Source organism: Aricia agestis, chromosome 6 (assembly GCF_905147365.1).
Source record: "Aricia agestis chromosome 6, ilAriAges1.1, whole genome shotgun sequence".
Taxonomy (NCBI): Eukaryota; Metazoa; Arthropoda; class Insecta; order Lepidoptera; family Lycaenidae; genus Aricia; species Aricia agestis.
The window spans coordinates 5,902,923-6,047,101 of record NC_056411.1 but is presented as its reverse complement, the minus strand read 5'-3'; the positions used below and the strand labels follow the sequence as shown (position 1 = coordinate 6,047,101).

Genomic DNA, 144,179 nt, shown 5'->3' with positions numbered 1-144,179 from the left:
TTCTGAGAAATTTACATAATATACCTAGCTAATTTGATTCTAAAGATATATTTTCATAGAATTCTGTAATTCTCATGCCGTCGCCTATTCTATGTTTAGGTATCACTTTTTAATTTCACTTTTGCAATATGTGTGTTATTTTCAAGTTAAAACAATATGTTGTAAAATTTACAATGATACAAACTTGGGTTGTAAAAAAATTGATAACCTGAATCCGAATACAAAAACGTTACCCGAGTAAAATTTATAATTATACAAGATATACTTAATTTTGAGTAATTAAACATTTATAGTTGCCAAAGAATAAAGATATTGTTATTGTTTCGGAAAATCCAATTTTTTACAATTTTATTATTATATTGTATTTAATTTAAATGTATAATAAATTCAGCAATATTATAAAGGGGCAATTAGATGTTGCTTGGAACTAGTACACAATAGAAAAGAAGAGTGTGCTTTTTTTGACTAGGCCTAGATGTTTTGGAATTTCCATCGTAATAAATCATAGTTGTTATTCACCGTTGATATTCGATTTCCTGTTCTTAAGTGATGTAATAACAACTCAATATTGCTGTTTATACACTTAGCATCTTCATGGGACATAAAGTAATTACGTCACGAAATTAAAATTAAAGTTGTTGTAAGGCTGTGTGCACAATTGTTTCCTACTAGATGTTATTGAAAGCTAACAATATATAATGTTGTTTATTCATCGCTTAATTTTTATCAAAATCAGACTCGCATGCATGCATGGCAACCAAAGAAAGGTTTCTACCGATTCAAACTGCGGTCATGCATATTATGCAGAAATTATTTAAAATTAATGATGTTATTGGATCCATGATTTTGATGTACCATTGAAGAAATTGATTCATAGCTGCAGTCGACGGACCTATGTCATATTTTTTTCTTTTTTTTAATGAAATAAGGGGGCAAACGAGCAAACGGGTCACCTGATGGAAAGCAACTTCCGTCGCCCATGGACACTCGCAGCATCAGAAGAGCTGCAAGTGCGTTGCCGACCTTTTAAGAGGGAATAGGGTAATAGGGGAGGGTAGGGAAGGGAAGGGAAGGGAATAGTTGAGGGTAGGGAAGGGAATAGGGTAGGGGTTAGGGGATTGGGCCTCCGGTAAACTCACTCACTCGGCGAAACACAGCGCAAGCGCTGTTTCACGCCGGTTTTCTGTGAGAACGTGGTATTTATCCGGTCGATCCGGCCCATTCGTGCCGAAGCATGGCTCTCCCACGTATAATCTGTGTCAATATATTCAACGTTAAATGGTGATCTGGCTGGTGACGTAACGCGACCAAATTACGTAGGTCCGCCACCTGCCTATAAATTAAATTCTCTGTTAATACAATTCAATTTTCTACATTTTGAGACTTGTAGAGTTGACAACTTATATTGAGTAGATAATCATAACTCTATTGTTTAGAGGTATAGACTAAGCCGTAAAGCACGGGTTCTGTCGCAATAAGTTTCTCAGTACACAGTAATCTGTTGTTAGATAAGTCGCAAGAACTAATTAGCCCTTTCTCACACAATCGTGGAAACTGTCAACATAAAACTGCCCTTGGATATTGGCAGATGCATTGGGTTAACATAGAAAATTAACACAATAGATGTAGCCAATATCAATTTCTAATAACATTGTAATTTTAGTAAAAAAAAATACCTTCATCGTTTCAGAATATGCCTCATAGTCTTTTCAAACTCCTTGTTGCGACCCTTCTCTGATCGAGCTACCTGCGGCCAACTGGCCCTATTCGACTATGGTCGTATCGTGACATAGGCAAAGACGCACCAAGAATTTTTGGGATTCACAAGATTTAGGTTACAAAATTAAAAACAAGTATCTATCTACCTATCAGAGAAATTCATTCATAAGCATACCTATAGCGGGACGGGACCTATATTATTTGGTCAGTTTATAATTGAAGGCCTCTTTTTTTCTCTTAGTCCGTGTCTCTTTTTTTCTCTTAGTATACTAAGAGAAAAAAAGAGACACGGAGAGCCTATTTTGCCCCGACACAATCTTTCTCGGTTCTGCGTGAACGAAGCAGAATCTAGGTGTTTGGCTTCAGTACCGGTTTTAGCACCACCAGCGCCCTGAGCAAGAATTCTTCGGCGCCCAGGATGCTGGTAGTGCTGAAAAAATTGGCGCCCCTTTTGTTTGTCTTCAGCGCCCCTTTTTATCCGACGCCGGGCCCCTAACGACACTACTGTTTGAATTGCTACATTTTACGATTTATTATGGCTAGGAAATATTTTAAACAACCAATAGACACAGTAAAATAAAATAAAAAGTCTTTATTTCATAGACGATTATTACACTAAAAATAAAAACCAAATATGTAGGAATTAAACTAATTATTAATCATCCAGAACCCCTCCGCGGGTGAAGGCCTCCTCCAGAGATGCCCACTTTTCTCTATCTTGGGCTATGTTTGTCCATCGTGGACCAGCTAAAGATTTTATGTCGTCTGCCCATCTTTTAAGCGGTCTGCCTCTGTTACGTTTACCGAGCGGGCCATTCCATCGTGTCACTCTTATGGTTCAACGTTTATCCGACAATCTGGCTACATGGCCGGCTAAATAGACACAGTAATTAGTTATAATATAACTGTCTGTGTCCACTGTGCACACAGCCTTTGTCCTCGACATTGGCTCTTGTACAACACAATAATTATTATGAAGCTTCACACGTTTAAGAAACAACTTCCCGCTGCAACCGGTCAAGGTAATAACTAATAACTATAGTCCACTAGATTCATGTTGTGTACATAATATATTATGTATTTCTTATTATTACTAGTATTTGCCTGCGCACAAATCTAAAAATTGCACTTCTATTGATACTACTTTCACAGTCTATAAAGGGGCACACACAGTACACAGTACAGTCAGTGTGTACACAGTGCACACCCTAAAGTATTATATATATTTTTTTATTATTTTATTTATTCGTTTATTTTCATATATCATACATGACGTTTTAAATATACTCTCCATAAACCACGAAGGTTTGTCCGGAGTGTATTACAATAATAATAAAAATTAAGTACATTATCATTACAATTATTTTATACTCATTAAAAGAAATTACACCAGGATATTTTACAAAGACAAGAGTACTCACTTTCTATCGCGGGAACCATAATAATATTATAATTAATATTCCGGGTGTAAATTTTAATATTACCTATCATAAGTCCTTTTTCGGGGCTCAAAGTATCTAGCATATTAAATTTTATCAAAATCTGTTCAGCATTTTTGCGTCACTTGGTAACAGACGGACAGACATACAGACTGTAAACTTTTTAAATAATGTAATTAATTAAATATCATAACCTGTTAACTAGCTAATGTACTAATAGTTAACTTAACAAACGCCTAAACAAAGCGCTTAGCCACATACAATATTTTTAAAATCTGTTGCTATTAGAAAATTAAATTTTGAATTGTTTGATGTTTCCTGCAAATCCAAGTGTTTGATGGGCAGAATCGTACATCTTTTCGCAAAATTCTTTTCCGAAATTCAAGTCTACGTAATATAGACTATAGCCATCTAAATCAACAGATTAAAACAAATTAAATTGTAAGAAAGAGGTCGACGGATATTTATAATATATAATATATTGAAGAAATGAAATTGAATAGACTCCCGAAACTATTTTAATGAAATATTTGGCACAAAGACAGATAAGACTATAGAAAATAGCTTAAGGTACTTTTAATGGAATGTACGATTCCCGAGGGATTCTGTTTTGCGATTTAGACGTAAAATAGTCTTATTAGCGCCCTCTCGTAGCAATTTTTTGAACTGCTTGCAGCATTATCTTGTTTATTAATTTCAATTGTACTACAAAGATGGCACAACTTGTAACTTGTTCTTTTAATTACGTAAAATAACACAAGTAATTTTTAATTCAAGAGCGAGCGACAATCAGACTTCCGTCATTTTATAATTAGGCGGGTCCACACCAAGCGAGCCAGCACAATGCGCCGTACGCTCGCTTGGTGTGGACGTTGTTCGCCCGAGGCGGGCGCATGCGTCTGAGCCGAGCGGTGTCGGTTTTTTGAAATGCTCAAAGGCGCCTCAGTCGTTTGCCGCGCGCAGTGTGGACGTCACATGTTTTGGTACCATCGTGTCTTTGTGCTCAACTGAGCGGCTCGGGCTGTTCGAGCGAGGCAACCTTGCTGCTTACTTGCCCGTCCGCCTCGCCCTCGGCGAGCATGCCTCGACTGCGGCTGCTCGCTTGGTGTGGACCCGCCTAATTGAATAATAATAGAAAGAAAATTTCTTAGAAACATGAGTGATCGGGGCACAAAGTTCTTACAGAAAAAGCTTTTAGTTTCCAGGCACCAAAATTACTGTTGACCAGTGTAATTTGTCAGTCAATTTGTAATGATGTGTGCGCCCTTAGATGAATGTTAGACGGGTCCACACCAAGCGAGCCGCCGAGGCCCGCCTCCCGCGGCATGCGCCGTACGCTCGCTTGGTGTGGACGTTGCTCGCCCGAGGCGGGCCCATACTCACGCTCGGGCGAGCGCGCGCGCGGCCGAGCCGAGCGGTGTCGGTTTTTTGAATGCTCAAAGGTGCCTCGGTCGTTTGCCTCGCACAGTGTGGACGTCACATGTTTTGGTTTGTGCCGCGGTCAAAAATGAACGATCAGAGTCGACAACTAATAAGTTTATACGCCGCAAATGTATGGCTTTGGGATGCCAGGGTTCCCAATTACACTAACAGAGGGATGAGGGAAGATTCTTGGAGAAAAATCAGCCGCAAAATGAATATTCCTGTCAAGGATCTAAAAAATGAAGTCTTTGTTAGGATCATACAGACGAGATTCTCCTATTTTTAACCGACTTCCAAAAAACGAGGAGGTTATATATTCGGCTGTGGATATTTTTTTATAGTTGTGTATAGCAAAATAAAAGCATAAGCTGCCACGGCTGTGCGTACGTGCGGTGCCATCGTGTCTTTGTGAGCAATGGCTCGGGCTGTTCGAGCGAGGCAACCTTGCTGTGTACGCCCGTCCGCCTCGCCCTCGGCGAGCATGCCTCGCCCGCGGCTGCTCGCTTGCCAGTTGCCGCGCGTAAAAACGTTTAATCTCAAAATAGGTGGTGTTTTGAACAAAATTGCTAACATTAAATCATAGTTGGGGCTGGCATGCCATGTATGGCAAAAGCCCTTCATTTAAATAAAGATATTAAAAAAAAACATAATTGGCACTAACAAATTAAATCTTACAGATATTTTGTTAGTGCCAACTGTATATTTCATAAGCTTATAATGTATATTTCGACTGCTCCTTGGTTTTTTTTTTTTAAAAGGGGGCGAACGAGCAAACGGGTCACCTGATGGAAAGCAACCACCGTGGCTCATGGACACTTGCAACATCAGGGGAGCTGCAGGTGCGTGGCCAGCCTTTTAAGAGGCTCTCTTCTTGAAGGTTTGTAGGTCGTATAGGTCCGGAAAATTTACAGATGGCGGCAGTTTGTTTCAGTTTTACTGGGAAGGACTCATCAAGGTAATGAGAATATAATATATTCCCGTGGAATGATGAAATGTTGCAGGAGGTGTGATAGCGAGATATACTCCCCGTGATTCAGCAGATAGAAGATGCAGAGCGAAGACACATCTCAGCGTAATTCCAAGGGGTCTAGACTCTAGCTTGTTTGAAACACAATGGCTGTCTACAATCCAAGCAGCCCTTCGTTGGTTATTATCCAGAGGGAATAGTTGGTATTTTGTCCTCATCTTTGACCCCTGCCCAAAGATGAGAACAATATTCCACGTGAGGCCGAATCTTCACCTTGTAGAGTTTTAGGCGTTGCATCGGACTGTAATACTGTCTCGCTCTGTTAAGAATACTAAGCTTATTCAAGGCTAACTTGGCCTTACCCGTTTAGCGCCCGAGAACTGAACATTGACATGAAAAGTATCCCTTTCCTTTTAAATATCAGAAAAATCCGTTAAGCGGTTTGGACGTAAGGAGGTAACAGGCGAATAAACATAATACAGATAAACACACCTTTGCATTTACAATAATGTAAGTATGGGAATCATGATCTCTTCTTTCGGCCACGAAACTTAGGAACAAGTACTAGTAACCTAAGTGATCCTATTCTTATCTAAGTCGTATTCCTCATGTCAGAGGGTCGTGACCTCCCCTTTCATAACCTTCCTAGTTCCTGCTAATGATATTACGCTAGCTTTTCTTGTCTTCGTCTATTCGAAGAGCGTCGTAGACGATTGACTAAATAATTGTGGTGTGGATTTGATCGGACTAACGCATTGGACGGCGGCCCGTCAGTTCTTCGCTCCCAGTCTTGCCAGTGCTTATTTTAATATTGCCTCCTTCCTTTTTGGCTATGTGTCCATAGTATTCTAAGATACATTTATTTGAGGCATGTGGTACAGAGCCTTGTTTTTATGTTCAGCTTAGCCAGAATGGGTGTGTTGCTTCTGAAAGCAGTCCATGAAAGGCGCATTTTCCTCCATCATTACATCCCGAAGGCGACGATTTGTCTGCGGTCTGTAGACTTCAGAGTTCAGAGTCAGAGTTCAGAGAGAGTTGGAAATGGCGTAGGAATTTGTAGTAACAATTCTTGACTAACCAGAGTACACGTATTTGATACGTGGGAGAGCCATACTTCGGCACGAATGGGCCGGCTCGACCAGAGAAATACCACGTTCTCACAGAAAACCGGCGTGAAACAGCACTTGCGCTGTGTTTCGACGAGTGAGTGAGTTTACCGGAGGCCCAATCCCCTACCCTATTCCCCTCTCTTCCCTCCCCTATTCCCTTCCATTCCTTATTATATTAACCTATTCCCTCTTAAAAGGCCGGCAACGCACATGCAGCTCTTCTGATGCTGCGAGTGTCCATGGGCGACGGAAGTTGCTTTCCATCAGGTGACCCGTTTGCTCCTTTGCCCCCTTATTTCATAAAAAAAAAAAAAAAAATTGTCGGAAATTTCTAAGTCTTCCAGCCTTATTAAAGGTGAATTTTTCGAAACTAGAAGGCGCTTCTAAAGAAAGTAAAGATGGTTGAATGCTATTAACGGTGAGGTCAGCAGATGGATTAGGCTCTTCGTTAATTTCATGCCAAACATCGTCCAGTTGCTGGCTTATTTCTTCTGCACCCGGAGGCAAAGCGAATGTTGTAGTTTTATATTGTTATCATCAAATGAAATGTCAAAAAATGTATTACAAGCAAATCAAATTGTACATAATATATGTATACATAGTATTGTATTATACATATAATACTTCATTTTATTTGTAAATAAATATATTTAAAAATAATATAATGTTGCTATAGGTAAATGATATCTATTATGCGCACAAAAGTGATAATTTTATGATTTTGATTTGTCACACACCATAAGTTGTAAGGTAATACAGATTTAAACCATTTTTATATATAAAATTAAAAATATATTTATATTTAACAATATTTTTAAACGTACAACGTCCTATCTTATGCTATGACTCAAGTAATAACGTCCCATCTGCACAACGGACTTACAAAATGCATCAGTCATTCCGTAAAAAAGCGTAATATAATTACATGTAACCCATGAAAGCTCTAAAGTATTTGTCCAACGTCGTCCTATCATCACTTATAACGTCAACTTTTTACGACATTATTTTTGATGATAACACGACGAATTTTTACCTAACATACAATTATGAAACAAATCTCACTTTTTACACTTAAAAATGTATTTTTCGAATCCTCCATAAAACAACGTCTGATATCAATATAGATTAGACGTAACAACAACGTTGTCTCCGCACAACAACGCTCAAAGTGACGATGGTGCACCACGCGCGCTCCCCTCTCCTCGTACAATGTGCGCTTGGTGCATTTTAAGACGGAGCTTACTTCAAATAGGACGTTTTACGATTCTGTATCTCGGAAAATAAGTAAGATATAAAAATTCTGAAAATGAGAGACTGTAGAGCTTTGATTTCCTATTTCATAGGACAAAAATGATTTTATTGTATAAAATCATTTTTGTCCTATGATCACATAGAACTCTGTTCTACGCATAGGTCGATTTAACTAAGTGTGCGCCCATAATTGGTATTTGGTACATACATCAGATCTTTATTTTGTTTAGCTATTTTATACGTGTTTTAATGTATGTACTGTCGGTGTACCTTATTAAAGTAAATAAATGAAAAAAATATATATATTTAATTAATTTTTTTACGTGCTTCATCTATTATAGGTATATCTATACATCTATACATCTATATACATATAAATAAAATTGGAGTGTCTGTTTGTAATGAAACGGTTCTTTCAATGTACCTAAGTAAATAAATTGAAAGAACCGTTTTTTACTAAATGCATATGAATGTAATATATAGGGTACAGACACCAAAACAACATTTTTTACAATTTTTGTCTGTATGTCTGTCTGTCTGTCTGTTTGTTCCGGCTAATCTCTGAAATGGCTGGAGCGATTTTGACGGGACTTTTTTTGGCACATAGCTGATGTAGTAAGGAATAACTTAAGCTACTTTTTAACCGACTTCCAAAAAGAAGGAGGATATATTATTTCACTTTTTTATATAAATGAACCTTAAAAAGGGGATTTTTTTTCTCTTTTTTATTATCTTTGTTATCACATTTTGCTGACGCGGACGAAGTCGTGGGCAACAGCTAGTATATTATAAATCTATACTAATATTATAAATGCGAAAGTATCTCTGTCTGTCTGTCTGTCTGTCTGTCTGTCTCGCTTTCACGCCAAAGCTACTGAACCGATTGCAATGAAATTTTGTACACAGTTATTCTAGAGTCTGAGAAAGGACATAGGCTACATTTTGATGTGGGAAAATATCTTATTTCCATGAAAATATCGATGAAAATTACTTCGCATTGCGCGTGGCCAGCGCTCATCCCGGGGGTCCTGGGTTCGAGTCCCGCAGGCGGAACAAAAAGTTTTCAATGTTCCTGGGTCTTGGATGTGTATTAAAATAATATTTCAAAAATCTTAAATATATTTTATGTATAATATTAAAAAAAAATCAGAAATATATCGACGCGATGCAATGAACATTTTAGTTCTAATACGATTCAACAGATGGCGCTTTTTTTTTACTTCGTTGTAACATAGAACTAATCATACTTATTAGTTATTATGTTTTTGTTTATAGTTATTAATACGTTAGAATATTGTGTTTAATAATATTATCACTTGCTATAATAATAATCAATCTATCTTATCTTATAGAACTCCTACTGCATTTCTAAGGAGTTCGAGTGTGTTGTGTTGGCCTATATTCCATCCAGAAAATATTTTTACATTTTAATTCTAATATATGAAAACAGATGGCGCTTTATTTTTTACTTCATTATTATAACAGAACTAATCATACCTACTTTATTATATATTATTGTTTTTATTCATAACTAGCTGTTGCCCGCGACTTCGTCCGCGTGGACTTTAGTTTATAGCGCGCGGTGTCAACAAAATTTGTGTCAAATTTAAAAACTTTTTAAAACCCTGGTAAGTGGTACCCCTCTTAGGGCCGCGCAGCGCGCTACACCGGAATGGCAGCGCTGAAAGTGCTCGCCTCGCCGCTGCCATTCCGGTGTAGCGCGGCCCTTAATTAATCAAAATACCCAAAAACAGCTGTGCAGTGTGCACATAATCTGTACTAATATTATGAATGCGAAAGTATCTCTGTCTGTCTGTCTGTCTGTCAGTCTCGCTTTCACGCCAAACGCCAAAACTACCGAACCGATTGTAATGAAATTTTGTATACTGATAGTCTAAAGCCTGAGAAAGGACATAGGCTACTTTTTTACTGGAAAAAAGGGTTGTAAGGGTCGTAAATTTGTTCAAAAAATTCATAATAGATGGCGCCGTGCGTCTTCTACATCGCGCTGACGCTTGCTCAAAAGTCTTTCTATAAGAGGTGGTATCATCTTACATTTAAGTCTCGATTTTTTTCGATTGTTATATCTCTTCTACGGTATTAAGTAACTCAGTACTTTATCTGTGTAGGCAGTGACGTAACCTTAAGACCAAATTTCACCAACGACTGTTAAAGTTAATGCTCGAATTAGTATCACGTTAGCTGTTTCGTTTTTCATATGAATGAAAGAGAAGACAGAATATTTTAACAAGCTGTTAACACTAACAGACGTTGGTGAAATTGGGGCTAAACCTATCAATGATAAATAGTTTATGGGTAAAGTTGTGTAATTGGGGGGCTAAATAAGCTTTAAAATTTGGCATAATATATAAAGTTTAACATACAAAAATGAAGTACTTATTGTTTGCACACTGCACAGCTGTATTGATTTAAGGGGTACCAGGGTTTTTTTATAAAAGCTTTTGACACCAATTTTGTTGACATCGCGCGCTATAAACTGAAGTCCACGCGGACGAAGTCGCGGGCAACAGCTAGTTATAATATAAGTCAAAGGTGACTGACTGACTGACATAGCGATCCAATGCACTGCTCAAACCACTGGACGGATCGGGCTGAAATTTGGCATGCAGGTAGATGTTATGACGTAGGCATCCACTAAGAAAGAATTTTGATAAATTCCACCCCTAAGGGGATAAATAGCGGATGAAAGATTGTATATAATAATACTTCTTAACGCGAGCGAAGCCGCGAGCAAAAGCTAGTAATATAATAAGAGTGATAGTATTTTAAAAAGATTTTAATTAGAAACTTCCCAGTTTTAAATCGTTCTATAATTTATACATCATGTTTCAGTTAAGCTATGCCGCCGCGTGCATGTAGATCTCTTGCTATAGATAGAGCAACTTCCCTTTCGGGCTTCGGCAGTATCATGTGTATTATAGGAACGTTGTCTGAACGCGACAAATAATGGTTTATAAAGATCTAATGTTTAAAAACGGACAAGTGACAACACTGACAACCCTTATCATCTGTTCAGATCAAAGACTGGAATAAAATGTATAGCCCAAGAGCTATAATTGAACCCTAGTCCCTCTTAATGACACGTTTATTTAAAAAATTGTTTACATTTAGATCAAAATTAATTGAAACGTAATGAAATACATGCGTTCAAATAAAAATCAAGGCCTTTGCATCCATTGTGGATGATTAATTAGAGTATTTTCAGAGCGAAGTAACCACTTTTCAAATACTGTAATGCCTGGGGCAAGATTTTAATTAAATGTCTGTATGGTTGCCTGGAAGCACAATACGACATTCTCGCAACATAAGTAGTCGGCCTAGTCCAGAGGAATGAACATGGATGTGCGGGATTCCTCACAATGTTTTCCTTCAACATAACGCGCTCAAATAATATGTTTTGTTATGACTTATGATGGAAATCTTGAGTCAATTACACACAATAAATCAATTTTGCGCCTAAGAACTACCTCAGAGCGAACAAAATAAGAGACTCATGTACACAAGTTATAACCTCTGTTCCCCGCTATATTGCGCACCTCGACCTCAGATAATATGTTGGATATTTTTTAATCGTATTTCCCAGTACTTGAAATATCTCATCGACTGTTTCGCAGAGTTCTATCATGGTTAGCATGGTTTCAATGACATTAAAAAAAAAATTATCTATTTAAAGAATAAATATTATTTTTACAAATCTCATCCCAAAAATAAACTAACCTAATGACTGGCAACTAAAAGAGACTTAATTTCATAAAGTTAAAGGTAAGTATATTAACTTTATGCTTAATTTTTTTCAACAAAAATCTAAAAATGTTTCAATTTATGTAGGAAAATCAATAAGTCAACTTTTCAAGATAAACTCTACTCAATTGTTTTTCAATCAATGTAAGTAATCGATTTATTTTTATACTAGCTGACCCCGCGAACTTCATTTCGCTGTTCTAGGAAAGTGGATTCATGTGTAGAGCGGGCAATGGGCATGCATAGCAGTCAATTCTTTGCTATTCTATCACCAGTCGTGTCGGTCAGCCGTCCCACCTGATGGGAGACAGTAATGGAATAGAAAGTGCCCCCTGTGTATTGCGCACACTTTTGGGCACTTTCATCTTTCCAGCGTATTTGGAAGATCTCGATGAGATCGGTAGCCGGTCGTTTGACCTGGAAAATATTATCATCACACACTCGCAGTAGCCACCGCCGTTGGTGCGCTGTTTTGATTTTCAATCAAACCGCCCTAACTTCTAAAATGATTGTTCGATTGTAAGGGTCCCCGCAGACTTACAATTTCAAGTTGGCCGACTATCGTACAAACCATAGAAATAGATCAAGATAGAAGCGCCATGTCGCTCCAATTTGTAAGAACACGAGCGTGTCACTTTTTCATACCTACTGTGACGTCACAAGAGCAAATTTCGAATCGATTCCGCGCGTACGGATCATCACTAAAGCGCTCTTGTGATGTCACAGTTATAGGTATGAAAAAAGTGACACGCTGGTGGTCATACAAATTGGAGCGACATGGCGCTTCTATCTTGATCTATTTCTGTGGTTTGTACGATAGTCGGCCAACTTGAAATTGTATATCTGCAAGGACCCATTAGTACTCTAAAGGGGAATTATGTTCTTTACATAATGTTAAATAATACTTTTATACATTTTATTAGGTAAAGTTTAATAATGAATAAGCAAAAAAGCCTCGAATCAGAACATGATTTAAAATTAAAATTTTAACGGAAGAAATGGTTATTGTTCATTAACTATAAAAGGCGGACTTTTTTGTAGATAATGATGAATACTATTATAAATATGTACATCATTATTTTTTAAGGTATCATCAATACTTTTCGCAGCGTAAGCAGATTACATTTTTGCAATTTTCGGAAGGAGCTCTAATATTTTTCAGAATAAAACATAGCCATCATCCATCAAAAAGGATGTAACTTTCCGTGAGTGAAATAATTTTTAATATCAGTTCACTTGTTTTTGACTCTATTCAATACATACAAACAAACAAACTTTTCCTCTTTATAATATAATAGTGTAGATGTAGATGTAGAAGTGTAAATTATATTTTAAAAACACTTAGGTAGTATACAAAAAAAATTGTTCATGAACAGTCAACTCACGATGAAGCTAGTCGTATCGGTACTTGTACTGGTATCTTGTACATTTGCGTCAGACTTTAGTTCCAGCGCTAGAAACTTTAGCTTAGAATTTTTATATCATACGCAACTAGAATCAGGTGAACATATTGTTATTTCTCCACTAGGAATCTGGTCATTGATGACAGCATTAGTAATCGGTGCTGAAGGGGAAAGCCAATCCCAGTTGTTGAAGGCTCTACGCTTGCCCACTGCTGAGACTTCTGTGAATTCTGATAATTATGAGAATTTTGAGTTAAGTATCCTGAGTGGCTACGAAAGTGTAATGTCAACAGTGTTGGATACAGCAGATGGCAGTGTTGATTTGATTAGCCGTAATTATATGTTAGTCGCCGAATCGTTCAAAGTAAATCCACAGTATAAGAGGAAACTACGTAATTTTTTAAAAACACTCATTACGAACTTGAATCTTGATACGGCGACTGGGGTGGCAGAATCAGCGAATGAGCTCATCAAAAAAAGCGGTGCAATGACATCAGATCTTTTTCAGCCAGAGGATTTTTCTATATCTAGATTTATAATCACTAATGTAATAAAATTCAAAGGAAATTGGAAAATACCATTTAACGAATCCGCTACAAAAGTGGAACCATTCTACGACGAGAATAAAAACAAAATAGGAGAAGCTAATATGATGTTCAAAGAAGACGCAGTTCGCTACTCCAACGTACAAACCTTGCAATCTTCCGTGTTGGAGTTGCCGTATGGGAACGATGGTAGGTTCTGTTTGCTCCTTATCTTGCCAAATGAGAAGGTTAAAGTCACTGAAGCTTTTAAAAATTTACAAAAAGTTTCAATCCAGAAAATATTGAACCAATTGGAACAAGACGGATCCAAGCCTATGAAGATTAAACTGCCAAGATTCAAAATATCATCGAAAGTTGTTTTGAACAAGCCGCTTATGGACATGGGTGTGAAAGATATATTTGTCCAGAACTCGGCTAATTTAAAACCTATTTTTACAGAAAATAATGTATTCATTTCGACGGCTGTACACAATGCAAATATAGAAGTGACTGAGACAGGCATGCCAGGACCTGTAGTCACTGCAGCTGAATTTCAAGACCGTGTCTTATCTAGTTTCGAAGCAAATAGACCCTTTATTTACTTCGGTATGCAAAAGCTGACCGCTACTATAATTTTTAGTGGAATTTATTCTAAGCCCTCAGTACTTTAAAGAAAATATTTATGAAAAAAATATATATATATTACTAAAGTTCTGAAAGGACATAAAATGTTGAATGTTGGATCCATTTAAATAATATTGTAAGACCTTTTTGTACCACATTTATGCAATAAATCATTATTATTAAAATTTAAAACTATTTTTTTTTTTGTCACAGCGCATTAAGATATTATATTACACCAAATTTAAAATGGTACCTAATAGTATCAAGTATGGGAGTTACGTTTCCTTAGTTTTTATTATTCGTAGCTTTTTATTCAATAAATTTGTTTTTTTATACAAATTTCTACTTATTGCATGCTCCAGGTGAATATAGTTTTAACGCCTCGTGATATTATAGTCATTTAAATTGGAATCTGGGAGCACGGCAGTGCTCCAGCCAAGCTTTTTAGCAAAGGCACGGCCGCGCCGTGCCATACTTTTCTCGAAGCGGTTCGCGGCTATTTCACACCCCCTTTATCTTTGATGTTAACAAAGCTAGGGATTTAGAATTTCGGTGACTAGGAGCAAGTATTAAAACTAGCTTAACCTCCAAATTACATAAAATTTCGATAAATAGTTTAATAGTTACGGATGATCAAAGTTACTACATTTTGTCACTCACTGACTGACAGATCATCAAAATTCTAAGGTACTTCTAGCAGACTTAGAACCTTGAAATTTGGCAACAAGGTAGGTCGTTATCCACAATGAAAGGAAAAATTATGAAACTGGCCAAATGCGAGTCGGACCCTCCCCCTTCCTACCGTAAATTTGTATGGGAGCCCCCCTTAAATTACAAGTTTATGTACTTTTTATAACGTATTATTAAAGTTGAAATACAACTAAGTATTTTCTGAAATTTTCAAAAACCTTACTTTTACCATTATGGATATAGAGCAAAAAAGGGCAAAAAAACGTGTTTGTTGTATGAGACCCCCCATTAATCATTTATTTTATTTTAGTTGGACTATTAGCTTTTATAGCGACAGCAAAAGTACATAATTTGTAAAATATTAAAACATCTAGCTATTGCGGTTCTCGAGATCTAGCCTCTTGACACACGGACGGACGACAGACAGACAGCGAAGTCTAGACTTATTAGGAATAGGCTCCCGTTTTCATCCTTTGGGCAAGGAAACCTAAAAACTGAAAAGTTTATTAATATAACATTATTAAATAAATTAAAATATTTTTATGTTTGTGGCTTTGCAAGAACAATAAAAATGAGTTTCGACTTCATATTAATTATTTTAACAATGAAACTATGATAATTAAATTCGATTAAAATATAGATGAAATCAGAACTGCGAATTACGATGTACACTCTATACTCGCTCGATAGATGGTGTAGCACTCCCTTTATATCGCGGTATCGCTTGCTTGCGGAGTATAATTATTATGGTTTAAAAAATCCGGAATAGGTCGTAATACTGAATCGAAAGTAACATCGGTGCACGAATAACCTCCTGAAAGTTCAAAAGTTGTTGGGCTATCGTCATAAAATTTGTACTTTGTAGAAGTACCTACCTACTATTATCAATTAATTTTACGACCTAGAAGATACACTAGCGATAGAGAATGGGTGCTAAGATAAGTACAGAAAAGTTTTAACGTGACCTGGGCCCCTATCATTATCTTTGACAAAACCTGGGTTAATCCACGCAGGTCAGTAAACAGTTGTAAAGTGAATGGTTCTGTTTCGGTATCATGACCACTTTTACTTCTGAATGGTTTTAACCTGTAATATTTGTCTCTGAACTGGATTAAGAAATGTCAAAAACGAACGTCAAATTTGACTAACGGAATTGTTTTCTTTTTTAGGAATTGAAATGGCTTAGCCATAATGACTAACGGAAAAATTGTAAATCAAGATGAAAATATAGTTTAAAAAAAGATTGATATTTTTTAGTATAAAATATACTATTTTCTAATATATAACGTGGTCAATGTAGGAATTTTGCACTGATTTATTGTATTTAAAGGTAATTATTATAAATGTGTGAATGGTTTTATTTATATTTTTTTGGTATTTTATAAGCCCTTTATCAAAACACTGAGAAAATAACACTCCTTCATGTTTAAATTATCTTCAAGCATGGCGAACTAGAGGAGAAAGAATTCTCTGACATTGGCAACTCACTGAGTCGGCAATTAAAAAAAAGAAGGAGACAAAAAAAAAAGATAATTAGATATTGTTATTAAGTTTATAGAGATTATGTTTTAAGCAAGAAATTGATAAGTTTATTGGTACCTATTTGATACCTACCTTAAAAAAGTCTTAGAAATGCATCAAACTTGTGGATTACAATAACATGCATTACAACAGAGTTGATGTCATGAGTTGAACATAGTTTGTTGAACTTGAACTCATTCTTGAACTACCTACGTTTTTTTGAGCTTTCAAATAGGTATTATTGTAACATAAACAGGCAATTTATAAGTTTAATAATCCCCTTTTCGTGCCTTGTAAGACATTTTACATTATTAGTACTGTGTACGCTGAACCAAATATTTTTCAGGATAAAGGATGATTGCTAACACTGAGATACTATAAGTACTACATTTTATAATAAAGAATTGCAAGTGTAATGATGACGAAGTCCTAGGAAGATAATATATATTTACTCAAAAAATTTATTTTAATTTATAAAAGAAATTTAATAAATACTCGTTTTTAAATGCTTTTTCATTTATTTTCTCACTTAATTATACCTACCTTATATACCTTACCTTACTTATACCTTAGATACATATTCATAGACAGCTTTCATCAATAGGTACTATATTTGTCTTACACCTTATTATCAACCTAGTATCTGATAGGCAAGTGTTAAATCTCTTTTATATTATACTTATAAAAATATTTATACAGCGGAAATCTTAAACAAGGTCTTGTCACTTAAAATCAAAGAAGATGAATCAAATATCCCTTGTGTAAATATTAATTTATTATTATTAAAGGAGTTCAAATACAAACTTTTGATGAAAGATAAAACAATATTATAATTTCAGGCCTTTATTTTGCAAACCAATAACAATTAGAAACTGCATTGCAAGTTGCAACTATGGGAAATTGCCTGGGATATCTCAGACAGAGAGCGGTCAAGGGTTTTGTGTTCTTTGTGTTGTATTATGTTGTAGAATGCCTCCCGTGTGAGTATCTCTATATACTCACACAGGAGGAGTTCTGAATGTATCAGAATTGCTCCTCAGTCACACACTGACTGCTCCAACGCAAATGCTTCAACGCGTGACCACTCTGTCTGATAGGTCCCTAAAACGACCACGTCTTTTTAAAATTTATAATACATGAGGACTTACTAAAGTCCTCATGTATTTTAAATTTTAATGTAATAATATAAAACTCATATTATTATTATTGAGGTACAAAAGTATTTTTGGTAATAATAATATAAGTTCCAATGAAAATATTATGTTTTATGAACAATAAGTATGTTTGTTATGCAATTTTTGTTGTCTTTTTGGTAAAAGTACTATACGTAATGTAGGATTATATTTTTGAGTTTTAGTGACTATTCCCATTGTATATTATATCATATTGTAGTCAAGAGAAGTTATAAATGAAAAAGTGCATATGAGAATTTAGCTAATTTGGATTTTATATTATCAATGATTTAACTTTTCTAGTAGTTTAGGTGTGTGTGTTTATTCGTGAATATACATGAATCTAAAGTTTCAAAGGTTGTGTTCTCAAAATTCTTGTTATTGAGAAAGTAATGCCTTTGAATTTACCTCTTTGGTGCAGCGTTTATCATGCATGGTTTACAAGGAAATAGTTTGTGAAATAACACAAAGACCTACTGCAATCAAAAGATTGTACGAAATGCTCCTAAGATAGGTTCCTAAGAAGTAAGTCCTCATGTATTTTAAATTTTAATTTCATATAAAACTAATACTTATTATTATTATTGAGGTACAAAAGTATTTTTGGTAATACCTAATAATATATGTTCCTATGATAATATTATGTTTTATGAACAATAAGTTCCATATGTTTGTTATGCAATTATTATTAAGTAAGTCTTTTTTGGAAAAGTACTATAATGTAGGTTTTTATTTTTGAGTAAAATTTAGTGATTTACACTATTCCCATCATATAATACCATATTGTAGTCAAGAGAAGAAGTTATAAATGAAAAAGTGCTCATATGAGAATTTAGCTAATTTGGATTCTATGATATTATCAATTATTTAACTTTTCTAGTAGTTTAGGTGTGTCAATGTTTATCCGGAGCATGTTATACATACATCTAAAGTTTAAAAGGTTGTGTTCTCAAATTTCTTGTTAAAAGTAAGTAATATGCCTTTGAATTTACCTCTTTGGTGCAGTGTTTATCATGCATATACCAAAATACTTCAGGTTTACAAGGAAATAGTTTGTGAAATAACACAAAAACCTACAATGCAACTACCTATAAGATTGTACGGTCTGTAGGTTTTTGGTGAACATTCATACTTATTTTACAGTAATTATACACAACACTTGTGTTCCTTATACCTTGTATGTGTTTCTAGTGTACTAAATCAATGCAGTCTTAGCTCATCGCACAAATGCGAACCTTATTGTTGACTAGACATATAGGTACTTATATTGTATTATTATACTACACCTCACTTATGTTATTATTCTGAAACCTCACTAACACTATTCACTAAATGGATTACTAAGGTCTCTACGTCTTTACTTATGTATCGCTTCGTGATTAACTTGAGAATACTTAATCGTTTTCCAAAAATTTGGACACTTCGAATGTTTAGTTAATTATTTTCACTAAAATATATGCTATAGACTAAAATATAACTTATTAAATAACTAACCACCTAAATAGCAATATAATTTAAGACTAAAAAGTATGTAATATTAATAAATAAAATTAGTAAAATGTAAACTATTCAGTAAAAGCTACTCGTTGGTTGGTGTTTATTGAATTTCTGTATTTGACGTAAAAGCAAGCCAGCTTATGTCAGTTAGTGTTGTCATGATACGAAATTACTACTCAGTTAACAATGGAGAAGTGAGTTTTGTGTCACGTGACCACTGACTGGCTGGAAAATAGAGGTCATGGTACCAAAATGCGAGCCAGTCAGTATTCTGGCTGGCTTTAAGAGCTTATGATAGAGGCCCAGAAAGGAAAAGAAACCTTAAAAAAGAACTGAAATCCCACCAAAACATTAAATGTAAAAAGGAGCCAAGCAAAATATTGCATAGTCATGCAATATATCTATCGTAAAAAGTTTTCAGATCACATTCAAGCCAAGCCTTCAACTTATTTTGTAATTTAAATCAACATTCAGTCAATTTATCAATAGTTTTCTTTATTTTATAATTATTATAGTGGCTTGGCAATGAGCACTAGAGAAATAATCAGCGACTGATTGGATTTATTGGGTACCATCGTCCACATGCGTCGTTACATACTAAAATACAATTCACGCTTGCCGACTGCCGTTTGTGTAAGTATGAACTGCCCCAAATATGAATTTATATTTGTTTTTCTTGTGCTCATTGCCAAGCCACTATAATAATTATAAAATAAAGAAAACTCTTCATAAATTCACTGAATGTTGATTTAAATTACAAAATAAGTTGAAGGCTTGGCTTGAATGTGATCTGAAAACTTTTTACGATAGATATATTGCATGTCTATGCAATATTTTGCTTGGCTCCTTTTTTCATTTAATGTTTTGGTGGGATACAATTCTTATGAATCCCATAAAATTATGAACGTCATGGAAAATTTCCATATTTATTACAAACTATAACTTTCGGAATTATTGTCCTTTTGCAAACCTTAACACAAACCTAATAATATTATATTTAATTTAAAAATACTTTTTGTTTAATTCAAAACCTAAAAAAAATTAAATTATGTAAGGAAATCAACCAAGTCCACTTTTAAGATAAACTCTACTCAGCTGCTATTCAATCAATGTTATCGGTTTATTTTTAGATTACAATTTAATAATACTCAGTATAATAAAAAAATTAGTCATGAGTAGTCAACTCACGATGAAGCTAGTGATATCGATACTTGTACTGGTATCTTGTACATTTGCGATTGAATTTAGTTTAAGAGCTAGAAACTTTAGCCTAGAAATTTTATATCATACGCAACGAGAATCAGGTGGTCATGTCGTTATTTCTCCGCTTGGAATCTGGTCATTGATGACAACGGTAGCAGTCGGTGCTGAAGGGAAAAGCCAATCTCAATTGGTGGAGGCTCTACGCTTGCCCAGTTCTCAGATAAGTATCGTGAATGGATATCAAAGTTTAATCAAAACAGTGTTAGATACAGAAGATGAGAGTGTGTATTTGACAAGCCACAACTTCATGTTCATCGACGAAGCGTTTGAAATAAATCCACAGTTTAAAAAGAAAATAGGTTCTGATTTTAAAACAGACATTATAAATTTGCAATTTGGCTCGACGACTGAGGCAGCAAAAAAGGCGAACGATATTATCAAGAACACCGGTGCAACGACATCCGATGTGTTTTCTCCAGGGGATTTCTCTCAAGCGAGATTTATGCTCACTAATGTAATAAACTTCAAGGGACTTTGGAAAATACCATTTAACGAATCCAATACAAGAGTGGAACCATTCTATGACGAGAATAAAAACAAAATAGGAGAAGCTAATATGATGTTCAAAGAAGACGCAGTTCGCTACTCCAACGTACAAACCTTGCAATCTTTCGTGTTGGAGTTGCCGTATGGGAACGATGATAAGTTCTGTATGCTCCTTGTTTTGCCATATCAAAATATTAAAGTCACTGAAGCTTATAAAAACCTGCAAAAGGTTTCATTCCACGAAATATTTGACAAATTGGAACAAGATGAAGAGGAATTCGGACCCGAGACTGTGGAGATTAAACTGCCAAGATTCAAAATATCATCAAACGTTGTTTTGAACAAGCCGCTTATGGACATGGGAGTGTACGATATATTTGACGAGGGCTCGGCTAATTTCAAACCTATTACAGATAATGATATATTTGTTGCGGCGGTTGTACATAATGCTAATATAGAAGTGACTGAAACGGGCACAACAGCATCTGCAGTCACTACAGCTGAATTTCAAGACCGTATCTCGACGCCTAAATTCGAAGGAAATAGACCCTTTATTTACTTCGTCATGGAAAAGCCTACCGCTACTATCATTTTTGGTGGAATTTACTCCAAACCCTCAGTATTTTAGAAATTTTGTAAATTACATTAACATATAATAATACTAGCGACCCGCCCCGGCGCCACACGGGTATAAAATATATAGCCACTGAAAAATGATTAAAATCGATAGCCTATGATCCTTCACGTGGTCTACTTCTTATCTGTGCCAAATAACATAAAAATTGCTCCAGTAGTTCGCGAGATAAGCCCTTTCAAATAATTTCCCCCGTTTTTCCACATTCTCCTATTAGTCTTAGCATGATAAAATATAGCCTATAATAGCCTTCCTCAATAAATGAGCTATCTAAAACTGAAAGAATTTTTCAAATCGGACCAGCAGTTCCTGAGATTAGCGCGTTCAAGTTAGCCCTTTCAAATAATTTTCCCCGTTTTTTCCACATTAACATTTAAAACGTGGGAGAACCATGCTTCGGCATGAATGGGCCGGCTCGACTGGAGAAATACCACGTTCTCACAGAAAATCGGCGTGAAATAGCGCTTGCGCTGTGTCTCGCCGAGTGAGTGATTTTACCGGAGACCCAATACCCTACCCTATTCCCTTCCCTTCCCTGTCCTCCCCTATTACCCTATTCCCTCTTAAAAGGCCGGCAACGCACCTGCAGATCTTCTGATGCTGCGAGTGTCCAATGTCCATGGGCGACGGAAGTTGCTTTCCATCAGGTGACCCGTTTGCTCGTTTGCCCCCTTATTTCATAAAAAAATCATTTTCCTTTATTTCTTCGCTCCTATTAGACTTTAGCGTGATATAAAATATAGCCTATAGCCCTCGATAAATGGACTAAGATTTAAGCCTTAAGGATTTGAAAGGACATTGACTTGATCAAATTTCAATCAAATTATGTTTTATTAATACTTTAGATTTGTTTACAATTTTCTACTTATTTCATTTCCAAACGCCTTGTTGTAATATAGTAAGTAATTTAGAGGCCGAAGCCGCCGCCGCCGAAGCAAGGAGTAGAGTATCTTGTGACTTGTGACTTTTAACCTCTACTAATGATTACAGTGCAAAGCGAACAAGATAATAATTTATTTATTATTTATTGCCTAAGAACGCGTCATTTTTATAATTTATTTTTTACTAGCTGGTGCACGCGACTTAGTCCGCGTCAGCATAGTAGATCACGTCCCAAGTATTATTTTTCAAAAATGTTCAATGTACAGAATTGAGTTTCTTACGATTTTATTATATGTACTAGCGGCCCGCCCCGGCTTCGCACGGGTGGACATTGATTTTTAAAAATAAATTTTCAATCTTTATTTCTTAGCCAATCTTTATGTTAAGCAGAACATAAAAATGGTTTACACTATTTACCCTGTAACTACTATATTATAATTATTATACACATTTTTATTGTATTTTTTTATATTTTAAGTGTTATGTTTGATTATTTTATCCTTACCTACAGAAGATATGATATATACCATGAAGCTAATACAGAGAGGAGCTGGCCTAAGCAACTGTGCACTGTGATTTTCAACTAGGTCCTGACGTCATCATTGTGGGCGGGGCTTAAGTCAGTACACTTTCAGCGTTTGTCAGGTGCACACGTAACGAGACTCCCAATAAATTGGTGTTTTTTGCGTTTTTAACAAGGAAAGGATAAAGTATTGTGTTTTACAATGTCGAAAACACTCAGACAGACGTTCTGATAATATAAATAGGTACTATCACATTTCATTTGCAAATAATTTTAAATGTAATTTAAATATAAAAGTTCTAGAACATTTTAGCTTTCAGCGTTAATTATACTACTTGACACTAGATGGCCAGACCTTTGAAAGATAATACAGACGTAAATGCTTATAATTTTGCATAAGTTTATTGCAATAATCATACTTGAATACTAAAAACCGTTATACACTTTGTCTTAAACACATTTAATAGCTAAAACCGTACTTATATAGCTTTTATTATCATATTACTTATAAAGCGCCATCTGTCATCTTGGATAACTATTTTGAACGTAACAAATATCCAGGGCCGTATTTAGAATTAAATTTATTAACCGACTTCCAAACAACGAGAAGGTTGTATTTTTATTAAGTATCGCAATGACAGTTTGTTTGCTAATGTTGATTGTTGACGCGCGCGGCTGATATTTGGCCAGCCGTAGGGTCGACAAACAAAAACGTTTTTATTTGCGGACATTTTTTTTAAGTTTTTGTTTTAATTTTTTTGTGATAATAATAGGTAATATGTGATATTATTATAGTAATAGATTAATAAAATAATAGCTGAATCACATTCATTGATAAAATATTACCACAAATCTTTTTCATGAAAATTTTGGATTCGCTCAAAAATAAAAAATAAAGTACTTAACTGAAAGAGTTGAAGCTGCCACGGGGTTGACCAAAAACAAGGTAATACCTTAAGGTTGGGTTGCACCAGAGTGGCGTGGTTAAAGTTAAAGTTATGGTTATAGTTAAGGCAAATTTAACTTTAACCTTAACTTTGACCGGAGAAATTGACAGATGACAGCTGTTCCAACAAGGTTATAAATGAACGTGGGCGGGGGCGCTGCTGGTAAAGGAGGACTTTCAAAAATGGCGTTTTTTATATGAAGACGGCGTTAGTTCCTTTTTTCGCCACGCGCATTTCTAACCTTGTCGAGCTCTATGGTTATGATTAAATATGGCGTCTTGATGGCGTCCATTTTTAACTTTAACCAAAGATTTAACATTTTGCATTGTAGTTAAAGTTACAGTTAAAGTTAGTTGGTGCAACCCAGTCTTGAATCAGTCTTGAGTCAGAATTAGTTGATTACTTATCTATAAATTAATGTTATCAGAAAATTTTGCTAACGCTACTTTTTTAGCAAACAAAACTGTCATTGCGATCCCATTCTGATCGCGCGTGGATTATCATCTTTCATGTACTTACCATCGAAGAAATTGATTCATAGCCCCTCGCCCCCCCCCCCCCCACCCTATTACCTCTTAAAAGGCCGGCAATGCACCTGTAGCTCTTCTGATGTTGCGAGTGTCCATGGGCACAGGTGACCCGTTTACTCGTTTGTCCCCTTATTTAACCGACTTCTTACATTAAAAAATCGGTCAAAATACTAACCCTTATTTTATTAATTGAACTTGATAAAATTAATAATATACATTTTTAAAGTTCTGAGTACGTCCCATAATATTCAAGTATATTCAAGAATTTTGACATCTAGTGTTAGATAGCTGAACTACGTAGTAACATCAACATCGACCTAAGCTAGTAGTTTTGCTTTTAGCCGATAGATGAAATATTGAGAAGTGGGCGGAGCTTGACACCCCCTCACCCCGCAAATTGTCACGCGTCGTTTGTTAAGGAAATTCGATTACGACACCTTCTCTCTATATTAGCTTCATGATATATACCCATGATCGAGGTAATAATCTATACTAATATTATAAATGCGAAAGTATCTCTGTCTGTCTTTCTGTCTGTCTGTCTGTCTCGCTTTCACGCCAAAACTACTGAACCGATTGTAATGAAATTTTGTACACAGATAGTCTAAAGCCTGAGAAAGGACATAGGCTACTTTTTAACTGGAAAAGGGGGTTGTAAGGGGGTGAAAATGCGTAAATTTGGTCAAATTAAGTTAGTTCCAAAAACTCAAAATAGATGGCGCCAAGAGTCCCCTAGATCGCGCTATTGCTTGCTCATGCGTATTTCTATAAGAGGTGGTACCATGTTAAATTAGGGTTTTCGATTCTTTCGATCGTTATACACGTTATTAAGTACTAGCTGTTGCCCGCGACTTCGTCCGCGTGGACTTTAGTTTATAGCGCGCGGTGTCAACAAAATTTGTGTCAAATTTAAAAACTTTTTAAAACCCTGGCAAGTGCTTCCGGTGTAGCGCGGCCCTTAATTAATCAAAATACCCAAAAACAGCTATGCAGTGTGCACATAATCCATACTAATATTATAAATGCGAAAGTATCTCTGTCTGTCTGTCTGTCTGTCAGTCTCGCTTTCACGCCAAATTGTTCCGCCTGCGGGACTCGAACCCAGGACCCCCGGGATGAGCGCTGGCCACGCGCAATGCGAATTCATTTTCATCGAAATTTTCATGGAAATAAGATATTTTCCCACATCAAAATGTAGCCTATGTCCTTTCTCAGACTCTAGAATAACTGTATACAAAATTTCATTGCAATCGGTTCAGTAGTTTTGGCGTGAAAGCAAGACAGACAGACAGACACACAGACAGACAGACAGAGATACTTTCGCATTTATAATATTAGTATGGATAGTATGGATTAGAAATGCAGTAGGAGTTCTACATAAGATAAGATAGATTGATTATTATTATACCAAGTGATAATATTATTAAACATAATATTCTAACGTATTAAAAACTATAAACAAAAACATACTAACTAATAAGTATGATTAGTTCTATGTTACAATAAAGTAAAAAATAAAACGCCATCTGTTGAATCGTATTAGAACTAAAATGTTCATTCCATCGATATATTTCTGGATTTTTTATAATATTATACATAAAATATGTTTAAGATTTTTGAAATTTTATTTTAATACACATCCAAGACCCAGGAACATTGAAAACTTTTTGTTCCGCCTGCGGGACTCGAACCCAGGACCCCCGGGATGAGCGCTGGCCACGCGCAATGCGAATTCATTTTCATCGATATTTTCATGGAAATAAGATATTTTCCCACATCAAAATGTAGCCTATGTCCTTTCTCAGACTCTAGAATAACTGTATACAAAATTTCATTGCAATCGGTTCAGTAGTTTTGGCGTGAAAGCAAGACAGACAGACAGACAGACAGACAGACAGAGATACTTTCGCATTTATAATATTAGTATGGATAGTATGGATTAGAAATGCAGCTGTAGGAGTTCTACATAAGATAAGATAGATTGATTATTATTATACCAAGTGATAATATTATTAAACATAATATTCTAACGTATTAAAAACTATAAACAAAAACATACTAACTAATAAGTATGATTAGTTCTATGTTACAATAAAGTAAAAAATAAAACGCCATCTGTTGAATCGTATTAGAACTAAAATGTTCATTCCATCGATATATTTCTGGATTTTTTATAATATTATACATAAAATATGTTTAAGATTTTTGAAATTTTATTTTAATACACATCCAAGACCCAGGAACATTGAAAACTTTTTGTTCCGCCTGCGGGACTCGAACCCAGGACCCCCGGGATGAGCGCTGGCCACGCGCAATGCGAATTCATTTTCATCGATATTTTCATGGAAATAAGATATTTTCCCACATCAAAATGTAGCCTATGTCCTTTCTCAGACTCTAGAATAACTGTATACAAAATTTCATTGCAATCGGTTCAGTAGTTTTGGCGTGAAAGCAAGACAGACAGACAGACAGACAGACAGACAGACAGACAGACAGACAGACAGAGATACTTTCGCATTTATAATATTAGTATGGATTAACTAAGAACTCACCTACCAACTTAGATTAGATATCAAATTCAAAAACAACAGCGCCAAAACTACTGAACCGATTGTAATGAAATTTTGTACACAGATAGTCTAAAGCCTGAGAAAGGACATAGGCTACTTCTTACTGGAAAAAAGTGGTTGTAAGGGGGTGTTTATGCGTAAATTTGTTCAAATTAAGTCAGTTCCAAAAACTGGAACAGATGGCGCCAAGAGTCGCATAGATCGCGCTATCGCTTGCTCATATGTATTTCTATAAGAGGTGGTACCATGTTGAATTAATATTTCAATTCTTTCGATTGTTATACATGTTAAGAAATAACTCACGTACCAACATAGAAATCAGAAACAACAGTCTACCAATAATAAATACTAAATAGTTTATGGCCTATGGGTATTGGGCAAAGCTAAAGTTGTCTGTTGTGTAATGCATTATGCAGCTAAATTGTGTAACGCTAAATAAGCTTTAAAAGGTATAAAAAAGTTTAATTAAAAAAAAAATATTATGTGCACACTACACGGCTGTTTTGGGTATTTTGATTTAAGGGGTACCAGGGTTTTAAAAAGCTTTTGACACCAATTTTATTGACGCCGCGCGCTATAAACTGAAGTCCACGCGGACGAAGTCGCGGGCAACAGCTAGTAATTAATATTTACGTGGACTCTCCGGGCGAGCACACCCGTGCGGCGCGCCTTGACGATGCCCAATTCGCAACGTGCAGCAGAAATCGTAATATTTTAATTTCGTCATAACATTAAAACCAAACGTCCAATTTTAATCATTCAAAGACCAAATATTATCTACATTAACTGTACTTACTAATGAAATAATTGATGAGAATTAATGTCATGAGTAAAATAAAGGCATTTAAATGTAGTCCAAAAACATTTCAAGATTTTTTAATAAAAAAATGGTTATTGTGCCTCACTCAATATACATAGGTATAGTGTGTCGCGGACTTTTTTGTAGATATTTAAAAGATCTACAATTACTTAGAACATTTTATGGTTCTATCTTTTATAGTTTAGGCAGCGTTCGCGAAAAAAGTAACATTTCTGGTTGACGCAAGGTGCGTCCGAAAATCCCAAATATCTTACGGAACCCTATGTTTTTCCAAAATAAAATTTAGCCTATGTTTAGCAGAATTAATGTAGGATTCCAATGGTAAAAGAATCTTTCAAATCGGTCCAGTAGTTTCGGAGCCTATTCAAGACAAACAAACAAACAATCAAATCTTTCCTCTTTATAATAGTAGTGTAGATAGATGACTTAGTTTGTTCCTAAAAAGGAGAAATAAGACGCAATACAAACGCCACGACACCATTTCGTTATAAGTAACAGCCAAGCCAAGAAACGATGGGTGCTGAAGCTCGCTGCATAGGGGGCGCAGCCTCCCCCCCAAGAAACGACCGGTGCCGAAGCTCGCTGCATATAAATCAAACGACACTCGAAATCTGTATAGATAAGAGAGATAAAAGCTCATAGCAAGGCAAGGAGTGGAGATAGATACAAAGTGTAAAGGAGAAATTTGTAGGAAATTTTATGAGCTTTCATTATGTACCGCACTTTTTTTCTCTACAACGCACCGTTTTGGCGATATGAGCAAAAACTAAAAATAATGAAACTTGAGCCCCTCCACCTCCACCCTAGGTGATATCGTAATAATATATAGCCTATGTGTTGACCCAACCTCTAAGTAATATCCGTGCAAAATCTGAAGTAAATCCATCCAGTACTTTCTGAGTTTATCCCGGACATACATACAGACAAACAGACAAAAAATCTAAAAACTATATTTTTGGCTTCCATATCGATTCTAGATTACATCGCAAGTATTATTTTTCAAAAATATTGTTACGGTACATGGTATACGGACACGTGGTGCCATCTAGCGACAAACCAGCGAAACTTACCGAGGGAGCACAGGCAACATAAATCCCCTACTCAATACTAGATGGCATGAGGTGCGCAAGTACATACTCGAACTTTCTAGAAAGGTCCAATGTTTGTTTACGTATTTACCGTTTATTTGTTTGCGTGTTTACGTGTTTTAATTTAACATTATGACTGAGTTCATAAGGTCTAAATTAAATTTGCCAAAAAAATTCAACTTACCGCACTTATCGTAAGGACGGCAGTTTTATTGTGGTACATGCTCGAGCCTCCTAGAAAGTTCCCACGGTTGTTTACTTGTTTACGTGAATCGGGAACTTTCTGGAATTCGTCTCGCCATATAAAAAGCCGCAGGCAGGCCCGGCGAGTCAGTTCGGTTCGAGCGATCATCAAAGCGACTTCAGAGTGACAACAAGTGAGTGAACCAGTGAAACCTGCGACTTGGCTACGACCTAGGACAGTGATAGTGCTTAGTGATTGGACCTAGTGATTAGTGTTTGGACTTAGTGCTAAGTGTTGTGACCTAGTGTGTGCTTGTGTGACCTAGACTTAGTGAATAAAGTCTTCAAGAGAGTCAGCAGGTCTTTCTCTCCAAATCCTTCGAACCCTAGCACGTAACAATATTCAATGTACAGAATTGACTTTCCTACGATTTTATTATATTGTCGATGTCTTATGTTAGGCAACTGCCTGCACTTGAAGGTTACAAATCATACTGCACAACTAACAACTTCAATCAGAATGATGGAGTGGCAGTTTATGTCACAGAAAACTTAGATTGTATGGTAGAACAAATAACTGAATCAAACTGCTTACTTATTAAGATTAAATTTTCAATAGCAATCATCGCTATTTATCGTCCACCTAGTTTTAGGGATTTATCTAAATTTATCAACTCACTAAAGGTATTAATAGCATCTCTCAACTCTTATCACAATATTTTTCTTGTAGGTGATTATAATATAGATATCTCAGATCCAAATTGTGAATACCTCGTTAAAATGGCATTCTGTGGATTTTTCCCAGCTTACACTAATTTGACAACAATTTCTAGCTGTCTAGATCATGTGTTAGTTAAATCTCACCTTCATCTGTCTACATTCATTATGGATACTAATCTAACAGATCATAAATCAATTTTTACATCTGTTGGTGCAAATAAAAAACACTTGTCTAAAAATAAATTTGTATCTAAAATTAATTATGATAAACTTAAAACGGATTGTATAAATTTTGATTTGAATGGGTGTAAGCTGCAAAATAATACCAATAGTTACGCTACATTCTTTGTTAACTCCTTACAGGATCTAATAGATCAGAATCTAAGTGTCAAGAAAATATCTAAGAATAAAACTATCAATAAAAATTGGATAACAAAAGGCATTTTAAGATGTATGCGAAATAGAGATAAACTGCACTCAAAAGCAAGGATGAATCCAGATAATGATGTGATCGTCAAAACATATAAAAAACATATCAAGGGCAAATAATGTTTATGGAGAGAGAACAACCGAATATATAGTACCGCGCCTAATTAACAATCTGGACCCAATAATTGTAAGCAAAATCACAGAAAAAAATATTAAATACAAGCTAAAAACATTATATTTAAACAAATTCCTAAATGAATAGGACTGACATCAAGATTTATTTTCTTGTTAATAAGTAAGTAATTGCAATTCTACCAATTTTTTGTTGAATATTTAAGTAAGTATAATTAATAAGTTTATTATGTTGTTTTGTTAAGTTTCATAAAAAATATTAATTTCTTTAATGAGTATAAAATAATTGTAATGACAATGTACTTAATTCTTATTATTATTGTAATACACTCCGGACAAACCTTCGTGGTTTATGGAGAGTATATCTCAAACGTCTTGTATGATTTATGAAAATAAAGGAATAAATAAAAAAAATATATAGAAATTTTTGTAATGACTTATTAAAAAAGGAGAAACGAAAGTACGGACAGAATCTTATTAGTGACAACTGTCGAAATATAAAAAATCTGTGGAAATCAATCAGCTCTGTGACAAATTCGGACAAAAAACATGCAACACCATCTGAGTAGTTGACCATTGCTGCCGATGAGCTAACATCGGCTAATCTTGCTAACCAATATTTTACGAGTATAGGTTCTGAACTAGCAAAAAAAATTCCTAATAATAACATTCCACTCCCTATTTCAACTGTTTTAGATATTTCAACTGTTTTAGATGACTCGATACCACCCTCTGATTCATTTGTTATACACGGTGTGTCAGAACAAATTTGTGCGTTTCATATACCTCAAGAGGTACGGGGCTTACCCAGGTTACCCTTTACTGTATCCAACGCTATTTGTTCTGGGTATGGTCGGATATTACAAATTAGAAGCTAGGAGGGAAGTAGCTTTAGCTACTTATGTAGTTAAAGTTTTGCGCGGTGAAACGCACAATCCAGCTGTGCTGCAAGGAGCCAGACTGAGTGTGCCGGACGGGTACGCGGAGCGGCGGCGCCGACCGCCGCTACTGGAGGTGTCGCGCGCGCGCACCAACCTGCTGCGAATGGCCCCGCTCACGCGGGCGCTGCGGACGCTGAACACGGTCGCAAACACGGTCGATTTGTTTACGTGCTCATTGAATGAGTTCACCAAGGTCACATATTGTGTAGCAAGTAAGCTAGAATATAATTTTATGTAAGTACCTGTAATGATAGTTGTGATTTGTAATAAATAAATAAATAACTGATCCCAAGACTTCTGTCGTAGGGCTAGGGTGTTGTAGCATTTGACATACTTCTTGTACATCAAAGACGACAAACTTTCACTTTGTTACAATGCCATATTTAATTATTAGTCCCTACCAGTGCACCCCGGCAGTTTTTTTTTCAACTGATCCCAAGACATTTGTCGTAGGCCTGGGGTGTAGGGAGTTAACTTAATACATATAATGAAAAATAATAAAATAATAATGATAGGTATCATTAGAAGGTGCTCTCACTAGTGACTTACCTCTAAAATATAAAGAATGTTAGACACGATTCAATAATACCTTCTGAGGGTGACCCCTTAACATAGGGCAACTTAGTTAGGGCACCAGTCTCCTACTATAATTTTTAACTAAGCATCATAATGATTGTATATGTGTTTTTGTATTGTGGGAGAAATTAATAAAGATATTTGAATTTGAATTTTGAATATGTATAGATGACTTACATTGTTCCTAAAGAGGAGAAATAAGACGCAATACAAACGCCACGACACCATTTCGCTGTAAACAACAGATCCTTGGTGGGGGGGGGGGGGGGGGGTTAAACGACGCTCGAAAACCGCATGTTTAGTGTAGTTTTTAACTTTGTTCTTAAAAAAGATAGAAATCTTAGAAATATAACTCCGTGACATCGTTTTGTTTAGAAGAAAATTTTAAGGAGGGGGGGGTTGGGGCGGGGAGCGCAGCCCCGCCCAAGACACGACCGGTGCCGAAGCTCGCTGCATATAAATCAAACGACACTCGAAATCTGTATAGATAAGAGAGATAAAAGCTCATAGCAAGGCAAGGAGTGGAGACAGATACAAAGTGTAAAGTAAAAATTTGTAGGAAATTTTATGAGCTTTCATTATGTACTGCACTTTTTTTCTCTACAACGCACCGTTTTAGCGATATGAGCAAAAAACTAAAAATAATGAAACTTGAGCACCTCCCCCCACCCTAGGTGATATCGTTATAATAATGTTACGGTACACGGTATACGGACATGTGGTGCCATCTAGCGGCAAACCAGCGAAACTGATCAGGGGACACACTACACATAAATCCCCTACTCGAAACTAGATGGCGCTAGGTGGTACATGCTCGAGCCTCCTAGAAAATTCCCATACTTGCTTACTTGTTTACGTGAATCGGGAACTTTCTGGAATTCTTCTCGCCACATAAATAGTCGCAGGAGGACGGACCGTAGTTCAGTTCAGTTCGAGCGATCATCAAGGCGATTTCGGAGTGACAACAAGTGATCAATAGTGAGTGAACCAGTGAAACCTTCGACTTGGCTACGACCTAGGACAGTGATAGTGCTTAGTGATTGGACCTAGTGATTAGTGTTTGGACTTAGTGCTAAGTGTTGTGACCTAGTGTGTGCTTGTGTGACCTGGACTTAGTGAATAAAGTCTTCAAGAGAGTCAGCAAGTCTTTCTCTCCAAATCCTTCGAACCCTAGCACGTAACAATAATATATAGCCTATGTGTTGACCCGACCTCTAAGTAATATCCGTGCAAAATTTGAAGTAAATCCATCCAGTACTTTCTGAGTTTATCCCGGACATACATACAGACAAACGACAAAAAATCTAAAAACTATATTTTTGGCTTCTATATCGATTGTAGATCACGTCACAAGTATTATTTTTCAAAAATATTCAATGTACAGAATTGACTTTCCTACGATTTTATTATATGTATAGATTGCATTTCTATTTTAGGTATTTCAAATATTTTGAAGTCTAACTCAGAGGCTAGAAGGTTGAACGTGAAATGAATAATATACCAAGTCGACAAAGAACAATATAATTTTTTTAACTGGAAAGATGCAGTAGAGTAAACGACTCAACTCAAATGCGGCTTAATTAAACAGCTCATTGTCTAGCAAACGATAGCAATCAAATCCAAGTATGGTCAATGATGCCAATGGTAGGCATGATATTTTGTTTTGTCAGGTAATTAGATCAAGAAGCACTAATTTAGGATGTCCAAATATTACGTGAATGCGACTTAAGGTAACAGTTATTTTGGTTCCTTTAAAAATGGATACCTTAGAGCCCCGATCCCCATGTTGGCTACGTCAAACAAATCAATCAAGTTACCGAGTATTAAAAATTAAAATACATAATATTATATTCTGTAGAACCAGTACGCACAGTCGTACAAAAAACCCACTTCGTTATCCTTAATGATACTATGAAGTATGAACGTTGAAAACAAACTTTTATTATTAGTATTATGACCTTTATACTGCAGACATTAAATGCATAATCGCTTGCAGATTTTTGTTTGAACTTTTCCTTTTCTTGTCTAATCGGATACATGCGACAGAGACGACACATGTTTGCTATGTTGTTTTGATCGCCAGCGTTTAACCTGTTTTAAGTTCATATAATGAAACTGGCCGTGTACACTCAGTGTATTCGGAGCCGACGTACTGAGGCGGACATTCACAATGAAGTCTTTATTTTTCCTAATATTCGTTATCGCGTCATGTTCTTGTGCAGTGGAGTTCAGTTCGCGTGCGAGGAATTTTAGTATAGAACTCCTTCATTACACGCAAAAGGAGAAGGAGGGCCATGTCGTTATATCGCCGTTCGGAATATGGAGCCTCATGACTGGAATAGCGTTGGGTGCAGGCGGCAACAGTAGATCGCAGCTGTCCAGAGCGTTTTTCCTGCCGAGCAACCAGTTCACCATCATCAACGGGTATCAAAACCTCACGAGGACGGTCCTGGATCCGACCACCAAAGGTGTGACACTAACAAGTAAAAACTTCATGTTTGTCGACCGGAGTTTCACAATCAATCCCAATTTTGAAAAAATCATGCTCTCCGACTTTAGTGCTATGATAAGAAATCTCAACTTCAAGGAGCCCGACACTGCGGCGAAGATAGCCAACAATCTAATTCAAGGATCCGGCGCCAGCGTCTCCAACGTGTTGAGGTCCGACGACTTTGAGCAATCACGAATGATACTCACCAACGTCATAACCTTCAAAGGTCTGTGGGGTTCGCCGTTCAACGTATCGGAGACGAACGTCGAATCTTTCTACGATGAGAACAAAAGGAAAATGGGGGAGGTGAACATGATGTACCAAAGAGCTCAGCTGCCGTTCTCCAATATACAGGCGTTGTCGTCTCTCATCTTAGAACTGCCTTACGGACAAGACAGAAAATACTGCATGTTGATCCTGCTCCCGTATCCTAAGGTCAAGGTGGAGCAAGTCTACGCGAACCTCCAAAAGGTGTCGTTCGGTGAGATATTCGACAAGCTCCAGAAGGATATCAACGATTTTGGTCTGGAAGACGTGGACGTGAAGCTGCCCCGATTCAAGATATCGACGAACATCGTTCTAAACAAGCCGCTAAACAGTATGGGCGTATACGACATTTTCGATCCGAATCTAGCGAACTTCAAAGATATCACCAACGAAGACATTTTCGTTTCCGCGATCGTCCACAAGGCAGACATAGAGGTCACGGAGTCGGGGACTGTGGCGTCGGCGGTGACGTCAGCGTATTTCGCCGACCGCATCTCCACGCCTAACTTCGAAGCGAATCGCCCGTTCATTTACTTTGTTATGGAAAAACCGACGAGGACCGTCATATTCGGAGGGATTTACTCGACGCCCTCGGTGTTTTGATTTTCTGTAAAGTGTTAAGGCATCGTTCAATTTCACCAACTCTTAGTAAATGCCCAAGTTAAACTACTATAGTGCAAAGTATAAGTACTATAGTTCAAATTATACTATGAAGGCTTTGTGGTGGAAATGATGGTGCTATCGAATTGTGCAGTTTGACTGAATCATGACAAAAGTTTTATAAGCGACCGAGTTAGCCTTGTCCTAAGATTTAAAAGTAGAAAAATGTTTGTTTCTGTGGTAGGTACAGCATAATGACTGCAGCTATTAATACTCATTGGTTATCACTGTGATACAAGTACTTGTATTGTGCTAATGAGACTGTTCTTTAATTATTTTGGAGCCATTTGGTTAGATAAATTGATGTAATTATGTGATCATTCACTTAATAATTGGTCTAATGCTAATGTTGTCAGGTACAATATATTTGAGCTAGATATTATAGTCTTGCAGTTTGTGTCCTCAAATTTTTCTGATCAGTTTTTCGTAAGATAAGAAAACAATATGCTTTTAAATTGCTAGCGAGTTCCTTCTCTGTTATTTAGTTAAGACTCTCTTCTGTTATTCTAATTATATTTATTAAATATTTTTTGTACATATTTTTAATTGAAACTGATATTTCATTATTGTTAAGTATTTCATGTATAATATTACCTTTAGAAACAGTAAAAACGTTATTTATGAACTGTATCCCCAATATTTTATTAATAATATTATGATTAAAATCATTACAATCATCATAATATTACGACAAATAAAATCAGAGATTTACGAAATATCATTATATTCCTAATTAATTTCAAATTTAAAACATAATTCAATTTTAAGCCAAGGCCTAAAATTATTATTGTTTTATACACTTGATCAAGTAATAGGGCTATCAATTTTTAGAACGACGAATCTACTATGCATTGTGATTTGTGAGTAATGACTAGTGTAAGTATAGTAGATTCATCATTCTAAAAATTGACTAATGACTAGTCAGTAGATTCCCTGATAGTAGCTACAAGTTCGGTTTACAGTAGATCAAATGATTTGAAATGGAGTATAGGTGAGAATTAGGATATTTTGGGCGATCCATTAATACAATCCTATTAGGTACTCGACCAACGATTGTCTTGCTGCACTATTATGAAGAAAAGGAAAGGGTACTCTCTCTTTAATGTCGGCTGTACACTCTCGCCGAGACACAGCGAGGCGGCCCGAGTGCGAGAGTGTAAATGGGTGCGCTCGCCTCGTCTCGCCTGTCTCGGACCCTCTCGGTCCGGTGTCGGTATTTTGCGCCCGAGACAAAGGGTTTCGCGAGAAAAGCGAGCGCATTACTGTACAAAAATAACAATAATAAACGTCATTATCAGTCATTATCTGTGAGAAATAAAATTAAAAATAATTATAGATCTTTGGATTACAATGATATCTTTCGATGCATGGTGAATGGTGGTCAATGATCATTGATCGTAGATTACGTTTTCGCCATTTTTTTTTATTTTTTTTCTAAATATTTGGTAATTACTAATTATTTATAATAGCTCATAGCACAGAAAGCTACGGCAGCTGCAAGAGAAGTGTTTTCGTTCATCTCATAAAGAAAAATAATGGTCCGTATTCTCTGAGTTCATAACTTGAACTAAACGAGAATGTACATGATCGCACTCGGGCAAGGGGCTCTCGCACGAGACTCTCGCCCGAGAGCTCTCGGCGAGAGTGTACAGCCGACATAATATTTTCCACAGTAAATGTTGAATCGAGAAACTGAAAAACAACTTTCTACACTAGAAAACCATGTCCTGACACCTATTACATAATACTTCCTGTTAGTCGAATGTGCCTTCTGAATTAAAACATAAAATAAATTATTAATAATTAGTAATACTTCATAAATTTGACTATTAACATATCATTATGTTTTATGTAATAAGATTAATGACATACTATCGTATTTCAATGTGAAAGTATGCGTTCAATGTTTGTTACTCCTAAGGCAAAATAAAATGTGCCAATTTCGGTAAAATTGGATACAATTATGTAAGTAGAAGCATTGAAGTAACGCACTTGGCATACAATATTATATTTTCCATTAAATCTCAAGGGTTAAAGAAAATCTATTACGTCTCTAAGTTTCTAGTCCCTATCTATACACTCTTAAGACAGTACTCTTCGGCTTATTTTTTTCAACATTTTGTATCAAAGTCTATAATATATTTCTGTACACATAGTTTTACTGATAAGTTAACTTACGTGAACGGGCCAAAATTTCTTATTAAAATGTGCCTTTGCAAAACATGATGGAGGATGGATTTTTTAAAGAATACAATTCAAAACTATAAACAGCTATAAATTTTAAACAAGGTGCTATCAGAGAAGTTTATTCATAGGCAGATAGGTCGTGTTTTGTCAAACCCAGCCGACAGAATATGTTTGACATAATCCGACCAATTGGCGTAGGTCCATCAACTGCCTATGAATGAATTTCTTCGATGGTACATTGAAAGGATTTTGAAGGAAACGAAATACTTTCCAATATTACATAATATTTAGTATCTATAACGTGTGTATAACAGTTTCGGTATGATGGAGTCCGTGGCGAGGATACGTAATGGGAAACTTTTGAGGAAATCCCTAGTGAACCAGGGCCGGAAAGTGTATTTACCAGAAAACCGAAAATGTGTCAGGTGTCTCGAAATTTCTGCATACTAACCTACGAATAATAAAAACTGTTTTTATTATTCCTAGATACTAATTATTGTTCTGTATTTCTTTATCTTTGCTATTTTTACTTTTTAGCAATCGGTCTCTACCGATTATTCCAATTCCAATTCAACTGCATCAAACTTAGGAAGCCTAGCTTCCTCCAGCCTAAAAAGCAACTAGCAATATTAAAGTTGATTAAAAGATATAAACTGTATTAGTGATCCTCACGACTTTTGAGTGGGTAGCTGTACTCTCTACTAGAGTAGAGACGTACCCAACGTATTGCTAGTTGCTTTTTAGGCTGGAGGAAGCTAGGCTTGCTAGCATGACGCTGTTGGATTGGTTCAGAATGCTTTAAACAAACTAAGGCAGAATATATATAAAAATAATATAATGTAGAAGGTATATATTAATAAACTTTATCTAATATTTAATACGTTACTTAGGTACTACTAGGTAAATAGTAATTAACCATTAGATATTAGGGTTTAGACAATCTCTGGGATACTCTGGACTACCCCGTCGCTCTGGCGTATCACAGGGATCTATATTAGGCCCATTACGAATGCACGTCACAACGCACATTAAAATATTTAATTAATAGATATACATCCATTATACAAATCAAGTTTCGTCGGAAATCTTCTATAAGTACAAAATATTATTAAAAATTATAATAATAATATAGGTAAGTAAAGTTGTTGATATAACATGAATTAATAAAGGCGATTATTGTTAATTGTATGCAAAGGATGAGAAACTGTTTTTTTTTTTATTTAAGGCTAAAATAATAAAGTAATATGTTATGTACTTATTACTTTTGTTACATTTGGTTGAATTTACCTTTTAAGCATAACAATGCTTAAAAGGTAAATTCAACCTTTTTTATGAAATAAGGGGGCAAACGAGCAAACGGGTCACCTGATGGAAAGCAACTACCGTTGCCCAGTGCAAGTGGTGAAAGGCCCAAAGACTTCATACTAAAAATATAATATGTGAATTAAGTTTTGTGACGAACTTAATGATTTGGACCATAATATTATTATAGTCACCAGTCACGTAAACAAAAATCCCGTTTACAAAATATAACACGTGATAAGCTTGGTAAAAAACATACAACAAAATATTGCAAGTAGGTCCACACGTTTTTCCTTAAGCGCGAAATCATTTGCCGCCTCTTTCATGCTGTCATTTTCTCTGTCTTTTCCAGTACGTACGAGAGAGACAAATGCAAAGTTGTCACTGACTTGTTTTGTTCGAATATAAACCTCTTTGTGTTCACTCAGTGTATCCGCACGCCAGTGTTTAGTGTTACTCAAAATGAAGTCCATACTTCTATTAATATCATTGATCGCTTCGGAGTTTTCCCTAACCGATTTTGGGACACGCGCGAGAGACTTTAGTGTTAAACTTTTATACAACGTACAAAATGAAACGGACAGTCACATGGTTATGTCCCCGTTCGGAATATGGAGTCTCCTAACGGGAATAGCGATTGGAACCCAGGGCAGCAGCCAATTTCAACTGACCGAAGCCCTAAACTTACCTTACAACACCTATCACATCGTGCACGGGTACGACAACCTGACAAAAACAGTGCTAGCTCCGGAAACTGGAAGTGTGTCGTTAATCTCTAAAAACTTTATGTTCATCGATGAAGATTTGGTGATTTTCCCCGAATATAAGAGCATAATGGTGACCCATTTTAACGCGACGATTGCGAGCCTCAATTTCAAGGACCCGGCATTGGCAGCAAAGAAAGCGAACAGCATCATAAAGCAGTCCCGCGCTAGCTCCAATGAGGTACTAAAGGCTGAAGATTTCATGACTTCGAGATTGATAGTAACGAATGCTATAACTCTGAAAGGATTATGGGCGTCGCCTTTCAACGTATCGGCGACACAAGTGGAACCATTCTACGACGACAACAAGAGAGTGATCGGAGAAGTGAAAATGATGTACCAGAGGGCACCACTCGCGTTTTCCGTGATGCAGTCCATAAAAGCTTCTGTCCTGGAGTTGCCTTACGGTAATGATGAGAAGTATTGTATGCTCGTTGTGCTCCCGCTGTCGACGTCCAACGTGAAAGAAGTGTTCGAAAAACTAAAGACGACACAACTGTCGGAGATATTCAAAACTCTACAGAGCGACGTAGATGAGTACGGATTAGAAGAGGTGGACATAAAATTGCCGAGATTTAAGGCGAATTCGAACATAAACCTAAACAAGTCGCTGAAGAAAATGAATGTCACTCAAATCTTTGATCCTACCTTGGCGAGTTTTAGCCGTATGACAAAAGAGAATATATTTGTCTCTTCCATAGTCCATGAAGCCAGCATTGAGGTGACAGAGACGGGGACAGTGGCATCAGCTGACACTTCAGCTTATTTTGCCAATCGCCAGTCTACACCCAGCTTTGAAGCGAATCATCCTTTTATTTATTTGATCATGGAAAAACCCACTACGACGATACTTTTCGGAGGCGTTTATTCAAAACCTTCTATATTCTGATATTGTGAGAACTTGATCGGGGAGTTTTTGTTTGTGATATCAAAATATACGCCTCTTTACAAGCCTGTCTTATATTGTTATAGTTGTAAGTATATAATTTATGTAGAATGTATAATATAGACATAAGTGAAAACAAGTTCATATTAAGTATTTTAAATAGCGTACTAACGAACCAGGGCCTCTGGCCAAAACGTTTTCTTTGTCGCTTCTTTATAAAATTGTCGATTAAAATCTACGAATAATAAAAACTAAGGAAACGTAACTCCCATACTTCAACCGTTTTAAATTTGGCTCCTTTTCGAACACTAAAATATGACAATTCAGATTTTCCCCAAGGTCGTATCCCAGGTAACGTATCATAATATTGCGCGCCGGACGACAGCCTGCGCGATTATTGTCATTGTCATAGTTATGAAACAAATAATTGTCAAAAGCGGTATTATGCAGTAACCAAGCACCTCTACTATCACGAAGAAACGAGCACATTATTATTATTTTAAAATCAAACATTTTCCTCTGATACTTAAGACATCGATAATAATAATTATAATAGATATACATATAATAATTATGAACAAACCTTGTACGACTCGGGCGAATCTAAAACTGTCCGAGCACCTAGAGAAGATGTTTTCAGATTACAAAAATCTATGTGCTAAATTATTACAGAATTGAAATTAAAAACTTACGTAAATTTTGTACTTATAACTCACAATTAATATACTTAATATTTTAATAACAGTTAGCAGTTTTTTTATTTTTGTTCATTTACAATATTAAAGGAAATATGTACTTATTTGTTTTTGTCGATTGAACGTAATATTATTACATTGTTTATTACATTGTTTTTTTATTTGTTGTAAAAGAATCCGTAGCAAGAAATATGAGAATACCCATAATATCATCTTATAACGCATTTAGTATAATGTCAGCCAGACCCTAAAATTTCGTTTATGATTAAATTGTTACATCTTGCATATCACTGTCCATGGCGACTTTGTAAAAATTTTGTAATTATATTATTTTTTGATTATTGCACTTTTAGAATAACATGTAAATTTAATAAGACAAACACAAAGAGACCAGCTTAATTTTATGCAAATACCCTAGCATCCAACTTAAATAAACCATCTTTTTTGGGTCGACAAAAATACAAGAATTTAAACATAATTTAAAACAATTCACTTACAGATGAAAGGTTATTACTGTATTAAAAGTCGTATCTGTATGACTTCTACACCATTTCACAGGGCATTTAGGCATTTTAACAACAAAAATATTGTAAAAAGCTACGTAAAAAGTAAGTAAACAAACCTATGATAAACAAACTGTAAAACGTGTTTGACAAAATTGTCATGTCAACCTGGTTGAATGTCACTCGTGTATATATACACGAAAAATGTGTAACACATGCATAAATATGCATGTATTCGGGTCACATTTTGTCATAATGTCTATGCATTTTGTAGCCTTTTGGTGCACTTTTTTTGACGGAGTTACTCTTCCTTAGTTTTTATTATTCGTAGATTAAAATGTATGAAATTGACTTTAGACGAGTCGAACGTCAACTTCATATTATCGAACGCTTTTGTCAATTCCATACATTTTGAATTCTATAAAAAGCGATAAGGATAACGTATTGGCTAAAGGGCCAGCTTTGTGTTTGTCATATTATAAAATGCACATACACATAGGTACCATAATCAAGTCCTGAGCAGTAGGTAAGCATAAGAGACTGGTTTTTTGACCGAAATGGCTGGAGCATGGAGGTATATTAATCATAATATCTTATAGGTAGGTACTTATACAGTGTGTAACAAAAATAAGTGATAATACTTTAGGGTGTGTACGTGTTCCTTGTAGAGAGTTCACTGTGAAAGTAGCAGCGCTGAAAGACGAAAAATTTTGTTCACTTTTGTATGGACAAGGGCCCGAGCGTCACGAGTTTCCCCATACAAAAGTGAAAAAAATGTTGGCCTTTCAGCGCTGCTACTTTCACAGTGAACTCTCTACAAGGAACACGTACACACCCTAAAGTAGGTATTATCACTTATTTTTGTTACACTCTGTATATTATAATATTTTGTTATAATCTTGTAGATGATACCTACTGACCGCCGAACTTCGTTATGAAGAGGGCACTAGATGACGATGATGATGTAGATAATACTGTATAGATATTATAATACATACAATACCTTTTAAAAATAATTTGGACTAGTCGACTCTAGAGGGTCTATCAGTCAGGCAGTCACAGGCTGGTACTGTGGAAGAGACAAAAGACTAGTGACAGCCAGTAGTTGGTAGTAAATATAAAATATCTAGTAAATCTGGTCCAAATCAATTTAAAACGTTTTTTTTTTCAGTTTTGATAGAAAATGCTAGCTAGAACTTCATTTTTTTGGGGTTCCGTAGCCAAATGGCAAAAAACAGAACCCTTATAGATTCGTCATGTCTGTCTGTCTGTCGGTCTGTCTGTCTGTCCGTCCGTCCGTATGTCACAGCCACTTTTCTCCGAAACTATAAGAGCTGTACTATTGAAACTTGGTAAGTAGATGTAGTCTGTGAACCGCATTAAGATTTTGATACAAAAATGGAAAAATTATTAAAAATTTTAGGGGTCCCCATAGGTACAACTGAAACAAAAATTATTTTTTTCATCTGACCTATGCGTGTGGGGTATCTATGGATAGGTCTTCAAAAATCATAATATTGAAGTTCCTAACATCATTTTTTTCTAACCTGAATAGTTTGCGAGAGAGACTTTTCCAAAGTGGTAAAATGTCCCCCCCCCCACTCTAACTTCTAAAGTAGGGGCATGATAAGTCTAAAAAAAATATATGATGTACTTACTTACATTAAGTATAAAAACTACCAACGAAAATTGGTTTGAACGAGATCTAGCAAATAGTTTTTTTTATACTTACGTCAATCAAAAACCTTTTAATTTCATAAAAATAAACCTTATTGCTGGTGCGGAACCCTTCATAGGCGAGTCCAACTCGCACATGACCGGTTTTTAACCGACTTCCAAAAAACGAGGAGGTTATATATTCGGCTGTGGATATATTTTTTTTTGTATGTTACTCCGCCGTTTGTGAACCGATTTTCGAAATTTTTGTTTTGTTGTATTAGGTTTTTTAATATCTATGGACGCTTCACACCACGTCAGTCTGGCCCCGTGCTAAGTACCTGAAGGACTTGTGTTACGGGTACCAGACAACGGAAACATATTTAATAATTTTATACTATACAATATATATTTAAGATTTTTATTATATGATACACATATTTAATACACATCCATGACCCAGGAACTTTGAAAACTTTTTGTTCCGTCGGCGGGATTCGAACTACCAACCGCTTGAGCTACCAACAGCCCACCAACTGAGCTACAGAGGTCGTCAATTTCATTAATTCAGCTGTGAGCTGTAAATAATATTTTCTACCAAAACTTCCTTACTGTATGCAAAAAGGTTTCTGTGAAAAAATTACTGAACCTTATAGTAAAAATACAGTAAAAAAATATAGCAACGGCGGGCCATGAGTTTGGCCCACCGCCCACCTTTTAAACAATATTCACTATGTTAGTATGTAGGTATAAATTACAATATTATATGCGTAAGCATTCTATGTATAATAAATTCATATAAAACGTGATTTCTTTTTCTACCACGTCATTCATCGATAGGTACCCCGTTTCCCGTACCAGTAAAACCACTCTATAATGTGATATTGATGATTAAACCGTTCGTTCGCGTAAACATTAGTCATCTCAACTAATGTTTATATTAGTAAGTACTTATTTTATATTAGTACTTAGAAAATTGTGATTTGTGATTCACAAAATAATCACAACATTTTGTTGTGTTTGAACATTGAACTTTGAACCTTTGTGCAAAAGGTTTGGGAAACCCTATTTTAGACCGATTTTAGATTTTTAAGTGGGAGAGCCATGCTTCGGCACGAATGGGCCGGCTCGACCGGAGAAATACCACGAGCTCACAGAAAACCGGCGTGAAACAGCGCTTGCGCTGTGTTTCGCCAAGTGAGTGAGTTTACCGGAGGCCCAGTCCCCTACCCTTTTCCCTTCCCTACCCTCCCCTATTACCCTATACCCTCTTAAAAGGCCGGCAACGCACCTGTAGCTCTTCTGAAGCTGCGAGTGTCCATGGGCGACGGAAGTTGCTTTCCATCAGGTGACCCGTTTGCTCGTTTGCCCCCTTATTTTATAAAAAAATAAAAAAAACCCAATTCAAACAGCGCCGAGGCACGGCGCGTGTACAACACTTTAACTACTAATGATATAAATTAGCATAAAAATGCGTGTGGCACTCGGAGAATGCCGCGGTAAAGCTATTGCATAGCATTTTTTATCAACTTAAGCAATTATAATTCCCATATTATGTCTAGTCGCACGTACACAAACACCGTGCCGAAGGCTGGCAACGCCGCTGGGCCGCGGTCGGTCGGAGTGCGGGGTGTTATGTTTCTTCGTTACGGAATTTTTTGATTCTGCGCCGCGCCGCGCTCAAAGCCCGCGATAATAGCTATGCAATAGGCGATAGCTCAACAAAGTGATAATACTGAGTGTGTAGTACTGTGTATGTTTCTCGTATAATATAGAGTTAACTGGTAGGTTAACTGTGAAAATAACAGCAGCCGGCCTAGCACGGCCACCAGTAGAAATGCGAAAGTATGGACAAACTGTGGACATAAACTTAAGGTCCGTTCCGATCTTTACCGCAGTCCGCGGCTAATCGCGACCGACAAAAATTCAATTAAAATGCCACTTTATGACAGACTATAATATTTGTCATAATGTAGAATATTATATTATTATTTGAATTTTTAGGACTATAGTCTGTCATAAAGTGGCATTTTAATTTAGCCCTGGAAGAGCTATGGAAGAGTCATTTTTTTAGGTATTTTTGTACGGACAAATTAATGACATTGCGGCGTTTCTCATAGACAAATAAAACCCAAAAGTAACACTATCAGCGCTGCTACTTCTTCGATTAAAAATAATATAAGGGGTAATAGACGTGCGAATACTTGTACGCGGACTTAATATGCCGGCTCGAGTCTCGACGATCTTTTTCGCCTCTGTGTCACCCAGTACGCTGACAGCGGCATTAGTGTTGTCCTAAGTCCTAACCCACTTTTTTTTTGTTCAGTTATGAATGCAGTCTTGTTCTAAATCATCTAAAAAACATAACTGTATTACACAGCTGTATTCACAACTCAATACGTATTTTTTTTTGTGGGTTAGTACACGAATGCTTAACAGCGTCCATCAATGATATTCTACATAATATTATACGAAATGCCATTTACATAAAAGATACAGTTCTATTTTTAAACGTCGAACTGCAAAGTTTCTTGTGCGTGGAGAGTGACATAAATAGCCGTAGAGTGGACACTTATACAAAAGTATTAGTAGGTAAGAAATGAAATAACTTATGTAAGAGTTAATTTTATTTATTGAAAATTTTAACATCGAAATAATTAATAATGGAATATACTACATAAAATACATATTTTATGTAGTATATTCCAAGTTATCCATCCAAACACCTGCCATTGGAAGTCATTTAACCTATAAGTTACTATTGTTTGTATTTTATTGAATGTGTGAGATGATATTCTGTTGGTGAATCGAAATAAATAAATAAACCGTGTGGCCCTTGTGCTCAAGACCATTGAGAAGTTTAAGCACAAGTGCCGGCACAACCCCAGACAAAGGACTATCTCGTGGAGATTCGTCATGCCCTACGTGCACTTCAAACCGCCACAAGTAGCCAGTCTGGGACTTACAAACCTCGTAGGTTTTGATTCCGACTGTGGCTGCTTTACTTCGGATGAATCGGTTAATATCTAACCAATCCTTCCACTGTGTCAGACTTTCGTCTAATGCAATATTTTGAGATAAAATATATAACTGTTGGAACCGCTGGTTAAGATGGTCTGTAATTATAGGACGCACCTTAAAAAGCTTTGCCTCCGATCGCGTCATTGTGTGTGGGTTGCAGTCATCATTATTACAGAAGTGGAGACATTTAGAAAGCAGGAAGTAACGGTCAAATCTCATCGTTGCCGAAAACCCAGGAGAAGAAAGTAAATCCTGCGCTGTATTCCAGTATGAATCTACGCGTGACTTCACAATAATCCCAGTCGCGAGGAGTATTGCGCAATACACTTACAGCTCATCTGGATTCGTATCCCGCCATCGCGTGATGCGACTGGTTGGCAAAAGTAGTCCCTGATTAATCATGGCCGTTACCTCTTGCTGAGCATATCTATTTGTCTCCACTGAAATGTGCTCCATTATTTGGCTATCCCATATAGTAGTAAATGCCTCATATGGGCTCGTCAATGGAACTGTGGGATCACAATTGATCTCGGAGAAAGGTTCCTTTCTCAATTCAGGAGGAATTTGAGATTCTGGAAACTCTCTCCACCTAAAATCAAATTTATTGTATGGTTCGGCGGTGGCTTCGAGGTCGACGCTGGGTTCGGGCTCGGCGTTGGGTTCGGGTTCGGCTTCTGGGCGCTAGGTTGGGGCTGCAGGCCGGAGGAAAGTTGAGGTGGCCACTAAAAATCAATGGCTGCGTTTATCGGTTGCACCTCAGTCTCTTCCTCAGACATAAAAAGTCTTTCAGTTCTCCTAGGCATCTGCACTGGCTGAACTAAATCTTCATCTTCATCATCGCTGTCAGCATCCTCTTCACTGCCTGTGTAAATAATAACAATAATATACTGTAGTCTGTTTTACCTATGTAAACAGATGATGCCCATAATTTTTAAATATTTACTTACCATAATTATTCAGGATTTGGGCAATTTCCTCGTCCCTCAAAGGACGAGCCCTGACGGCTGATGATGAAGATGAAGCCCTGACTGGTGGAATCCTTAGAAAATAAGAAAATGAGTACCGGTATCGCAATAACTAAAAATATAATTTTGCTCATTTTTGAACTTACAAGCACCTCCTCGAAGCCGGAACCTCCTCGCCCTTTCCACTACAGACATTATTTCTGTAACAACAAAAAGAGCAGTGTTATTGTAAATATTTTTTTTCCCATAAAATAAAACTTTAGTAACAAATAAAATAAATGAAAACTTACGCGGGTCTCTTTACAGCTGTAATTTGGGGAGTTGACTGCCCGCTCCCACCACATTCAACATACCTGCAAATATAAGTATTCGATGTTAATTGTTACGGTTGATAACTAATGAGATTTGAAAATTTTAAAAATAACAGTATAATTACAGAGCCGGAGATGGTGGAGCCGAGCACATCAGAGGCTCTTCACTCGTGGAGGGGGAGGCGTCCATTTCTTGTAAGGACGACCATAAAGCCGGCGCCAAACATGTGCTTCAAAGTTTGAGCAAACTTTTTGAAAACTTTGACGTGCGCAAACAGGATCACAAATATGCCTGCCAGACTTGTTTTCAAATGTTTTACGGCACAGTTATTGCAAAGATGGCTGACAGATTGGACGACTATTTTGTGGACGCTATCAATCTATTTTATTTGAGTGCATTAAGTACATTTTTTATAATATAATTAAATTTTTGAGGCTTCTGCTTGAAGAAGCTCAAGAAATTCGATAACTAAGTCATTACTCCACTTCATTATTGACGTTCAAATCTCCAATTGCTCCAAAGTCCAAAGTTTGTGCGACAAGTGTGGCAGGCCGCACAAACTTTGAAGTTTGTTTACTTTGATGTGCGCAAAAAAACCGACTCATGATGGCAAACTACAAATGTGTGTACAAACTTTGCACAAATAGGCAAATGTCAGTGCCACACTTGGGTATTTGCGTATTTGAACACATGTCTGGCGCCGGCCTAAGGATTGGGATCTACAAAAAGTGTTAATTTTATTACCATATACCAGCATAATGAAACAATTGCTATAGAATAATAATTTAACATTAATTTACCCTTCAGGTACTGTCCTCACTGGCGGCAGCTCCCTCCTCCTGCTTTCGTGGAGTGGTCTTTCCATAGCATGGACCTCGTCAAAGCTCTGCAACGCTCCACTAGTTACACTAAAATATAAATTAATTGTTTAAAATACTTTATTCACTATTAATAGTACTTAATAATATTTATAAGCATTTTGTAAGTAAAAATAAGACGCAATTACGAGTCAGAAACTGAAGGCCTATGAGCACCAAGACCAGCAGTACCAGCACCGATACCAGAACCACGACCGCCGCGCGGCCCCTGCCCTGTGCACCCCTCGACCCCCGCGCGTAGTCGCTCCACTTCCACGTCGTCCCCGAGATCGTCGTTGTCTTTGTATATAAAAAAGCAGAAAAAAAGCTAGTGCAAACAGCGAAAAAAGAAACAAATAATGCAAAAAATAAAAAAAAGTGCAAACATGTTATTTTCTTAAATTAAAACAAAAGCTCAATACAAAAACCAAAAGAAAAACCGATAACGAAAAAAGTGTGTTAGCAACTCGAGGCGCCACCTAGCGACGACTCGTGTAAACGAGAAACAAGTTGGAACTTCCCCCACCGGTTTACCCTATAAAATAACGGGAATAGACCGGCGCCGGGCATTATCATTCTAATTTTTAGTGGCTTAACATTTAAGTGCTACTCTGTTCTACCTTGATTATAATTTGTGTGTTCTCTTAAATTATACTATTATTATTTGAATATTATTTAAATAAACCGTGTTTAAAGTTATAGTGGTTATAATTATTTAAAAAGTGCGAAAATAAAAAATAAATTAAAATTTTAATGCATACAAAAATATTCCTGAGGCATATCCATACTTAGATAATATGACTTAGGTAGCATCCCAGAAACACAAAAACATAGCTGTCATAGTTCATACGTATTACGATTTACGTATGCTGTTGACTCCCGGCTCCCGGTATGATACTACGTACTCCCATATTTCAACATATTTTTCATGTTTTTGAAAGAAATATTATAATGCTACCTATGAAATATATCAAAACTAATTAGTTTTCCGTTTTAGATCTAACATCAACTTGCCATTTTATCCATTTCTGGTTGAAATATGACAATAAAATCGTCATCACGCGTTCGACATTGAACATGCTGATAGTTACAGACCGATTTTTAGTGAAAATTAACAGAACTATTATATAATTAGTACTTATATATTATAATCAATAATTACTTACCCTTACATCGTTTCTTTTAATATTCAGCGAATCACTTTAAGATAAATACAAGTTTTCACCAACACAACAATTAGGTAGTCACCTAAGCAATGGCGAAGTTTTGAATGACTCGTGCTTAAATTTTTTTCACTAATGCTGCGCAAGTTTTGGCGTCACTAGTCGGCCTTTTTCTTCTTTATGCATTTGTAACGTGTTAGAAAGGATAAGGTGATATACAATGACTTTTTTAGAGCGAATAACAGAACACACTTACCCATACCGGCTTCCGGTATGTCAACAGAGCGGGCGAATATTGTGTTTATACCGGAAGCCGGTATTTCAACATACGAAAGGTTTATTAGCTGTTTTCCAAACCTTCGTCTGCGCTAGTTTCTGTTATTATGATTGCGATTAAGAAGGTTTTAAAAGTTTTTTAACTTATTATATTATTGTTTGAAATAAGCAATATAATAAGATTTCCTTAAATATATTACTTTAATTATACTTCTGCATATTATATTATTGTCTGTGTTTGTTGTGCATCATATTTCACTGAATTTTTCTTGCACATGTTGGTATAGCAGCGTTATAATATTGTTAAGAAAATCTTAGACTTCGAATTCGTGATTTTTAACATAATATGAGTAGGTACTAAAACGTAGTGATTATATTCTCTTTGGTAGGTACCGTATCTCACAATATCAAATAAGGGGGCGATTTCCGGTTACCTCCAAGTTTGCACGAATACTTCTCCAGTCTTTCGGTGCCGCCGACTAACGGATTAAATCTGTATGTCGACGATTCTCTGGGTTCTGGTGAAGTAATCGTGACGGTGTCCCTGGGCAACGTTCGCTTGAAACATCTGCGGATGTGGCAAGCGGGCGGCCGATCGACCGGCGGACCGGCTGATCCCGGACCTGACTGCGGCGTTGCCGCCGTTTGGGGGAGGGGGCGGGCTCGGCTGGGCCTGTCGGGGCTTGGCTGTGCAAACAGCCAGGTCTCGACGGGCGGACGAGTGCGTCTCTACCCCCAAACGGCTGCGACAAGTTGCTGTCAGATTTGGGATCAGTCGGTCTGGGTTGGGTTGAGGTCTGGTCTGGTTTGGGGTTCTAGTGCTCACAGCATTAGAGCCCCAACCCAGACCAGAACTCAACTCGACAACAAAAACCCAATCCAATCGGTGTTATCCGACCCGTGCCGAAGGATGCATGGCTGGGGGAAGTCAGCCGCGAACGAAGGACCCTCGATACCAGGCGACCTCGAGGAGTAAATAGCCTTACCCTTGCATGCGGGGCTCTGTGGGGGTGGACCTTTTATTTCCCTAGCTACTCGTGGGATTTCTCAGCCCCACACCTCACATAAAGGACGGCGGCCAGCACCTCTTATCAAGCCTATAGGCTATAGAGGCACGGCACCGCCCCAAGCTGGCAGCAGCGGCACATCATCTGCTACTGTTACTGCTCAGCCCAACACTCTACACGTGCAAGCACAAAACTTGCACGTGCACACCAGCAGGGGAGGCGGACGCCCGGCTGCCCAGACCAATCCCAGACCTCAAGTTCCCCTGAAAGTGGCAACTGTGAGTAGGGGTAGGCCTGGACAGTCCCGTGGTGGACGCGGTGGCTCTGGGGGCGCCTGCACTGTGAGGAGGCCAGCACAGCTGCCCTCATTAGCGCAGGAGCACTCAAGTCGCAAGGTGGCGCGAAACCCCCTGCTCCGACTACCTAACCTGCACCACACAGACTAAACACACACACACATCCATCCACATAGATTCACTTTAACACTCTACAGCTACACTCCACAGTAACACTACACAAAAAAAAATTTATTAAAGTAATACAAGTCAACTTACGACACGCGAAGGCTGCCACCGATGTACTCTGTCAGAAGTTCATCCGGGAGGCGCTCGAAATTGCTTTAATCCAAGAACCGTGGATCAACGGGAACATGGTGATGGGCCTTGGACTGGCAGGTAACGTACTTTATTTTCAGCATGGCCAGAGGCCCAGATCCTGCATCCTCTTCAGCAAGAGGATGAAATTTTTGTGTGTCTCTTGCTTGTGTACAGATGACACAGTAGCTGCGTATATTGAGGAGCCCGGCGGGACTGCAGGCATACTGATGGTTTGCTCCGCCTATCTACCTGGAGACACTCAGGACCCCACAACGCAGCTATCACCGGTAATAGACTACGTCGGGAATCAGCGCATCCAACTTATCCTGGGAAGTGATTGCAACTCACATCATACAAGTTGGGGCAGCACCGACGTAAACTCCAGAGGTGAGAAACTATTTGACTTCTTACTTACTAATAACCTCCACACTAGGAATCAGGGTACTAAATCAACGTTTATCAACCCACTGAGACAGGAGGTCCTTGACATAACAGTATGCACAGGCCCTATACGACATCGCGCCTGTAACTGGCATGTATCGGACGATAACTCACTGTCCGATCACTGTTACATTAGGTTTGATATCTGGTGTGACATGACAGTATGCCTGGGAAAGAGGTAACTTATAGGAATCCAAAGGCCACAAACTAGAGTGTATTCAGAGAGGAATTGCAGATAAACCTCGCAGCAGTCAACAAAGCTGTCAAGACCGTAGTACAACTGGAACTAACGGTGGGAGAGCTGGAGCATAGCTTGAATGATGCTTACCTCAGAAGCTGTCCTGTTAAGAAAACGTCAAATAAACGTAACGTACCTTGGTGGAACGGTACTCTGACGCAACTCAGGAAAGAGACCCGAGCTCTGTTTAACAGAGCCAAAAGAGACGGGAACTGGGACGCATACAGAACCGCCCTGACGACGTTTAATAGGGAGCTAAGGAAGGTCAAAAGACGCTCTTGGGCAAGGTTCTGTGAGGAAGTGAATAACACCTCGCAAACCTCCAGACTATATAAAGTCATATCTAAGGCCCCTAGCTCTCATCCCAGCACTCTGAAAAGGCCAGATGGTACTTACACTAAAACGGCGGAAGAAACGCTAAGATTACTAGCCGACGTCCACTTCTCCAACAGTATCCATCTCGAAAATCACGAAGCCTTCTCTCATACGATTATTAAAACGAGACCATCAGTTGACGATTGGAGAAGAGCTTCCGTGATGTTTAAGCCTGACCGAGTCACTTGGGTAATTGACAGTTTCAAGCCTTACAAGACCGGCGGCGAGGATAATATATTTCCGGCCTTCCTACAGCAGGGCAAGGACATTATCCTTCCTATGCTACTGAAAATATTCAGAGCAAGTTTTGCGTGGGGCTACATCCCATTGGCATGGACAAAGGTAAGGGTGTCCTACATACCCAAAAGTGGGGACAGAGACAAAGCTCTACCAAAGTCATACAGTACAATTAGCCTCACTTCTTTCATGCTTAAAACAATGGAGAAGGTGGTCAACCTACACATAAGGGACACCTATCTCACTAAAACGCCGCTGCATGAAAGATAACATACCTACCAAAAAGGCAAATCTACCGAGACGGCCCTAATGGACTTGGTAGATCGGATTGATAGAGCAATTGAAGACAAAGAGATTGTGTTATGTGTCTTCCTCGATATTGAAGGCGCATTCGACAACACTTCAACCAGCTCTATCACAAATGGCCTGGCTTCAAAGAATATAGATCCAACAATTAGGAAATGGATCAAAGCCACGCTCGACAATAGGGTAGCCTCATCGACTATTATGGACCTGACACTCAAAATCAGGCTGACACAAGGTTGCCCACAAGGAGGTGTGCTGTCACCCCTGGAATGGTCCCTGGTAGTGGATGAGCTACTAAGGGAACTGAACCTCATAGGTACTACGCTCAAGGGTACGCTGACGACCTGGCGATTATGGTGGTGGGAAAATGCGCATCGGTGGTCGCTGGGTTGATGCAGTCAGCACTAAGAGTCGTCGAGGATTGGTGCCAAAGGGTCAAGCTAACAGTAAACGCTGATAAGACGGTCTTGATACCTTTCACCAAAAAGAGGAAGTTGGAGGGACTAAGACCCCCCAACACTCTTCGGGAAAACTATTAAGTTTGCGGGTGATGTCAAATATCTAGGAGTAATCCTAGACAAAGGACTCACTTGGAATAAGCACATCGAGTATATTACGAAAAAGACTAGATGTGCTTTGGGTTCCTGTTGGAAGCTTGTCAGCTCTAAATGGGGTATTCGGCCGAAGGCAATGCTATGGCTATATGCAGCCGTAGTGAGACCGATTACCACATATTATGGCTGCGCAGTGTGCGCAGTAAAAAGGCTGAACAAGTAAAGTGTAATAAAAGACTAAACAGCGTACAGAGACTGGCATGTCTAATAATCACGGGTGCACTCTCGTCAACACCCACCGCTTCCCTCGAGGCCCTGATCAACTTAACTCCGCTTCCTCTGCTTTTTCAGATGGAGGCCAAAAAGGTGGCTCTCAGGGCCAGGACGGTGGGTAGGACGAATTGGGTCTCCACCCCATTTCGACAGCTGGAACAGTCTTTTAGTGAATCACCTATCATGGCCATGCCATCAGATGCCATGATCAAGGTGTATAGCTTTTCGAAGCAGTACCAGGTTTTTATACCTTCCAGGGAGGACTGGGAAAGAAAACTCCCAATCGATGTCCGCCCTAGCGACATAGTTTGGTTCACGGATGGATCAAGGAAAGACAACCGTGCGGGAACCGGATTCTACGGAGGCAGGCCACCAAAAGGCAAATACGCCTGTTTGGGAGAGTTTGCGACCGTGTTTCAGGCTGAAGTCTTCGCTATCCTCGGTTGTTCACTAGAAAGCCTGGAGATGGCCCTAGTTAATAAAAACGTTTTTATCCTCTCCGATAGTCAAGCTGCACTTAAAGCACTGACTGCCGCAGAAGTCTCGTCCAAATTAGGTCTGGAATGCGTTGAGACGTTAAACATACTAGGAAGGAACAACAACATCCGCCTAGTATGGGTCCCGGGCCACAGCAACGTCCCCGGCAATGAAACCGCTGACGAACTGGCTAGGCTTGGGGCCGAGAGTCTCATATATGGTCCAGAACCAGTCTGTGGTATAACTCCCAGTACCACAAAGCAAGTGCTCAAGGAATGGGGTCACAGACTATGCAGGAAGCAATGGGCTGAGACCCCTGGCCTTGAACACTCCAAGGCACTAATTCCTGACTTCAACAAGAAACAATCAGAATTAGTGCTCACCTTGGGTAGGAACCAATTAAGAATCCTTACCAGAAGCCTAACTGGGCACTGCAAGCTCAACAAACACCTAAACAGAATGGGTATTTGTAGCATAACGACTTGCAGATTCTGTGAGGAGGAGGATGAAACACCTATTCACCTTCTCCTCGATTGCCCTGCCCTACTACAGAGCAGGAACAGGCACCTTGGTCGCCACGAATACTCGTCCACAGAGGAAATTCGTGGCACCAACCCCAACCATATCGTTCAATTTATGAGCAGTATTGGGTTGGGGATGATACTTTAGTGCGAAGGAGTCACAATAGATCCTCATGGGTCGCAGTGACGTCAGGGCTACAGCGACCTGCCTTCTTTAAAAAAAAATCTCACAATCTCATGAGGTAAAAATTAAAAACAAAATATGAGCTAGAGAACTGGGATTGAATGCCTCCCTCTCACAGGCCGAATGGATACGGAAGCCGAGTTAAATTCAATAAGTATATGAAAGAATTTGAATGAATTTAGTGATCGTTTTTAATTAACGCGACCAAATTACGTAGGTCTGCCCCTGCCTATGAATAAACTATTTATTTCCTAACTACAATAATAGGTACTTAATAATTTTGTATTGCCGAAATTTGCGTTGATTCTTGCGGGTAGCTCTGGTCTCTGACGTCATCCAATCCAATAATGCACATCACCAATTTTATTACGCGGTTTTTACGTAACTACACAATTAATTATAATAAATGAATTGTAATTTCTGACTGTGAGTCACAGAAATTACGAGTGGTTACTGTTTGGTTACTGTAGTGCCCGGACCGCACCTGCGTAGTGCTTCGTGCTTAAAACGATACCATTCATGGACGATCTGCGTGTATCGTCTCATAACAAGAAGCTTCGTACGATAGACACAATATGTGCGGCCGCGGCATAAGAGTTATACCTTCGTCATCATACCGCATACAAATTAATATTTCCTGGTACCTATTTACGCTATAATTTCCAGACAGAGCAGGGCAAAGAAATATTATTAGAAGAGCTCTTCTAATATATTATTTTTTTAATTCGAAGTTCGCTAATCGCGCTGCACCTGGCTGCATACAATGGCCCGCAGGTCGCGACCATAAAGTTAATATACCTAGCGGAATAGAGAAACAAAGGCCTGAGCAAGAGAGAGATGTCACTATCAGTAACACTGCGTGGTAAAAAGAGACGTGGAATACATGACAGCAGCACTCTTTTTTTGACGTCCAGTCGGCACGTGCCGCACGTTGACAATTTAATCTCATAGAAATTATGTTCAAGCATGCTTGTGTAAGTGTATACGTACCTACACATATTTTTCACACAGATGAAAACCAATTTTGGTTACGTTTGACAGCAGCTCGAGATTGTTGCTCTATTCCGCTAGGTATATTAACTTTATGGTCGCGACTCATGAGTCATGAGTTCATGACGCGTGTCTGTTCTTGATAAGGTACATAATATTATTATTAAATATATTATTTTTCCGTGATATAAATTTAAACGGATAGCCTAATGGTTTCGAATATAGCTTTTATCGCGGGCTTTGAGCACGGCGACCCAATCAAGAAATTCTGTAATACCGCGGCCGCACATGCGTCTATCGTACGAAGCTTCGTGCTATGAGACGATACCATTGGACGATACACGCAGATCGTTCAATGGTATCGTTTTAAGCACGAAGCACTACGCAGGTGAGGCCCAGGCATAACGACAATGGAGAATGTTACCTAATTTTGATTATTAGCAGTCCACATTCTCTGTCAAAAATAAAGAATATTAGTGAAAGAATTACTTGGATACGTTAATTAGTTTCCGATTTATAAGCAAAACAAGTTGTAACTGTACGATGCGGGCGGCCGGTTACGGTGTGACGTCATAGCACAATACCGCGGCGCGCGAGCCCCTTACAATAAACGTGATTTTTTTGCTCTATCTCAATAACGGTAACAGATAGGCAGTTGAAATTTTCACGAAGGCCTTAATTATATGTGTACTTTAATAATTAATAATAATATTATAATAAAATTAAAAATTAAGGGGGGGTCATATACAAAAATCACAATTTTTGGCCTATTTTGCTCTATAACGGTATGTGTATTCATGAGCGAGTCCGATTAGTAAAAAAATACAAATAAATAATCGGCCAAGTGCGAGTCGGACTCGCGCACGAAGAGTTCCGTACCACCACAATGATTATATATATATATATATATATATATATATATATATATATATATATATATATATATATATATATATAGCAAACAAACGGGTCACCTGATGGAAAGCAACTTCCGTCGCCCATGGACACTCGCAGCATCAGAAGAGCTGCAGGTGCGTTGCCGGCCTTTTAAGAGGGAACAGGGTAATAAGGGAGGGTAAGGATGGGATGGGAAGAGAATAGGGGAGGGTAGGGAAGGGAACAGGGTAAGGGATTGGGCCTCCGGTAAACTCACTCACTCGGCGAAACACAGCGCAAGCGCTGTTTCACGCCGGTTTTCTGTGAGAACGTGGTATTTCTCCGGTCGAGCCGGCCAATTCGTGCCGAAGCATGGCTTTCCCACGTCTAAAATAGACGACGTCTAAAATAGAGAATATAGTTTAAAGAGCAAAATAGGCCAAAAATTGTGATTTTTGTATGGGAGCCCCCCTTAATTTTTTATTTTATTATAATATTATTATTAATTATTAAAGTACACATATAATTAAGACCTTGGTGAAAATTTCAAGTGCCTACCTGTTGCCTTTGTTGAGATAGAGCAAAAAATCACGTTTATTGTATGGGGCCCGCGCGGCGGTATTGTGCTATGACGTCACAAGCGGTCGCGGGACTGTTAGCGGGAATCAATATTTTTCGAAACTTTGAATGCCTATAAAATCAAAACTACTAGGTATTTTTGACTGCAACAAAAACTAGTGTATTTATATACATACAGGCTTTACTGTGACAAAATTTCAAGCAATTTGGCATACCTAGTAACATTCTCCATTATAAGCCTACACATAGCCGAGGAGCCGGACGCAGTGTCAGGCAACATTTTTTCGTCCTCCATGCATGATTAAACTCCAAATCCGAGGCCTACACCCTACACTCCGACATACGTAATATCCACTATCCCTATAGTATATCTGTAACTCCGACCGGCCGGCACAGCCGCCGGTGCGGCGATGCCGTGCATCATCTAACGTCGTTTCAGTTCGGCAGACTTCGGCACGTTGTTTGTGTGCGTGCTACTAGACGTATGTGAATTTTATTGATTTATTTTCGTTGCTCCCGCTGTGTTTTTATTACTTATTTTTGCTCTATGGATGCATTAAAATCAATTTAAAATCATAAAATATGTTGTCCTTTGCCTAACAGTTAGTACTTGACGTAGGTGGCAAATTACTTTGAATATACTTAGTCCAAAGAGGAAGAAGAAGATTTTATTTATATTTTGCATAACCTCCAAAAGTACCCAAAAGGATAGAAAAGGTTTTAAAAATGTTTTCGATAAACTTTTTATTACAAAAGTCTAATTGTATAAAATTATCGCGGTCAGTTAAAGGATTTTTGGGGTATAGTAAATATTCCGTTTGCAAATGTTACGGTAAGCATAAATGTGTGCAACTACAATTTTATGGGAGATTTAAAACTTGAATATTTTATTTTATTAAATTAAAATGTTCTAAGGAGCTGATCTCTAAACTTTATTTCTAAATATTATAAAATTTTATAATCTCATCCTATGAGGCACAAATTTTATCACTATGTTATCATAATAATTACTAATGCTAAGTAAGGCCTTACTTACATTCTGCCTCCATGGCCTTGCTTAGATAACTAGGACAAGTAATAAAAATCATAGATTTTACCATAAATTTATAAAGTTAGCCAGTATATTATGATTTTTACAATAGCAACTTAGATAGTGTGATGTAGGATTACCGCCACAGATCAAAGCATTATCATACACATCAAAGATGATTAAATATTTTCATTATTTATGTTTTCAGTTTCCAGTAGATATAATGAAATAAACCAAAGCAATTCTGAATTATCTGTAATAACAAAGAGGTTTTATGCTAAGGGATTTATAGATAAGTTAATACATGAACAGTCGGAAGAACATCAGAAAGGTTGGGCAACATAATCATTGAATAATGTTTTTTTTTACTTATTAGGTAAGTACTTACTTGGTCACAGTATGTTACACAATCAATTTTTTTTCAGAATTAAATAAAATTAGTGTAATATTTCCACAACCGAGAGTAACACTAAACGAATTAACATCAAAAACACCCGATAACATATTTGATATAAGCTACAAGCAAACAGTGGTTACACCCAAAGGAAGCAAAAGAAAAACTGTTTTTACCAATGACTGGACATGTGTATATACTTTTACATGGCCTGAAAAAGTCAAATTCGAAAGGTAAGTTATAAAAATAAGTTTAAACTCTTCATTAAGAGTTTAAACCTCTATAATTCGTCGATCGTGGAAAAACGAGACACAATAGAATTTCTATTGTGTCTCGGTCACCAGTGACCGTATGGGGCTTGATGAATTAAAGAGCTCAATATACTAGTTATATCCCCCTTATACACAGGGAACTTACCTCTCTGCTTACCTTTGAAGAATCATAACTGAAATATTTTTATTTGCTTTGTTTGTTTTTAAATGTTTCAAATCAGAGTACTGAAATATTTATCTATCAAATTGACTTGTTAAACTATATGAGGAGCTGGCAAACAAAACCGGACAAGTCCACCAGAGTGCGAAATCGTCTCTCGTCTTCTCTTTTTTTTTTTTTTATGAAATAAGGGGGCAAACGAGCAAACGGGTCACCTGATGGAAAGCAACTTCCGTCGCCCATGGACACTCGCAGCATCAGAAGAGCTGCATGTGCGTTGCCGGCCTTTTAAGAGGGAATAGGGTAATAGGGGAGGGTAGGGAAGGGAAGGGAATAGGGGAGGTTAGGAAAGGGAATAGGGTAGGGGATTGGGCCTCCGGTAAACTCACTCACTCGGCGAAACACAGCGCAAGCGCTGTTTCACGCCGGTTTTCTGTGAGAACGTGGTATTTATCCGGTCGAGCCGGCCCATTCGTGCCGAAGCATGGCTCTCCCACGTATCTCTTGACCCATCTGCGTCAATCTATGTTAATATTTTCAATCAAAACTGGTTAAAAAGGCTTTAGAAAGTCCATTTTCAAACAAAACCGGATTAGTTCAGTAGTAGTAGTAGATAATACATGATAATACTAGTTTTTTAACCACTGTGTAATTTTTTTTTCTTGCGGACTAATCAAGTTCTGTGCGCCAGCTCCTCATATATAATCATTTAACAAGTCAATTTCATTTCAGACATTCTTTTCTATTTACAATAAATAATAATTATGTAACATAAAAGTCAATAAATTATGTTTATATGTTTTCAGTACAGCAAAATCAAAACGGCAAGCAGCGGAAAAGGCTGCTCTGCAGGCAGTGCAATGGTTGTTCAACAGAAAGTGTATAGATATAAAGGGTAACCCCATGTATGATAGGAATGTTATCAACGAGCTAAAAGATAGCTTGGACCACAAAATACAGGCAACCGTCACAGAAAATTCCATAGAAAGACTTAATAGAATATTTGATGATTATGAAAGAGATATAAGTAAGTATAATCCAGTAAGGTCTGATTACAATTACCAAGTAGAGTGGTGAGACAGTGCCCTTGTCCGAGCACATATATAATTTAAACATACAGAGTGCTCAGCAGAGGGGACTGTCTTACGACTCTACTCGGTAGATGTAATCAGAACTATAGTCTTAAAACTCTTTTATTTACATAAGTATTTATTTATTTTATTTTATTTATTAATACAAACAATTTTATCAATACAAACAATTAAAAAATATATATTAAGCACTAACAAAAAAAACACGTAGGTTTAATGACGTGGTACTAGTTATTAGTTTACTTCTGTGTACAATTATTATTATTAGAAGTAGGATGAGTGCATTCCAATGGTACTAAATTAGAAGAATAGTATCAAAAATTTGAAAGAAAGTAGGAAAATAGTTTGAAAGAAATTAACATGCATTGGGGATTTGTTTTGTAAAAATTTACTATTTTAAAATATTTACTATGATTAATTGACATCTATTTATTGTTATTTGTTATGTTTCAGAAAATTTGTATGAAGAAACTTTTGTAGAAGCAAGTAAAAGAATGGCACACATACAACCAGTATTACTCAAAGATTCAACAATTGATGAAGGTATGCTAATATTGTGTAATCTATACTAATATTATAAAATATGCGAAAGTGTGTCTGTTTGTCCTGTGCTGAAATTTGGTATGGAGATACTTTGAGTCTCGGGAAACTTTTTATCCCACGATTCCCGCGCGATAAACGAATTTTCTGAGATAAAAAGTATCTTTTTTTTTATGAAATAAGGGGGCAAACGAGCATACGGGTCACCTGATGGAAAGCAACATCCGTCGCCCATGGACACTCGCAGCATCAGAAGAGCTGCAGGTGCGTTGCCGGCCTTTTAAGAGGGAATAGGGTAATAGGACAGGGTAGGGATGGGATGGGAAGGGAATAGGGGAGGGTAGGGAAGAGAATAGGGTAGGGGATTGGGCCTCCGGTAAACTCACTCACTGGGCGAAACACAGCGCAAGCGCTTTTTCACGCCGGTTTTCTGTGAGAACGTGGTATTTCTCCGGTCGAGCCGGCCCATTCGTGCCGAAGTATGGTCTGGTCTATCCCGAGAAAGTACGATGGCTCTCCCACGTTAGCCACTTTGGCTAACGTGGGAGAGCCATCATACTTTCTCGGGAAAGTACATCCTAGATGTACTTTCCCGAGACGGGATCAAAATATTATCTCCATAATTATCTCCATAATCAGCAAAATCGATGTAGCGAATTGGGCGTGAAGAGGTGACAGACAGAGACACTTTCGCATTTATAATATGTATTAGTATGAATATTTCCATTTCAATTGAATTTGTTAGTTAGTGTGAATAATTAATCAATAAATTACATAATTATTATCAAAAAATAATAATATTTATTTCTAACAGATGGTGGGGAGTTAGCAGATTCGACCACAGAGTTAGCAGATTTTGAAGGTAGGTTATCTTTGTCTGGCACATAAGAATAGACACTTGACAAAGACAGAATGACTTTATAAGTTTGTAGGGTAACAGTTAACGATGTAGATTCACTAGATTGTTACGTTGCTTATATGGTTGGTGTAGTCTAGCGTTGCCAGACGTCCCGGTTTTGGCGGGACGTCACGATTTTTAAGAGGGTTATTGCAAAAAATCAAACATCGTCCTTCTCTCTTCACACTCACGCCCGTCTTTCATATGCCAAGGGAAAAAAGACGGCGCGAATTCATCGCCAAGTTAGTTTTTTCTTAATAATTCGATAAATATACAACATTTAAAAATCCGCCAAGTCAGTGTCCCAATGATATAATTTTATACAATGTGTTAAAATATGAACTTAGTTCAATGCACGGTTATGGCAATATATGAAAAATTTGTGAAAATTAGATGCATCTTTGTAATTTTTTTCTGTCGAGAGTGTTTTCGCTCAGATTTAATTCTTGGAAATATAATGTAGTATCTTTGTTTAGAAAATGAAACAATTCGGGGCTTATTTTTTTAAGTATAAAAATTAATTATAAATCGACAATTTTGGGTTAGTCGCCCCCTTAAATCAAAATAAAATGTCCCGCGCGAGACAGGTGCAGTCCCGCTTTTCAGGGATAACTCGAACTGATTTTGATGGAAGAATATATTTACTATTTTTTCTCTCAAAAAGTTCCAAAGTCCCGACTTGGCACAAAAAATCTGGCAACGCTGGTGTAGTCACTAGAGAGTCACTAATTGTATAATCTGTGTATAACAAGAGTTAGAAAACTGCTGGAGGAATCATTCTTGAAATACATGTTAGCCCTGGATTTATAAATAGATCGTATAGGCCGCGGCCTAGGAGCGGCAGCGTCTGGGGGGTGGTAGTCGGTAGATCTCGTACAGGGGGCGGCGGAAATAAATGTTATAATCCGTCCGTCCGTTCTATATATTATATAATCCGTCTGCGCGCGGATAATACCAATTTTTACTACACGACGCCTTTAGTTCTTAATAAAGCCATCAGGAGATATAATTTTTAATAGACTGAATAAATTGATATAACATTTAACTTCGTTAATTAAAAGTAAGCGCAAATTCCAAAGTAATTTTGCAATTTTACTGTAGTGACTATAGTTATTTTCAACTGATTTTGTACAGTAAAATACCAATTTTTACTACACGACGCCTTTAGTTCTTAATAAAGCCATCAGGAGATATAATTTTTAATAGACTGAATAAATTGATATAACATTTAACTTCGTTAATTAAAAGTAAGCGCAAATTCCAAAGTAATTTTGCAATTTTACTGTAGTGACTATAGTTATTTTCAACTGATTTTGTACAGTACAGTAAAACAAAAAAAAAAGGTTTTGGCAGGCTATACAGTATGTATGTAACTTCACTAACTATGTATGTTGGATAATAATATAAGCCTTAGATATTTTAGTTTTCAATATAATTATGTTAGATTTTAGGATGAACATGCATCCGGTGTACGGGAAGAGTGTGACTCCGTCTCCATCTTTTCTGTCGAGACGTCAACGCGTGCTGAAAGAGAAGTTTGACAACTATGACGAGGGTCTGACTCCTCTACCCATAGACCAATACATGTAAGTGAATTTTTATAGACCAATAAGGCTTTAAATAAGCCTTTCCCAAAGTGGGCGATAACGCCCCCTTGTAGGCGCTGAAGGTCTGAAGGGGGTGTGGGGTGGTGATATATTTTATCAGGATGCATTTTAAATTGAAACAATGGGGGCGCTAAAATATAATTTGTTCTTAAAGTGGGCGGTAGACAAAATAAGTTTGGGAACCTCTGCTTCAAATGAATGTGGCGAAAAAAGGAACTAACGCCGCCATCGTACAAAAACCCCACTTTTGACATGTTTTTGACAGTTCTCCTTTACCGGCAGCGCCCCCGCCCACGTTCATTTAAAGCCTTGTCGGTCTATAACCCCCCACATAATGGGGGTAGGTATTGTAAATTTGACGTGTATGTTATTTGCCTACATCAAATTTAGGTCTTGCCCCACCACTGTGTCTGTTTGTCTGTGTGTGTCATTTGTTAAACAGTAAAACAGCGAAACAGCAAGGCGTCTCGAAAAAATATTTGGCAAAAAGCTACCAAAGCAGCTTTGTAGGTCTGTTATATTATTCAAACCTCCAATATATATACTAATATTATAAAGCACTTCAGTTTGTTTGTTTGAACGCGATAATATTGGGAACCACTGGAACGAGTTAAAAAATTCTTTCACCCGTGTTAGCTAAAATATCCCAGAGTGCTAAAAGCGGAGCCTGGGCGGACCACTTGTAACTCATTTTTAGCGTAAGGATGTAAAACACTATGTGTGTACTGCGCCTGCCGATTTTTTACTAGCAAACTTTCTTCCATATCAGTTAGGTATCACTGTTTGCTATAAAATGTGTTTAACTTTAGGCAAAAGAATACGAATACAATAAAGATTTATGTAACTAATGACATCAAATCGGGAAATCAAAAAAAAAAAGAAAAAATGCTATATCGCTTAGAGCGAAAGAGATGGCCAAAGGGCAATGTTTTGTCTCATATTTTTACCACCAAACTATTTAACTATGTGACATAAATAGTTTTTTTTATAATCCGTTTATGTTCAAAAAGAATTATATTATAGCGAAAAACACAGTTAAATAAATGATTATACAGTTCTCTTCATATTAAACCGTCCGAATAGAGTGAGATCAAACCCTGACTCTTACGCATAAAATATCAGTCATAACATTGTATTTACCATACAATTTTCAGGGATAAAAGTACCTATCTCCATACGTCCAAATTTCAGCAAAATCGATTCAGCGGTTTGGACATGAAGAGGTAACAGACATACTTTTGCATTTATAATATTAGTATGGATGTTGCACACTAACATCGCTATACAACATTCGCGTACACGTGCTCCAAATAACCTTGGCGCGCTCCGAGTGACCTCCGCGTCCCTGCCGCGACACACTGACCCGATATGTGACCCAGCGTCCCCCTTTTGTCTTGAACATGACCTCAGAGTGACCGTTATAATGAAGGTCAGAAGTGACGTTCGATGCACTAGAACATCAAAGTAGAATTGTTTCTTGTTCTATCCCAGTACGTCGAACTAAAAAAATATATATATTAATACGCAAGCGAAAAACTTTGTATCCCTTTTGACGAAAAATGCGGAAACGTAGGTGAATGAAATTTTGCACAGTTATAGTTTATAAAGAACGAAAAGGAAGATCTTCCGACCGAGCGAGATAGCATGCTCGGTCAGGCCGAAGCCCACTGACGTCATTTCAGCTGTCGTATATATACCGACGCGCTCAGAAAACTTCGATAGCGCGATGCAGGAATGTTAGGCGAATTGTGGGTACCGCCACAAAGTATATAAATAAGTCTATGATTTATATGGTGAAGGAGTGCATCGAGCTAATATTATTATGAAATTATGCTTTTATCACACATTTTTTTAACAAATAAAACATTACACACACTACAATACGCACACTCAAGAAGATGACAGATTTTTGAGTGAAAAACCTATTCATACGAATTATAATACTCTTTTATGTCTGGTTGAAGTCTGCTGACAAGTTGACAAATTGAAAATGGATTATCATAGACTTAATATATACTGTCTATGTGGATTATAGTTTTTTTTATTGAATCTTAGATACTATTAGACAATGCACACGGCCAGTCTGAGATCAGCTGAGTCCCAGAGACGAAAGTTGAAAAAAAATATATGATAGAGTCAATATGTTATTACAAATTAAACGTAGTAGTCCTAATGCCATTGAAACTAAGGTCGAATTTCGACCACTGGGCGATCTCTAGTTGTAATAAAATGTAGAAATCAACGTTTGATAATCACTACATATTATAAAACAAAGTCGCTTTTTTCCCTCATGTCCCTTTGTTCCCTTTAATCTTTAAAACTACGCAACAGATTTTGATGCGGTTTTCTTTAATAGATAGAGTGATAAAAGAGGAAGGTCTATAAGTATAATAACATTCATTAAATAGTGGACAAATACTGTTATTTTTGGGGTTTCTAATGTGATGTCGTAAATAATTACTTTTTTTTTCGCTTACATTGCTTCCGCTCATGGGCGTATATAAGGGGGGGGGGGGGTCCTGGGGGTCCAGACACGGAATATTTTCGAAGATATTACAGATTTAAAAATTGCGGGACGTAGTTTTTGCGGCGGTACCGACCAATGCGGGCCACGGGTAGTAATGAAAATAATTAAAAACTAGGTACTGAATCGATTTTAATCATTTCTTCAGTAAGTGATAATAGGCTATAATACATTTTATACCCGTGCGAAGCCGGGGCGGGTCGCTAGTTATTTTACGAAAGGATTGGCCAATTTTAATAAAAGTTACACAGGTAATTTTATCAGGCACTTCTTTTGGTTTTGCATCTTCTTTATTTTGTGTGTTTAACACGCTCTTTAACACACAAAATAATACACAACATAGTACGGTCTACAAATAGCATTTATTATTCGTAGCTTGCGGTTTTGAATTTCAAGAAATATCTTCACCGTGCAATTTTAAGAATAAATCTATAACAGGCGGTTCTAAGGAAATAAATGGATGTAATAAGTCACTTAGGGCCTGTTTCACCACTTCCTGATAAGGCTATTTACCAATTAACTTGACAGATCAAGTATGGAGAATCTGTCAAAAAAGTTGTGAATAGCCTATTAAGCACTTTGTCAGAAAGTGGTGAAACAGGCCCTTAACGTTAGGCTTTTAGACTTATAGCATCCTTTAGCTCTACCATGAGTTTAAAGCTATAGTATTTTTCGATACTCGATACCGACTACCGTAAATTTTTAGTATGGCAAATTTTACGGCGCCTCTAGCGGTTACTTGCGGAACTAAAATCTAATTACCTGCGGAACTAAAATTTAATTACCGTAAAAATTTAGTATGCTAAATATTTACGGTAGTCTGTATCGAGTATCGATAAATAATATCTATGGACGCTTCACACCACGTCAGTCTGGCCCCGGGCTAAGTACCTGAAGGACTTGTGTTACGGTTACCAAACAACGGAATTATATTTAATACTTTTATACTACACATATATTTAAGATTTTTATTATATTATACACATATTTAAAACACATCCACGGCCCAGGAACTTTGAAAAATTTTTGTTCCGTCGGCGGGATTCGAACCCGCGACCCCCGGCTTGAGCTACCGATAGCCCACCAACTGAGCCACAAAGGTCGTCAAAATAAATACTATAGCTTTAACTTTAAACTCATGGTAGAGCTACTGCATCCATGACTCGAGAACTTTTAGTCCCCTCGGAGGGATTCGGCTCCGGCTTGAGCTTAAGCTAACCAACTGAGCTACAGAGGTCATTACTATCAGTGTGGTTAGGTTAAGTTAGTTGCAACCTCTTTAACAGACTCTACAAGTAAAAAGTGAAACGAAATCGAAAGTAACAGACACGGTAACCCAGTTGTATGTATGTCGGCGTTTCACAGCGCTCTCCAACGATTTCACGATACACTTTCGAGAACGGAGATATTCGGATCAGTCTATATCTAGGCCGAGTCCGACTAAATAACTAGTTCACGAGGTTAGGTTTTACTGACTTAAATATCTAGTTTGTGAGGTAGATATGAGATATCTGAGTCAGTAAATCATGTTTTGGCATCGTTACAATAGTGTTGTTACTTATTGGGTTAGCCCAGTGGTTCTCAAACTTTTTGGTGACGGAACCCTTTTAAGAATTGACATTTTTGACGGACACCCAATAAAGGATTGTCCTTTGAATGAATTGTCTTCATGCTGGTGTCTCATGACATTTCTAATAACAATTTTACTACAAGAGAGCCCCAGGCCTCCGCGGAGCAGACTGTAAGAATGGCTGGATTAGCCAATGAAAAGCTCTATAGTCTATACCAGTATTTCCCAAAGTGGACGATAACGCCCCGTTGTGGGCGCTGGAGGTCTAAAGGGGGACGGTGTGGGACTCAGAAAAAAATGGGGGCGTTGTGTAGAGGCTTGGGGGGTGATCTATTTCATCTGGATGCATTTAAAATTGAAACAAGGGGGGCTCTAAAACATATTTTGTTTACAAAGTGGGCAGTAGACAAAATAAGTTTGGGAATACCTGGTCTATACTGTACTCGGCGAAACATGATGGTAGCGGTCATTGACTCCCTGTCAAAAACTTGTCATTTTCTATACAAAGCCGCGATTGACAACATCTGACCCCTTCACTGTCAATCGCGGTTTATATGTATATAGAAAATGACTAGTTTTTGACAGGGAGTCAAAGACCGCTACCGCCATGTTTCGCCGAGTACAGTTTAGTGATTAATGAATAGTTAAATTTCTGTCAAAAAACCTCATTTTAACATTAAATTAATATTTTTATATTCGGAATAAGTACCTCTATAATTTTTTCAACAAAAATTGTTTTCAATCTTAAATCTTGGTATCCTCTATTCTTGGTATTAAGGGTGGGTTGCACCAACTTACTTTAACTATAACTTTGCAAAATATCAAATCTTTGGTTAAAGTCAAAAAATGACGCCATATTTAACCATAACCATAGAGCTCAACAAGGCTAAAGCCTTGTCAATGTAATGTATGTGGTGAAAAAAGGAACTAACGATGTCATCATACAAAAACGCAATTTTTGACAGTTCTCCTTTACCGCCCACGTTCATTTAAAGCCTTGTCGAACCAGCAACGTCTTCTGTCAAATTCTGTGGTCAAATTTAAGGTTAAATTTAAATTAGCCTTAACTATAACCATAACTTTAAATTTAACCACGCCTCTGGTGCAACCCACCCTAAGGGTTATCGATTTAACTAATAAAAACAATAGATTAATCAAAAACAATAGATTAATTTCATCATCGAGGAAAAATTAATTATAGCAGGCTCAAAAACCCCGTACATGTGTTAGACCATGTATGAGGTAAACGGGTTGACCCCTGAACTGATTCGTAGAATTCTGTGGTTGTAACTAGCGGTTTTCATTAGGAAAACGTACTTACATAAGTGGAAACTTACGATTCATAGGGTTGTCAAAATTGAGGTTTTTCTTACAAATTAGGTTAAAATATTTTTATTTTTAATATTCTGACCAACTTTTTGTATAACGTATACGTTATACTATTGCAATGTACTATTTTCCTCCTACAAAAGTCACCGACTGTTGGACGTAGGCGGCACCAATATTGTGTAACTGGTGGATGTCCAAACATAAATTTATAGGATTCCGTACCCAAAGGGTAAAAACGGGACCCTATTACTGAGACTTCGTTGTCTGTCCGTCTGTGTGTCTCCAGGCTTTATCTTAAGAACCGCTCTAGCTAGACTTCTGAATTTCGATGTCTGTCGACTGTCCGTCTGTCTCCAGGCTGTGACTCAAGGAACAGCTAGAGAGCACACAGATTATGTATTTTTGTTGTCGCTATAACAACAAAATAAATTAAATATTTAGGGGGGGCGCCCATACAACAAACGTGATTTTTCAAATATTTTTTGCTCGGTATCAAATATCAATGATGACAACAGCGGGGCTTAAATGGTCGCTTTGAAGAATCATGTTATTAATCATAATATGATTCATTTTTCTAAAATCGCAAAATGCAACTCTGCTTGCAATTCATTTCTGTATTTTTGTATTGATTTGACATTTGTCAGTTTGACAGTTTTGACAATTCATTTGCTGAATTGATTGAGAGGAATTGCTAAATGTGACCATTTTTAGCCCCGCAGGTAGGCACTTCAAATTTTCACAAAAGTCTTAATTTCATGTTTAATTTATGAAATTATAGTAATATTTAAATAAAATAAAATTTAAGGGGGGCTCCCATACAAAAAACACAATTTTTGGCCTATTTTTGCTCTATAACGATAACGGTACGGCACCCTTCGTGCGCGAGTCCGACTCGCACTTGGCTGATTTTGACCTTTCAACTGTATTTCTCGTTGCAATTTTGCTGAAATTCTAATGGCCCAAGAGTCAACTTGACAGTCGCTCGCTCTATCCTTTATAATGTTTGGACGTACTAAGTTCAATACATACACGGGTTTCTAGTTCCTACCTTGATGCCTTCATATGGGATATTCTACTGACGAAAGCGGTCGTAGAAATCGAAAGTGAACATAGTCGTGAATCGTGACGTATTTTACGTCATCTACGTCAGTGCTACGTCACGTCTACGTATCCGTTTCACTTTCAAACTTTCGCTGTCGTTGGTAGCATCATCGGCGATATACTTTTTACTGGGTCGTTTAAATAGTAAAGTGCTTTCTCTTGCATAATAATCACTAGCTATTTGACCGAGCTTTGCTCGGTATTCGATAGAACACGAATAAAATTACATTTTCTAAAAATGATTCCTAGCTGTGAGAACGTGGTATTTCTCCGGTCGAGCCGGCCCATTCTTGCCGAAGCATGGCTCCCCACGTTAAATCTCCCACTTCGTCCAATAAAATCACATTAGGAATTAATTACACTTTTTAAACGATTCCAATAACCTACTTTCTTAAGGGATTTCCAAAATACGATCCGAAGATATTGTAGTAATAAACTAAATAAATGCTCAAAATAAGTTTATTTATTGTGACACGAATGCAGTTTTACATCGCAGTTTGTTTATATATTTATGTGCGTCATAAATGCGGTGGTTTTCCCCAAATAAATATCGTGTGGTGACTTCGAAATGTTTATTTATTTAAATGAATGTCACATAAACAAACATTACAATGAAAGTTGTTAGCCTATTTATTTGTTATTTACGAGTTACGACATGATCCATACTAATATTTTAACTGTAAAAGTTCTTAACCTCTTAACTTAACAAAATAGGACATGGGATCGTTTTTATCACTGAAAAATGCACGGTTCTCGCGCCATATTTTTCTAGGCGAAGCTGCGGGTAGCATCTTGTTAAATAATTAATTTAACTTCTAAAAATATTGTTAGCTATAGGTAAATATACTAAAGTATGAATGAATGGATGAATGAAAATCCTTTATTGCACCCAAACAACCATGACATACAGAACTTAGAACTATTGAGTAAAAAGTACAAAAGGCGGTCTTATCGCTACAAGCGATTCTTCCAGACAACCTTATTTTTAGAACTATAATATTATAGTAACACTAGTTATAGATGGTAGGTGACTACGTTGACAGCTAAGAGTAATCTAACCTGTACCTACATAAGAGATGAAAGTACCTACATAAGAGCCTAATTCAATTTAATATTATGTACTTATCTATTCATTAGCATAATACAACCATAATTATTTTATTATCATTGACGAAAATGTTAAATATTTTCCCTACAAACAAAAATACCTGTTACACGCGTAGTACCTACTAACTACCTCATAATTATTGTAAATTACCTTCTAATTAAAATCACTATCATAATTATTCATAACCAATGATATTCTACTTAAACAGATATGTTACGTCCATACTATTTTCCAGCTTAAATCTCTTCCGAACAATTTTCAAATTCAAAATTGCAAACATTGACAAATTTGACAGATAAGTGAAACAAAAGATACGAAAAACCATTCACATAAAAGAGACAGTTCTATTTTTAAACGTCAAATCGTATCGCTGTCTCTTTCTTCACCTGAGCTATGACGAAAATTCGATTTTTTCCAGATTGTTCGAAAAAATAATTGAAAATGTAAATAATCGAGGTATTTATTGCAATCAAGACATGTGGTAAGAGATTCCATGTGTTTTGTTTACTTTCGAGTCATAATTGGCACATTTTTGATACAAGCACGACGTCATTTTCAATTTATTAAGGTAAGACAAGACGCAGCACGTTCGTGACTGCGCTCGATGCAGACTAAACAACAGACGGCCCAATTGGGCCGTATTTGAATCTTCACAATGCGCGCGGTAGTAACATATCTGCTTTGAGTTTTTCATCATTGTTCATAACCATTTTCAAGGGCCTTCGATTGAAAAAAGTTTTTTTTTTACATAAGCTTTTTGTTCTTTTTCAGAGACGAAATAACATCGACCATAGACAAGTCCAGAGTGACAGTTATCGTTGGCGCGGCAGGCTGCGGTAAATCGACGCGCGTGCCGGCCGCCATCTTAAGAAAATGGCGGACGGACGCGGCGGCCATAGTGTCGGAGCCCCGTCGTGTAGCCGCTATAGGATTAGCACAGAGAGTTGCTGACGAGTTGCATGAAAATGTAAGGTAGAGCTGATGGTAGTTTTCATAATTTACCATCATAGTATAACGTTAAATTAATGAATCTAAAAACAAACCCCGACTCAATAATTGTGAGTAGATCAAACTCAAATTTTTCAGCACTGAGCGGGCTGATGATGATGAACTATAGCTAAAAACAGTCGATAATGAGCTGAAATTATCGACAGTATTTTTAGGTAAAAAAAAAAACTATATCAAATCGGTCCACCCGTTTGGATGCAACGATGCCTCATGCCACGGACAGACAAATAGACAGACGGACAAACAGACAGATGGACAAACAGATAGAGATGGGTAGTGGGTAAAAACCCATTCATTCCATTTGGGTTAAAACTGGGTGATTAGGGTTTTAACCCGGTTATTACCCATTTTCACCCATTTTACTGGGTGAAAACAAAATAAATATTGTAAATGATTTATTATAGAGAGTATATATTTTATACTTAAGTTTAATAGAAAAAGGTAAGTATTATAAATAAAAACCAACAAATTAGGTGATACACAGATTAATCATCATCATCAGCCGGTTCTTCTCGCCGGATTAGTTACCGAACCGGTGGTAGACCTCATGTAGACGTTCTAAAAGTGACGTTCTAAAATATTTTGATTTTGAAAAAAGAAATTTGGTTAGAATAAAAAAGACCAGATGTAGATGGTTCAGGGCTTTGAGACTCCATCGGGACTGGCGGTGAATCGGGCACACAGTCATCAGAAACATCATCAGGGTATTTGTTTAACCCTCAATTCGACCCTAAATAGCGGGCTATACGTTTACTTTCAAAAATTCTAGCTCGTAAATTATTCCATATTTCAAAGAGGTTTCTGTATTATAGTTTTCAAAAACTATTCAAGATTTTACAAAAAAAAATACTATTTTATATGTTTCAAAGAAAAATAAAATAAAAAATCGAAAAGTGTAAACCAAAGTGGATCGTTTGCATGATACGTTTTTAAATAATGTTATTTAAGATATTTATACCTAATGGTCTAAGTTACACTTTAGCAATAGTTATATTTTATTGTTAACTATCTGAATCATGCGCCTGAATAATAATTTGGACAAATCTGCTATCATATCATACCTATAATTATGCCTAAATTATACTTTTAGCCGATTATACATTGCCGAATTCTCTGAAATCACACTACGAAAGTTTATGTATAGCGGGTTTCACTTCGTCGAATTAATGATAAAGTAGGTACTATACCATCCTGGACCTTTTGTTAACTGCTGAAGCTGGAGCTGTTGGATTAACTGGACTTATAATTCGTCCATGATCTTCATTAGACTTAATATTTAGATATTTGGTCTCAGATTTGATAGTACCCACACGGGGTTGGCAGTTAGCTTACTTTTGTACTGTTAACTATAAGAAATATTTTGGTTATTTTATGAATTATATATTTCTACCCTCTCTTAGCTCTTACAAAAGCTTTCTTATCCTCATTCAGTAAGATGTGGCTTACTGAAAAAAAGTTACTTTTACTCGAAGCTTTCATCTGCGAATCTCTGCTGTCTCTTAATAGTAGCTCATAGTAGTCAAATTTTGATTTATTTTCAAATCCTTAAAGAAAACCTCCAATTTGTTGAATACTACGTTTGAAATTAAGTCTATAATGTAGCTACTACTCTCTGTGGACATAGGTCCTAAAAAAGACATTTATAATTATCTTTTGCAGAAACTTATAGCTACACCTATGTTTCATCCCCCAATAACAACAAGCTAAAGAACAGTTATTATTTGTCCTAACTTAGCCTAAAAATCAATTATTTCTTGTTAATTTATTTTATTTCTAAAAAAATAACTAAATGTAATGTGCTCTGAATCAGAGCATAGCGGGCTATACGTATAATATGGAAGGATGTTTTGTAGGAACCCGGCAATGTATAATATACTATAAGTATTATCATTTTCTCGAAAATTGTCAAATAGGGATTTTTATATATTTTTCTGTACATCTTTAGACACTAAAGGAAAGATATATGAACAAAAAAAAAAAAAGCACGAAAAAAAAAATCCGTCGAATTAAGGGTAAACTCCAATTGTAGCATAAAAATACTAATTTTTCTGCTCTTTCCGTTGTCAATATTTTCTTTTTTTAGTGTACTGTATTACTGTCCAGGCACTAAAGGACCGCTCTACAGCAGTAGAAGTACACGGTGCTGAAGGAATCCTTACAGCTGCTTTGCTCAGTGCTGTAGACCCTGCACATAGCCCCTACCGCCATGTTATAGCGCTCACATCATTACTATAATAATAGCCGCAAGCGATTTTACGTGCACACATACTTAAGTGTCGTTTCTTTTCGCGTGGTATTAATTATTTTGCCACTGTCAAGTGAGAACGCAATAGGAATAACTCGGTGCACCTATTTGTGTCGATTTAAATATACATAAACTCGAAAATATAAAATATTTAGTTTTCACCCACCCAAAACACCCAATTTTAAGTTAAAAATATCGTATCTTAATATTTTATCTTAAGAAATATATATTTCCATATCGCTCGGTATCTTAAGATACAAAATATAAAATATAAATTAACTTCGTCGTGACTCGTGTGTGATGGTTCATAGGATTTCTATGGTGAGCGATATTCTAAAATATGCTCTAAGATAAATATATATTATCTATTATATATTCTGTGACTTGGGCTGTATGTATGTTAGGGTTAGCGCCGCAGCGGCGCGCCGTGTGTAAACACCCTAACGGAATCTTTGCAATAATTTATTTAAAAAAATCGAATTGATTTTCAAAAAAAAAATTGAATAATTCTAACAAAATATGAAAATAAGTAGAGCGTATTTTCTTTTTTTTTTTTAACTATTATATTTACCTCTCTTACATCCAGGTAGGTGAATGCATCGGCTACCAAGTACGTTTGCAGTCGAAACTACCGCGGCCGGGGGGCGGCGTTCTGTTCTGTACCTCGGGTGTGCTGCTAAGGAGGTTGCAGTTTAATCCAGGTATACGGGGTTAATTTAAAAAGTCGGCCGAGTGCGAGTCGGACTCGTGCACGTAGTGTTCCGTACCATTATATAGCGAAAGTTGGCAAAAAATCGTGTTTTTTTTTATGGAAGGCCCTCTTAAATATTTATTATTATATATTTTAATTATCGAAGTACCACACGGCAAAAATGTGGCAAAACACTTGAAACTCATAATTACAAGTATAAAATCTGCCGAATTACGCGGTGCATTTTCGTAACGCAGTTGCACCAACCTTGTGATATAGCGATTTTTTTAAATTAAAACTAAGTACATTATTAGTTTACTGCAAATTCTTAGCTAGAAAAATCTAGCTAGGTCTTAGATCAGTAATTCTTTTTGATAAAGATATATTATATTTATTTTAATTTTTTAAACATCAGGAGATATCAAGAAAATAAAGGCTCAATAAATACTTAGAAAGTTTGTATAGCATTATCCAGCTTGCTTAGTAGTTTTAAGTCTGGATCGTACTTGGCTTCAATCAGCACGTATAATTCGGGGAAATCCCGCTTGAGTGCCTGTATGAGAAGATGGCCGTTGTGCTTCTGAGCCGCGTCGCATTCCCTGCAGGCATCCTTCATGAACTCTTCCATATGGACTGTAAAAAACGTGTAAGATGATGATCTTAAGCTTAGTGTTAGAGGTAAGATCGGTATCATACTTATATGTGGCTCAACGGAGTGCAAAAGTATTAAATTTGGTATGGAGATACTTTTTATCCCGGAAAACGTACGGTTCCCGCGCGATAAACGTATTTTGGCGCAACAGAGTTGCGGGCATCATCTAGTATTATTATAATATATACACTGACCTTTAACATGCTTTCCGAAGTCATCACAAGGCTTCACGTCAGCCAGGCAGCTGAAGAATTCCTTCTGCAGCGCCTTATCCTTTAACAGTTTGACGTAGTTGGCATCATCAATATCATTGTATGCCAGAGCCATGGCGATTAAAAACGTTAGTGCTATTAGGTTCCTCATGTTACCTGCAAATCATAATAATATTATGTATCAACACTTCACACCACCTCCACTTGGCATCATGGTACTTACTAAAGTGCTTAATGATAAATAAATAAAGGTGATAAAGATAACTATACATATAATATACAGTGTGTAACAAAAATAAGTGATAATACTTTAGGGTGTGTACGTGTTCCTTGTAGAGAGTTCACTGTGAAAGTAGCAGCGCTGAAAAACGAAAAATTTTTTTCACTTTTGTATGGGCAAGGGCCCGTGCGTCACGAGTTTCCCCATACAAAAGTGAAAAAAATTTTTGGTCTTTCAGCGCTGCTACTTTCACAGTGAACTCTTTACAAGGAACACGTACACTCCCTAAAGTATTATCACTTATTTTTGTTACACACTGTATAGGGTGTAACAAAACTAAGTGATAATACTTTAGGAGGTGTATGTTTTCCTGACATAGTTCACTGTCAAAGTAGCAGCACTGAAAGAATAACTTTTTTTTCACTTTTGTATGGGAACACGCATGGCGCGGGGGCGCTTGCCCATACAAATCACAAAAAAAATACTTTCAGCGCTGCTACATTCAAAGGACACATACAAACCCTTTTAAGTATTATCATTTAGTTTTGTTACACCTTGTATACTGGATTTTAAATCAGGACTTATAAACATAACATTTCTTCTTTTTGTTTAGGCTTAAAATTATTATGTACCTATACAATAAAGTGCGCCTGTAATTATCACATTATCATAAACCCTACGATATATATATGAGTCTGAATTAACAAAATATTTACAACAACACTCAGTAATGTAAAGTATTTATAAATTACTTTATTTTTATTATACACATAATTTGAATAATGTAATGTAACAATTCTAATGGGAGTATCGTAGGAAAATTTTCAGGAAAAAGTTGTTAATTTATTTTAGAATAACAAGGTGTTATGGAACGTAATTAAAAAATTAATAGTAATTATTACTTTAATTTAAACTCGCAGTTAAAAATTTGTTGTCAGTGTTTTAATAGGTATAATAGACTTACAAATATTATGTTGAGATTAATTAATATTAGCAGGGACGAATATAAATATAAGTACCTAATATAATTTAAGTGGGGATACAAAATAACTTTACTTCATTAATATTAAAAAGCAATATTATTAGAAATCATCAAGATAGCTGAAATATTCATCATACTTTTGTATATCTAGTTAGAGTTCCGTATCCAAAGGATATAAATTATTATATCCTTTGGGTACCTATTACTAAGAATTCATTGTCTGTCCGTCTGTCTGTCTCTCTCTCCAGGAGGCCTACTACGAAACCGTTTTGAGACTCAAACAATCGAACGAGAATGCCGCGTCCTGCTCTTACAATGTCATTTCACGTTTGTTAGAGCAGGACGCGGCATTCTCGTACGATTGTTTGAGTCTCAAAACGGTTTCGTGGTACGGCCCCTGGATGTATCTCAAGAACCGCCATATCTAGACTTCGGAATTTTTTACAGATTGTGTATTTCTGTTGCCCCTATAACAACAAATACCTACTAAAACAAAATAAAATTATTTTTAAGGGTTAACCGTATGGTTATTTGTTGTATAACAAACGTGATTTTTTCAATACTTGAACAATGGCAACAGGTAAGCACTTGAAATTTTCACAAAATCCTCAATTATAATTATGTGTACTTTGATAATAATAATATCCTATAAAAAATGGCCTATTTTTGCTCTATAACTGTACGAAATCCTTCGTGTGCGAGTCCGACTCGCACTTGACCGATTTTATTTTTTAACTGGATGCACACTGCAGCACATTCTAATTAAAATTCTTTAATTCTATTATTATCCATAATGTGAAGTTAATATTCGTAATTTTTGCTTCGACGAAATGGAGAAACTTTGCCGTCCCGAGATTCTGAAAGTCCTTGTCCTGAAAATGTATGGTTCCCGCGTGACATATGGATTCTAGTGCAACAAGGTTGTAGATAGCATCTGGCATGGGATTAAAGGAGTGAGCACACTGAGACGGGCTCAGCGTGCCGGGACGCATCGCAAAAATCCGCCTCCATACAATTTTTATGGAAGCGGATACGCGTATCGCACACTGTGTCGGGGCGCATCGGCGCGGATTTTTGCTCGGTGGATTTCCGTCAATGCGACAAGACCCGCTGCGCCCCGGCATCAGTGTGCTATAGCAAGCGGCGTGCGGATGTGATGCGATGCGGCCCGGCAAGCCTCGGCTCAAAATCCGTCAATGCGTTGCGCGCCGACCCGCCCCGGCACGCCCCGGCACAGTGAGCGTTAAAATCCGTCAATGCGATGCGACCTGGCCCGACGATAGTGTGCTATAGCGCATTTTGCGCTGCGCTGCGCCCCGACCCGCCCCGGCACGCCCCGGCACGTGCCGACAAAGTGAGCGCGATCCTTAATAATGAATCCCTATTTACCTGCTCACAACTCAAGACATCACTCGTAAACGGCTAAAGTCTAAACCGATTTTGAATTAATTCGGTACAAATACAGAGTAGTCTTCGGGAATGCAATTGTGAGAAAATGCACAGTTTTTACATATTTTTTTAAGCTATTTCATAGATTTTATCGCGGGTTATGAGCGCGGCGACCGAATCAAGAAATTCCGTAACGAAAAACACCTAACATTCGTCAAACGTCGTTTTAGTTCGGCAGATTTCGGCGCGGTGTTTGTGTGTATGCGACTACTAGACGTATGCGAATTATAATTTGCATAAGTTGATAAATATACTATGCAATAGCTTTACCGCGGCCGTCCCCGAGTGCCATACGTATTTTAGGGTTCCGTACTCAAAAGGAAAAATGGAACCCTATTACTAAGACTTCAATGTCTGTCCGTCTGTCTGTCTGTCGGTCTGTCTCCAAGCCGTAAGTATCTCAAGAACCGCTATAGCTAGACTTCTCAAATTTTCACAGTTTGTGTATTTCTGTTGCCGCTATAACAGCAAATACTAAAAACAGGATAAAATTAATATTTAAAGGGGGCTCCCATACAAAACAAAACATGTTTGCCTACTTTCGCTCTATATCGGTACGAAACCATTTATGCGCGAGTCCAACTCGCACTTGGCCGTGTTTTATTTTGCAATTACGCTGTCGCTAGCATAGCCTCAACCCATCAACTCTCAAGCGGAACTCGAGTGCCGCATAATAATTGAATATCTATTGTGTTACTGTGATTCCCACGATCGAGGTATTAACCCATCAAGCCCCATAAGCTCACCGGTGAGCGAAACACAAAGAGATATAAAAATAGATTTCCAAGAATCCACGATCGAAGGATTAAACAACTGAGTGTGTTCCATTCCCAGGTCTGGAAGGCTGCAGCCACGTGGTGATAGACGAGGCCCACGAGCGCGACGTGAACACGGACCTGACGCTGCTGCTGCTGCGCCGCGCCCTCGACCTCAATCCGACACTGAAACTGGTCGTCATGAGCGCGACGCTAGATACTGAAGTTTTCACCAGGTAATTCATAGGTATAATCAGTGGCGGCCCACCGCCACCCTGGTGGCGAACAGGGCAATCGGTCTTCAATCAATCAAGACCTGCCGCCCAGGGCCTCACAAAGATCTTCCGCCCGGGGCCTCGCAATGGGTAAAGCCACCACTATAATAATTATAGATGGTTATGGTATTGTCCTGAAATACAAAATGGCGACTTATGTGTATATTATAGACAACGGATAAGAGCAATATTGCTTAGTTGCGGTGTCGCAGCGGCGATGCAACGTTTGGCGATTTATTTGGTAAGAATTTGTTGCCACTAGAGTTGTAGAATTTGGTTCAAATTATACTAATTTTTTTCTTTACTGGCTCGTTTTCGATAACTGTGCGACAGCTTATAACCGCTTATGATACCATGACCAATAACACCCCGGTATGGTTTCGAGTCTGGAGGCCAACAACGAAACCGTCTTGAGACTCACACGATCGAATCGGAATTCGTTTATTTGAGTCTCAAAATGGTTTTGTGGTACGGCCCTTGAGCCGAATAGGCGCTCTGAATCACTCCTGGGTAAAAAATTAACGGTCTTACTACAAAAACTAAACATCTGTTGAACAGTTGTTTTGAGACCATTTTGTACTGAGTTTTTCTCTAATCAACTGTTCAACAGGTGTTTAAATCTTTTGTAGTAATACCGTAAAGGTTTATTTTCATGTATTATAAAAAATAATACCCATATGTTCTTCTTTAAGATATTTCAAGGACACCCCAGTGATAGAAGTGCCCGGGCGGACTTACCCCGTGACCGTGTACCATTTGAACGAGATACAGAAGAAGTTCAGTATCCGACTACCCAATACTAAAGAGAACTGCGAGAAGAATGGGAAACCATACTTAAACTGCCAAGAGGTATTTTAATAATTTTATTATAAAACGAGCTTTTGCCCGCGGCTTCGCTCGCGTTAAGAAGTATTATTATATACAAACTTTCATCCCCTATTTTAACCACTTGGGGTTGGAATTTATCAAAATCCTTTCTTAGCGGATGCCTACGACATAACATCTACCTGCATGCCAAATTTCAGCCCGATCCGTCCAGTGGTTTGGGCTGTGCGTTGATAGATCACCATGTCAGTCAGTCACCTTTGTGTTTTATATATATAGATGGACCCGTAATTGTAAAATAAGGTCCCGTTATCACCCTTTGGGTACGGAACCCTAAAAATAGACTGGTTGTAAACAAATCTGTCCCTATTTTGCCAGTCTGGGATACATAGTTTTATCTCTATTGCCTTTCGTATTTTTGTTAAAAATATGGCATAATTTTAACAAACTCAAACTGGCGCCTTTTTGGCCTTAACAATATGTAATTATTACGTTCCTCACTAATAAAAATATAAGAAAAATAAATTATAAAAATATTTACGGTATGCTTTACAATGTTTTGTGCTCGTTTGTTACTTTAGAATAGAAACTTGGACAAAAACATTATAGTTTACTAGATGACACCCTCATTTATTGTGCTGGAACCGTACATTTTTCCGGAACAAAAATTATCCTATGTAAAATCGGTTCAGCGGTTTGGGCGGGAAGAGATAGCAGACAGACAGACACACTTTCGCATTTATAGTATTAGTATGGATTGTGTAATGTTTTCATTGCTCTAGTGACTAGTCAAATTAGGCGGGTCCACACCAAGCGAGCCGCCTCGGGCCAGACCCGCCGCGCCATATCGCTCGCTTGGTGTGGACGTTCCTCGTCCGAGGCAGGCGCATGCTCAGGCTCGGGCGAGCGCGCTCGTGGCCGTGCCGACCGGTGTCGGTTTTTTGAAATGCTCAAAGGTGCCTCGGTCGTTTGCCTCGCTCAGTGTGGACGTTACATGTTTTGGTTTGTGCCGCGGTCAAAAATGAACGATCAGTGTCGACAACTAATAAGTTTATACGCCGCAAATGTATGGCTTTGGGATGCCAGGGATCCGACTTACACTTACAAGGTGATGAGGGAAGATTCTTGGAGAAAAATCTGCCGCAAAATGAATATTCCTGTTAAGTATCTAAAAAAATTGAGTCTTTGTTAGGATCATACAGACGAGATTCTCCTATTTTTATTTATAGTTGTGTATAGCAAAGTAAAAGCATAAGCTGCCACGGCTGTGCATACGTACGGTGCCATCGTGTCTGTGAGCAATGGCTCGGGCTGTTCGAGCGAGGCAACCTCGCTGTGTAAAATCCGCCGCCTCGACCTCGGCGAGCATGCCTCGCCCGTTTGCCGCGCGCGGCGGGCCTCGCCCGAGGCTGCTCGCTTGGTGTGGACTTGTCTATTCATTGACAACAATAATCACTTAACTTTTTTTTGTTTCAGATAGTAGAAGTTATAAAAGCCGTCGACAAGAATCAACAGGAGGGCGCCATCTTAGTTTTCCTGCCGGGCTGGGCCGAGATTAAACAAGTGCAGCTGTTACTACAAGATACTTACAGAGACTCGACTCTGCATATGATAATACCTGTACATTCCAGGTAATGTCTATAGGTACTAATGTTATAATTTGTGTATATCTGCCACCTTATCACGCCTTAATCGCTGAACGGATTTTAATCCAATTCGGTATAAAAATACCTTGAGTCCCATAAAATACATGGGATAGTCTGTATTCCTAAAAAAAATTTTTTTTTTCTTTATTTAATTTGGGGCCGTCTATGGGCTCTGCGCCCATATCTTTTTTTTTGCTATTAAAAAAATTTGATTCCCGGACGATAACTGAACTTCACTACAGCGCAATGAAATCGTGAACAACATCTTGTAATGTCTCTGTAATCCTATAGTTAAAGATGAAGTATGAACTATCGAGTTACAAGTTGCAGCTTGTTTACTACCAGCTTGGAAACGCGATGCCAGTATTTTCTTATGCGAAAGAGACCAGAAGCTATGATAAATATCTGGTGATACTTTATGTGCACGCTGCGCTTACAAACAAAAACTTATCAGCTACTTTACTTCCAGATTATCAACTGCGGACCAAACGCGCATGTTCCATTGCGCGGCCGCGGGTGTACGACGTATAGTACTCGCTACGAACATCGCTGAGACCTCCATCACCGTGCCGGACGTCGTGCACGTTGTAGACGCCGGGGCGCATAGAGAGAACAGGATACGGGAGACCACAGGTTCGAGAGAGATAGCATGATATATGAGCAGGATAAAACTAGGCCTTTACATCCGTAATGGATGATTTATACAGTATTTTTCAGAGCGAAGTAACCACTCCTCAAATACTGTAGTGTCTGGGACAAGATTTTTAAATGTCCGTATTTAAAAATAGTCGGCCTAGTCCAGAGGAAAGAACTAGTCAATATGTCTAGAACCAACTATGTGCAGGTTTCCTCACGATGTTTTCCTTCACCGTACGAACGTCCGTATTATCTACTTGAGATCAGAAAATGTCTCAAAGGTACACGCCTCCACCCGGGTTCAAACCTGCACCCTCTAAGAGTGCGAAGACACATAACGCAACTAAATTACGTAGGTCTGCCGTCGGCCTCTGAATCACCTTCTTTAATAGTGCGTGCTTAGTACGCTTATGCGTTTGCGTGTATGCGCAATGTGTACGCACTACGTACCAATTAGGTAAACAGATAAATGCATTCAAATATGACATATACTTTGTTACAATTTATATGAATTTATATAACAATTCTATATTTTATGTCCCTGCATACTGATCTAGACATCATATAAAGCAGAGGTTCCCAAACTTATTTTGGCTACCGCCCACTTTAAGAACAAATTATATTTTAGCGCCCCCATTGTTTAATGTAAAATGCATCCTGATGAAATAAATCACCCCCTAACGCCCCCATTTTTATCTGGGTCCCACACCGCCCCCTTTCAGACCTTCAGCGCCCACTTTGGGAAAGGCTGATATAAAGTGAAAATAATTTTTCAAGTTATACCGACATAAAAATTTAACTTTGATTGTAGGTACTGCGAGCTTAGAAACTGTCTGGGTATCATTAGCTGGCGCTAAACAGAGGGCGGGCAGAGCTGGCCGTGTTCAACCAGGTATGTTATGACTTATGTATATTAATATTGTAAAGTGTGTCTGTCTCTCACTTACCTCTTCAAGATTATACCGATGGGTATGGAGATAATTTGAGTGGGATTCAAATTATCTTCATACCAAATTGTATCGGTATCAAAAGGACATGAAATAATTTGAGTAGAACTCAAATTATCTTCATACCAAATTGCATCGGTATCAAAAGGACATAAGACAATTTGAGTGGGACTCAAATTATCTTCATACCAAATTGCATCGGTACCAAAAGGACATAAGATAATTTGAGTGAGACTCAAATTATCTTCATACCAAATTGAATCGGTATCAAAAGGACATAAGATAATTTGAGTGGGACTCATAATATCTTCATACCAAATTTCATCGGTACCAAAAGGACATAAAACATATTTTTTTTATTATAAAAATGCAATATTATAAATGTAGTAACTACTGCTAAGCAATGTGTCGAACTAAAAGTTATTTTTTTTTCAGGCATCTGTTACAGACTTTATACTAAAGAGAAAGAGGAAGAATTTGCTCCGCACACAACACCAGAAATATTGAGGTATATATCTGCGTTGCCCTATTCTAAAAACTGACCATAGTCCGGACGCAGAACATAGTGAAGTCCATTAATTGATTATCGCAACTTATCTCTTTCTCTCGCCAATAAAATGTTGGTATCTCGTTTTCTGATACTAATATTTTTTCGTAAGTATGTATGTGTATGGAATAGACAAGCAACTTTAGTTTAGTTATCGGTTTTCTCTCTATTTGGCGACCGGACTTTATCACGGATTATCAAACAATTACTATTATAATATAAATGTAAAAAATTTGAGACAATGAATAAACGAATGTATTGAATTTTCTTTTCAGAGTACCGCTAGACCAAATTGTATTAGATTGTAAATCATACGCGCCCGACGAGTATGTGGAAGATTTCTTGTCACAACTACCTGAGCCGCCTAGTAAAAAGATGATCAAGTTTGCTGTAGACGACCTCATAGATTTAGGTACAGACTACAGTGTGACTGTGTTTCAAATCTATTTTGGTGAAAGTTTTTGTTGCTTCACATTATACAAAAAAAAGCGTTAAATTAGTTCTTATTTTTGACCACAGAGGGCATTGTGTCATAAAAATTAAAGTTAAGGCCACACCGCTGTTATAATAAGAAGTTATGTAAACTTATAGCATCCTGACGATTTTATAAATCGTCTATGATTTGTAGATACAGGAAGGTTGCTGAGAAAATTTTGTGAGGGCCTTTACTATGCATCAATAATTAATTAAAGTTATTTGAATGACGTACATTTTCATATTTTTGGCTCGAATTCGAGGCAGGAATTATACATTTTTGCTCTGTCTCTGTCCTTATTGATTGTTACATTTTGTATAGTTGTAGAATAATAGTAATATTGTTTTAGGTGCCCTAACCAGTTCCCAGCGTCTCACGCGCCTAGGCTCTATTTTAGCGCCACTGTCGCTGCCACCGCGGTTAGGCGCGAGTTTGCTCAGCGGGGCGATTCTTGGCGGAGTGGTCGCGGCTGCTAACGTCACCGTGCATTGCGCTGATAGTGTCGAGCTGTTTCATTCTGCCGCGGATAGACGAGAAGGTAACACAGACTCACGGAAACATTACACAAGCTCGTACGCACTTGCATGTTCGTATAGTGTATTCGTATGCACACACATACAGACACGCACACCAACCTCAAGTTTTTTCAGTGCGATGCTATATAAATGCAAAGATAAGACATATAAACTTACATATACGGTCTTAGCTCGCACAGTCGTGTCTGCATATGCACACACTAACGTACGCCGCACGCAAGAATTCATATCTATAATCAGGGTAATTAAATTAACGCAAAATCAGCAAGTTTTTTTTAATCTGGCACCAAGAACCAAGAAGCACGGTGGCATAACAAAATGGTCACGACGGTACTCGTGACAATATGCAAAACACTCGCTGATTTAAATTTAGTTCAAATTACCCTGTATTTACCTTGGTTAGCTCAAATTTGAAAACAAGAGTATTAAGAAATTCTGCTCATTTAAATAATTTTAATGAATCGCATATGGTAATTATAGTTATACCATTTTATAAATCCTTTATTTTTCAGAAATACGTGGTATCAAGAGTGAGTTCAACAAGACATCGGACCATGCTGCGTTACACTGGATTCAAGATACTTTCGAGCAGAAATGTAGGGAGGGACGGGACGCGGTCGCCGCCTGGTGCGACAGATACGGCCTGAGGATTGATAGATTGAGATACGTTAAATGTAAGTGCGAATATAATGTTTCCTACAATAATAATATATAATTTGTTATATATTGTCATATTGTTTTTTGAATCTGGATGAAGACGACACAAGTCTGATCTAGAGTAGTTCTTATTTCTCGAGCTAGGAAAAAAAGATTGCGTATCAGTTATAAGTTATGACTATCTACATTGTTACCATGAGGGTTGTTAAAATTCTATTTCGTCTTCTTCTTTTGGCGTAAGCCTCCCCATTTAGGAGTTGCCAGCTTCAGAGTTAAGGCGAAAGATGTGAACAGTTATTTAAAAACGTAAACTGATTGCCATGCACTGGGCACGGGTGATGAGTGATGACTTCATGCGACCATGCAAATACAAGATATAATAATGAAACAGAAAAACCAGAACAAGCAAATTTAAAGCAAAATATTGTTTCTTAGCCTTTAAATATATGTACACAGAGTAAATAAACATAATTACAATATAAATATATTAAATAAAAGGAAGAGAATTCATATTACAACTAGAGCCGAATGTGATTATGAGCAATGAACGAGCATAAGATTTAAAATTCTATTTGCCATCAAGAGCCGCGATGTAGCCGTCAGGTCTATCGTGTCAAATTGACATAATATTATGGTGACACATGGACAGCTGTATCATGACACATGGCAGATATCGTGACATATGACTGTTTGACACGATACCTGGTTGCAAATAGAATTTCAACAACCCACATTAGATAGTGTCGCTAAAAACGATAATATTTTATGCCTATTGCACTAAAATACTGTGTTTTTAACTTTATGCGTAGTTCTAGCATAACTTTAAGGTCGTTTGGCGAGACCGTAATGATACCGTTCCGTCTTCCCCTTCCGTTTTTGTCAAACCATCTTATCTATCCAAAGCCAAAGATCTCTAACTGTTTCTTATGTCATTCTGTGCAGCACATACTAAACCTATATTTTTCTAGTTAATAGTTATGATCCAGTAATACAAAACATAAATTATTTCAGCAATATCCAATCTCTACCTTGAGAATTTACTAAAAAGCGGTGTTATGGGTGAAGCGGACGGTGAATTAAACCGTTTCTCCGACATTGACGAACTGACTACAGCCATTTTGTTGTCTGGTTCCAACTCGCTACTGACGACTAAGAAATACGTCAAGACTAAAGGCAAACTTGCGACTACGCTAGGTGTGTTTACGAGGTAAGTACTATTGTAAAATGGCTAGGTAAATGATAATGCTATATAACTAACGCATGACTATATCTACCAAGAAATATGTCAAGACTAAACTCTAAAGGCAAACTTGCGACTACGCTAGGTGTGTTTACTAGGTACTGATGTTAACTAGGGTAAGTAAGTACTGATGTGAAATGACTAGAAAAATTACATGTTTCTTTACGATAGTCTATAGCCAAAATGGATGAAGATAGCACCAGTGGTCCTTGACCTTCCTAGTCTAGGGCCGATAAGAAAAATGACTTATTGAAAACCAACCAACTTTGTAATATGAGTCCAAAGCCATTTAAGGGAGATCGTAGACAGTGACAGATGTTTCGGGCGACATCGTATTTTGCACACTCGGTTAGACCTGAGTAGTGAGTATGGTTAAGGGTAGGTAAGGTATAAGGTCAAATTCCGTACTACATCCATTTAAATTATGAAAGTACTAAATATGTAAAAAATTGGACACCCAGACACTTATTATCAATTATAATGATTTTTTTATAATAGATTTTTGAAGAACTATTCGATATTTAATTATTATTGAACAAAATTTTGTTGTAATTTGACTACCGCAAATGGCGGCCAAGAAAACTCGGCAAAGCTTTAAATGCAGGTGGCGAAAAAAGGAACTAACTGTCACTTCGTTGTCAATCGCTGTTTGTATAGAAAACGATAAATATGAAAAGTTTTGGCCAGGGGTCAATGACCGCTACCGCCTGGTTACGTCATTACGAGAATAGGGTGCTAAGACAACTTGCATTCTCAGCGTAGTTAGAAATTTCATATAAGATTTTACATAACGCGGCGCTAGCGGCACTCAGAGAGAATTAATGATAACTTAAATATGGTAAATTTTAACATAAGCTCCATACATTTTCTGTAAAACTCATCATTAAATTAAAGTTAAGTAATCATAACTGTGAGGACAGCCCTTAGTGACAGCGCTTGCGATGGCTTATTCCAAATCGCATTGATTTTTGATTACGATGTGATTTCTAACTTCGCTGTCGCAACTATCGAACGTAAGTTGACTAAGTGCCCTGTTGCTATTTCCCCCGGATACCAAACAGTAGAATGACCACAAATTACAATAATATGGTATTTTCCTATTAAATGTTCATTTCGAATAAGTATTAAGAATCGAGAATATGTAAAAAAAATGCATTTTCATACACTTACCGCACGGGAACAGTACATTTTACCGAGAAAGAGCTAAGGATTTTTTTTTAAGTTTATTAATTAGGTAACTATCCGCTTTTGAATGCCATAAGCTTAGAACTATAACATAGAATCATGTATGTATGATAAATCTCAAATAAAATATGATAATATTATAAATTAATTTACCATCTCTTATTTGTTATAAGCTGAATTAAAAAATCTTCATAATTTTATAGCGGAGAAATAGGTAGAAACTAAAACCAAATACGTTTATGATAATAAAATTTGAATTATTTCATCATAAGGCAGCGCGTAATATATGTAATACATTTTGGAGTATGAAAAACTCATACACTCTAACTCAGCTATCCCCAACCCGCGGCCCGCCGGGACTTTATTTGTGGTCCGCGTGATGTTAAAACATTTTGAAATTCACACCCACCGGCAAAATAATGTAAATTCATCGTGAAAGTCGTGATTTCTTTTCTTCACTTTTAAATTTTTAATTTTGAAGAACGTTATTTTTTAAACCTAAAAAATTTTGTTGCGGCCCGCGACACCAAGACCAAAACATGTTTGTGGCCCGCATGAAAAAAAGTTTGAGGACCACTGCTCTAACTGATAGAAATGTTTACACAGCTTACAAGTTACAACTATTCAAGGCGTCTGTGTTTGTCATGTGACGTTTCCAATGTGCCAGATAAAGACAAGTAGTCCTCGTTTGGTTATTTTCTGTAAAAAACTAGTAGCTACTTTTCCGGTTCCTGCAGAATTTAATTTTAAATGTAGTCGCGAGGAACATTTAGTAATAATAATAATTTATTCATTAGTAAATTAAGCATAAAAGTTTTATTATTTAATTTCAGCAAAGGCGAAAGGGCACATATAAGCACGGAGAGTGTGAACTACGGTATAAAGAAGTCTAAACACGGCACCCACCTTTTAACCTACTTCGGCGGCCACCACTCCCTAGAGAGGCGGGCCCTGGTCGTATACAAAACTTCCCTCATATCCCCACATACAGCTTTATTGTTTGCTTCAGGAAATATCGCTACTGAGAAGGTAAAAAGTGAAAAGGTTATACAGATGTATCAAAAGTAATTGTGAACACTTTAGGGTGATTATTTTTTGTGACTTTTATGGGCAAATTCATGACGCTGAGGCGCTTGCCCATAAAATGAAATAAAATGCTCTTTCAGCACTGCTTTTTTCACACTAAACTCTATATAAGGTACACAAACACGCCCTAAGCCCTAAAGTATTAACACTTAGTTTTGAATTTTGATACACTATGTATGTTTTAAAAAGTTTTTACAATTAAGTTACATTTAAATTATAGTTTTTCTTTATTTATTACTCAATAAGAAATCGACACAATCGTTACACAATTTTTGTCCTTATTTGCTAATTAAGGCGAGGATAAACCCCAATTTGTTATTCCGTGACTCCCGGTTTACCTAGTTCCAATATATTAACGAAGTGTTAAAAAATATGAGATATAAAGCACTATATTCAAAACACCTTAAACCGTAAACATTTTAATAAAACGTAATACTTTGGCTGTAATTAATTTACAAACTTACCTCCGAAAAAACTCTATTTCATCGAAATATAAGTATTAACTAGGATCATTGTAAATTTTATTTGAATAAATTGTTAGTAAATCTATATTAATAATTCTTTAACCGAACAAATTTGTTTCTTAATATTTATTTCCAAAGATATTTAAAAAAAACATGAAAAATAGAGAAGATTCGCCCGAGAACCTATAGTTTTATGCTAAGCTAAAATGAATCTTATTGCGATGCGTATACGCTTGGTCTTTGGTTGTGTGCAAGGTTATCGTTTTTGATTGAGATTAATCCCTGCCTTAAGACTTACGTTAGAAAAGTAGTTTGTTACATTATTTTGTATCTAGCTATAACATTTGTATAGTGCGTTGTTTTTCATTTTCTATTAAGTACATTAATAATATGGGCTGAAATCGACACTTTGATCTATTCGCATAAAGAAAAGAGAGTCATTTTTTTAATTTACTTATCTTTTTTTTCTTAAAGAACGAAGATGACGACACAACCATGATACAGCTACAAAGACATAAGCTGCAGATAGAAATGCCTACAAGGTAAATTCAAACTATTAAACTTAAATTCTAGTTTGCTTACTACCTCCTAAACGTTGCTTGTTGATATGTCGCATTTCCTTTTAATACAGCTTAAACGCTTCATACGCTATGCAACTTTTATCCTTGTCTGTTACATTTAAGGGTGGGTTGCACCAGAGGCGAAGTTATAGTTAAGGTTAAGGTTATCGTCAAATATGGCGTCCATTATGGAATTTTACTAGAGATTTGACAGTTCATTTGAGATTTTGTTATAGTTAAAGTAAGTTGGTGCAACCCACCCTAAAAGTACGTGTAGGTCTACCCGAGTCTGATGGCAAAAAGTGAGAAAATAAATTGACTCTAGCAACACCAGGGTAATTGGAATAAAACATTTTGATCCTTCTTTCCTTATAGCGGCTTATTCTGTGTGTGAAACATGCAAATATAAAAAAAGATTCTAATGATCAAGGATATTTTTTGAAAATCTTTGCCATCAGATCCTATGTATACATTATACAAGACTTTATAATATATTATGTAGCTCTTAATGAAAAAAATGTATATTTCAGGCAAGCTGAAGCTATACTAAAAGCTAGAGAGATGCTTTGGAACACCATAAAGTACTACATCGAAAGAGATTTAAAGACAATCAACTATGATGACGTCACGAATGTGGGTAGATTCAAAATAAGACTTGTGAAGGCGATAGGAAGAATACTAGTAGAAGCGGAGCAAAATCTAGAAGCAAAATCGAGTGATTATATGAAATAAATGTATTAAAAAGCAACCGTGTTTCTATGAAACACCCTCCTCCCTCTTAAGGTACTATTCCGAACGCGCCAAGCGACAGCGAAGGACTTGGCGACCGCGCATTTTAAGGGGACGTCCATTAATAATGCGAGACTCGAAGGGGGGAGGTGAGGTCCATAAAAAATTTACGAAATAATATCACAAAAAATAAATACTAGTGCCATATAGTAGTAATATATCACGAGTATTTATTTTTTCGGCAAATGCGCGAAACTGAACCAAAAGGCGGCGTTACGTGTATTTATTTATTCATCAAATGCGTATAAATTCGAAAGCTGCTTGCAGTGTGGCCTTGATTCACCGTGATCTTCTTGAATATAAAAAAAAAAGATTCTTTACAGGTAGGTAGTAAAAGTAGGTACACGTGATATAGGGTAGGGGGTGGGGGAGGGGTAGTCTTGAACCTCACCATGTATCACCAAGGGGAAGGGGGGGGAGGCCAAAAAAAACATCACTTGATTAATAGACGGCCCCTAAGTTATATTTAGTATTTCTATGACCTAAGAGTTTAGGTCGGTGTCCGAAAAACTTAATGTAACGTGCACATACAATTTTTAAGTATGCATTTTTTTGGCATTTGGTTTTTAAATAAAGCAACTATTTAGATAATTTCTCCTGAAATTATTTTTATAACTTGACACACAGAGCATTTTTGGGTTACAAAAACTATGGTTACTTCGCTTCAAAGAGTAAGAAACATAACATTACCAACTCATTTTTGTATCATGTACTATCAAAGAAGTTGATTCATATAAGCAGATTGCGGACCTATACAGTGTGTAACTAAAATAAGTGATAATACTTTAGGGTGTGTACGTGTTCCTTGTAGAGAGTTCACTGTAAAAGTAGCAGCCTTGAAAGACGACATTTTTTTTTCACTTTTGTATGGGCAAGGACCCGAGCGTCACTAGTTTCCCCATACAAAAGTGAAAAAAATTTTGGTCTTTCAGCGCTGCTACTTTCACAGTAAACTCTCTACAAGGAACACGTACACACCCTAAAGTATTATCACTTATTTTTGTTACGCCCTATATAATTTGGTAGTATTTCGGCAAACTCAGCGTTCATGACTAATATTGAATTGACATAATCCGACCGACGGACTTAGGTTCGTTAGCTGCCTATGAATCAATTTACTCGATGGTACCTAAATTGTAAATGAATTTACGGATAATACGAATAAGGTATTTATAGCATATTACAATCAACAGCTATAAAGCATTAATTTTCCTCAAGGGCCAAGCCACTGACACAATTTGTCTCCTACGTGCCGAAAGTATTGTACTGTTATTATTATAATGGATAGTCATATGTTTTATATATTCTTGCTATATCTTTTTTCTGTGGAAGTACATAGTGAGTCGGCTTGCCCCACCTTTTTGAAATGCAGTGATTGTATAACTTACGCCTATGACAACTGTATTTGGTGTTCGGCGGTGAGTATTTATTCAATGGTGTTTATTTATGTATAAGATGATACTTGTAAATAAAATACTTTAGATTTGATTTATTTTTGTGAATATTTTAAATTCCTTTTTCAATGTTTTTGACTTTTAAGACATCCAGCACTAGATGTTGGCCGCAAGTGAGTTCTGTCGAAATTCCTTTATCGCGCGGAAACTGTGATTAAACTCATTTTGCTGTGATTAAACTATTAAGGGCCCGTTTCACCACTTTCTGATAAAGTGCCAAATAGGCTATTCATAGCTTTTTTGACAGATTCTCCATACTTCATCTGTCAAGTTAAGTGGTGGATAGCCTATTCGGCACCTATCAGGAAGTGGTGAAACAGGCCCTAAATGTCATTAGAACTCAAACAGCTCTAGAAATCTGCATAATAAAATTTCATTCAAATGAGTTTAACGGATTGAGCGGAAAAAAGTAACTGTCTGCCTGACACTCTTTCGCATTTATTTCGTCAAAGTAAAAAAACTTTATCAAAGGAAAAACTAATTGTTAACAACTGCACTAGAGTAATACACTAGTATTAATAAGTATTTTTACTTTTTTTTTCAGAAAGAACATGTCGGCAAACGATGTATATCCAAAACGGACGTCGAAGGATCGTGGTGTACGAAACCCGTCTACGATCCACAGCCAGACATCCAAATAACTAAAAACGACGATTTCAAATCAAGTGACGACCCCGCAAGCGCAGTACAGTTGAAGCCTCAAAAAATAAGCGTAAAAGTTCGTCCAGGCCTCCCAGTTATATTTCCCCTCTCGTATAAACCCGCTAAGGACTATCCTCTAGATATATACTATCTGATAGACGCGTCATATACTATGACAAAGCATAAGGACAAACTCCAAGAGCAGGGCATAAAAATTTATAAGGAATTGACGAAGTTAAATAATAATGTTCGATTGGGAATGGGCTCTTTTATCGAAAAGCCTGGCCTGCCTTTTGCTATGTGAGTATTTATCAATTTTAGATTTAAGTATAACTATCAGTATATTGCCTAAAGTCTCGATAAAACTAGATGACGCTTGCAACTCTGTTGCGGCAAAATTCGTTTTTCGCGCAGGAACCGTACATTTTCCGGGATAAAAAGTATCAGCTATGTCCTTTCCCGGGATTCAAAGGATCTACATAACAAATTTCAGCAAAATCGATTCAGTGGTTTGGTCGTGAAGAGGTAACAGACAGACAGATACACAGATAGGCAGACAGACAGACAGATACACAGATAGACAGACAGACAGACGCATTTCTAATATTAGTATGGAAGTATGGATTTTTACTTTACCTTTTTATTTCCAGTAAAGAGCACTCCGCCGCATACGCGTACAAAAACAACCTGAAACTAACCACGGACATGGTAAAATTCACCGAAGCGGTGGGCAACATTGAGATATTCGGTAACTACGACGACCCCGAAGCCGGCTTCGATGGTTTGATGCAGGCGATGGTGTGCGAGCAGGTCGGCTGGAGGGAGGAAGCGAGACGGATAATAGTGTTCAGCACGGACAGTAATTATCATAGTGCTGGCGATGGGAAGTTCACTGCTGCCTACAGGTACAATATTGGTGTAAACTAGTACTAGCCTATACAAGGTATAATAAAAGTAAGTAATAATATACCTTAGGATGTGTATAATATGTCCCCTGTGTAGTGTTTGCTGTAAATGTAACAACGCTGAAAGAATAAACTTTTTTTCTTTCGTATGGGAAAATGTATGATGCTGGGGCACTTGTCCATACAAAATCACAAAAAAATCCTCTTTCAGCGCTGCTACTTTCACAGTGAACTCATTATAAGGGCATATACACGCCCTAAACTAAAGTATTATCATTTATCACTTAGATTTGTTACACCGTGTATAGTGCGTGTTCCGAAATATAACTCAGTATACTCGCCAGTGCTCATGATGATAAACTCGACGCCATTATATTGCACTGTTGAGACCGGTGTGACGTTATAATGGTATGTGAGGTGAATCGTTCAATTAATCTAAGCAGTACACTGGGCCAGTGCGATCTGACGTCTCGATAAAGCCCATGATATCTCGTCAATCGAACCGCCGAACCGCGAACTGTTATAGTTTCAAAACATACGATAAATATAGCGTCACTTTATGACGTCAATTGCCATCAAACATAACTCTAGCGGTTTTGGCAGTGCACCTACTAATAGCTCGCAATTTATAGTATATTTTCCTACATGATACGAGTATGTTGTACAATTCACTCAATATCTTTATAAATTGTAGCCTAAGTGTTATTCTGATACATAAGCTATAATATTACTGTAACATTTAATTAAAATCCATTCGGTAATTTTTTACGTGAAAGAGTAGAATAGAACAGAATTGTTTTTTTTATTTGTACAATTTAAAACTAAACTTAAAAACACAATAAAGGAAAATTATGTACTTACAAATAGGCGGTCTTATTGCTGACAACAGTTTCAGCCAGCCACTTTTTACAAGAGTAGACATGCATCCCTACTTACAAACTTTTACGTTTATAATTTATGACATTAGTAGAATTAACCAAAAAACCCTTTCCCTTTCCCTTTTCAGTAATGAGCCATCAGACAATCAATACCTGTAACTTACTCAGCTTACATAAAAAAATCTCTTTACAGGCCAAACGACTTGCAATGCCATCTAGAGGACAATTCATACACCAAAGCCCTAGACTACGACTATCCCTCCGTCAGTCAGATCAACAAAGTGGCAATGGAGAACAACATCAAAATAATCTTCACAATCGTCGGCCAAAGTATACACCACTATAAGCCCTTGGAGAATGAAATACACGGTGCAAATGTGATTGCTCTGAACTCTAGTGATGTTGTTGGGATGATCATTAAGGAGTATCATGTGAGTTAATTATTTACTAAGTACTATCAGAGAAAGAGAGGAATTGATTCAGAGGCATATGGCGGACCTATATAATTTGGTCGCGTTATGTTAAATTAGCCGACAGATCACGACTTTGAATTGAATTGACCCTATTAAAACACATTATCTACTAAGCATAATATATTACTATAATACTGCTATACTTTTCACTATTTTATAGGAGTTGGTAAGAAAAGTGCTGCTGGAAAGTGAGTTACCACCACACATGCGTCTCACCGCCGATCCTGACTGCACACAGAGTAACAAACTTTGTAACCTGCAGAAAAACTCTCTCGACATGAAACTGACATTAGTCGTCGATAAGTGTCTGGAAAAGAGAAAGGAACAGATCAAAATCGGCATAAATTCACTGAAGCAGAAGCTACTAGTTGATATAGAATTGGATTGCGAATGTGAATGCGAGAAAAAGGGGGAAGGAAAGTCGAAAATGTGCAACGAAGCCGGCACCTACCAGTGTGGAGTATGTGCTTGTGATGACAACAGGTATTTAAGCATTTACTATCATTATTAATAACGGGAAGCGTAAGGGCTAGTTTTAATCCCAGAAAATTTACAGTAATACTAATACTATGTAACATCTTAATTCTTAACGCTTAAACCGCTGGACAAATTTTGATGACATTTGGCATACCTAATTAAAGTCTCGGGAAAAGACATAGGAAAGTTATCATCACAAAAAAGTGCAGTTCTGCTCGCAACATTGCGAGCAGCATCTTGTCCATATGCTTTTGTATGTCTGTCTTTTCTCTTTACATTCCGCTCAACCGATTTTGAAGGTATGTGGTATGGCGATACTTTGAGTTCCGAGAAAGGACATAGAATAGTTATTACTACGGAAAATGTAAGTTTAAAATTGTGATAAATTTGACTGCCATTACAGGTACGGGCCGACTTGTCAATGCAGCGGGTCGAAGGATGCTACCGACACCGACAAGTACAAGTGTAACTACCAGAACGAAACACAACCGTGTAGCGGTCGAGGAACTTGCAGGTATATTTTTAGTAGCAAGTAGCAATATATTGCTACTTGCTACTAAAAATATACAATACGAAGTAGCAATATACAGGGCGCAACCTTCCTGCGAAATTTTGATATATTGATCCTTGTTAAAAATAAAAATACACGTATTTTTTCTTTTATAATCACTCAGTACTAAAATATTGAGAAATAGCTTCCAAAAGTTATCCTAAAAAATACTACAATTAATGGACATGACGCGTCGCCCACGCGTGACGTGCCCCCGCGCGCGTGCCTCCCCCCGCGTCACCTCCGCTCATTCCCCCCCGCCGTGAGTGACCGTTCTGCAACGATTTTAAATGGGATAAAATATGTCATTAAAAAAAAATAACACCAAAAAAAAAACCCAAGATATCACATAAGAGGACTATAAACATGAGAGTTATAGGCCTTTGTTTTTCTATTCCGCTAGGTATATTAACTTTATGGTTACAACTATGCTCGTTCTTCATTCTAGCATCAAAACATTTCAGTGATATTTAATATTATTCTAAACTCTTTCCCAGATGCGGCAAATGCGAGTGCCGACCCGGCTTCTCGGGCGAGTGGTGTGAGTTTGACGACGGGAGCTGCGCGCGGCCCGGCGGCTTGCTGTGCGCCGGCCACGGCCGCTGCGAGTACGCCAGGTGCCGCTGCGACGCCGGCTGGAACACCACGGCCTGCCGCTGCCCCGAACACAACAGGGGCTGTGTGGCGCCGCACTCCGACGAGGTACACACATTTTTATTCAAAATCAAGATATTTATTATTATTATTATTATGATTTGTTAAAAAATTTATGATAAAAGCATAATATCAAAATAATATTAGCTCGATGCACTCCTTCACCATATAAACTATAACTGTGCAAAATTTCATTCACGTACGTTTCCCTATTTTTCGTCAAAAGGGATACAAAGCTTTTGGCTCACGTATTAATATTTAGATGTCCGCGGCGGACCTCCTAAATTACTGCCGATTAAAATTTTGATTCAACCAGCTATCCTATTTATAATCACAATATTATTTTATTGCAAATTATAGGGGTTACGGTAATAGAAAATCAGTCATGGAGTTCGCCGTGTTTTTTTACAAATGTCATGTATGTAAAAAGCATGGTGGTCTTGATGACTCATGTCCTCCTACTGTTCCCCTTGAATAGTTTACTACAATGTTATATAACAATTATTTTTTTTAACAAAAAATTAAAACCGACTTCCAAGGTAACCAGTCCAGACCAGTCCCAAAAGCTTCAGATATTCTGAACTCACGACAAAATTAGCTGGTACCGACTTCAAAGTAATGAAGACTGTAGTATGTACAGAAATAGTTGAGATTTAGACGAATTCTGAAAAAGGCACTATTATAGAGTAAGAGTTATTTAATACTTTTTAGTTCATATTATTATTGTTTTTACCTTGGAAGTCGGTTTTAATTTTTTGTTAAAAAAAATAATTTCACTCTTTTTAGTTATTTAAAAGATAAGGCTTTATGCGTAAGTAACCACTACGAATGTTAACTATTCACATTATGTTACTGTAAGTGAAACTGTGGTAAATGCTTGCAGTTATCTAAGCGATGCTGCAATTTAAAAACTTCTGTTCAGTGCCTTTGGACCAAGAGACACCTTCGTATGCACTTTCTCTTATTCGTAACATATTATGTTTAAGTTACTGGAAACAACATTTTAACCACTATGAGTCTTTTGATAAATTTCAAGGATTTCCCTCGATTGCTCATAGATCCCATCATCAGCTGCTCACCACTTTCGTAATTATTATACAAAATCAAGATTATAACCTATACAACAACACAAGAATTTTGAAAATCGGTCCACAAACAGCGAAATAATCATCAAAAACGTCTGCTTCGATGCAAAATATCACGAAAAGCATCAATAATTGGGTCATAATGTGATGACCCATGGCATAATTATGATTTTGATGATGATGATCAAATAAATTAATGTGTTGGCTTATGCTTTCAGTTGTTTAAACAACGCCGAAATCCCCGAACCTGTATCTATAAGGATTCAAAAGTTCTGTTGGGTACCTTCGGATCCAGGTTATAACTTGATGCGAAATCTTACGTTTTGGTAGCATTTACCTCGAATGCTCAGGAAAAATTGAAATCACTATATGTTTTCATACAAATTTCAAGGAGTCCCCTCGATTCCTCTAGGATCCCATCATCAGATCACCACTTTTGTGAACATGGTACCAAATTCGAGTAAAACCCTATACAACACAAAAAGAATTTTGAAAATCGGATCACAAACGGCTGAGTTATCGTTGAACATACAAAAAACAAAAGATACGTACAGCTGAACGTATAACCTCCTTCTTTTTGGAAGTCGGTAAAAACCTTAGCCACAGCAACGCGTGGCCGAGTCTGCTAGTTGTTAATTGTTATACACGTTTAAATATTCTGAGGCGACCTAGTATGAAGGCATTTTTTATTTGAGTTCGAAGAAGTCCATCGTTTATGATGTTTGTATTGATAAATATGAACACCTTACTTATAGCCTGTTTCAACTCATTTTTTTCAGGTATGCTCCGGCAATGGCGAGTGTGACTGCGGACAGTGCAAGTGCCTTACAGACGGCTGTTCCGGACAGTTCTGCGAGAGATGCAACACCAACAGTCCGAAACTGTGCAAGCAACTGGAAGACCCCGTGCTATGCATCAAGTCTGAGGAACGCTGCGATGAAAAATACAAGCAGCTCCTAGACTATGAAGTGTACAAAATAAATCGCGACGAATTCGACTCCGAAGTCGAGCATATTAACGCCCAAAGATGCTACAAAGTGTTGAAGAATGCGACAATAATAGTATTTAAAGTTAACGTACAAACTGTCCCGCCCGTTATATTGATTCAGGAAGAATTGGATTCGCCGTCGAAAGCTCTTATATGGAGTAAGTCATGAGACACCAATCATAATAATATTATATTCCCTTGCAGTAGCGGCGTTAGCGGGGGCGACGCTGGGCGACCGCCCAGGGTACAAAAAGGGAATAAAAAGGGACGCCGAATGCAAACAAAAAAATTACCTGTATAACTCCCATATATCGTCCCAAGTATGGAACCCACATTATAGGTGTAATAGTGATAGAATAGAATCCATCCAAAAGCGCTTCCTACATTTTCTGTAATTTAAGTCTCGTAATTAGGTACATATCTACTTATAATGCTCGTTGTAAAAAATTTCACATTTTGCCCCTACACGAACGACGATATATTACGGATTTAACATATCTCTTTAAGATAGCCAACAGCACGGTTGATTGCCCGGAGTTACTTGGCGAGCTAGGTTTGGTAACATGTCCCGTCAAAATGCGTAGGCCCAGGCTGCTCCATATCCCATTTGTTAATAGCACATAATATAGGCAAAATAGTTTCATTATAAGAGCTAGTAAAAATTATAATACGATTGCATATGACGTAGACCTAGATTTATTTAATACCAGTATTTCCAAAATGAAGAACAGTCATGTTAAAAAATTCTTCACATCTTAATTTGTACCCTATGTCTTTTGTATTGTAACGTACTGTTTTTACCTTATACTATAATTACTTTGTTAACCACTGACTCAAAGTTTGTATTTAAGTTTTTTTTCTGTTTATCTGTGAAAACTTGTAATTGACCATTGAGGTACTATATACTGGAAAGAGCCTGCCCTACCTACTAGGACATAACAAAGGAGTCGGTCTGCATATTATTTCATGTAATAAAAGTGTTAATAAAGGTTTTTAGTGAACATTTAATGCTAGATATTGATGAGTTTTGTGGTTCCGCTAAATAATAAACCATAAGAATGGTCAAAGAATGCCTCAAACACGTGGATTTAACATTAAATACGTAAGTTTTGAACAACGTTTTTTGGGCTTTTCAATCGGTATTTTTGTAAGCTAAAAAGATTAATTTATAAGTTTATTAATCCCTTATTCGTGCTATATAAGGCATTAGTGCTAAAAATGTCACATGAATTAATAAATTTGGTATAAAAATTGCATAGCTTTTTACGTGTGTTTACGGATTCTCATCACTTGAACTATAGTTAATCGATATCATGAACTAATTGACTTTCTTTTCTGTATCATAATGTGCTTCGAAATAATCGACAAATAGAAACATTCCAGAAAATAAACGCACACTACTTGTATGAAAACAAGCACAAAATGGCCACGCGATGACGGGCTAAGACTACATCTATACTATAATACTTTATCTATGTAATTGGCCTTCATGTTTGTGTAATTTATATTTTCTCTTGTGTTTAGCCGTAAGTTTTCCGAATTTAATAAAATAAATTAACCTATTATTTTCAGTTGCCGTCGGGAGTGCGATCGGGCTGGTCATCCTAATCGGACTCCTGACCGTCGTAATCTGGAAGTACCTGATCGACCTGCACGACGCGAGAGAATACAAGAAGTTCGAGACCCTGGCCAAAAAAGATGGTTACGACGTAGCTGAAAACCCTCTGTACATGTCTCCGCTAGTCGACGTCCGGAACCCGGCGTATCACGAAAATTAATATGAATACGTAAAATAAGTTTTACAAATTATTGCATATTAAATAAAAAAAACAACGAAACATTATTTAAAAAAAAATGAAAAAAAAGAACACTAAAAAAACAACACAACCGAGTACGCAAAAACCGATCCGAGCGATAGAAACCCGCGGGTCGAGTGTCCTTTTCTAATGACACAATCGCAAATCGAAACACGACAATAGCAAGATGTCAGATAAGGGCACACAGCACACACCGGACTCCTTTTACGGCCGTTCCCAATATTTGATCAATCTCTGGTTTTGCCCTACTAGACATAGGAATAGCTCACATCATAAAGTTAATATACCTAGTGGAATAGAGCAACAATCTCGAGCTGTCAAACGAAACCGAAATTGGTTTTATCTGTGTGTAACAATATGTGTACGTATACACTTACACAAGCATGATTGAACATAATTTCTATGAGATTAAATTGTCAACGTGCGGCACGTGCCGACTGGAGTTGGACGTCAAAAAAGAGTGCTGCTGTCATGTGAGTTGTGACACACGTCTCTTTTTACCACGCAATGTTACTAATAGTGACATCTCTCTTGCTCAGGCCTTTGTTTCTCTATTTCGCTAGGTATATTAACTTTATGCAATGATATTCTTCTTATACAGATCTGTTACGTTCATACTATTTTCCGGTTTAAATCTCTTCCGAACCACATTGACAAATTTGACAGATAAGTGAAACAAAAGATACGAAGTGCCATTTACATAAAAGAGACAGACTAAATAAAAGACGACCCAATTGGGTCGTATTTGAAGCTTCACAATGCGCGCAGTAGTGACATATCTGCTTTGAGTTTTTCATATAATATATCATTGACTTTATGGCTCACATTAGACATGCATTAGACATTAGAGACATATATTTTATGTCAATTCAATGTTAGCTGCGATCGGTTGTATGTCAAACCAGAGATAGATTGAATATTGGGAACGGCCGTTACTCTGTCTACGCCGGACTCCCTTTCTCTTGCTCGGATCGATTTTGGCTATTTATTTGTGTGCGTTCTTGTTGTAGTATGATTTACTCTTAATATTATATTTGTATTATATTTAACATAATATCATCTGTCAAAGACCGAATGAACTAGAAGTGATGTAAATAAAGCAATAAAAATTAAAAAAAAATCCTATTCTTATTTAAAACTAGTTACGTGGGAGAGCCATGTTTCGGCACGAATGGGCCGGCTCGACCGGATAAATACCACGTTCTCACAGAAAACCGGCGTGAAACAGCGCTTGCGCTGTGTTTCGCCGAGTGAGTGAGTTTACCGGAGGACCAATCCCCTAACCCCTACCCTATTCCCTTCCCTACCCTCAACTATTCCCTTCCCTTCTCTACCCTCCCCTATTACCCTATTCCCTCTTAAAAGGCCGGCAACGCACTTGCAGCTCTCAGGTGACCCGGTTGCTCGTTTGCCCCCTTATTTCATTTTTAAAAAAAACTAGCTGTCCCGGTGAACTTCGTGTCACTTAAAAACCTTCCCTGGGCTTCTACGAATATTTTAAGACTAAAATTAGCCCAATCCGTTCAGCCGTTTTTATGTTATAGCATAGTCTTAATATTATATACTGTTTATAGGTTTATGTATTATAGATTATTTTTGTTGCTCATCTCAAATTCGAGAAATATTTAAAAAACTAAATGTCAATTAATTGACATTTATCTTGCTGACATTGACAGTAATTGTGACTCCTGCTTGGGTTGTCATTTACCTAATTTACCCACCTAGTGGGGTAAAATCAAAAGCATTCGGGTTGTTATTATAAAAATTTGGGTCATTTGGGTAAATTGGGTTATGTTAAAGCGTCTCCCAGACAGACGCGGCCTGCGGTGGCGGTGGCGGTCAGTTGGATGACTTGAGAGTTCTAGGATTTCTAGGAACGACACAGACACACGCGGGCCACGGCCACGCGGCCCAGTCATCCAACTGACCGCCACCGCAGGCCGCGTCTGTCTGGGAGACGCTTAATAATTCAATGTTAGTCGTGATATTTTGTCAACTGGGTTTGGCTTAATGGGACCAATAATTTGCGTAGGTCCGTTATCTGCCTATGCCATCAACCACAGATTTTTCAGAGAAGTCAATATTTTAATATTTTCCTGTTGTGAGGAATGCACTTCTATGATTATAATTTATACCTATATTATTATTCTCTCTCCCTTGTGTTTGAATTTAGATCATGTCGGTAAAATATGGTTAGTATGGTAACACTGGTTGGCCGTTCTACAGCTGACAGCCCACAAGCAAATGAAAATAAAACCGGTTCGCAAGTTTTGGATTTTCCATTGAATAATTCTCGTAAGCTGCCTAGCGCAGAGGATATTATACGCATTTAATAATAAAAATAATAGTGACGAATCACAAATGTACATTTGATATACCTGTGATAATCATTGCAGTTTGTGTGATAAGTACAGAATTATGTGGCCTAATATAAAAATAATGCAGTTAAGTGTTTTAATTTATAGTCTTTTTATGGTGGCAAGATGTGGAGGCCAAGTGCAAACCTCAAAAAATGTGCAACCTACAAGAAATCTACCACGACCAATAAGGCTGTCCGAAAGAATCGGAAACTTCTCTTTAGAATTACTCTACCACACAACGTACGCGCAAGAAAAGCGGACGAATCTTATCATATCTCCTATCACGGTTTGGTCCATCCTGGCGGTGACCACCGACGGGGCAAGTGGGAACACATTGTTAGAACTGGAGAGGGCGGCGAGACTGCCGTCTAAAAAAAATCGGGACGTCGTCAGAAATGAATATAAACAATTGCACCAGTATTTAATTGTGAACACGACGACTGTGGAGCTCCAGAACTTCAACGCCATGTTCGTAGACCCCACAAGCTACCCACGACAGGACTTTGTAGATGTGGCTCGAGAATACGAAACTAGAATGATTGTTGCAAACTTTTCAAATTCAGAACTAACTTCGAATCTCATTAACACCGTCATATCTAATGTGACAAGAGGACACATTCCCCAACTGTTATCCGCTGACGACATCAGAGGGGCAAGTCTGCTACTCACGAGTGCTGTATATTTCAAAGGACAATGGACGATACCATTCAATGCATCCTCTACTTACAAGGACACCTTCTTTGACAGTAATGGCAAAATATTAGGGGAAGTTAACATGATGTACAGCCGGTACACTTACCCCTTTGCTTACATCAAAGAATTGCAGGCTAGAATACTAGAAATTCCCTACGGATCTCAGGACCGTCTGTCGATGCTGATAATGTTACCCGATTCAGGTGTATCTTTAGAAAATATGTTCCGCAACTTCATAAATGTCTCCCTGGATGAGGTGTTCGCTGGCCTGAAATTGGCCCAGGAGGAGTATTCTGAAGATGAGGTTGATTGCTTCCTGCCGAGGTTCAAGATTGATACCAGTTTATCCTTAACCGATGCCCTCCAGAAAATGGGAATTAGAGACTTGTTTCAAGAAAACATTGCTCGCTTGGAAGGTATGGCAAATAAGCCACTTTATGTATCAAAATTTGTACACAAAGCTGAAATAGAGGTAACAGAGGAGGGCACTGTAGCGGCTGCGGCATCTGCTGCTGAGTTCTCCAACAGAATCGGTGTCATACGCTTTGAAGCTAACAGACCTTTCTGTTTCCTTATAATTGAAAAAATCTCCAATACAATTACATTTGGTGGGTTCTACCATACTCCTTCGCTCTACTAAAACCCAGGAATGAAATTCAAGATGTTGCTTTTAAAATGTTGTAGCATAAAATAATATACAATAAATATATAATTAACTTTAAAATATATATTTGAAAAACAAAATATAAGCTGAATATCGTAATGCAAACCATAGAAAATCCTTGAGACAAACAAGAAATTCTGGTGCTCTTAAGTATACTTTATGGATCTGAGAACATGTGTGATATTTTTACATATTTTATTATTAATATTAACTTTGTTACAAAAATAAATTATCATTCAATAAAATTAAGTTGAGGTCTTAAACATGATCAACATCAGGCTTTATAGTGACTATGAAAATTAAGATTTCTCATTCAGAAGGAATATATTTTATTTATATTGTAAACTTGACAAAATACTTTACTTGACCCTGCCATCTGCTATTTATCAGTAATATTTTTTGTAATATACTGTGTGTACCAACAACTATTGTGATATTTATTATAACTGTATCAAAATGAATCCTTAATTAATTATCGTTAAAAAAAAAACATAATTACTCTATATCTATTTCTTTAAAGTTTTGAATTCCTTATTTTTACAACAATGCTCTTTTTTACAATTTACTCAAAATTGCTATTCAAATAGTAATTTTGAGTACTTTTTATAAAAAGACAAATAAATTGTTGCCCAAAGTGAAGCTATTTTAATGCATGACACTGTAACAAGATGTGATATTTTTCTCCGAGACACAACAATAAACAAAACTTGATATGCGACTATAAAGTATAGTAATTAGTTTTTGTATCTGGATTCTGACGTCATAGCGGTCATCAAATTACAGACAAGGTTATGACTTCGCCTAGAGAATCTATAGTTGATACGCGTGATTTATCAAGAACTATCTAATACCTACTCATCTAGAGGTTGCCCGCGACTTTATACGCACAAATAAGACACAAAAACTCGCAAAATGTACGGTTGTAAGTATATTGCATTACAAAGCAACTTCGGGCAAGTAAAGGATAAAAATAGTCGTGTCGGTATTAAGTTATTATTAATACGATCAATTACTTATTTACAATCGGATAAATTGTATAAGTAGATACGTCTTAATTTAACTCAATTTTGGGCTAAATAAGCGGTTCTATCACTGGTCCTATCATTCAAAAGCGATTTGTGTACTTAAGTAAAACTGCAAAAAAGATACATAGATAGGTAATGTATTATATTATAATTTGATACTAATTGTAACTTGTAAATGTTGTTGATCTGAAAATCTAAAATTTGTAAGAATCATAACACTTTTGACCAAACTTATAAAAGACAATATATTAAGTACGTTGCAATTTTAAATACGTAGGCGTTATTATAAATTTTATTATCTAGAATATCAACGATAATATTTTATTCAAATAAAATGAGTGCGCGACGCGCGGCGGTCGTATACCCATATTATGTTTTGTCACTACAATTCTGTGACACATCATTCTTGTGACCATTTTCCGACAATTAAGTACCTACCTACTATTATAGAAGGTAATATTTCCTCAAACAGGGCCGGATCTAGGATATCATAATTTTTTTAATTTTGTCCGCGTGAATTCATGGGCTAAGCCCCCAGCTAAGTCAAGTCAAAAAGAGACTAAAGAATCAATATTAAGTACTTATATATATTTTGTGCTTCAACTCCCAGCGGTGAATTTGACCGCGAAAACAATAGATTCCAGGAATCCACGATCGAGGGATTAAATAGTCGTGTTGTTTGCAGACTACGATTAATCGAACATTCAGTTCATTTACTTAATTCAAGTACCTATACGTTTAGGTGTTCGTAAATACTCCGAACTTGTAAAAATGTTATTTTAATAAAATTATGGTATTAGTCTAGCTAGGCCCTACTAAACTTACGATCCGGCCCTGTCCTCTTGTCCTACAGTAACTTATAAACATATAAATGAGATGTATGAGAGTAGCCACAGACAGGAAAATCTTATCTTATTTGAGAATAAGCCATTCTATATTCGAAGAACCTAAATCATACCTACCACCTTACTAACAGGGGCGTAGCTACCGCTGTATATTCTGATGTAAGTATCCCCCGGGGCCAACGTGCGTATGCAACAATTAAAATATTGTGTAAATTAATAAACCTTTATTCACCTTTTTAGGGTTCCGTACCCAAAGGGTAAAAACGGGAACCTATTACTAGACTTCAATGTCTGTCCATCTGTCTGTCTGTCTCCAGGCTGTATCTCAAGAACCGTTTATAACGTTATTAGCTAGACTTCTGACATTTTCACAGATTGTGTTACATATACTTACCTTGCATATATAATATACCTATACCTATCTCATATCTGTTGCCTTCCGAAGTTACCCCAATGCACCTTACAAGAATTGCTCGTTTAAAGATATAAGATACCTACAACATTATTTAAATTAATAAAATTTACAATTTTTATTTTTTTTACAAAATATGACAAAGTTAAAGAAACCAAATTCCTTTCGCGTAAAGCGTTAGGTCAAAATGTCGGCAACACCCCATGCGATTTTTTTCATTTGTGAGAAGTTTTAATTTTCCTAAGGGCCTCCAAAAAAGTTTTTTATACCGGGCCCCGTCAAGGCACGCTACGCTTCTGCTTACTAATGATAATTGTATTTAGGTACTTAATACTATCATCGTCAGCTCATTGTCATTTGTCTTGTCGCTCTTTGTCTGTCATGTGTCATGTGACGTTTCTAAATTCTAATATACCAGACAACGACAAGACCTTTTATCGCTGTAGAAATGTTTATATTATGGCCATGTAAACAAACATGTGAAGTGTTTTATACCTAAAGGCTGTATACATTGATACAGTAGCTGGCGCCAGCATTACTGGATTCCGTCGCTGCACTGGCATTGGCACTTGATCGCATCGTTTACACGCGTCCAGTAGTCAGTTCTCCTTTTTGCGGTGACAACACGTTTGCATCAAAAATGAGTGTTTCACAAAAACGAAGGAAATTGGAAACATTGTCTAAAAATCTTCACCTCCTCATCAGACCACTTTTTGGATAACATTTTCGATCGCAATAATATTATGTTGATTGAATAAACAAAACGCGTAGTTCCATAAACAAAACGCGTAGATCCAGTGCCACTGGCACGTGCTGCGCGGCGTGCGGCCGGCGTTCACTGGATCGAAAAATAGGCAGCCTGTCCTATTTCGATCCAGTGCTGGATACTGGATGCTGGACTGGATTGAAACATGTTTACATTGATACAGTGCTGATCCAGCGACGGAACCAGTGATGCTGGCGCCAGCTACTGTATCAATGTAAATCAGCCTTAAGTCACCGTATTACAATATTATATAAGTAATTATGAAATAATGGTAATTAATTGAAAATCCCCCGATTCAGTGCAAGTCGACATACGATTCCGTATCAAGCGGCTAAAAACACGTACTATGGAAATCCCCTATTACTAATTATGTTTTTATCTTTAGTACCTATATTTTGTTGTAACGTTAACGGAAATAAGAATCGAAACCACTAATATACATTTCATAACATTATGTAGGTACATTCGTTTCAACAGTCTAGCTATCGCCTTTAAAAGATAAAGCATGGTAGCCAGGTGCGGTCGCAGCCTGAAGTTCTGGAGGAGTCACTCACTAGTCACTAAACTTATCGCTGTTATAGGATAACTAGAAATTTCCTTTTATTATTTGGCAAGATTGTGAGATTTTTTAATTTGACCTTACATTTGGGTCATGTCCCCTGTGACCTCCCCCTTCGGACCGTGCCTGGTGGTAGCAGACAGACGGACAGAGAGCGAAGTGTTGGTCTCAGCGTTATAGTTTTTTAAACTTACCTATATTTTATCAAGTAAATAAAAAACAAAGAATAGATTACAATATTTATTTATGCACTACTTTGCTTACATTTGGCAGTTTGAGCTTCTTACAAACGATCTTTATTTTGTAACTAAATATTAACAATAATAATACATACTACAAAATTGTATCAAACAGATAAAGTCAATTATTAAATACTTATATAAAATCACCATCTAACTAAAAAACATAAAATAACTTTTATTTTTTTGTTGTTTAAGCGTCTGATTATAGACCATGCATGGGCGTACCCAGGTTCTGAGCCAGGGGGGGGCAAATTACCCAGGTTCTGGGCCAGGGGGGGGCAAATTACGCAGATTCTGAGCTAGGGGGGGGGGGGCAAATCAGATTTTTTTTATAAGCTAGGTGCTTATAAAGAATAAAAAAATTATAATTTTTAGTATTGCAAACAAATGCCAAAAAATCGTTATTTTTATAGATGAAAGTACTATATAATATACTTAGTAGGGACGTCAACGTGATCCAGGGGGGGGGGGGGGGGCAGCTGCCCCCCCCTGCCCCCCCCTCGGTACGCCCATGAGACCATGACTAGACATAATAATATTATCTTCTGAAGAAAATTGCCATGTTCTTCGGAAAAAATTAAGTTTGAAATAAATGTAAACAAATAAGAACTAGGTACTTAGTACGGTACCTCATATTAAAAATTATACTTAATATTTTTATTCATCAAAGTCGATAGCATATTATTATATTAAGGGCCTGCTTCACCACTTTCTGATAAAGTGCCTATTAGGCTATTCACAACTTTTTGACATACTTAATATATTCTTCATACTTGATCTGTCAAGTTAATTGGTGGATAGCCTTATCAGGAAGTGGTGAAACAGGCCGTAATAATTAAGTATAATATTTATTATTTACAATGGTAATACAGCATAAAGTTAAGCTTACAGTAAGTAGTTTGTATTTTGACTAGTAAACGGCATTTAAGCGCAGAAGTTTAAGACTATTTACATTTAATTTATATTTACAAAGAATTACTCAATCTCTAGCATTAAAATGCTTAATAGTAATTTATATGTATTCCATTATCTACAGTGTCAGTAGGTAAATAATGTTTGGCGCAAAACTTTTCTTTGGTTTGACTATAGATGGCGCTGCATTTCTAAATAATTTCTAAATAATATTTGGTGACAAATTAAGAACTTATCCTAATATTTGTTTATGTTAACTTCTAACACTGTTTATCATTTTAGCGAATTTCTTCTTTAAATGGGCTTACCATTAAGTACTGGGATTAACAAATCGGTCAAGGAATTTGTTCGGACGCCAAGCTTCGATTATTATTATTTACAATTTAGGCAACGATTTTATTTCAATTATATCTAAGTACTTACTTATATTAAACTTAATTATAATAGTTTACAATGAATATAGTCTGACGTGGAATGTCTATTTTATGTTTGTCGAATACTACATACACAATAATAACAATATTATTTTACATAACATCAATTTTAAACCCAGCAATCAGCGTATAATTTTTTTAATGGTATCCAAGCCATATTGTATAATAATATAATAATATAATATCTATGGACGCTTCACACCACGTCAGTCTGGCCCCGTGCTAAGTACCTAAAGGACTTGTGTTACAGGTACCAGACAACGGAAATATATTTAATACTTTTATACTATACATATATTTAAGATTTTTATTTTAGCATACACATATTTAATACACATCCAGACCCGGGAACATTGAAAACTTTTTGTTCCGTCGGCGGGATTCGAACCCGCGACCCCCGGCTTGAGCTACCAACGCGCTCACCACTGAGCCACAGAGGTCGTCAACTTATTCGTCGTTTTTTTTTGTAAATACCATGTACACAATATTGTACATGGTATTTACAAAAAAAAACGACGTATTTCCGAAAGTCCGTGGCATAATTCCGGTCATTCATCATTCATGACTTCCAAAGTATGGAATTTGCAGCACTAATCATTTCTTGTATATCAGTGAAGACTTTTCTCATGAGTTTCGTCCAAGTGCTTCGCTCTAACAGCTGTTGCGGCGATACCGCTGACAGCAGCAACAGTCGGCGCAAAATTTGTATTTTTTCGGCGAAATTTGCTATAATTTTGGTTTTCCACCAGCCCAATTAATCGGGACTTCTTCCATGGGCGTTTGTCCCTTTATGGTCTCTTAAAATTTTAGCAACGAACAACCATCCAGTATTTAACAACATCTATAATTTTTTACAATTATTTTACTCCAGCAGACCTGCTCTGTACACAGGTACACATCAGCGAGGACAGCTCACGGCAGCAGCAGCAGACGCGTTGGTGCAACATCGACATTTTTCAGCGAACCTGATCACCAGATTTTCTGCAGCCTTGCTCAGTTCTTATACATATCGGCTAATACCTTTTCCATGGGCGTCTGTCCGATGGTCTTCGCGAAGTATTCCCGCTCCAGCTGCTGCGGGGGAACAGCTCGCAGCAGCGGCAGCAGCAGCAGCAGGCGGCCGAAGCGCGCGGGCGCGGCGGCGTGGGCGGCGCGCGCGTGCGACATCAACATCACCTGCGCTTGGTCCTGGAGATTCTCGATCTGGAGCGGCTCCTTGAGGCCGCGGGTCTCTGGAAGATTTGGATTGTTGAACAAAAGCTGAGATGTTGATTATACTTCGAAGATTTGAAATAATGAAGGAGTCAAAAAGTTAAGTCTAGAGCAGCTTCGTTCGGAAAAGTTTCGGCCGAAAAAACAAGACATATTATTTGCAAAACTTAGCGGGCCGCAGTTTGTCGACCGCTACTTCAGAGGCAGTGCACTAAACAACGTGACGCGTCGATGCATCATGCAATATAAGCACAAGCGTATATATAATGTGTCCCGACACCGGTGTCCGATCCTGTAATGTCGTGATCTATGGCATATTTTATCGACAAATTGGCCCTCAAATTTTTTTCTCTCTCATGGTTGTAAAATGGCAGCCATTTTAGTTTTTCTGGGGTTTTCACACTAATCTGACCAGAACTGCTCTTGTAAAATATATCCTATGAAGATAAAAAAGGTCTCATTTGATAGCTAAATTTGTGGACTACGCTTACACAGGCGATATGTTATAAATTTCGTGAAATTAAACATAGAAAAACCCAAGTTTAAGAAAAAAAAAATGTGTATTTTTTCAAGATCATGACATTAAAGGATCGGACACCGGTGTCGGGACACATTGTATATAGCTTTATTTACTAGACGAGAAGATAGTCTTGCTTCTCGTGGTGTAGAGCTACCTATTTTGAAGTTGAATGGCCTATTTAAAATGCATCGCAATTCGCAACGCCTCGTAGCATTGCAATCATTGTTGAAAATTGATCATTATCAAATAACAATACCTACTTTAAAAGTTTTAAAAACCACATTACAATAATATATTTCATGAAAGTGTTATAAATTGAAGTATGAGTCATTGGAAACTTGAAAACTACTAAAGGCGTTGGTTATCAATGGAACTTTTAGAAACGCACTTTAAACCGCATGTTCAACGTCCCACAAATATTTTAAATCATTCAGAAACAAGACGAAAACTCAAGGAAAGAGGGAAAGGTAACTTCCATTGATTCGTCATAGGTAATTTGTAAACTGCACTGATTCAACTAAACATTACAAGAGATCAAACCTTACGAACATTAGAAGAGTAAGGAGCAGTACCTATTTAAGAAGCACCTAATTTTTGTTTAAACGACGGAAGAAATTTACAACAGCTGCCCAATTGTATTCAGCCAAATCTGTCTTGTCTGCTGCGACGCCTGTGAGAGACGAGAGTATCAACGCGAATTTCTCATTTGTCCCTTAGGAGCTCGTTATACACAGGACTGTCAAAGGAAAAATAAATCTAAACGAAGAAACCTCCCCATGCGGCACCCGGGTGCCGCATAGTAATTGAAAATCTATTGTGTCTGCGTTTCCCACGATCGTGGTATTACGGGTCAATTCAGACCACAACGCGACGCGTAGATGCATTTCCAAAGTATTGAATTGACTTCAATTACGTATATGGAAATCTGTCAATTCAATACAAATTTAGAAATGCATCTACGCGTCGCGTTGCGGTCTAAATTGATCCAAGGTACATCGGATTTGACTTGAGGGCAATGGGCATTCAACCAACCTGACTTAAAGAGCGCGATGGCTTTCATGCAGGCGAACTCTGCCGGGTCGACCAGCACGGCGCGGTATCGAGCCACCACTTCCCGCAAACGTCGCTGACAAGGTGATCCTCCGTCTGAGGAAAAAGATACAATACTAATTATTATACTAGTTGCAAGAGTTTTGCTGATAGTGATTTGTATTTTCCATTTGCAGAGCATAATGCCATTTCACGTTTGTTAGAGTAAGACGCGGCATTTTCGTACGATTTGCTTGAGTCTCGAAACGGTTTCGTGGTACTGCCCCAGAGCCGCAATGCCGTTGTGGGCTAATTATTTTGAACGTGATTTCTTGTGCGTGCTTGATTGTGCGAAGCGTTGCTGTTGTTGAACATTCAAGGTTGAGTATTATGCCGCATAATGCTCTAGTGCTGCGATTAGAAAACACGGGAGAAATATTACTTTCCGATAATCCGGTTGGAAGAAAATAATCATTTTGTCCCCTTTCAGCGAGGTTATTATGTGGCACCATACAACTATTATAGTTACTCCCAGTTCGCGAAACGTTAAGGAACATTTTACATCTTTACCATACCTACTCGTAAAGTGATACAATTTCAACTTGCCTTGGTCGTGTTGATCGCTGCCAAAGAGCGTGGTCCCCGCGGCATCCAGCGGCAGACACCACTGGATCGCGTTCAGTAGGAACAGTTCTGACCATGCCTCTTCCAGAAGTATCACCTGGAATATGACACCTATTAGCAACAAGTGCAATAAGGGACGCTATATAATGGATGGCGCTATGTATCCGTGGGGTTTATCGTGTCAATCAGCTGTCATATATCACAATATAGCTGACATAGACCGTATATCTGTCTGATAACGCCTCCGTGGTCTAGTGGTATAGAGCGCGGCTCTTGACTCGGAGGTCGTGGGTTCGATTCCCGCGTTGGAAACATGTTATTTTTAAGTTTGGTTAGGACAATGCAGGCTGATCACCTGATTGTCTGACAAGTAAGATGATCCATGCGTCGGATGGGCATGTAAAAAGTCGGTCCTGCGCCTGATCTCTCGCCGGTCGTGTCGGTCTTCCGTTCCGTCGGTTATGAGAGTAAAGGAATAGAGAGCGCTCTTGTGTACTGCGCACACACATGGGCACTATAAAATTACTCCTGCGTAGCTGGCCTGGTTTCAATGAAACCGGCCACCGTCACCGAAACCGGTGTGTCTGTCTGACACGACATTTGACGCGAAAGACCCTACCGTCCCTCTGGTGGCAAATTATTATATATCGAAAACCCTCATTGACTCAGCGATTAAAATTTTATATCCTAGAGGCGACGCTTTATGTAATAAAAAGTTCCTTTAATCTGATCTGCTCTGTCTGTTGCTTCATAGTTCATGATGCTGCTGCTAGAGTCTGCAACTTTTACTAACATCAACTAACAATTATTTGTACCTAATGGTGGAACAATCTTTAACAGCCCATTACTGAATGCTGTTGATGGGTGACAAAGTTGTGAAGTTGCTTAATCTAATGTTTTAGAGTGAGATCTGTGATAGTAAAGTTGAATAGTTTTATGTAGAAATTAGTAAGCTACATACCTGATCTCGGAAGGCCAGGCTGGCGAAGGACGGCAAGTTCTTGGCCCATTTGACGGCCATGAAAAGCAGTCGCGCCGCCGTCTCCGCCGCGCTCTCAACGCCGAGGGAACTGGAGCAAATGTCACTTTTAATCCCCGTCGAAAAGAGAGGGATGTATGGCGAGACCGCACATCATGCGGGCAACACGCGCGCTGCCAGGAGCATGTTGTCACCCGCATGCGGAGCAGCTCCGCGCCAAACTGCCAACTTTTAGAATCTCCCATGGGTGAGGGCAATCAGCCCTTTCAGTATACTAATTATTTTGTGGTTTTTTTTCTTATACATATATAAGATTATTTTGATGTATGGAGGAAAACAAGTAAACAATTTTGTTTCTCTGTAAAATAAGAGTTTAATCACTAAAAGTAAAATTATAAACAAACTAAATACAACAATAATATAATAATATCATACCTGTAAAATAAGAGAAACGACAATTACGTTTATTGTTATTCCTCCGATAAAATATTAAAATATTTTTAACACAGATCGTTTCTCTTAAAACATTTTTTTCATTATAATAAAATTGTCAACTTACTTCAAAATCAAATAAATCATACTTTCTCTTTGGAACTTATACCAGCCTACTCTATAACAAGAAACACCTAAGAGGTAAACTTACACATATAAAGTTAAGACAATAAAATTTCCTGTCCACTCTCCTTTTAGAGCATTACCTATATTACGGCCCAGAGTGAAAGCTTAATATTAATATATCAAACTCACCCATACGGCACACAGCTCTGTGGATAACTGGGTATTGCTGGTGGTGAGTAGGAGGTTGAGTCTTCTTCGTTTGTCACGTCGATGCTGTCGTCTGCAAACATAATACCATCATATTTAACATATCCGGCTGGCGAGATAATAGGCAGAGAATCGTTGGTGTTTACGGTTAGGTTAGGTACCTAGTTGTCTCAAACTAACCTACGATAAGTCCTATCCAGGCGTTAGTTAGTGTTAGCTAAATAAGGGTTTTTGACATTCCTTTTGCTGCTCCTCCTATTTTCTTCTGATTAAATTCGTTGCGGGTCCCAAGACAGCTTTAATAGCATGTCCCTCGGGCTCCCTGAGATCATATCAAAGGGTGTTTGTGGTTGGATACCGGTGTCGATCCTGGCGAATCAGGAGATAGTGGTGGGAATGTGTGGTGGGCCAAAGCCCGTTAAAAAAATCCTTTTGCTGCTTGAAAGCAGACTCAACAAACGCAATGCGCCGGTTAGTGGTTTCGTGGTTTTGTGAAGAATTTTGCGACCTGCCACGGTGGAGTTGATTTACCTATATAAATACATTATATTAAATTGGGAACTTTAATGATAAACAGTCACATGTTATGATCATGAATTTAAAAATCCTCATTCCTCAATCCTCATCCTGGAGGCGTTTCCTCTGTTCTAACTTCTAAGTTCTATGCTATTAATGACGTCACTTACCATCACTGTCGGAGTGGTGGGGGTCCTGGTGCTCGTGGCTGGAGTCCGGCGGCGGCGGCAGTGCGGGGTAGTGCGGCGACAGCAGCGGATACCGTGCTGGTGACAGCGCCATTGCAAGCGACACCGGTGGCCTGAACAGATGTGAGATGTACCATCGGGGAAATTAATTCCTAGGCAGTTGATGGACCTACGTCATGTGGTCGGCTTTTGTCAATTCAATGTTAGCTGTGATCGGTTGGATGGATTTGGCTTAGCGACCAAATTACTTAGGTCCGCGAAAACCTTGAAAATCACCAGCAATTTCCATCCAAAATTAAAAAATCAGCTGCGAGCTGATAATTATGAATAACTTTACCATGGCCAAGAACACTCCTGTTCATTTCAGGTTTCAAACTAAAAAACTAGATAAGTCAGAGTTAGTGGGCAGATTGGACGATGCCACGGACAGACATACAGATAACAGATAGTCAGATAGACAAACACGTCAAGCTACCTAAGGGCCGGGACACATAAACACGATACGACGTCGTGTCGTACCACGATGCGGCGTCGTTTCCCGATGCGACGTCGCGTCGTGGGAATCTACGACGAACATCGTAAAAAACTACGTCGCGACATCGTAACGTGCCACGATACACGGCACGACGTCGCGTCGTAGAAACTCACGATTCAAAATTCAAAGAATTAACTGCGACAATTCACCCTGCTTTGTATTGACGGCGCGCGTCGTGCCGTGTATCGTGGCACGTTACGATGTCGCGACGTTATTTTTTTACGATGTTCATCGTAGATTTCCACGACGCGACGTCGCATCGTGAAACGACACCGCATCGTGGTACGACACGACGTCGTATCGTGTTTATGTATCCCGGCCCTTACACCCCTCTTTTCGTTAAAGTTTAAAAAATAGCAGTCTTTATCCAAATCAAATAATATCTCGATATCTACAAACGTTGCTAGCCAATAAAAACTATAATATGAATACAAAATTTTAATAGAAAGTAATGATTTTTTTCACTCAAATTGATTGTTATGCGATCATAAAATTCTACGGCTAGACCCCATACATTTACATAGGGAATGATAAAGTGATACACATGTTCGCACTCCCCCCGATTGGCTCACATTTGGCAGTCAAATCAGCTCCCAACGTTCAATTTATAAAAACATTTAGGTATGTGGTATAAATAAAGCTTTTATTATGATTGTTGGATTCTGCGGGCTTATTGTTATTTTATGACAACTGGGAACCATTTAGGTTCTTATAATAATATCATACTCTGTCATCTCCAAGTATTTCGATAACGCTGTACCTAAGTATATAGATTTCTACTATGCAGTGGGGCTTTACTTTAACAATATTGATACCTAGCTAGTAACTATGTAGTAATCTGTGCTAATACTCAGTTTTGTATCTGGGTGCCCGGTAGTGCCCAAGATGAGCAAGCGTAGCGCAAGGGCACTATCTACGAGTACCTTTGCTGGAAACGTTTCGACGTATTTTTGAACCCTCGTAATAATATTATTCTCTAATCTCTAGGCAACTCAAGTATGGTACGAGTATGTGTTGTGAGTGACGAGTACGTGTTTATACGTGGGAGAGCCAAGCTTCGGCACGAATGGGCCGGCTCGACCGGAGAAATACCACGTTCTCACAGAAAACCGGCGTGAAACAGCGCTTGCGCTGTGTTTCGCCGAGTGAGTGAGTTTACCGGAGGCCCAATCCCCTACCCTATTCCCTTCCCTACCCTCTCCTATTCCCTTCCATTCCCTACCCTCCCCTATTTACCCTGTTCCCTTTTAAAAGGCCGGCAACGCACTTGCAGCTCTTCTGATGCTGCGAGTGTCCATGGGCGACGGAAGTTGCTTTCCATCAGGTGACCCGTGTGCTCGTTTGCCCCCTTATTTCATAAAAAAAAGTGAAAACTTTTAATTGCACCAGTCTGCCAGTCTCAATTATGCGACTTTCTTACCCTACCCTACCCCTACCCCTTTTTTAAAGAAAGAAAGGTAATCTTACCCTAAGGTAAGATTACCTTTCTTACTTAAAAAAAATTTAAAGGTTTTATTAATGTTTGCTTACATACCTACGTTAGAGGGCGAGAGGCCCCTATGGCCGGGGGCCCTGTATAGTTGATATTGCATATACGACAGCTGCTACGCTCCTGCATCTTAGTGATGTTGTTAGTCAAGTCAATGAAGCCTGTTTATAATGTTAAAAAATGTCTAAGAAAACTTTTAACGCTCATTGCGAGTTTCTTACGCCGGTTCTTCTCGCCAGGGTTGTTCCTGAACCGGTAGTAGGCATCAGGTAGACATTCTGAAAAAAATTGATTCAAATTTACTCAGAAATAAAACATTTTTTATTTTATTTATTATTTATTGCCTAATCCGATGACATATCCTTAAAAAACCGTCTCTACTATACCCAATAATCCTGTTCTATAATCTCGTTCCGTCATTCTCGTTTACATAAAACCTCTTCCAAATACCACTCTATAAATAGGTATAAACGTCATACGTCCACATGACTACGCATCTCGTAGTTGACCGGCTCGACCCCACCTTTGATCAACTTGAAGCTTGATTCGCACGTCTCAGTGGCTTGACGTCATGGCCGCCCTATAACGGCGCCGCCGTAAATAGACGGAGAAAATATGTGACGTAATGTGAAATATCACAATCTTGTGTCTAGCAAGCATGTGGGTAGTTTACATACTTCTTTGAAATTCGGACGAATATAAATTATGACACAACTTGAGGAGGCACATAACTCCATAGCGCAGAAATACGTTTATCGGGTGGCAATTTTTGCAACTAAAACTATCATATATAATATATTATATCCTCTCCCATCTTCCACGGTATCTCCTAAACTAGGAACTTAAGCCCAAAAAGAACATTAGGCTATCCTTGTTATTTTAGAAACTTTTACGGTTGGCCATGATGAATAAAATTGTCACTAAGATTGCGAAGCTGTCTATGCTTCTATAGCATAGTTGATGATGATGATCGACGTGCTGAAGACTCTATGGTATGCCCAATTAAATGATAGGGGCAACCCACACGTACCCCAACGCCCCAACTACACCACGTCGCAAAGACAAAATGCCGTCAAGCAGTGGTTGCGTGTGAATGAATCAGCTGCAGCTTTTTGTAGTTGCGTTGCTAACAAAATGTCGACGTGGTTGCGTTGTCGCCAGTAGTTTTGATGTGGTTACGTACAAAAGTCAATGAAATGGAGGGGAGAAGAGCGCGGGCGCCGGGCGGTGTGCGCGCACTGTCATTGCATTCGCAACGTTGTGGTTGCGAATTGCGATGTCATGTAGTCGGTATCACACAAGTGGTCGAAAACGACTGCAAAATGTGGTTGGTAGGTACGTGTGAATAGTCCAGTAGCTCTACCATGAGTTTAAAGCTATAGCATTTATCGATACTCGATACCGACTACGTAAATATTTAGTATGGCGATTTTAGTTCCGCAAGTAACCACTAGAGGCGCTGTAAAATTTGCCAAAAAATTTACGGTAGTCGGTATCGAGTATCGAAAAATACTATAGCTTTAAACTCATGGTAGAGCTACAGTTCATTTACAATACGAAATATACGCCCGACCACGTCTTGTGGTTGTGGTGTGCTTGTGGTTGTCGTGTGGTTGTGGTGGCCCTTAATATTTGGTAAAAACTAAAAAGATAATTTGAGTCCCGGTAAAAGAAAAAGACCTTTAGGTACCTATGAAGGTAGCTTTATCTATACATCTATACATCTATACATACATACATACATATAAATAAAATTGGAGTGTCTGTTTGTAATATTGAAAGAGCAAGCGAGACCAAAACAACATTTTTTACAATTTTGTCTGTATGTCTGTCTGTCTGTCTGTTTGTTCCGGCTAATCTCTAAAACGGCTGGAGCTATTTTGCCGGGACTTTTTTTGGTAGATAGCTGATGTAGTAAGGTGTAACTTAGGCTCCTTTTTAACCGACTTCCAAAAAGGAGCAGGTTATATTTTACTTTTTTCATTTTGTTAACGGACTATCCATCTTTGTTATTATACTATGTTGACGCGGACGAAGTCGCGGGCAACAGCTAGTTTTAGAATAAAATCTAGTAAACATTAATTTATTACAAAAGATTATTGAAACTTGATTCGCACGTCTCAGTGGCTTGACGTCATGGCCTTCATTAACGGCGCCGCCGTAAATAGACGGAGAAAATATGTGACGTGTATATGAAATATGTGATGACAATGATAATATTGAAAAATATTATCATTATCATTAAGAGCCCCTATTATACAAGATATATTTTAATATCATGCAATCTTAAGTTATACAATTGAAATTAAGTAAAAATATAGGAAAATTAACCGGGTGCACATAAAAACACAAAAAGGAAAACAAAGGGAAAACCGTAAAAGAAGTAACCGTAGCGGAACGTTGCGTTCGACAAAGTGAATCATTCCGAGAGAGGAGTCAAAGACTGCACAGTCCAGGCGATACCAAATATTCAGGACTGTTATTACGGTATTAAATACTTTGACGTCAGTCAGCTAACGTAGAGTACGGAATACGAGTAGGTATATCTACAACTTCTACAAGGATATTATTGTGGTCATGGCGGCGTGGAAACTTGTCATCAAGATGACGTTATGATAATTCCAAGGAAAAAGATACTTTGATGACATTGAGTGATTAAGTGACACTATGGAAGATGGCAGCTTAAAGCCCGACACAGACTTAGCTATAATATATATATTAATATATTTATAGCTCGGCATATTAATATATATTTTCTATACTAATTTCGCGTGACCACACACTCAGCTATAATATATTATATTTCTGTGGCATGTGGATTTAGTATAGAAAATATTATAATAAAAAAGCTATAAATATATTAATATATATTAAAGCTTAAGTCTGTGACGGGCTTTATAGGTCTACCAGAATCTGATGGCAATTTTTGTCAGCAGATTTTCAAAAAATATCCTAAATCATCGGATAAATTTTTATATTCGCATGTTTAACACACAGAATCAGCCGATATAAGAAAAAAAAGGTTGAAAATGTTTTATTCCAATTACCCCGGTATTGCTACAGTCAATTTATTTTCTCACTTTTTGCCATCAGATTCTGGTATACTAATTATGGCCTTTCACAAAATAACACGGTGAACGGTCACATTAACTTGACGCATCGCTGGAATGCAACAACATGCTCGCTCCATAATGACGTCATCAAACCATGCGTCTAGTTAATGTGACCATGTTATAGCTCTCGATGAATACGGTAGTTATTAATCGAGATGTACCGCTTCATACCTTAATTTTAGTTTTGCCAAAAAATATGAAATGACCAAGACAAATGAAATTTTCGCGCTGTAACTAATTCTGTATCCCGCTCTAATTCTGGATTATAAAGACCTCAGGCCTCAGAACTCTTATTGTGTTTTTCATCATAAAATTACACAGAACTCACCCGAACACCCCGACGGCAACGGCCGCTTCTCTCAACGCTCGCTCCTGATCCATATCCCGTAACGCCTCTGGACGTATCGTAGCCGTGTTCCGGGGCTGCCTCTCATTCTGTACCGCTGCAATAAAATATTGAGAGTAAGGGCCTGTTTCACCACTTAATGATAAATGTCGGACAACTTATCTGACAGTTACTCCATACTCTATCTGTCAAATGTCTGATAGGAACGTGGAGCATAAGTTTAATGAAGAATTGATAATTATTATGTACCTAGTATCTGAATCATATAGATAATAAGTAAATGAAAATATATTATGTGGTTCAGCGATATTTTTAAAGCATGTCAGAGACAGAGCAGGTAATGTATATTAATGTACATTACATCCCGGGATGTATATCTTTACATTATATTAATGTATCACACACACAACAGGTAATGTAATGTATTTTTCGCTACATTTCAATGGTAGCCGCCCCGCTTGACGCACATTTCAGCTGCTAAAGTGTTATACAGGCTGTTCTTATTTTTAATGTTGTAATACTATGGCCTTTCGAGTTACTTGCTATTAGATTCACAAGATAGTTCATCAGAAGATGATTCGGATTGTAATTTTGATGCGCGCATTGTTACATATTGTGCCCAAAACAGAACGATGTGGATTGAAGATATTTGATTGAAAATATAGGCTCTTGGGAACAGACTGCCTGCAGTACCTGCTGTGAAGTGCTGTGCTAAGGTGGCAAGTGGCAACACTGTGTGTATCTGTCTATCATACACATATAATATAATCACAGAAATTTTTGAACACCCTATGAAGAGAAGAGATGCATCGTAATATACAGAAATATATTGAGATGTATTTAGATGTATCAAAATATAAATGTATATTTTCATATAGCTCGGTATCTTAAGATACGAAGATGTAAAAATATACATTATAGCTGCTTTATGTGGTCTTCTGACGATTTCTATAGAAAGATGTATTGAGATGTATCGAGATGTATCGTGCTATAATATACATCTTTACATTACCTGCTCTGTGTGTGACAAGCTTAAGTGGTTCTTATTTCGCTGCAAATATATTTTTAGTCGATTAAGTTTTAATTGAAAAAATAAAGTCAGGACTCAAGATTGATACTAAGCTTTTTTTAAGACAGATTTGTTTTTTTTTATGAAATAAGGGGGCAAACGAGCAAACGGGTCGCCTGATGGAATGCAACTACCGTCGCCCATGTTGCAAATAATATTGCGTTGTCCCTGCTAACCAATACTTATTGTCTTGGTCCTTGCCATGCATTTATTCATTACTAAACGCTAAGATCAAAAACATTTAACCCATCTTCATATCACATGAGAGTTAAAATACACTTGGCTACGTCCGCCAGTCACTCGAATGTTAACCTTTACCCACACACCCAACTACCACCCTCACTATAAATCAAACAGCCCCACCCACATCCTGCCGCAGCCATCTTTGAGGTCACACTTCCGGTAGAGAGAGAGGGAGATATTTTCAAGGCGACCGAGAATCAGAAGATGGGATAGTAATCTTAGCGGTTGGATGACCCTTAAAACTAATTAAGATCTTAATTCTAAAAGTCTGTTAATATAATATTTATACGTTCATTTAAATTGTTTATAATCTCTCGAAAGATAGCAATCATAATAAGATAAATATATCAATGAATTAAAAGTAGTAAATAATTCAGAAAATATAGTACAACTTAATAATGATTTAAAGTAAGCTGCTTTGGAATTTAATGCTCACTAAAATATTAACAGACATGAATAAAATTCAAAATTATAATGACTGTATTAAACAAAATTGGACACGGGTAATTCGTTATAAATTAATTATTGCATTAAGATAAACAAACATGCAAATGCTGACTACAAATAAAATACAAAATTGGCCGTTCAAAAGACTCCGCCATAATTGAAAAATAAAATCAACTAGATCAGGTGCGAGCCTCATCTGTTTCGCATCCCTAAACCCATTTATTTTAAGCGAAGCTCTGTGACATCTTGCTCTCTCCCTCCTATGTATTTAAACGGTCATATCCCGTCCCTGTTCAACTGATTCGACCGAACTGATTTAGCGTTAGTGGTTATTGATTCCGGCAACGGACACGAACTGACTTTCTATCGTATCCCGCGATTATAAGGTCGAAATTCCTACACATGTGCGTTTACTGGCCATCATGAATTTGTTAGTTGAAAATTCAACCCAAAGCCCTTTAAAATTTAAGCTTACAGTCGCATAGTTTAAAAGTTATGAATCCATTCGCCGGTTTTACATTTTATTGGATTCTCGGCTTCATTTTCAACGCGATAGGGGTTATATTTGAATTTGTGTGCGTGAACGATTAATACTGGCTGGGATTTGGGGTTTATGCGAGGATTAAATTCGCATTAATCAGTGTCTATAGATTTAACTCCGGTATAAACAGTTAAGTGTTAGGGTACGCGACGTTGGATTTTGCGTACAGTCAGGTACAATCTGGTTTTCCGACAAAGTGAATCATTCCGAGATTTCCGATTCCTTATAATTTTCACATTACATTTTCGTCTGCAATTTATACAACAGAATATTCTTGTCTTACGTAGTTTCTAGAATATGAAAACTCAAAGATCTATATCTAAACACACTCTATATCTATAATATCTAAACACTACAATTATTGCTTTACACTAAAATCAGGAGGTAGATACGATATAGGTATCCGTATATTATGAAAAAATAATGTATTCTTTTCAATTACATACTCATTATTCTAATAAACGATAAATATATTTCAGTGAACGTACTTTAAAGAAAATTTTAGCAAGCATTTAATTACAAATCACTCTTCGTTCTGATGATACTTTAATCTCAACCCAAAGGCTTTTGAGGATTAAACTTAAAGTCACGTCATTAGCATTCGATTTTACAAATTGAAACTTTAGTCCTTCAGCATTTAACTAAATTAGTCACTTATAGTTACGAGAACTAGAAAACATAATGTTATGACATTGCGTTATGAGATATGGGTAAAAGGTTATAACTAATAACTTATAACAATATTAAATATGCGAAACTCTTTTAACCTACACATTATTACATTCATAATTATAATTATATTTATTAAAAAAATGTAACCAGGAATCGTAATTGCTAACGAGATTCCTGAGATAAAAGCAACATTAATTTAGAGTCGTACTAAGCTTTTGATAAGGTATAGCAGGCAGCAGCATCAGGTCCCGTCGTAATGAGATTGTCGCGTCGACATCTCAAAGTGTAACCGAATTAAGCTTTCCTTTTCACGGGAGCCGAGAGCAAAATAATGCAAAGCTTAAAGCAATAAAGGACGCCCCCGACGGGCGTGCCGCAGGGTGGATGCTTGGTCCTCATTACTTCGAGTTTGAAATCTTTTTGTCAATTTCTTTTCGTGTTAAATTTGATCAATGTTTCATTGTTCGATTTGCAAGTTATGGTAATCGAGGCGGGAGTTGTGAAGATTCTTTATGGTGTAGCGTTTGTTTTATTTGTTTCCGCTTCTTTCGATCCTGGTTTATTGCATGATTCGGTCTGAACGATTTTGTTTTAGACATTCTTACTTCTATAAATTGAAAATAATAATTCGCGATTATGTAACTGAAATGTCCGTCGTTAAGATTTAGTCGTTATAATCTACATGAAGTATTGTTCGTACCCTAAGCACTTTCTTAAGCAAAATATAAAAGCTCCTAAAAATACTAAGTTCTACCAAGACAACATTTATCTTCCTTTACAATCACGCCTCCAATACAGAAACCATTTTTAAAGTATTTGAAATGATATGAATACTTTCAGAAACTATTTTAAAAAGTCTTCAAAATGACATTAACGATGATGGTGGTCAGCCCACTTCATGGGGTGCTCATTTGAATGCGAAGTGTGCGCTGGGGGTGCTTTGTAGTGTTGTAATTATCTGTATGTGGTTATGTGGTTCATTACGACGGAGGCGTGTCGACTTATTACGTTTAGCTTAAGGGCATTATGTTTTAATTGTGCAACTCGTTTGTGGCTTTATGGGAAATGTGCGAACGTGTGAAGATTCATAACGCCTTAGGGCAGAGACTAACAGCGAGGATTTCGTTTTAATAGAGCTGTAAATAGCATCCACACAAAGACTCGCATATCTATTATTTTATTCAAATGCTATGCTAAGGATAACTTTTAATGCTGAGTACGATATTTAAAGATTACGGTAAGATGGAATCATCGTTTCTCAACTTACAAATAATAAACTCTAAACTTACAAATAATGAATGATATGTAGCACGAAAAATATAGATTTCAATGTTAATAATAACAACATACTTCACACTGGAATTAAAAAATTAAAACAGCACCTGATTAAAAATGTTTTGCTTTTGCCAATATCTAGATAGCAAAATTAAAAAGTTTCACATTGTTTTTGGTTCCAGCAGTTCGATATTCCAAAATAAAAACACTGTCAATTTCCAGACGATACCAGATTTATAAACAATGTGGGATGACACAAGGGTTAAAACACTTTTAGTTAGGCACGTGGCGCCACGTGGCATATACAAATTAGGACTTACGGACCCCAGAGTAAAAATGCTCCGGGTTAAGTCGCGCATACGTTTGTTAGTTTAGTTCGCTCGAATGGCTTTAGTGTAATAATTTAAATATTGAAAAATGTAATCTTTAACCAGTTTGAGAGGGTTGAGAATAGCGGCTGTTTTGCGGACGAATGGATTTAGAAAATGCATCCCTAATGTGTTTGTGGTGTGAAAGATTTCTAGCACCGTGTTTTTTTTTTTTTTGGAAACAATACAATTTTGCATTTCCTTTACCAGGTAATATTTAAATTTTACCACTTAAGAGAGAGGGAGTTCTTTGTATGATAAACTTTTTTTACTCTACTCTATACTCTCTTAGATAATTCCAGCTTCAAGACATATGACTCAATCATTGCGCACTTAATTCACACCCACTTGAGTCAATCACAACAGACCCTGGCGCAAATTAATAAAACACATTAACTGTGCATGGGGATGTCTGTCCCAATATCTCTCGCCTAATTGAACAGTTCTGCGTGTGACGGGGCTCGCCTACTGGATTTGGACATGTTATGACGGGACTGACGTGATACAAACGTGGGAAACGGTGTTATTTGTTTTAATGTCGTACTGGAACTATTGTCTGCTGGACCTACTAGCACTTTTGCTAGGATGGATAACTTTTCGCAAATATTTGCATTGGTTGCATTTTGTATGGTGTGAATTTTGTTGATTTCTTCAGCATTACCTACGCTATCTACAGCCTACGTAAGAACACTGAAGTCTGAAGCAGAAGTGAATTATTCAGAAATAGATGAAGTTCACTGCATATCGAATCGTCAATCAATAGCTTTATTACTGAAAGTTGAGTTCATAATATTTCGAATAACCTGCATTACCTACATGGCAGCTATGGTTTAAGGATAAAGTTTAGACTCAAAACCACAAAGCAAGTCAAAAAAATTAAATAAAACGTAAACATAAATAAGTAAAGATCGTAAGACGGCTGATTTTTTCACTGATTCTTGAAAGAAGAATTTGTACTGACTTAAGAATTTAATAGTATGCAACTTACCGTCCTTGTTCATCCCCATGGCCAGGCACTTCTTGAGTCGGCAAGCTTGGCATTGGTTTCTATGTGCTTTGTCCACCACACACCTGCCCGTTCCAGCTTGGCATCTGTTTGAAAGAAAGAACCATTTGGTGAAGGTTTCTGTGGCGAATGTTTGCTAAAACTTCAACGGTAGGCGGTAGCGTACGTCTATTCTACTAAATAATTATTAACCGACTTCCAAAAAGGAGGAGGTTATATGTTCGTCTGTTTATATATTTTTTTTGTTTCTGTGTTTTCATTCAGCCTTGATATTATTAAACCGCAAAATCTAGTCTTATAAAATGCTAAACTAACGTCATACGATATCGAGACAATTTAAACATGATTATTTTATCATGTTGTTTAATTTTCGGATTGTAAGGATTTTTTCCAAGTATTGGAGTCTACTCTATAGTCAATACCTAGTGCCTAAACTACCTGAAAACCTTTTTTTAGACCATAAGCAATAATTTTTGCAATAAATTACCTACTTGAATGCTCGACCTTTATAACTATTAACAAATCTTAAAGCTCTCAATAATAAACTGCACCTTTGACAAAACAATATTTTCAGTCAATCCTACAAGTAATGCGACTTAAGAATATAACATAATCAAAACAGAAATCCTCTCTGCAAAGGGAAAACTACTTAATCATATTGAATGCTGACAATCTGCGGACGGTGGACTAATAAAGATTAAAGATATTTCATTACACATAATCCTTCATATAATAGGCTTAGGTCGGTTGACATTTGTTGCAATTGAAAAGGGAATAAGAACGTTTCTCGAAGGGAAAGCCAGTGAAGGTATTTAGTACATATTGGAAAAGGTATTTTAAGTCTTTTTGGTAAATGAAAGAATATCACTTCGATTGAACGAAGCATCGATTGCAGATACAATTTATATTGCCAAATTCATATAAAAATTGTTAGTGTTAAAATTTGTGGACACGAAAAACAAAAGAGATTCCCATGACATTTATAGGTGTACACTAGAGTGTACTCACTTTTTACCATCTGGTAGACCAGAACCTGATGGAAAAGTGAGAAAATAAATTGACTCTAGCAATATCGGGGTAATAGGAATAAAACATTTTGATCCTTTTTTTTCCTTTAGCGGCTTATTATGTGTGTGTGATAAAAATTTATCCAATGATCAAGGATATTTTTTGAAAATCTGCTGTCAAATTTTGCCATCAGATTCTAGTAATCCTATAATAAATTTTGAATGCGCTGGTTCACGCATTCAACATTTATGGAATTTAGAATTCATGAATTGAATCTTTACTTCTTCAATTCATTACTTAATTCTAAATTCCATTCGTCACTTATAATGATAACTAGCACGGCAAAACTAGGTCTACTATTAAACTAATTAATGTGTAAGTTTAAGACTGTGCCGTAATATAATACTATGTATAGGTAAGATATATTTAAGATTTCATACAGGAACCACTATGGAGATTTTTGTAGAATTTGCGTGATTTTAAATTTTAATAGTTTGAGCTCCAGAGCTACTTATCATTCCCGAATGACAAGTAGGTTACTTTTCAACCCAAAATTCAGTATCTTTGCGAGATATTCTATTTCACGGGAGCCACAGACAAAAGCCATACATGGCAATGCGTAATTCGCCACAACAGACGGCAACATAGATGTTCTACGCATACTTAAATCCCTATAAAGAGCGCAAAAAACGCGCGTGAAATCAATTTGTTCATAACGCACCATCCTATCTTACTTTACCTCTGCATTACTGCGATATTGGTCCTTATGGTGATAGTATTTAGGTGCATTAGGGGTAAAATGTTGGTCACAATGTACCACATGTCGCACTTGACCGAGGGTCCGTATTATATTAATAACATTACGGCGGGTGCCGAGGGGGCCAAATGTTAAACTGTTTTTAATATTATCTCCATGTATGGTAGATGAGTTATTGAGATAAGTAGTACACAATATGATGTTTGATACGGTTAGTAGAACATGTTCTAGGTCTGATTGTACCTCTTCAGGGTTAAAACGTTGAACCGATTTGGATAAAATTCGATATATATTTTAAAATCCGGAGAAAGATACAATACGTATTTTTAAGAAAAAAAGTGCAGTTTCCGTGTGGTAAACTAAATTTATGTAATAATTGTGGATACTAATATTATAAAAGAGAAAGATTTGTTTAAGATTTTTTATTTACATTAAGTAGGCTCAAAAACTACTGGACCTAGTTTATTAATGAACAGTCATTATTGGTTTAACCCCGTTTTAGACATAATTAAAAAGTCTACTAGCTGTTTGGATTTAGTGCGCTCGTGGGCAATCTTTTATACTTTGCTTTTATTTGTTACTTTTTAGGGTTCCGTAACCAAAGGGTAAAAACTTCGATGTCTGTCCGTCTGTCTGTCTGTGTGTCTCCAGACTCAAGAACCGCTATAGCTAGACTTCTGAAATTTTCTCAGATTGTGTTTATTTGTTGCCGCTGTATAATAACAAATACTAAAAACAAAATAAAATAAATATTTAAGGGGGGCTCCCATACAAAAAAAAAACACAATTTTCAGCCTATTTTTGCTCTATTGTGGTACGGAACTCTTCGTAAGCGAGTCCAACTCGCACTTGGCCGATTTTACCTTTGTTCAGTCCTTCTTACGATCAACAAAAATATTAAGAACTTATAACACCATGATATGAAAGAAATGCACTCAAAATAATAAAACAGTAGCAATATTTACAAATATGTTATTTAACACAGCAATTTATATTTAAATAAAACGATAGAGTAAACAGTGAAGGGAACAAAAGGCACTTGGCCCCAAAAAATCAAATTCTCGTTGTCTGTATTGTGTTATAAATGTAAGGGTGTGGATACATTAGAAGCGGTAGCGTTTTTAACGATTCGCCAATAAAATATAATATTATTTTTTAATCAATTCAGCTGGACAAGATATAAAAAAAAAATGTATTTAATTGTATTTTGGATTCCCAATATAATTTCAGCAATGGGTGTTAAGAAAATATTTTACAGAGGTCAAGAGAAGGAAAGGTATTTTGAGTTTTAAAGATAAATCACCGACGGAATTAATCACTAGAAACTGGAAACCTGCTAAAAAATTACTAAATTATTTCCTCTCTTTCGTAATCAAAATTTTAACTATAAATTGCCTTCTTCTGTATTCAGAGGTATACCCGAGGAAATTGATTTCTAGGCAGTTGACGGACCTATGTCATATTGTGGTCGGCTTATGTCAATTCAATGTTAGCTGTGATCGGTCGGTAACTCGACCGAATTACTTAGGTCCCGCATCTGCCTAGGAATCAACTTCTCTGATAGTACATTCACGCGCACCGCAGACGCTGATGGCATGAGATGTATAAAAGTCTAGGAATCGTTTTTGAATAACGTAGTAACTTAGTGGCTTGCGCTTTTGTATACATTAGAGTGTTAACGCCGACGGTCAGCGAGCGGTCCACGCGTTACTAAAATCAGCCTCTATTCGTAGAAATCGCTTCTCCACCTACCGTGACCACAGCCTACCATACCCCAGATGCAAAAAGAATTAGAAATATGCTCAGCATGGATTAAGTGGGCTCAAGCTTCATTCAAGTGTTATCAGGACTCCCCCATTGTCATTCCAGGCGGGATTCTTTACAGATGTGACTTCTATACATTTTGGTGGCAGGTTTTTGATAGGGATTATATGGGATATTTTGTACGCTTAAATCTCTGCCTCTTTTAATCAACGTTTCATTTTGAGTATAGATTTTTGATGTTAAGAAAATAGCGTAGAGTTGGTTAGCTAGGATAAACTGTGACGCAAGAAAGAAGAAGTAGGTAAGTATATTTATTTGGACGTAATAAATATACTTACCTACTTCTGGGTTAATATTTGTGGGTTAAGTTAGGTTAGACCCGTAAATGGTCAAAACACCATCCATTTAATATGGAAGCCTATTTTATCTAGTGCAAGGACTACAGCGATTTCAAATGACAATCGTGTACGGTCAGCTTTAACTACATACACACATATACACAAAATAATCTATCCAAATACAAAGTTGCTATTTGGACCTTTTAAATCTTTTCTAAAAGTTTAAAATACTCAACTGATTTAATTTAATAAAGTCTGACGGAAAATGTATAAAGTTAAAATCAATATGTTCATTAAAGTTTAATAATAAATAATTATTAATTAAATTTCTCTGATAGCAGCCGTTTTTGCATAAGAAAGTTTTATAATACACTAGTCCTTCAGAAAAACGTAAAATCGCTTTATGTTTCCATATAAATTTCAAGGAGTCTCTTCGATTTCTCATGGATCGCATCATCATATCGCCACTTTTGTGATCATGTTATCAAATTCGGAATACATCTTGTACAACAACAAAATAATTTTGAAAATTGGTCCACAAACGGCGGAGTTATTCACGAACAAAATATGTATATAAAAAAATTAAAATGTATCCTCCTCCTTTTTGGAAGTCAATTAAAAAGTAGCTAAGTTACTCCTTACTACATCAGCTAGCTGCTAAAAAAGTCCCGTCAAAATCGCTCCAGCCATTTCAAAGATTACAGGAACAAACAGACAGACATACAGAAAAAATGTAAAAAATAATTGTTTTAATTGCCGTAAGTATATTCATATGCAATATGCATATAGTAAAAACCGGTTCTTTTAATATTGCAGACACTCCAATTTTATTTATATGTATAGATGTCACCAGTATATTATAATGTAAATAGTATAAAGTGAGTAGCCTACATTTAACGTTTAGTTTTCACTTGTTGACACAAGTGGTGTTATGGGTCAAAAAGTATGTCGCACTTGTATTTGCTCTCTCAAATATTACTTTCTAAATGGTGCAATATGTATTATTCTACACTGTGTATACTTGATATAATTTTTGGGCCATTTTTTGATGTGGAAGGCGACGCCAAAATCGGGGTCAAATGACAATAATAAAGACTAAAAATTGCGCCGCTTCGCCCGCGTTACAACTTACAACAGCATTCCGCAGTAATTATACATTTTTGCGCAACAAATAGTATCATATGCCCTTCCCCCATGGTTTTCTCTATGTCTGTGCCGAAAATCATTAAAATCGGTTCAGTAGTTACAGCGCCTTTTTGATGCAGACAAAAAAAATATTATAAAAAAAATAATTAGAATAGATTAGCTGTTGCCGCCGGCTATATCCATGTCAATTCAGATCGTAGCGCAACGCGTAGATGCATTTCTACAAATTAGTGAATTGACAGATTTTGTGAGCATGAGACGTCTTGCAAATATGTCAAATCCATACAAATTTAGAAATGCATTTGCGTTGCAGTATGAATTGACCCTAACTTGAACCATATTGCCATAACAGTATAGAATAACGGACAACTGACCTGTAGATAAGTTTTCTTCTGACGGAGCGTTTGAAGAAGCCGCTGCAGCCGTTGCAGGCGAGGATGCCGTAGTGCTTGCCCGAGCTCGTGTCGCCGCACACCACGCACACCAGGCCTATGACAATAAGCAGTACTTAATAGCCTCTTAAGGTGATACTTAAAGTGATATGTAAATATTATACAAAAAGAAATGATAATAAATAATGGGCACTACCTAACTCAACACCTACCTACTACCTAGCTAAATCAACATATTAAAATAATTATAAGAATGATTAATTTAAGAGCGTCTCAGCTTTAAAAGTTCGAAAGTTTGAGTATTCTCTAGTTTCTTCGGCATCAACATTTAATATTTAAAAATGTTTAATGTTTATGTTCTGAACGTTACTTCTAAACTAGAAATTGTTTTAGCGTTGTAACGCTAGTAAATAAAATTATACAAAGCGTTTGATTTAGTATGTTCTGATAATGAAGGTGGATGATTTTGTTACTTTTAAAAAGTTGGTGGACGAAAACAAAATATATTTACGATGCTTAAAGTTTGTAGAAAAGACAATGTGAATTTTTTGAACGTTAAGTGCGTTTATGTCTTTTTAGCGACAAAAATGTACTACGGTTTTCGTAGCTCTTCGTAGCGCGTAGGCCGAGCTTAGTTTTCACGCGTCTTGGTGGAATGTTCTTCGCGTTCTTTTGTTTTATTCTAGAATATTCTGGAATCGAGTTGGCCGTGGATAACATCACTAAATCGCGTAGGCCATGGTTTTCATAGACGTGTTACTGCCGCATTCAGAGACGAATATTAATTACATTAACAGTAATGAAATTACGACTTTCATTAATAATATATGAGGCTTATGTCAAAATTTTCATTAAATTGCAGTTAAGTGTATTTATATAGAGATGGTGATATTTTGCATGAAAATGGAGCGAGACCGTCGCAGTATGAAGTTCGTAAATACTAGTACAAAACAGCACAGGATGCCAACCTGTCTTACCCAAGTGGTTGTTCTTCTTGGACGGCGGGTCCGGCAGCCAGGGTCTCAACGCCGGTGGTGCTAGCGCAGCAGCCACCAGCGCCGCGGAGGTAGGCGGCGACCAACGGAGCGGGGATGTGTTCTCGTCACCTGGTAACGATTTACTTTGAAAGGATATGACATGATGCTTACGTATCTTGTGTTAAATTGATTAGTAAACGTGAGCGGGCAACACTAGATTCGCCACGCACAGCCAAGTATGGTCAGTCTAGTATCAGTTCAGTCCATTAGTCTGAGACTGAAGCCAGAACTATGGTTGAAAAATACATAATAAAAAATGATCAGTCCGTCAATCAACCGGTTACACGATCATTCTCCCATCATTCCTGACCAAACTTATGAACTAAACTGATGCCAGACTGACCGCCGTCGTAGTTTTTGAAAGCGTAATATGTATTTAATATGTATTTAAGTGAACAAAACTTGCTTCAGGACGGATATTTGGCTTTTAATATATGATAACCTACCAATTATTATTCGTAGATGATAACACTTGTAACAGCAATACAATAGGCGTTTAGCGGCAGATATTGTGTAATATTAGCTGTCAAAATCCTGTTACATTGCTGTCGCAAGGAACTTAAAGAAGAATAAGTATTTCTTCTCATATTTACAATGTGAGAAGAAATACTTATTCTTCTTTAAGTTCCTTGGTGAGCAACAAAGCGAGTTCACAAGCACCTGCAGCATCACGAGCTAGCGTTGGATTTTGGCAAAGCACAAGATACTCTGAGTTCCGAGAACTGATTTTGATGAAATTTGGCATAGAGATTTACACCAAATTTCAATTAAAACGGGTCAGCGGCCTAATTGTGAAGGAGTAATTTTAATTAACGCCTCCGTGTTCCAGTGGTTTAGAGCGTGGCTCTTGACTCGAAGGTCGTGTGTTCGATTCCCGCGTTGGAAACATGTTATTTCCAATGCGTCGGATGGGCATGTAAAAGTCGGTCCTGCGCCTAATATCTCGCCAGTCGTGTCGGTTGTCCGTCCTACTGGGTTATGAAAGTAAAGGAATAGAGAGTGCTCTTGTGTACTTCGCACATACTTGGGCACTATAAAATTACTCCTGCGTACTGGCCTGGTTTCAATAAAAGCGGCCACCGTCACCGAAACCGGTGTGGAATTAGTAATAGAAAGATTAGGATAGATAGGAATATTAGTAGGCATAGTAAAGATGGTCGTTTTTTCCATAGATAGTATAGTAGGATAGTTTATGTAAAGCCTACGTTGTTAATTGCCCGCGGTTACGGAAAAATAAAGCATCGGAAAAATTAAATCACAGCACCGCGTCTGCTAAACATAGAACTTTTTAATATTGATTCCCGCAAAATACCACCTCCATGGCAATATGTTTAAAGGTGATGATAATAAGTAATAACAAAATATTACATAGTTTTGTTTATGAAAAACTAGAAATTTGACTATGAAGATGGGTGGGAACTATCGTGTCCACCGGTACTTTTGTTACCTTCGTCCGAAAACTCTTTGTTGGAAAGCACCTTTATATCCGACCGCGCAAAAGTGAAGAACAGTTTTTAGGGTTCTGTACTCTAAGGGTAAAAGCGGGGCCCTATTACTGAGACTTTGATGCCTGTACGTCTTTCAGTCTGTCTCCAGGTTGTAACTCAAGAACAGTAATAGCTAGAGAGTTGAAATTTTCACATTTTTCTTTATTTCTGTCTTTACTTTTTTTATTTCTGTTGCAACAACAAATACTAAAAACAAAATAAATTTAATATCTATAAAATAAAATAAACGCACTGTTTTTTACATTTTATGGTCGTTATTAATGATGACAACAGGTATATATATATATATATATATATATATACAAGAATTGCTCGTTTATATTATTATATATACAAGAATATATATATATATATATATTAGAAAATGTCATTTATGTCATTTTGTCATTTTCATCGAATACCGAGGGAACCATTTGTGTGCGAGTCCGACTCGCACTTGGCCGATTATTTTATTTTTCTTTGGAAACTTGAACCTTGCTTTAGGTTTTAGCTCGAAGAAACAGTATCACTAGGTACCTATTGAATATGAGATTATTACATATTATTATTATTACTTTTAGGTAATAGATTTGACCAAATATAAGTTAAAGTATTTGATGCATCATGCAGTACTATACGATATTTCTAAAATAAAAATGTTGCTTCACACAACGATAAAATGTCGAACCACATTATCTTAGTAGTAGCCACAGAAATAAATCAAGATAGAACGGCTAAGCGGGTGGAGTTCGCGTGTTTCAATCTTGCACAAGTGTGCAAGATTCGTTGAACGTTCATTCCGTCAGCGCGCACGTCTCGACTTGATTACATCGGAGCGGTTGTGCAAAAATACCTCATTGTGCAGTGTCTAATTGTAAAAACATAAGTACGAAAGTGAAACGGTCAAAAGGAGGTATTTCTTGCCACGGGTAAGTTATTTGTTCTAACTAAAAGCAAAGCAAAAATTGACACGAGCGATTCCTTAGCAACGCACGCGCGTCGCCGTTCTATCTTGATTTATTTCTGTGGTAGTAGCCCTACGATTCCAATTACTTAATAGACTCATCATATTAGATCGGTCATATCACAATATTAACACTCTCCTATTACAATAAGAGTTCGAATTGTATAGCACGCGTTTTCATCAATTTAACCGGCTTAGCAAGTAATTTTACACTTTATATACTTGCAAATAAGGTTTAAATTGTGTTGCTAATATCCGGATCGTGTTAAAGGATTAAGACCCTAAGTAACAGAGTGAAAATCTATAATGGCCATGACTCTAATGGTTATTTTATTAGTGGCTTTAAAATATGGTAGGGCAATTTTATTTTCATAAACTTTCATCTTTATTTAAGAAACGGTGCATAGAATGAGATTTTTTGCCATCATGTAGAATTTAATGCAAAGGAGGTATACAGTCTAAAGTAGTGTAGTAAAGTAATGAAAGTGTCAAAATAATGATTAATAATGGTCACTATAAAAGTAAATAATAATAAAAGTACCACGTACTTATGATCTAAAGTCTAAACGGCGAATCGTAACACAAAAGTAAAATGTATTTTGTATGAAAGGTGCCTATTTATTTTTACTAGAGATCGCCCAATGGTCGAAATTCGACCTTAGTTTCAACGACATTAGGACTACTACCTATATTTCGTAGAAAATATTGACTTTAATATCATTTTTTTTCAACTCTTGTCTCTGGGACTCAGCCACAGGGACCAGCCTGATCTCAGACTGGCCGTGTAAGCATTGTCTAATAGTATCTTAGATTCAATAAAAAAAACTATAATGCATTTTCAATTTGTCAACTTGTTGTCAACAGACTTCAACCATAAATAAAAGAGTTATAATAATTCGTATGTACCTATAGGCTTGTCTCTCAAAAATCTGTTATTTCTCATGTGTGTGTGTTGTAGTGTGTGTAATATTTTTTTTGTTAAAAAAATGTATGATAAAAGCATAATTTCAAAATAATATTAGTTCGATGCACTCCTTCACCATATAAGCTATAATTGTGCAAAATTTCATGCACCTACGTTTCCCCATTTTTCGTAAAAAGGATTACAAAGTTTTTCGTTCGCGTATTAATATTATGATGATTAGCATCAGTTAGGTCGACCGCACATTTGAGACACAACAGTTTTTAGACAGACTATCGCATAATAAAAAGTACTAGACGCGCACATTTGAAACAAAACGTCTCATAGACAAAGTTGTCTAATGCGTACAAGAACTGCACGGCGACAAGTCTGACTAATGACTGTCGGCTTCCCTTTGAAGTGTATGCGAGCGTGCACGTCAACGACAAAACTGTCTAGCGGTGTACCTAGTCTGATCCGAGCGTTCTCTACTGATGAATATACAATTGTATGGATTGCGTCGTCGTAGACAAAACAGTTTCGTCTTGGTATGCGCCGCGTGGTAGACACAACTGTTTCTCTTTAGTCTTAAAGGCTGACTCGTCTATGTGAAACATATCAAGCTACACAATACAAGCTATCTCTTACAATCAAATCAAATCTAGTACATCCATACTAATATTATAAATGCGAAAGTGTGTGTTATTTTAAATGCGGTCTTAAAACCTAAACGCTGCGCCGATTTTTAGTAAACTTCCGAGAAAAGGCATGGGATGTTTTTATCCCGGAAAAATTTACGATTTTAATACAATAACATCTATTACCAAATATTTCTTTTTCGAATACAATAAAATTATTCTTTTGCTCTTTTCATAATCGAATATACACCCCAGTACTCGGTAGTCAGTAGGCAAACACAATAAAGGCCTCTGATTGTAGGTACTTCGGCAATTATCCGCCGACGGTATAACTCGATTTAGGGCAAAGGGCTCGCTAAGCTGCGGGCACACTGAGTGCCATGCTGTTATAAAATAATAGTACTTTAAAAAGATAAAACCGACTTCAAATTGTATGTAATTAAGAATTAAAATTCCCTAAAACTACTAAATCGATTTTAATGGAATTTGCAGTATTCCCTAAGTTGAACATTACCTGTACAATAAAAAAAGAATCACTTAAATCAGACTTGTAGTTCCGGAGATATGCGTGCACAAACATAAATACATGCATACACTTTTGAAATTTGGCACATTTGTTCAGAAGCTGATATAGATTAACATACTCGTAATATGCAAAAACTGGGCAGTTCTGGAAATATTACATACATACGCGTCGATTTGATAACCTCTTTTTTTGAAGTCGGTTAAAAATATGTTCTTTTTTTAATAGGATGCATGCTGCATTTTGAAAAAATATTATCATCCTTCATTTCCTTCAGTATAAGGTTTGAAAATACTGTCCATACTTATATAATAGTAAACAAGTAAGAAGTAATATTATTACTACTGCCTATATTATGTTCTTAACATTTTGCCACTTTATAAACCGGTCTTTTAACTTCATCGCATCATAAACTATCGTACCTTTCTCGGGTATTATAATATCTCCATACTTATACAAAGTTAACAAAATTGATAGAGCGGTTAACGCGTCAAGAGCTAACAGACATTTCCGCATATATAATATTAGTATAGATAGATATAATTTATCAATATCGTGTAGTTGCCACTAATACTACAAATAATAACACAATAAGGAAATGTGTCCCCTCACTCGCTGTGATGGGAACAAAATCAATATTGACCGGCCCCCGGGGTGTTACATATTGCGATACTTGCTGAATTAAATAATTGTTTGAGTGTTGCGGCTAAATCAATCACTAATAAATAGTTTTGATGAGAATTAAAACTCATATTTAAAGAAGTGATACTAATGATCATAAATTATAGCAAAGTTGACAATGAAAAAATATCTAAATCGGTTCATCTGTAGTCTATAGAGCTACGAAGGAAAATGTTTGAGTTTTTGCTTTATTCGCTTTGTTAACCAATAAAAATTACTATTCAAGAAATATCTGACAAAAATTTAAAAAACTGGGCATAAGATCGCTGGCCCCGGGCAATAAAGGCGTAATATCAAAAATCGTTTTGTTCAGGAGAGACAAAATAAGCTATTTTGTTGATAGTGCAGCGTACAGTGGTCCAAAACAAATGTGTGATGTCTCATATGAAAGTTCATTTTTTACCTATTTTACCATATCAAAATAATTGTAATAGTAAAAAATTATTGAAATAATTGAAGAAAGTATAATACAACTAATAAGCGATATTGTTTCAATTGTAACATTGTTTATTGACTTTATAAAAACACCAAACCGTTTGAGATTTACGGCTGTAAGAACATAATACGACGTATTTTTCGCTTTAGATTTCGAGCGTACCAGCCGATTACTCCGTTCTTCTGGGGAATCTTACAGCGAAAGCTTAGTTGTATCGTATCTTTACCGGTTTTTTTAGTTATGTTTCATAGAGTAATGCAAGAATACAGTTTAAGTCGTAAGAGAATTTTCGATTCAATAAAGCTTTTGTCATTAATTATACCCAAAATATTATTTTAAAAATATGAAATAAATAAGGGTGATAGACTAATACTCAGAGAAGCCAAAAATCAAATAACATTAAAAAGGGCGTACCGCTTTGTTGCCCGGGGCCAGCGACTGATGTTCATTGTTCATGCGCTACGAGCTACGCGGCGTAGCAGTGCGCGTAGCGTAGACGCTATACGTAGCGTAGCCCTGGCCAATACACTTTTTTTAGGGTTCCGTAGCCAAATGGCAAAAAACGGAACCCTTACAGATTCGTCATGTCTGTCTGTCTGTCCGTATGTCACAGCCACTTTTCTCCGAAACTATAAGAGCTATACTATTGAAACTTGATGAGTAGATGTAGTTTGTGAACCGCATGAAGATTTTGATACAAAAATGGAAAAATTATTAAAATTTTATGGGTCCCCATAGGTACAACTGAAACAAAAAAAAATGTTTTACCTTTGCGTGTGGGGTCTTCAAAAATCATATTGAGGTTTCTAATATTATTTTTTCTAACCTAAATAATTTGCGAGAGAGACTCTTCCAAAGTGGTAAAATGTGTGCCCCCCCCCCCCCCCCTCTAACTTCTAAAGTAATAAGTCATGATAAGTCTCAAAGAAATATATGATGTACATTACTATAAAAACTAGCAACGAAAATTCTTTTGAACGAGATCTAGCTTTTAATTTTATGAAAATAAACCTTATTGCTGCTGCGGAACCCTTCATGAGCGAGTCCAACTCGCACTTGGCCGGTTTTTTATTTACATACTACCTTTCGCAAACTTTTTCTATCTGTCTGTTACCTCTTCACGCCCAAACCGTTGAACCGATTTTGCAGAAAGTTATGGAGATACTTTGAGTCCCGAGAAAGGACATAGAATACCTTTTATCTCGGAAAAATGTACGGTTCCCGCACGATAAACGACTTTCAGCGCACGGAGTTGCGGGCTTTATCTAGTATTACTATATTCTACGCTTTTAGGTCGATGATTCTCGAAAAAGCCATTTTAAGTTATCCATCATTCAGTAAACGCTCAAGTGAAAATGTATCAGGAAAATTACTTACATAAAAACCGTCCATAAAAGTCAAGCGCTCCAATCTTTTAGATATACGCCGTATATAAGGATAAGGAGGGGGGACATAAAAGAAAATTGTATGAGACACATAAAAAGTACAGTTTGCGAAATTGGAAGTCGCGGAGCGGAGAGCGAAGTAAATCCCCAGTATCAAGATAAATCAATGTTTGTACCGAGTATGGCACTTACTGGAAACAGGGGTGGCGTGGAGCGGTTTGATACATTTTTTCAGATGTAAAGTATAATTTTTCGTATAATTTTAACACATAATATAATAACGTAAATATATTAAAACTAGCTAAGAGCTTTGTGAAGGTTCGCGTCGTCACACCTTGACTGACTGATGATCACGCATCTACTATCTACATATTATTAATTAAAATTACTATGTTAAGGCACAAATCACAAATAGGTGTGATAGTTTTTCCGTAAAGTGAACCATAAAAAGTATAGAATGTGGGATATATCCTATATATCCCAGGTAGCACAAAATTGCTGAGTAGCGTCTGTGAGCACGTTTTTTACATCGCCATTTGCTATGAAAAATTGATATATAAGCTTCTATTCAAGCTCTATATGACCAAATTGGGCACACTTTATATAGCAAATTATTACTATATATATAGAAAAGATGTAAGTAGCTTTGCTAAGAAGTTTTTGTCATTTAGGTCGCTTTCACGTTACCAAAAAACATAGATAATAAAAATCTGAAATATCACACGACTATAAATATAATATGGCGACTACAGAATTAAATGATTTTTAAAACATTGACCTACTACATATATTTTATGAAAATTGTTACTCGCCATAATATGAGCCTAATTTTATATGCAAATAAAGTTTTACTGTTAATGTATCTATAAATTATAAGTAAATTTTTAATGCGCTTCTAATTTTCGATGGTTTCATAAATTGTATTAATAATTAAAACATATTTTTAAATATTTTATTTTTTATTTGTCACTAAAAGCTGAAATTAAGTTTCCTGATGTCTAAATACCTATTCGGTTAACAAAAACCACTGTTAAAAACAACGTATTATTAGGCGTAACCGAAATTAAACGTTAAAATCGATAATTCATAAAATTAGCAAAAATTTTGACAGATTGCACTCCATCAAAACCAATTAAAGGTCTCTACACTAGCATATAATTCACCTTGAATGCTATATAATTCACCTTTCATGACTGTTTTTCTTATGAATGCTGAGTAATTTGCTTCAAAGCAAATTACTCAGCATTCATAAGAAAAACAGTCATGAAAGGTGAATTATATGGCGGTCAGCAAATATTAATAGCTTCTAGGCTATATTAATAACTTCTTTTCATATGAAAAGAAGTTATATAATTCACCTTTCATGACTGTTTTTCTTATGAATGCTGAGTAATTTGCTTTGAAGCAAATTACTTAGCATTCATAAGAAAAACAGCCATGAAAGGTGAATTATATGGCGGTCAGCAAATATTAATAGCTACTAGGCTATATTTTCTTATGAATGCTGAGTAATTTGCTTTGAAGCAAATTACTCAGCATTCATAAGAAAAACAGTCATGAAAGGTGAATTATATAGCATTCATAAGAAATATTTATATTTCTATATAAATATTTCTTATGAATATATATAAGTAATTTGCTTTAAAGTAAATTACTCAGTATTCATAAGAAAAACAGTCATGAAAGGTGAATTATATGGCGGTCAGCAAATATTAATAGCTTCTAGGCTATATTAATAACTACTTTTCATATGAAAAGAAGTTATATAATTCACCTTTCATGACTGTTTTTCTTATGAATGCTGAGTAATTTGCTTTGAAGCAAATTACTTAGCATTCATAAGAAAAACAGCCATGAAAGGTGAATTATATGGCGGTCAGCAAATATTAATAGCTACTAGGCTATATTAGTTACTTCTAATTGGCGAAAAGCTGTATAGATGGAACTTACTTGGCTAGAAATTACTGTATTGGGAGCTTCCATATGACAGCTGTGTAAAAACGCTATATAGACGCCTACAGCGTAATTTTCTACAGCTTTTAATGAAAAATTATAGTTGACTATGTAATATGGCGCTATTTGACTCTTTCTAATGTAAATCACCGCTACATCACTGCAATATGACCAAAAACGATATAAGCCAAATCTTACATAGCATTTGTGCTACCTGGGATCCCTAGTATACGAGTATACTCCCCCTAATTATTCATTAAGTACTAGTTTTTACCTTAATAAATGGTAACCTTTCTTGTCTTTCCGGAACTCAGAGTATCTCTAATCTCCACGCTAAATTCCATCCGCATTGGTTAAAGAACTTGAAAAGGTAACAGACAGAATCACAGTTTCGCACTTACTTTTTTATGAAATATATTGACTAGCGAATGAACAGACGAATTATTTCTTTAATTATCATCGCACGTTCTTAAAACTGTTTGCTTACGTTTATTCTTTCGATTTGTGCCCTGTGCCTTTTCCAATGCTAAGAGTTAAGACTAGACAAGTAAAATTGAAAAATATATAATTTCAGCTCCACACACTTCCGTATCCGCGTATCTCTGAGGAAACTTTGTCGCTTGCCGTTTTATTTGCTTTTCTTTTGACGCGGCGAGCTTTTGAGCCCTCCCTGATTAATTTCCTCCACTTCCGCCCCTGAGGAATGTCTCTTAAACATATTTCTTATACCTCCATGTATATTTTATTATCTACTCGGAATTGTAGTATAAATTATGTTTCTCGTATTGTTTTGTTTTTGAAGCCAGTTGTTGGACTGAACCTTTAGAAATTTAACATTCGGTAATTTAGATGTCGAAGTTAGGGATAAAAAATATTGACTAGTTATCGCGCTTCTTGAGATATATCCGTCCGTATTTTGTATGCGTTTGACATTGATGGTCCGTAATGTCAAACGCATACAAAATACGGACGGAACGCGACGGAATAGTGTGTCATCTTCTATACATCTATACATATAAATAAAATTGGAGTGTCTGTATGTAATATTGAAAGAACCGTTTTTTACTAGATGCATATGAATGTATATAGGGTATACACACTAAAACAACATTTTTGACAATTTTTGTCTGTATGTCTGTCTGTCTGTCTGTTTGTTCCGGCTAATCTCTGAAATGGCTGGAGCGATTTTGACGAGACTTTTTTATTTTTATTTTTTTTTATTTATACATAGCTGATGTAGTAAGGCTTAGGCTACTTTTTAACCGACTTCCGAAAAGGAGGAGGACATGTTTCCCTTTTTTTATATTGGTTCGCGGACAACTCCGTCGTTTGTAGACCGATTTCCAAAATTATTTTGTTGTTGTATGAGATGTAGCCCGAATTTGGTAACATGATCACAAAAGTGGTGATCTGATGATGCAATCCATGAGAAATCGACAGGACTCCTTAAAATTTATATGGAAACGTATAGTGATTTTACGTTTTTCTGAAGGATTTTAAGCTTAAACTACCAAAAAATGAGAAATTGCGCCGAAGTACACCCTGGTTCCGAAGGTGCTGTACAGAACTCTTGAATCCTTATAGATAAATGTTTGGCAATTTTGGCGTTATTTCAACAACTAAAAGCTTAATATTATTATGTCAATGTGTCAATAATTATACTAATCATCTCATCACTATAATTATACCATGAATCATCACATTATTATCAAAAATCTAGCCTTTGATTATTTTATTTTTCCACCGTTTGTTGACTGATTTTCAAAACTCTTTTGTTGTTATTTAGTGTTTACTGTTTATAGAGG

General features: G+C 37.1%; 10 protein-coding genes and 1 long non-coding RNA gene across 12 annotated transcripts; 8 read left to right on the top strand and 3 right to left on the bottom strand.

The window, feature by feature from the left end:
- The first annotated feature begins 13,033 nt into the window (after positions 1-13,033).
- Positions 13,034-14,379, top strand: LOC121728445 (serine protease inhibitor 77Ba-like). Its single transcript, XM_042116640.1, has 2 exons — positions 13,034-13,806; positions 14,056-14,379. Exons 1-2 carry the CDS (start codon positions 13,038-13,040, stop codon positions 14,265-14,267), a joined length of 981 nt encoding a protein of 326 aa, XP_041972574.1. The 5' UTR covers positions 13,034-13,037; the 3' UTR covers positions 14,268-14,379.
- A 5,821-nt stretch (positions 14,380-20,200) lies between these two features.
- On the top strand, positions 20,201-21,540 carry LOC121728446 (serine protease inhibitor 77Ba-like). Its single transcript, XM_042116641.1, has one exon. It carries the CDS (start codon positions 20,272-20,274, stop codon positions 21,475-21,477), a length of 1,206 nt encoding a protein of 401 aa, XP_041972575.1. The 5' UTR covers positions 20,201-20,271; the 3' UTR covers positions 21,478-21,540.
- A 12,397-nt stretch (positions 21,541-33,937) lies between these two features.
- Positions 33,938-35,793, top strand: LOC121728449 (serine protease inhibitor 77Ba-like). The gene has a single exon (XM_042116645.1). The coding sequence runs from the start codon at positions 33,998-34,000 to the stop codon at positions 35,186-35,188; it is 1,191 nt and encodes a 396-aa protein (XP_041972579.1). The 5' UTR covers positions 33,938-33,997; the 3' UTR covers positions 35,189-35,793.
- Positions 35,794-39,076: 3,283 nt separating this feature from the next.
- LOC121728448 (serine protease inhibitor 77Ba-like) lies at positions 39,077-44,478 on the top strand. Of its 2 annotated transcripts, XR_006035803.1 has the most exons (2): positions 39,077-40,437; positions 44,461-44,478. XR_006035803.1 is itself a non-coding variant. In XM_042116643.1 (1 exon), exon 1 carries the CDS (start codon positions 39,197-39,199, stop codon positions 40,385-40,387), a length of 1,191 nt encoding a protein of 396 aa, XP_041972577.1. In that variant the 5' UTR covers positions 39,078-39,196; the 3' UTR covers positions 40,388-40,449. The 2 variants fall into 2 exon arrangements, 1 of the variants encoding a protein (XP_041972577.1); XM_042116643.1 differs by lacking the exon at positions 44,461-44,478 and having other exon boundaries at positions 39,078-40,449.
- A 2,503-nt stretch (positions 44,479-46,981) lies between these two features.
- LOC121728107 lies at positions 46,982-48,765 on the bottom strand. Its single transcript, XM_042116217.1, has 8 exons — positions 48,543-48,765; positions 48,337-48,444; positions 48,246-48,255; positions 47,661-47,746; positions 47,515-47,577; positions 47,371-47,424; positions 47,207-47,298; positions 46,982-47,121 (listed from the first exon to the last, which is right to left on the bottom strand). The coding sequence occupies exons 2-8, from the start codon at positions 48,399-48,401 to the stop codon at positions 46,982-46,984; spliced, it is 510 nt and encodes a 169-aa protein (XP_041972151.1). The 5' UTR covers positions 48,402-48,444; positions 48,543-48,765.
- A 2,723-nt stretch (positions 48,766-51,488) lies between these two features.
- Positions 51,489-52,996, top strand: LOC121728097. The gene is made up of 3 exons (XM_042116204.1): positions 51,489-51,513; positions 51,610-51,822; positions 52,125-52,996. Exons 1-3 carry the CDS (start codon positions 51,489-51,491, stop codon positions 52,994-52,996), a joined length of 1,110 nt encoding a protein of 369 aa, XP_041972138.1.
- Positions 52,997-58,167: 5,171 nt separating this feature from the next.
- Positions 58,168-91,147, top strand: LOC121728439 (ATP-dependent RNA helicase DHX30-like). Its single transcript, XM_042116633.1, has 22 exons — positions 58,168-58,318; positions 58,725-58,847; positions 58,942-59,143; positions 60,149-60,369; positions 60,887-60,976; positions 61,788-61,835; positions 63,316-63,457; positions 71,882-72,077; positions 74,950-75,064; positions 79,404-79,560; positions 80,292-80,448; positions 81,901-82,055; positions 82,540-82,703; positions 83,518-83,598; positions 84,089-84,161; positions 84,476-84,612; positions 85,025-85,213; positions 85,724-85,885; positions 86,880-87,075; positions 89,127-89,322; positions 90,318-90,385; positions 90,934-91,147. The coding sequence occupies exons 1-22, from the start codon at positions 58,213-58,215 to the stop codon at positions 91,133-91,135; spliced, it is 3,180 nt and encodes a 1,059-aa protein (XP_041972567.1). The 5' UTR covers positions 58,168-58,212; the 3' UTR covers positions 91,136-91,147.
- On the bottom strand, positions 60,896-73,229 carry LOC121728457. Its single transcript, XR_006035809.1, has 3 exons — positions 73,219-73,229; positions 66,765-66,772; positions 60,896-60,981 (listed from the first exon to the last, which is right to left on the bottom strand). It is a non-coding gene; the product is annotated as an uncharacterized LOC121728457 (long non-coding RNA).
- Positions 91,148-92,472: 1,325 nt separating the features above from the next.
- LOC121728096 (integrin beta-1-A-like) lies at positions 92,473-101,318 on the top strand. The gene is made up of 9 exons (XM_042116203.1): positions 92,473-92,610; positions 93,191-93,588; positions 93,939-94,193; positions 95,265-95,502; positions 95,705-96,027; positions 96,425-96,535; positions 97,069-97,273; positions 99,090-99,456; positions 100,871-101,318. Exons 1-9 carry the CDS (start codon positions 92,473-92,475, stop codon positions 101,074-101,076), a joined length of 2,241 nt encoding a protein of 746 aa, XP_041972137.1. The 3' UTR covers positions 101,077-101,318.
- Positions 101,319-103,331: 2,013 nt separating this feature from the next.
- LOC121728444 (serine protease inhibitor 77Ba-like) lies at positions 103,332-105,233 on the top strand. Its single transcript, XM_042116639.1, has one exon. The coding sequence runs from the start codon at positions 103,534-103,536 to the stop codon at positions 104,806-104,808; it is 1,275 nt and encodes a 424-aa protein (XP_041972573.1). The 5' UTR covers positions 103,332-103,533; the 3' UTR covers positions 104,809-105,233.
- Positions 105,234-111,020: 5,787 nt separating this feature from the next.
- On the bottom strand, positions 111,021-139,832 carry LOC121728095 (photoreceptor-specific nuclear receptor). Its single transcript, XM_042116202.1, has 11 exons — positions 139,805-139,832; positions 133,347-133,475; positions 132,352-132,466; positions 126,947-127,050; positions 121,326-121,440; positions 115,843-115,973; positions 115,139-115,229; positions 114,374-114,482; positions 113,395-113,509; positions 112,792-112,905; positions 111,021-111,259 (listed from the first exon to the last, which is right to left on the bottom strand). Exons 1-11 carry the CDS (start codon positions 139,830-139,832, stop codon positions 111,021-111,023), a joined length of 1,290 nt encoding a protein of 429 aa, XP_041972136.1.
- Positions 139,833-144,179: the final 4,347 nt, after the last annotated feature.

What these genes read in the sequence shown, in the direction of transcription:
- LOC121728439 (XM_042116633.1), top strand. Translation starts at nt 58,213, where the DNA reads ATGTTTTCGATAAACTTTTTATTACAAAAGTCTAATTGTATAAAATTA. An exon ending in CAGGATACGGGAGACCACAG is followed by an intron (nt 82,704 to 83,517) that starts GTTCGAGAGAGA and finishes CTTTGATTGTAG; the next exon opens with GTACTGCGAGCTTAGAAACT. An exon ending in ACAACACCAGAAATATTGAG is followed by an intron (nt 84,162 to 84,475) that starts GTATATATCTGC and finishes TTTTCTTTTCAG; the next exon opens with AGTACCGCTAGACCAAATTG.
- LOC121728097 (XM_042116204.1), top strand. Translation starts at nt 51,489, where the DNA reads ATGGTGATGGGCCTTGGACTGGCAG. An exon ending in GATGGGCCTTGGACTGGCAG is followed by an intron (nt 51,514 to 51,609) that starts GTAACGTACTTT and finishes GCTTGTGTACAG; the next exon opens with ATGACACAGTAGCTGCGTAT. An exon ending in CACCGACGTAAACTCCAGAG is followed by an intron (nt 51,823 to 52,124) that starts GTGAGAAACTAT and finishes TAAACCTCGCAG; the next exon opens with CAGTCAACAAAGCTGTCAAG.
- LOC121728095 (XM_042116202.1), bottom strand. Translation starts at nt 139,832, where the DNA reads ATGATTTTTGAAGACCCCACACGCAAAG. An exon ending in GTTGCCGTCGGGGTGTTCGG is followed by an intron (nt 115,974 to 121,325) that starts GTGAGTTCTGTG and finishes ACATCTGTTCAG; the next exon opens with GCCACCGGTGTCGCTTGCAA. An exon ending in CATCGCGCTCTTTAAGTCAG is followed by an intron (nt 111,260 to 112,791) that starts GTTGGTTGAATG and finishes CAAATCTTCCAG; the next exon opens with AGACCCGCGGCCTCAAGGAG.
- LOC121728449 (XM_042116645.1), top strand. Translation starts at nt 33,998, where the DNA reads ATGAAGTCTTTATTTTTCCTAATATTCGTTATCGCGTCATGTTCTTGT.
- LOC121728107 (XM_042116217.1), bottom strand. Translation starts at nt 48,401, where the DNA reads ATGGAAAGACCACTCCACGAAAGCAGGAGGAGGGAGCTGCCGCCAGTG. An exon ending in GCTCCACCATCTCCGGCTCT is followed by an intron (nt 47,578 to 47,660) that starts GTAATTATACTG and finishes TTATATTTGCAG; the next exon opens with GTATGTTGAATGTGGTGGGA. An exon ending in CCAAATCCTGAATAATTATG is followed by an intron (nt 47,122 to 47,206) that starts GTAAGTAAATAT and finishes TTATTTACACAG; the next exon opens with GCAGTGAAGAGGATGCTGAC.
- LOC121728448 (XM_042116643.1), top strand. Translation starts at nt 39,197, where the DNA reads ATGAAGTCCATACTTCTATTAATATCATTGATCGCTTCGGAGTTTTCC.
- LOC121728096 (XM_042116203.1), top strand. Translation starts at nt 92,473, where the DNA reads ATGGATAGTCATATGTTTTATATATTCTTGCTATATCTTTTTTCTGTG. An exon ending in TGGCGCCGCACTCCGACGAG is followed by an intron (nt 97,274 to 99,089) that starts GTACACACATTT and finishes CATTTTTTTCAG; the next exon opens with GTATGCTCCGGCAATGGCGA. An exon ending in GTCGAAAGCTCTTATATGGA is followed by an intron (nt 99,457 to 100,870) that starts GTAAGTCATGAG and finishes TATTATTTTCAG; the next exon opens with TTGCCGTCGGGAGTGCGATC.
- LOC121728445 (XM_042116640.1), top strand. Translation starts at nt 13,038, where the DNA reads ATGAACAGTCAACTCACGATGAAGCTAGTCGTATCGGTACTTGTACTG. An exon ending in GTTGCCGTATGGGAACGATG is followed by an intron (nt 13,807 to 14,055) that starts GTAGGTTCTGTT and finishes CTATTTTTACAG; the next exon opens with AAAATAATGTATTCATTTCG.
- LOC121728444 (XM_042116639.1), top strand. Translation starts at nt 103,534, where the DNA reads ATGTGGCCTAATATAAAAATAATGCAGTTAAGTGTTTTAATTTATAGT.
- LOC121728446 (XM_042116641.1), top strand. Translation starts at nt 20,272, where the DNA reads ATGAGTAGTCAACTCACGATGAAGCTAGTGATATCGATACTTGTACTG.